General features: G+C 40.5%; 8 protein-coding genes across 9 annotated transcripts; 4 read left to right on the top strand and 4 right to left on the bottom strand.

Annotated features, from left to right (window-relative positions):
* The first annotated feature begins 6918 nt into the window (after positions 1-6918).
* Positions 6919-7986, top strand: LOC144712852 (uncharacterized). The gene is made up of 4 exons (XM_078587214.1): positions 6919-7208; positions 7278-7416; positions 7487-7688; positions 7773-7986. The coding sequence occupies exons 1-4, from the start codon at positions 7129-7131 to the stop codon at positions 7940-7942; spliced, it is 591 nt and encodes a 196-aa protein (XP_078443340.1). The 5' UTR covers positions 6919-7128; the 3' UTR covers positions 7943-7986.
* Positions 7925-15216, bottom strand: LOC144712851 (sister chromatid cohesion protein PDS5 homolog C-like). Its single transcript, XM_078587213.1, has 13 exons — positions 15000-15216; positions 14229-14432; positions 13963-14144; positions 12361-12487; positions 12079-12276; positions 10478-10528; positions 10025-10399; positions 9823-9924; positions 9629-9714; positions 9431-9482; positions 9270-9347; positions 9143-9183; positions 7925-9060 (listed from the first exon to the last, which is right to left on the bottom strand). The coding sequence occupies exons 1-13, from the start codon at positions 15099-15101 to the stop codon at positions 8181-8183; spliced, it is 2478 nt and encodes an 825-aa protein (XP_078443339.1). The 5' UTR covers positions 15102-15216; the 3' UTR covers positions 7925-8180.
* A 15668-nt stretch (positions 15217-30884) lies between these two features.
* LOC144712866 (proteasome subunit beta type-3-A) lies at positions 30885-42222 on the top strand. Its single transcript, XM_078587233.1, has 7 exons — positions 30885-31027; positions 31122-31303; positions 31402-31509; positions 41320-41409; positions 41510-41594; positions 41677-41771; positions 42000-42222. Exons 1-7 carry the CDS (start codon positions 31022-31024, stop codon positions 42046-42048), a joined length of 615 nt encoding a protein of 204 aa, XP_078443359.1. The 5' UTR covers positions 30885-31021; the 3' UTR covers positions 42049-42222.
* Positions 42223-43615: 1393 nt separating this feature from the next.
* Positions 43616-46414, bottom strand: LOC144712853 (ARM repeat superfamily protein). Its single transcript, XM_078587215.1, has 3 exons — positions 45826-46414; positions 44885-45751; positions 43616-44204 (listed from the first exon to the last, which is right to left on the bottom strand). The coding sequence occupies exons 1-2, from the start codon at positions 46320-46322 to the stop codon at positions 44893-44895; spliced, it is 1356 nt and encodes a 451-aa protein (XP_078443341.1). The 5' UTR covers positions 46323-46414; the 3' UTR covers positions 43616-44204; positions 44885-44892.
* Positions 46415-48042: 1628 nt separating this feature from the next.
* ALDH11A3 (aldehyde dehydrogenase 11A3) lies at positions 48043-51799 on the top strand. The gene is made up of 9 exons (XM_078587065.1): positions 48043-48303; positions 48685-48878; positions 48960-49088; positions 49162-49281; positions 49383-49519; positions 49647-49802; positions 50073-50451; positions 50531-50647; positions 51511-51799. The coding sequence occupies exons 1-9, from the start codon at positions 48159-48161 to the stop codon at positions 51622-51624; spliced, it is 1491 nt and encodes a 496-aa protein (XP_078443191.1). The 5' UTR covers positions 48043-48158; the 3' UTR covers positions 51625-51799.
* A 1919-nt stretch (positions 51800-53718) lies between these two features.
* LOC144712763 (ubiquitin carboxyl-terminal hydrolase 23-like) lies at positions 53719-57305 on the bottom strand. The gene is made up of 10 exons (XM_078587064.1): positions 56888-57305; positions 56416-56530; positions 56179-56289; positions 55920-56092; positions 55500-55826; positions 55162-55287; positions 54768-54992; positions 54364-54682; positions 54203-54290; positions 53719-54049 (listed from the first exon to the last, which is right to left on the bottom strand). Exons 1-10 carry the CDS (start codon positions 57176-57178, stop codon positions 53923-53925), a joined length of 1902 nt encoding a protein of 633 aa, XP_078443190.1. The 5' UTR covers positions 57179-57305; the 3' UTR covers positions 53719-53922.
* A 36178-nt stretch (positions 57306-93483) lies between these two features.
* On the bottom strand, positions 93484-96941 carry FAD6 (fatty acid desaturase 6). Its single transcript, XM_078587148.1, has 10 exons — positions 96787-96941; positions 96625-96673; positions 95843-96090; positions 95614-95757; positions 95377-95528; positions 94939-95061; positions 94654-94831; positions 94447-94565; positions 94160-94274; positions 93484-94087 (listed from the first exon to the last, which is right to left on the bottom strand). The coding sequence occupies exons 1-10, from the start codon at positions 96823-96825 to the stop codon at positions 93926-93928; spliced, it is 1329 nt and encodes a 442-aa protein (XP_078443274.1). The 5' UTR covers positions 96826-96941; the 3' UTR covers positions 93484-93925.
* A 25894-nt stretch (positions 96942-122835) lies between these two features.
* LOC144713180 (Reticulon family protein) lies at positions 122836-124984 on the top strand. Of its 2 annotated transcripts, none has more exons than XM_078587692.1 (9): positions 122836-123372; positions 123455-123514; positions 123578-123680; positions 123741-123815; positions 123890-124031; positions 124114-124183; positions 124263-124328; positions 124499-124621; positions 124729-124984. In XM_078587692.1, the coding sequence occupies exons 1-9, from the start codon at positions 122889-122891 to the stop codon at positions 124824-124826; spliced, it is 1221 nt and encodes a 406-aa protein (XP_078443818.1). In that variant the 5' UTR covers positions 122836-122888; the 3' UTR covers positions 124827-124984. The 2 variants fall into 2 exon arrangements, with proteins under 2 accessions (XP_078443818.1, XP_078443816.1); XM_078587690.1 differs by having other exon boundaries at positions 122838-123372; positions 123881-124031.
* Positions 124985-144179: the final 19195 nt, after the last annotated feature.

Below are 144179 nucleotides of genomic sequence, written 5' to 3' on the forward strand. Positions count from 1 at the left end.
CCTCTTTGTAATTCACTTAAGGTTTTTCTCAAAAGCCCTAAAAGTAAAATATATCCACCAATGCCCTTATGACCTTGTGCATTGCGACCCTCTAGGCCCATGTATCATTCTAGTTAATAACTTTAGTGGCCCAATAACATTTATTGACCAATCTTATTAATTAATTATATCAACATATAGATTAATTAAATAAGGATCGATTTAACCAAATCAATAGGTTAAGTTTCCAGCCCGTGGGGTTCCAAGTTACACCTCGTGCGCTAGAAGATATAGAGTAGGGTTGAACTTTCTCATGGAACCTTTACGTAATCGGTTACCGTATATGTATAATTCATCATCCGCACAAGACTCTTGAATGACTTAGGGTATGGTTTATTGTCAAACCCCTATCTGTCATTCAATTAGTACTGATGTGTAAACAGGATCATTGGAGAACTCTTTCTCCAATATCCTAACTACCCTGGCCAGGGATTTTTTTGCATCGTCTTCCTTGAGTCGATCTCCTCTTATACTTAGGGTGGATGATCTCGTCTTGACCACTCAATCATCTTCGTGAGCTTCTTACTACCGAGCTAAGACTTGTTTGATTCCCATGATTGGAGGCTCTTAAGTAGTATTCAAAATGTAGTCGTCCATTCACGAGATGTCCTTGGTGTCTCTGGTCAGTGGATCACTTATACAACTGCGACATGAATCAACCTGATTGACGTTCAGGTATAATACCATTCAGGGATTGTACATATCAATTAAGTGAACTCTTTTGCAAAGAGCACCCACTACCTGTCCTTAGTGTCACCACACAAATAGCCACATGATCAACTATACTTATCATATAAGTAGGATCAACTAGTGCTATTCTATCTTGATAATTCGATGTTTGTCTTGACTATCCATCAAATAGGAATATTTGGTATACATTTTTAAAGACTAGTGATCACTATATTATGATCTCATCACAATTCACTATATCATTGCACATATTCATGGACTTCAAATATTCATCATGAACAACCTTGGAGGATTCAAGCTTAGCTAATTGAGAGTTGCTGAAGAGTTGGAGACAACATAACTGATGAGGTTTTTGGAAGGAGATGACACCAAGTGTGTATCTTTTTGTTAGTTAGTTAGTACCTTTGGAGAACTTGTTTTTTTTGCTCCTTTTGTACTTGTTACTTTGGACCTCTATTGTGAACACTTAGCATCCCATTCAACAAGGTTTTTTTCTCCAAATCCGTGTGTGGGTTTTGTTTACTCTTATCCCTATACTCTTGGTTAAGTCTTGAGCTTGGATGGATACATATTTTAGGCTCCATAAGTTAAGATCCTCAACATAAATGCATTGTGTGTGCAAAAAAATTTATATAATGATCTTTATTGAGTCAAACTCCACTTATATCAAGGGCACTTGATCTCATCTCAATCAGACAAGCACCTTCATGGACTCTTTTCTATGTATGATCTAAGCCCATTTAGAATAATGTCATGAGATAATTTTAGGTCGTATTTAACGTAAAATGGTCCATCCATAAAATGTTTTTCCAAGTCCAAATATCAGTTGTACAACTTGAAGATTAAGACTTAGTGTATTTTAGTATAATTCTTAAGTATGTGTTTTGATTAATGTTCAAAGTGGATTATGAAAATTCAACCATCATTGAATGGGTTTGGATTAGTTCAGACATGTTTATGCCTATCAGGAATTAGGCAAATGACATGTTGAGAACCATTTAATATGTTTCAACCATTCAAAGTGGATTATGTAAATCAGAAATAATTTGGCTAGTGAAATATGATGGTCAACATGGACTTCTTTACATACCTTAGATATTTGTGTGTGTGAGTTAATGTATTATTTTTTGAGAGCGTAAAATTAGATTAATAAAATTAAGTATTTATATATTTTGAATATGATGATTTCAGATATCTAAAATAATTTTATGAATCTTTTTATAAAATGTTCCCTTTCAATTTCTAAATACAAATAGGCAGATCAAGCCCTAATTTTCAAAAGCTCGCATCTCCCTCTCCTCATGACAATCACACTACAAAGAGAAAGCATCATAATTGTTTTTTTAGAGATCTTTCAACACCAAGATTTTTTGATAATTTAACCCCAGGTCCATTGGACTTGGAATGATATTTTTGGTGCAGGTTTGAGTAAGTTACAAGGAGAAACATATTTCCCAATAATTTTTTCTGTCATGACTTTGGTCTGAAGATTATCATTTGGAGATTTTTCTATCTATTTTTGAAATTTTGTGGAACTCAAAGGTTATATATTGCATCCATATAAATCCATAGGCTCCATAAGCATACCATTTGATACAAGATTGAAGATGATACAAGGGGAACAATGATATGACTCAAGAACTCATGTATGATTACTATTTGGAGATCTCTACGAACTAGTTTTGAACTTTTTTATCTCAAAGTTTATTTATAAATCCATAAAAATTCATAAGCTCAAATACTTTGTGATCTGATGCAGGATGAAAGAAGTTACAAGAGGAAGAATACTGTGACTCAAGAATTTGTGTGGTCAATGACCTTGGTCTAAATATTACCATTTGGATATTCCTGCCAACTTCTTTTGAAATTTTGTTCAAATTAAAGGTTATAGATAACATCCATAAAATTACATCGAATCCATTTTTTTTTCCGTTTTGATGGAGGATTTAACAAGCTGGAAGGGGAAAACTACTGTGACTTAGCACTCGTACTGTCATCAGCCTTGTCCTGAATATCAATCTCTAGAGATTTTGGCTATTTTTTTTTAAGTTTAAATTAAAATAATATTTATTTCTAACATTTAGATGAATCATTATTATCTCGAATCATTCCATTTGATGCAGTATTGAATAAGTTAGAGGGGAACATAGGAGAGCATTGCAAAATGGTGGAGAGAAAGAAGTATCCAACGTGTGGGATGATTTATGAAATATTCACTGAAAAAAGTTATTAAGACAATGATTAAAATAAGGATGTACGCCTCACTAAAGATATGTAAAGGAGATAAAACAACGTAAGGCAAGAGACTAACCTTAGATCCCTATGTTCTGTTGGGATCAAGGCACAGCTCTATGCAGATCGGCCTCTCCTCTTCTTTGTTGATCTTCCTTAATTAAAAGACCAAGAACACCTCGATGGACCTTAAAACCCCAACTCTCTTTCAATCAGCCTCTTTGAGGAAGTGATTTCAAATATATCTTTTACAGAAATCCCAAGCTCTGTTTATGTATCCTATATGGATGCAAAGAGACAGAAAGAAGAAAGTTCTGCTCAAAATTTCAGCCGGAAAATCCTTCTGAATCATCAGATATTGCGAGCTGAATTTGGATCATTCTCACCCCTCCAATTTTCTCTCTCCTCAAACTTCAAAAAGTCAAAGAACCATTAAATAATTCCAAAAAAATAGATATTAATTCACAAAAATGTTAAAATGTGTTTTTGAATTTTAAAAATGGTATCTCTTCCTATATAATGCCAAAAAATAGGAAAATTGTGTTCTGACTCTAAAAATTACTTTCTTTCAAAATTTGATGTGAGAAAAATTATTAAAATACTTAAAATGGTATAAAAAAAATATCATTCTAAAAATAATTTTAATCATTTTAGGATTCACAACATGCATAAACTATTTGACGCAGATAAACATGTAAATATGGCCATATTAACCTACTAAGATGTGTGTTTTCAATAGGGATGCTTGAATATAATAATTTTAAATTTGGGTATCAAAGTACCAATAATTCTCATGTATGATTCACTTGTGCACTACCTGATGGTTGGAGACAAATATTATGTGATAAATTTGTGTAAATTTTAAGATTCATGTTTATTTAACCCCCTTCAAAAGTATTTATGTTAATCATACCCCCAAATTTTTGGTGGTATATATTGGTAAAACTCCAATACTTTTAATTATCGTTTGAAATATTTTTTGCCATAGTTTCACTAATATGGATTAAAATACATATCAGGATTTACGGCTAAGTGATACTAGTTCAATTTAAGTTGAAATCCTAAAGAATTACAAAGTTAATGCTAATCCCTTTCAATCCTTTTTTCTTTCATTTAGACTAATTCAATTTCAATCAAACTATATCCGTACTATAGTGTCTGGCCAAGGAATGACTATTTCAGGTCTATGGAGAAAACTTGAAATTTGGAATCACGCCTTTTGAAATGAGAAAAGTCATGCAAATTCATAATTTTACTCCATGCAGGTTTAGGGACTCGATACTTGATGCTTATGTGGATTTTTTTATTATTTATTATATTTAATCAACATGAATTATATTTTCAACTTAGGTTAAGTACTTGGATTAAGATATAAATATCTATACAAAATTAATAAATTAAAATTTTTATTAGTTCATTCCCCTTGAGCGTCACTAAAAAATTGAAAAACTTATACTCCCTTCTAGTGTTTGGCCTTCCAAAATCCGATCGATATCCGATATTAGATATCTGATATCAGGATGAAATCGAGGCGATTTTAGATACCAGATATTGGATATCCTTTTAACATTGGATATGGGAATATTGTAGGGGCATTGATGTGACGAATGCCATCACCAGATATCGGATCATATCTGATTTTGAATCCGATAGCTGATATAAATATCTGACATCCAGATATCGGATATCGTACCAAAAATCTGAATCAGGGCATCACTTTAAAAAATAGGTACCTACTGTCCCATTTGGAAAAAATAAAGTTAAGAATAGTATAAATCGTATCAAGGAAGTGATGGATATTATGTGGCCGTCTAGCCAATCACACTTCCATGTTTATTTAAGTTTGTTGAATAAAATATTTGCATTCATTATTATTCTGTGTGATATTTATAATGAAGTCCATGAATACATGCAATGACTTAGTGAATTATGATGAGATCATATTACAATGATCACTAGTCTTTAAACATGTATTCTAAATATTCCTATTCGATGGATAATCGAGACGAACATCGAATTATCCAAATAGGACAGCACTATCTGATCCTACTTATAAGATAAGTATAGTTGATTGATCCTATAGCTATTAATGTGGCGACACTAATGACAGATGGTGGGTGCTCTTTAGAGAAAGAGTTCACTGAATTGATCCATACGAATCCCTAAATGGTATTATACCTAAACATCAATCAGGTTGATTCAAGTCGGTTGTATAAGTGATACACTGACTTGAGACACAAGGGCATCTCGTGAGCAGACGACTACGTTTTGATTATGACTTACGAGCCTCTAATCATGGGATTCAAATAAGTTATAGAGTGAATGTATAAAGAAGCTTACGGAGATAATTGAATGGTCAAGATGGGATCATCCGCCCTCAGAATAAGAGGAGATTGACTCGAGGAAGACGATGCAGAAAAATCCCTGGCCAGGGTAGTGAGGATATTGGATAAGGCGTTCTCCAATGATCCCTGTTACCCTCATCGAATGATGGATTAGGGTTTGACAATAAACCATACCCTAAGTCGTTTGAAAGTCTCGCACGGATGATGGATTATACATATACGGTAACAGATGACGGTAAAGGTTCCATGAGAGAGTTTGAGACTACTCGGTATCTTCTAGAGCACGAGGTGTAGCTTGGCACTCCACGGGCTAGAGAGTTAACCTATTGATTGGGTTAAATCGATCTTTATTTAATTAATCTATATGTTGATATAGTTAATTAGTAAAGTTGGTTAATAAATGTTATTGGGCCATTAAATTTATTAACTAGCACGATACATGGGTGTAGAGGGTCACACGCACAAGGTCATAAGGGGATTGGTGGATATATTTTACTTTGGAGGGTTTTTGAGAAAAACCTTAAGTGAAATACAAAGAGGGAAAGGAATCTCATTTGAAGTACCCATGAAAGCCTAATTTGAGAGCCTCTCTTCTTCTCCACTCATCCAAAGAAGAGTGTCTTCATGATGAGGAGATCTTCTAGATTTTCAAGAAGAGTTGACGAAGAAGACATGGATATCCAAGCGCCGAGTGATCGCATGGATACTTCTAGAGGCTGGACGCGTGAACGCCATCAGAATGATCTCGGAGCGGCAAGTCAGGGGTGGAACGAGTTTCCCAAAAGGTACTTTTAATTTTTGTTTTAAAGATCGATTGAGAATCGATCGACCACGCTTCCGCATCCATGGAAATGTGATTTCCATGGACGAACCAAAGCATCGAACTCAAAAGGAAGTTCAAGTTTAAAAAATAGTGTGCTCTATCCTCCCTATAATAAATGCATATCAATGAGTCATTTATGGCAACATACTGGGCCCTGGTATTCACGGTCTTGGGCTCATTTTGGGACAAGCTGGACTAATAACCCTTGTAATTGATTTTCTATTGATGAAGTTCATTAAAAAATATCATTAATGCTTAAACATTTAATATATATAAAACTCCAAAAGCTAAATATACATTTACATGTTACCTAGTAAAACTATAAATTATTTAAAATGTATTTCCATTTATATGTAGGATATTGAAAAAATCCATATCCAATATCGTCTTCTAACCCTTGAGACAAAGACCAATGTGATATTGGGACGGATAATGTTATTGGGTATCGGTTATGGGATGGATAATGGCAATCCATATCTGATATCGTTATCCGATATCCAGATAATGGTAAAGACGAATATGTGATAGCCCATTTCTGATATCAAGCTTGGAAATGGGGAACACTAAACCCGGCATATTTCATTTGTCATATGTTATCTATCACACATTGTAATCTGAATTCTATCCGTCATCCATCAACGTCTGCATGCAAGTCCGTCTTTTATTTTGGACCATCTGCGTCGCTGAACGCAAAGCGATGACGATTTGAGATGGAAGAGTTGAGACGTCATCCGTCCAACATCCCGTATCTCGATCGGGGAAGTGGGCTCCATCAGACAGGAGCGGAGAAGGTGGGCCCCACGAATTCGCCCGATCGATGATCGGATCGATATAACGGCCGGGTCGGGTATCGGAGTCGATCGATCGAATGTTCGACCGAATTGATCGAATCGCCGAACCCCGAGTTCATAAGCCAAGATTTAAATCGGAAAAACAGCGGACAGAAATCGCGATTTCATCTCTCCGCAGCTCCCACAATCTTCTCTACGGCGGCCACCGATGCGCAATTTCAACCGCGTTGTGCTCCCGTTCCTCCTCTGCCTCGCCCTCTACGCCATGAATCTCTCCCACGCAATCGCGTGAGTAGTATTCGCACTCTGCTGTCTACTCTCTCCGAGCTTTCCTTCTTGATTCAAAAGTTTTCTCAGGGAGAATGTCACCGTCCTCGACGTCGGCGTTGAGCTTCTGGAAGAAACCCTACCTCTGAAAATCGGTCACCGCCTCTACCAGATCCGCCGCCTGAGACCGTCCGCCTGGTACGAAGTCAAGATTTCGTACCCCGCTTCCGTAAGCGCCGAGCGTAACCTAATCTTTCCGGGAGTTGGTCAAATTCAAGATTGATTGTGGTTTTTTACAGATCCCGGCGAGCTTTTCGATTGAGCTGAGGAGAAGCCCGCTGCCTGAATCTCTCTCCCGCAAGAACAGAAGGTTGCTCAACACGGAGAAGGTGGTTTTCAAAGCCGACATGGATGAGAGCTTCGTCCTCGTGACTGTGGCTGCTGCTGGAGTTGTAGCCAAGCGCAATGTGCAGGAGAGAGATCTCATCATCTTCAATATTGGTAAAATTTCTCGATCATAATAAGAAGTAATCGAAGTATGCTCGTTCTTAAATTAATTTAGAGAATTGTTTGTCCGTGATGCAGTGTGCGATGAACTGTTCTTGGGCATTCCTTTAGGCGCATGGAGCGTGGGAATACTCGCAATTATGTGCGTTGTTCTGGCTTTAATGGCCGCCGTTTTCCTACCATTTAATCTGTTCACTGGAGATCGAATGGACGATCCAAACAAGCTGGCATCATCAAAGGCATCTTAATTAACATAAGTTGCATATTGACATTAAAAGACGGGTGATGAAGTCGCGGCTGGCTCCCAAAATATACAATGCTAAGACGAAGCGCTGAGCATCAAATGGGTACTTACTTGCCTGAATCCTCTATCATAATTATCATCATCATAATCATTGTGATAACCATAATCATGATAAATTGCGTCCCCTCGGCCGATCCCACGCCAAAAAACTGCTCAGATAAACATCAGAAGGTACGTTCCACTCAGTCCTTGGCGATTTTCCGCCGCTTCTTCCCAGGCCCATCGTCCCCTTCCACTGAGGCAGAGCTGCCCTTGTTTCCTTGTTTTGACAATTTCTCAGACTTTGACAAGCTTTGAGACTCGAACTCGGGTAATTTCTCGGAATCAGAGCTGCTCTTCTTGCCGGACTTTGGCAATCTCTGGGAATCGTCTTCGACAGGCAATTTCTCGGAATTGGAGATGCCCTTCTTGCCTGATTTTACCAACTTGTGAGACTTGACTTCCTCTGGCAACTTGTCTGAATTTGAGGCGCCCTTCTTCCCAGATCTTGACATGCTGTCAGGATTTTCCTCTGGCAGTTTCCCAGATGAGGAGCCGCTTTTCTTGCCCGAGTTTGACAAATTATGAGACTCCGAGCTTTCCTTCTTGATGGATTTTGCAGAATTATGAGACTTGACTTCAGCAGGCAACTTCTCTGAAGTTGAGCTGCTCTTCTTGCCAGTTTTGGACACACTACCAGAATTTTCCTTCTTGCCTGATTTTGACAAGCTCTGAGGCTCTGAGCTTTCCTTCTTGATTGGTTTTGCAGAGGTGTGAGACTTGACTTCCTCAGGAACCTTCCCTGAATTTGAGCTGCCCTTCTTGCCTGATTTTGACACGCTCTGGGACTTAACCGGCTCCGCTACTTTGTCAGACTCTGAGCTTTCCTTATTGTCTGATTTGGAAAAACTCTGAGATTTTAGCTCCTTGGACGAATTCTCAGACTCGGAGCTGCCCTTCTTCGCTTGTTTTGACAAGCTCTGAGACTCGGCCCCCTCCTTTGACTTCCTCCCTGGCTTAAGAGAAGAGCTTCCCCCATTACCAGATGCAGACAAGTCACCGTTCCTCTTCTTCTTCTCCGCCCTAGTGAGAACCATCTTTTAGAAGACGCATTTAACAAAATTAAAATGGAGAGATAGAAAAAAAAAAGGAGGCGTAAACATACGTCTTAGACGTAGACTCGGGAGTTGAACTGTTCTCTTCCTTCTGTCATGCGCCGGAGAACAAGTCAGGGAAAAGATTTAGGGAGAGAACCGCAGGGTTTATCGTGGAAATGATAGCATGAAACTTACCGATTTAACGCCTCCAACAAACTCAAATCGCTCGTTTTTGAGCAACAAAGTCTCCTTATCACCGTCCGCGTAAAGAACCTGCAAGACGAAGAAATCGAGTTAAACAAACTAGTAGAAAATAAAATTTCAAAATGTTGATGGCCTCAATCGCCAGGTATGACCTTGTGTTTCTTCGTATTTGGATAATATGCCACAATGACGCCAGGATAGAATCTGCATGGGCATGAGCGACAGGATATAATCACCCAAGACACCAGAGAAGCTTGTTCATAAGCTATTAGATTGTGGAATGTGAAGTTTATGCTTCCGCAAATTAATCGGAGTTTTTCTATAATCGATATTAAAGCTGAGATACTTACTTCGCATCATCAGGCCACCAAACCTTAACCTTCCTTCCCACCAAACTGTCGTCATATTTTAACTCCGACAGAGGGGTTACAGCTCCCTGAAGAACATCGGAGAAATTGTTAAACAGAAAGCAGACAATCTATTACGAAAATGAAATCAATCATCAAAATCGCATGGCAAAATAAATTGAGGAACAGAAGATTACCTCCTCGCGTCCGCGCTTTCTACCAGACTTTGTCTGAACACATTCCTCCGCTTTTGGGGCGACCTCAGTTTTAGAGGCTGCCTTAGTTGCGGATACCGTATCCTGCATTAGCATAAACTGATAAACCACCTAATCTTTGAATAAAAAATAAAGAATTTCATAACCAGGCGACGATGAAAGATGATGATAATCGATAAACCACCTTATCATGGTCAGAAGCTTTCTCTTTTTGTTTTTTTATCTTGGAGACCAGAACTGTGATTGGCGTATCTTCACTGACATCCACACGAGGCTTCCGGCCACGTTTCTTTAAAGGGACACCACCCTCACCGTTGCCGCCCACATTAAACTTCTCATCTCCTTCTGCGAGTTCTCTTGTCTGATCTTTCTTCTTACGGCTAATCTGCAAATCGTCCTCAGCATCCCCAAATGGGTTTTCTACCATCTTCTTCTTGTCGGTGATAGAATCATCATTCTTCGGTGAGAGATTGCCGTTACTCATTACAGAATTTGGTGACTTAACCGATCCGGCAACAACCTCAGGATAGGAGACTTCAGACTCCATCTTCCCAGAACCCTGGTTCAGGGGAATGAGCGATGAAAACCATAGGCTATGACATATCGTTAATAAGAGAAGGCAGGCAATATAACAAACCTGTGCAAGCTCATCAGAGACTGTCCTCTCAGAGATTCTACTGTCGTCTACCTGAACGCATAGAATACAGAAAAAGTTGAAGATGCTTGTCTTATATCTACAAATATTTATCTTATGTAGACAACGGAAAAAAACAAAGAGCAACTTAACAAATAGACTATGTACAACGGGTCTTCCGGGGGAAATTTTAGCAAGTCAGTAAACCTCCGCTGATAAGAAGCCTGAATGCGAATGACAGGCAGGTAGTGGAAATTCAATTTCACCAAAATAAACAAATCCATTTGAAATGGACAGCTACGCAAAGAGGAACCTCAGCTGGATAGAAAATAGAAGCTGGGTGTGAGCTTTTCAAAGATCAGTTACTACATAATGTACGCTCATCGCTCAGAAGGGATGAGCGTACATTATGACAAAACGACAAAGAAATAAAGCACTTCTGTAGTCGCTTTAATCTTAAGATAAAAATAATACTCAACAGCTCTATTTGAAAACTCCATTCCCAACTATCCCTGGTCTCACTCGACCAATTTATAAACCAAACCTGAACCGTCCTTCAGTCCAGACCTCAATAATCTTAAAAGAGGCTTTTAAATTAGCTCAATGCCCCATAGCTCCTGGTTCAAAAACTATACGCACATGCTTATTGGATATAATGTTCTTCCATTAATCACCCTTCAGATCATTCCAGTTTCCATATACCTATAAATCCATCGTAAAGGATATGCATATTCTGCAGATCGTCATTTTCGTCATTCAACGATTATGCCACCTATAATACCATAACTTAATATTTTTGGGTTCCTGTATGCTGTTAGATTGCTTTCCAAGAACTTTCTTTTTCCTTTCTGACATTGATAGTATTTTCCACAAGCGATGCATCAGTTCTCATCTTCATCATTTCAAACATAATTTCAGCATCTTATCTAGGGGTTTTTCTATTTTTTAAACCAGCAGGGCGATACAATTCTCTAACCTCAAGGGTATCTTAGGCATTCCAGCCCATTAGAGGCACTTGAGTCATCTGATGTTTAGGTTAGACTACTTTCATTTTCCTATAAATATGTGAAACCCTACCTTGAGGTAAGATCAGTCTCTTGGCTCACTATCTCAATCCTCCTTGTCTCGGTCCTGCCCCCTTGACCGTCCAGCAATCCCCTATCCCTGTGATTGTCAACCTGTGACATTTTGTTTCTATTTTTCTTGTTTCCTTTAAGTTTGTAACGTTGTGGGGTCCCATAATATAAGGCCTCACAGAGTAGTGGGCCCATTAAGGCCCCCTACATCCTTCCTGTATAAGTATAACGTACTCCTGGAACAAAAAGGTGTTTGTCAAAGTCTACAACTGCAAAGGTTTTACATCAAACTCTATCGGAGTATCAGAATCCTTATTATGATATTGATGCAAGTCTAAACAGCAAGCCCATGACAAGAAGTTGACACAATATATCATATGGAAAGAAACTATTTTGTCACGAACAACTAAAAGTTACGCTGTATGGGAAAAATGAGGTCGCTAAAAAATGGCGCATAAAAGTAATAAGTGGCCCCAGATAATGAAAAGAAATATGAAAGGTGCAACAGAAACAAAAGAAGAAACCAACCAGGCATTTAGGAGAAGCATTTAATTCGTTCTCTTCATCTGTAGTGGGATTCCCTCGACATACACTACCAACGACGGCACTGTAGTCACTCATTGGTGCACCCAGAGATTTGACAGCATTAGTCAAGCATGATTTTAACTTAAGGGAACAGTTCTCAACAACTTTTTCTGCTAGTCTCCGAGCGACAGGCAAAGTGTCCTAACCAGAGAAAAAAATAAAAGCATGTAAGTAAATATTTATCAAATTTAGAAGCAAAGAAACAGAAATTTATGCGTATGATACCTTGTTATCATTTTTGAGACTCTTTAACAAAAATGAGAGAAGTTCAGACGACATATCTTCACTCTCCTCCAACACAAGAGATAAAATCACTTCCATCGCAGAAAATACATTTTCTTTGTGATCATCTCTGAAAATTATATGCTCAAAAAGGTTAACACAACAGCATGAATATATATAACCAAACGCACCAAATTCAAAACCCGGATTAACATTTGAAGAATGTATCACAAAAGGCTCAAGACATAGGCTCAACAGCTAGACGTGCGTGCAGAGAAGCTCACATGTGTAGAGACCCTTGAAATAAGGGGAAGGACGGAAAAGAAAGACATCAAGATTTTAATCAAGGAGTTCCCGCGTGAAGCAGTTGTGGGAGCAACCGAATGCGGGAACCTCCCGAATGCAGAGGGATCGTTCGTTTAATTTGATGTTCTCTCGCCTCTGATGAGATACGATCATGGTATCAAGTAGGGAGGTATGCAACAGCTCTCCCTTGAATGATATTCCCCGTGAGGAAATCCAAACAACAATCAAGAATTATATACTCGGAATGCCAATGTTCACGAGAACTAGTTCAAATAGAAAATATGAAGTCCACGGACAGAAAAGAGAGATTATAAAAGAGAGAAAAGGAGATTTTTCTCCTTTCTGTTCACAGGCCTCTCCTGAGCTCCAGGCCACATCGGCAACTGCCAAGTTGGGCAGTCGACTTCATGAAAAAAATATTTCTGCTTCTTTCTCCCGTTTCCCTCTATTTATTACATTTCAGTCTCACGATCCCCTTTTCCCACGCATGTCATCTGTTTCCCGAATTCTCTTTTTTATCTGCCTTTGGCACGTTCTTTAAAAGAGCGTATCACGGTGACATTCTTTCTACAGATCTCACAAGACCTTGAAGTGGTTTGGGATTTACTTAAATGATTAAGTGTATTTTCTCCACCTTGGTATTAGCAACATATCACAACACCCTAATAAATGACTAATTTTGGCATTGAGGAAAGCAAACATGGACATTGGCCTTTGACATTACTAATAGCAAGTATAAATTAAGCGAGTTAAACGATTTGAAGAAGAATCATAAACAGCGTTCTGTTCGGTTCTGTAATCTTTACTTGGTTGTTATCCTCGAAATAACAGTCATTTCTTTAAAAGAAATAAACTTAACTACATGCTGAATTATATATCATCAACACTTCAAAGTCATAGAGTTCTCATTTCGGTGCCTCTCTGCACACAGAATCTATCTAAAAACCTTGGCATTTAGAGCGAAATTAACGTCATCCAAAAAATCTAGTCAGGGACATGGGCATTAATAGAGTTGTTCAGAATACATGATAAACGCCAACCATTGCACCCCAGAGAGGGCTCCAGGGAGCCCTGTCGGAGAAGATTGCCTGCCTACTAGAGAACGACAACAAGTCGTTGAAAAGGGTCGCCAAAGTGCATTCAACTTTTCAAAATGACAAAAGATCACAGACTTCGCATCATATTCGCATCTTTCCATTTTCGTGAAGATGAGCCGAGACAGAAAAATGTAAGCAGCATGAAACATTACAAGTTCTCTCACCGATCTTAGGAAAGAAAGTAAAGTATCGGGTATCATACCTGATTGTTCCAAGAAAATGACGAAACATGTCAAGAATCAGCCCTTCACACTCAATATCCAACATCATAACACATGACCTAACTTTTGCGGCCGTTTCAAGAATCTTCACCCTTTTAGAATATGAATGACTCGACACATCGTTCAAGTTTTCAAAAGCCTCAACAATCAACTGAAAGATTTCCTGAAAAATAAGATAGCTAGACAGTTGAGAGTTCTCCTAGGAACTAGAAAAAGGTTGACATTAATATAGAGAAGCATGACAGACCTTCATTAATTCATCATCATACGGAGCATCTGGTGCTGTTATTCTCGTGATTTCACTGAGGCAAGCCGCAACGGAAAGTCTAACATCAGCATCTGAATGACTCAATATCTCCTTGGAAATTAATGCCTTCATTACAGGATGAAGAGCATCAGACATCGACTCTGAAGGTGACTGGTCCACCTTTGACAACAACGCCTCTGATTTCTGAAAAAAATAGGTACATTTGGAAACAAAATGAGAAGATAGAAGAAAGAAATATCGCATATTTAAGAACTTATGGTGCCGGGTGAGCCCCGAATACAGTATGAAGGTCACACATTAGAGTTGGAAGCATTACGCAAGTAAATATCAGTTCCCACGAACGCATTTACAATAAAATGCGTGTAATAAGTTACGCTAGATGCCGCATTAGAACAACGAATGCACGGAATAAACTTGAGTACGATGAAAATAAAGTTCTTTAAGTTGAGTTCTGCGGAAACACATGGATATTGGAGATCAAAATTCGAGAATTTCGACGTCTAAGATATTAATATTCCAAATCGCATCTGAAACGATTTCACCTTCTCCCGAGTCGGGCAGCGGGGCGAAACCATCGAACAAAATCTATTTCAAGTTCGGAGGAGACGTAGAAATACAGAACTTTCAACAGAGGCTAGTTTTCCCAGCCAGAATTCACATAATTAGAAAAATCAGAGGAATCTGGGTCGAAAACGGTACAAATGAAACGAAAATCAAAGATATCGGGGGAATGTTTAATTTGTTGCTCACATCAAGCAAAGGAACTAGTTCGTTCACATCGGACGGCGGTCTCAGGAGGTTCTCCCCGATCTCCGCGAGCTTTCGCTCGAGCTCCTTGTCCGCCCTCGACATCTCCGAGCAACAAATTCGCCGGCGATCCTTCCTCGCGACGAAATTCACTCCATGCGACTCAAAAACCCTAGTTAACCGTGAAACAGTTCTTCCCAGGTTTACGGCTCCGCGCCGAGCGCGCGATGAAGAAACCGCTCAAGGAAATGGGCTTTATCGTATTTCCTTACCGGCCCAATACGGCCCAAACCCAAGCCCAATAACTTGGCGATCGGATCGAGTCGGATCGACCGAACTTTTATACTTCAATTCGTACGAACACTCGATCCCAAATTCGATCGGATCGAATTTCTCTTTCGATAGGGATGTTAATAGGGTTTTTTTTTTTTCTTTTAGCAAAAATCACGGTGCCGGGTACGGCCAACCCTAGGGTTGTGCCCGTAGTCCGATCCAGCCGTGCCCTGGATGCCACCCAGGGAGATGATGTTAATAGGGTTAATGACATCGGATACCGCTGATGAATTTTTTTCCTGATGACGGATACCCTGAAGAAGACTTAAATTTTGAATATTGAATTTGATGTGAAGTATGTTTTTGGATATGCTGAACTTTTCACCATTTACATAAGACAAATTAATATTTTTCATGTATTTTACAGTGTTTTATTCGAATAGTTGTGTACATGCCTCCTTTGTTCTGTTTTAAAATTTTAAAATTTGAATATGCTGTTTTTAAGGATTACGTGAAGCTTATGTGCTTCTGGAATGTAAATGGTAATAATAATAAAAAAAATTATAGCTGAATTTTTCATCATTTACATAAGACAAATTAATATTTTTCATGTATTTTATAGTCTTCTGTGTGAGAATCAAGATTTATGAAAAAAATATATTTTTAAGGGAAAATTGTAGATCATATATGTTTATGAGTTGCTTAGTTTTTTTGCCTGTATGGTTTTTGTCTTTTAATGAGAAACAATATTTGCATAATGTTTCGTTTAGGGCAACTATCACATAAATTCAAAGATCATTTACTAGAGTCATTGGCTCTATGATCAATGTCCCTCCTCACTCATGAATATGAGGGAACAAATAAACAAAGCGTCATTCATTCTAGAGTTTGATTATGACTATATATTATTTCAAACTTCTTCGATGAGGGAACCATGGGTTTATTCTGCATTAGGCATGGTTGACCGGTTGTTTATTTTATATGCATCTAGACTGGCCATTAAGTTCCATTGGTGAAATCCATGAAATTATAAGCAATATTCTTACACTAACACAATTATTTCTACATTCTCAGCTTGAATTTTAAAATAATATTGTAGACGGAGATCCCCCTATCTCGTTACAAGGTATCTTCGTGCTGAACATCAGGTGACATCAATCAGTTTATTGGCTTTGATAAAACTGATTTAACATTTTTTATATTAATAAATAGTGGTGTTGTATTTATGAAAGATGACTATAGAAATTTTCAATAAGTGAAATACCAAGAGAGCAAGATAAAACAAGAGTGATACTAATACAAAAAGGATAGTTTTTTTACCCACAAAGTCAACTGCACTCTATAGAAGCATTGTTAAGAAACTTAACTAAAATTATAATTATTGTAAAGGGATCACAAAAGTAAAGATGGAAATTAAGATGGTGGGCACACATTTGTCTTAATGGTGACATCAGCGCCAACTAGACTCTTCAGGTACTATGCATAGATAACTATCATTTATGTTGAATATATACACGATCCACTGTTTCCCATTTGAATATTTTTCTTTCACTTTCAACTTGTCTTCAGATCTGACAATGGCTTATTGGGTGATAGGTCATCTAATTAATGTTGGATGCGTCTTGATCAGACAGGAGAGGATTTACATGGAGACACAACATTTACTCAATGATATTTTTATCACTCATTGGGCATCTCAAAAAAATATATCATATTCCTTGCATTATTTCAGAGCATTTTTAATGCTTTAAAGTTGGGAAGTTTGTTTTTTAAAATAAAATTTACAGTGGTAAAGCTTGGGATTTTTTCCAATCTTATTATTTTGAAGGTAAGATATAAAATCTAGCAGGTACCAAGGAATGTGTTGCCACCACTCTTGATGGCTCATCTCAGATCGTTGATTTCATCATCCCGCCGCTCGAGGAAGCTGAAACCCAACCTCGACGCAGACCACAATAGAGTGTGATACTCCAATAATGCCTACCCAATCAACCCCAAACATCTGGTGTTCTCATGATTTTCCCATTGCCACAATATTAATAGGCCCAAAATGTGTCATGTAATCATACACATTTTAAAGTCATTTTGGGATTATCTCCAATTTTACAAGAATTCTGCATTTCATGCTCTAAATAAAACAAGTGATGAAAAAATGTGTTTTAATGTCATCTTTATACATTTTTTACATAATAATCTATTAGTAAAAATATGTTTACGACATTCTAATTGTTAATGTTCTATCTAGTATGTCAGTTTATATTTTTTGCAGGGAATAAGTCAAAGTAGACGAAAGAAATAGAGATAAAGAAATAGAGAGAAAGAAATAGAGGGAAAGAAATAAAGGGAATAAAATGAAGAGGAAAGAGATACATATATATAATGTTTATTGGGCCGGGTAAGGAGCCGACCAGGTGCATCAGCGCCCAGTCCAGCCACAGGTAGACGAGCGCAAGCGCTCAAGCCCGCCCACAACCAGAAAAGGGTAGCGCCCGGCAGGCAAGCCAAGACGGCCACAAGGAACACAGAGCCCATATAAGCCCACGGAGAGGTATAAAGTGTACATTTCAAAGGGGTGGTATGGCATTTAAAATCATTAGATAATACATGCCGAAGTTTATGGTATCCCCTTATCTCTATTGCTCTCACAGGGGGCCGGGTCACTAGGGAATGGCACATCAGAGACATGACGTCTCGGACATGATGGAACGGATGACGACTAGTGATGGACGGTGACGTGATGATATGTTCGTCACGTCACAGTCACTTCATGCATCCCAGGTCTTACAAAAAAACCGTCACATACCTGTCACGCGTCCCTCCAGCGTCGTCCCGTCACACCACCATCACCATGACGGCGTACCATCACCATTGACGGGAAATAATTTCTAAATTCTAAATTAGAATTCCTAACTTCTAAGAGCTTACCTTCTCTGGATTCCCCGTCAGGTCGAAGTTTCCGCCCATAGCGAGATAGTGAGATAGAAACAGGGAGATAGCAAGAATTTCCGTCGAGCTTTTGCCAGGTTGAGAGGGCTCTTGCCAGGTGGAGCTCTTCTTTGAGTTCCTTCTTCTCCAGTGATTCTACGTCATTCAGGGACCCCTTAATCCAAATGATGATTAAGGTCTTCTCCAGTGCTTCTCCATCAGATCTTCTCCATTAAGCAGCAAGTCATCTTCTCCATTGATTCTACATCATTTTTTTTGCAAATGATGATATTTTGAAGTTGATTCGCATTTGCAATGTTGGCTACATTGAATCTCCCTATTTCTCTATCTCCCTAATTCAATCTCTCTATCTCCCTATCTTTATCACTCTCTCCTCTCACTCTCGCTATCTCCCTATTTCTATCTCTCCATCCCTCTCTGCTCTCCCTATTTCTCTATCTCCCTATCTCAATTTCTCTATTTTCCTATCTCGATCTCTCTCTGCTCTCCCTACTTCTCTATCTCCCTGTCTCAAATTCTCTATCTCCTTATCTCCATCCCTCTCAGCTCTCCCTATTTCTCTATAACCCCATATCGATTTCTCTATCTCCCTATCTCCATCCCTCTCTGCTCTCCCTATTTCTCTATCTACATATCTCAATTTCTCTATCTCCCTATCTCCATCCCTCTCTGCTCTCCCTACTTCTCTATCTCCCTATCTCAAATCCCTATCTCCATCCCTCTCTGCTCTCCCTATTTTTGGATCTCCCTATCTCTATCTGTCCATCTCCCTATCTCGGTCCCTCTCTGCTCTCCCTACTTCTCTATATCCCTATCTCAAATTCTCTCTCCCTATCTCCATCCCTCTCCGCTCTCCCTAATTCTCTATATCCCTATCTCAAATTCTCTATCTCCCTATCTCCATCCCTCTCCGCTCTCCCTACTTCACTATCTCCCTATCTCAAATTCTCTATCTCCCTATCTCCATCCCTCTCTGCTCTCCCTACTTCTCTATCTCCCTATCTCCATCCCTCTCTGCTCTCCCTACTTCTCTATCTCCCTATCTCAATCCCTCTCTGATCTCCCTTTTCTCTATCTCCCTATCTCAATTTCTCTATCTCCCTATCTAGATCACTCTCTGGTCTCAATTTCTCTATCTGCCTATTTCTATCTCTCCATCTCCCTATCTCCATCCCTCTCTACTCTCCCTATTTCACTATCTCCCTATCTGTATCTCTCCATCACCCTATTTCCATCCCTCTCTGCTATCCCTACTTCTCTATCTCCCTATCTCAAATTCTCTATTTTCCTTATCTCCATCCCTCTCTGCTCTCCCTACTTCTCTATCTCCCTATCTCAAATTCTCTATCTCCTTATCTCCATCCCTCTCTGCTCTCCCTACTTCTCTATCTCCCTATCTCAAATTCTCAATTTCCTTATCTCCATCCCTCTCTGTTCTCCCTATTTCTCTATCTCCCTATCTCAATATCTCTGTCCCCCTATCTCGATCACTCTCTCCTCTCACTCTCGCTATCTCCATATTTCTATATCTCCATCCCTCTATGCTCTCCCTATTTTTCTATCTACATATCTCAATTTCTCTATCTCCCTATCTCCATCCCTCTCTGCTCTCCCTACTGATCTATCTTCCTATCTCAAATTCTCTATTCCCTATCTCGATCTCTCTCTACTCTCCCTATTTCTCTATCTCCCTATCTCATTTTCTCCATCTTCCTATCTACATCCCTCTCTGCTCTACCAACTTCTCTATCTCCCTATCTCAAATTCTATATCTCTCTATCTCCATCCCTCTCTGCTCTCCCTATCTCCATCCCTGCGATCGGGAAATATCATGGGAAATCTCCACGGCGAGGGCGTGGATGGGAAGAAAGAAAAGAAGGGGGCGGGGAGAAAAATCGTCAGATCCTTCCCTACCGCCTTCTGGCGGATTCCTTCCTCCTAGGGGCACTGAACATTAATTGAATCATGAAATTAGGGGGTCACGGAAATGTCCACGGAAGAGGGGGGCGGGCAGGAGGGGTTGAAGGGGCGAGGGACGGAGGAATCGTCAAATTCTGCCTCCCCTTACCTCCTTCGGGTTGATTCCTTTCCTGGCGGCTTCAGCGGCTCCTCTCCTCTCCCCCCCCCCCTGTTGATTTTCTCTCGATGGAGGGGCATGAGACCAAGAATGCAACTCATAAATTCTTCTTAATTTCCTGGTCTAACGAGCTAGGGCGCCCTCTCTTCCCTTATAAAGGGAAAGAGGTCAATTGGGCCCCCTTAGCTGGGTCAACAAAGGGGGAGAAGGGTCCATTAAGGGGCCCTTATATAATGGGCCCCCTCATTACAAAATAAAGAGGAGAAATTAAAATAAAAAGAAAAGAAAAGAAAGAAACAAGGGCACAAGGGAGGGGTTCCATAATGGCTAAGGACGCCTCCCCAAGGATGACAAAACACGGCACGGGGCTCATCAAGTGCGATGAAAACGGATGAATACGAAGACAGAAAAATGCAAAACACGAGGAAACAAGAACGATGAAAAACAAAATGCAATAGTCGAGCATCTTTCACCCGACTTTCAATGATGGTGGCCAGCGGCACGGATGATGTCGTCGGTGATCCTTGATGGCATGCGCCATCATAGATGACCACTGCTCAAATTGCGTCTATCTGTAAAGCTTGTGCGAGCATGAAGTGTAATATGTTAAAATATGAGAAGATGATTTCGAAGAATCGTGCGACGACAACATCAGGAATTCTTGACCCTTTCAACAAGGGAGTATTACTTGATCCTAGTGGCATTCAGGATGCATTGGCATTTGTTTGTCGACTTATGCCCCTACATGGTGAGGAAGACATAATTGGTAACGACCCAAAGGATGATGATTGGCTCACATAACTCATCGATGGCATAGCGCCAACTAGGGAGAAGGAACGACGAGTACCAACTCCAGCCAAAGAATTGGAGACATATCTACAATCAACGGAGAGGAAAGACATAGAGACAACACTGGGATGGTGGGCACGCATAGGCGCACCAACCTACCCACGACTTTCTACCCTTGCGCAAGAGTTTCTCTCAGTATGTGCAACCAATGCCCCATCAGAACGTTTATTCTCTACATGACATGCAGTCGTCACTTTCAAGCAGGCATGTCTTACTGCTGAAAGCATCAAGCTCCTGGTCATAGTCAAGTGTTGGTTACATGCCAAGAATGCTCAAGTGTGTGATGGATATAGGGCGATTGACTTTTCTGACAATGAAGACTAGTGTAAGTCATTACTCTTAATTTACTTCTATTGGTCCAATCTTCTAAGGTAATTTTATTGGACAATTGTTTTGCAGCTACGGCGATCATCATTGGGAAAATTGTCTCTTCCATTCTTCAAGACCGATCGATGTCTTTTTTCCTTGTCCGAGTGTAGGTCCCTTTTTTTTAGAACTAAACTAACTCGCAATACGCTTTGAGTTCTCAATCAGTATATTGATATTCATTTTCTTTAAAAAATCAACTATTTACGTTAATGTTTCAATATCTGGGTTCCACTCCCCTTAACGGGCCAAAAGTCAGACCTATTTAATTTCTAATTTTTTGTAACTTTATATTCACGCTCTCTCACTTTTTAGTCGATGGTCCTGCGCAATGGTGGGGACTGAACCAGTCCAAGTACCAATGGGTTGTGAATGATTACTCGAATTTCACTTTTATCGGATTAAATTGTGCGTAAAACATTATTTTTGGCATCTCAATTTGTTGTCAATATGCGTCTGATAACAACTCACAGTCGCAGCCTAGCTTTCAGATTTGGGTTTCTATGGGGTTATTTAATTGGATTTTCTGTGTTTTATGTCTTAAATTGTGTTACGCTATTATTTTTCAAGTTCCTGAGATTCAATCAGAAATGAAGTTCAGAAAATAAAAGTCTCCCATACTTTTTTCAACTGATTGTTAGCAAATCTCTGGGATTTATTTCATGGGGATTTCACCATCAATGGCATGTCATTCCTAAAATGTCATGCCCGGTAAGTTTGTTTATGCATGATTGTACATCAAAAACTGTTTTTTAAGAAGCCAATTCGGATCCAAATCAATTCTTGGTCGATTCAAATGCCAATAGAATCATCTAAGCTTTTCTGCGTCTACTGAGATGTTTTCTTTTGCAGGATGTAGAGGACGACAAATCGAAGGATTTCACAGCCAAAGATCAACGTGTTTAGCATGTATGATCAAAAAGTCCAAAGAAAAATTTTCAATTTAACCGGCGTCATCATCTCTTAAAATCAAACAATTACTTTCAATTTAGGTCCCCAGCTTTGCTGCCCTTTGCTGTTGCTGCCAAGTCGAGAGAGCTTCCAAATCACCTTACCAAGTGAATGACCTTCAGATTGTTTTGTCTCTATATATTTGGCTTCCAAATCACGCAAAAATATCTTTTGCGAAAAATGTTGTACATAAATGTTGTAGATAAAGGTTGGCGGAGAAGATGACATACACTGGTCAAGAAATTAATCATTAACATGTATTAAAAAATCACCCTAAATCAATACTTTTTTCCATCAAGAAAGTAATTATTACATTTATTATATTCATAATTTTCTGTCATTAAATTACTTTTTAAAATGTAATTAAAATAACGTCCCTAAATCCTTAATTTAATTTTCCAGAGAGACAGTAATTAATCAATTAATTATATTTATAATTTTCCTTTCGTAGAATAAGTATTAAATTGTATTTAAAATTGCGTCACTAAATTCATAATTTCTCCGTCAAGAAGTTAATTAATAAATTATTTATAAACATTTTCCGCCAACAAATTAATTACTAAAATGTATTTTAAAATTCAATAAAAATATTAATTTTTCTGTCAAGAAATTAATAATTATAGTCATATTTTCACATTGAATATAATAATTATTAATTTGTTTTTCAACAAAATACTCACTGAATCTTTATTTTTTCCATCAAGAAATTAATTATTAAATTAATTATACTCACAATTTTACGTCAATAATTTATTTGTCACAATATACTGAAACAAAAGACACTAATTATGTAATTTTTCCATTAATATATTAATTTATTAAATTCATTATATTCATAATTGTTAGCCGTTAAATGTATTAATAAAATGGATTAAAAACATCTTACGGTCGTCATTCGTGACAAACATTTCATCATTTCACACATCTAGGGCATCCCGTCACCGTCACATCACCATCACGTAAACTTCATCATGCGTCACCCGTCACCATCACTTCCCTTGAAATCTGTCACCGTCACCTTCACGTCATCTGTCACGTTTTCATCACGATGACGTGTAACGTGACAAATGATGATTGTCGTCCCCTATGGGCCACCGATGGGCAAGAATGTGATTCCAGTACAACGGGCCACGATCTAAGGAAAACAAGAATATAGTTGAGACTGGGCCTCGAGCCGATCCGACCCGAAGCCCGTGTCTCTTCAATCTTATTTAAAGAGATGGATGATCTTGTCCGTGTGATCTTCTTAAAGAATATCGGATGGTGAGATATGGCCCTCTTATTTAGTTGACTTTTATTTATTTTTCAGGTCCTCCAATTGGCTGCTGGGTGGTGACTCAGATTGTGGAACCCTTAGTGGATGAATCAAAAAGGGCGGAATGTGATAAGGAAAGCTGACGAGGCACTAACGTGGCATGCTGTTGTGGCAACATATGGGTTACACCAATCCAGACTAGACCCCCGATGACGACGCCCGTTGGAGGTTGTTTCCACCCAACGAAGGGGGACTACTAGTGATCCAATAGCCTTGGAGGAACCCCAGGGTCGTTCCACTCCATTGGACAGCGTGGGAGGTCCGTCCTAAGCCATTAAAGGGGACCGAAGGCCCCTGAATTATCCATCTTTTGACCATAAGCCTCACCGTCGGCGGGGATCCCTCTCGAACTCGGAGGCTGTGGTGTCGTGACAGCGCACGCGGCTGCGGAGAACTCAGGGAGGCTTCAAGAGGGGCTGGGGAAGCTCGGATCTGCGCCAGGACAGAGGAGAAGAGTGAGGGAAACCTTTAACCGAAGCTAGGCGGCGGTGATTGGCGCCGCCACTCTCTTCTTTGAATCAGGGCAGATTAGTGAGTTTTTCCAATCATTTTTGTTGAAATTTAGTATTATTTTATCATCCGTTCGATTCCAATTAGTTAAATCATTGATTCAATATATTTCAATCAAAAACATGCTACCGTGATATCTCTGTGGCATTTCATCAAACACCTAATGTGTCCGATGATTGTTTTTTTGATTTATCTAAGTTTGGCCTTATCAACCTTAGGGTATGGTTTATCGCCAAACCCTAATCTGCCATTCGATTAGTACTAATGCGTAATGGGGATCATTGGAGAATGCTTTCTCCAATATCCTCACTACCCTGGCCAGAGGTTTTTCTACATCATCTTCCTTGAGTCAATCTCCTTGTATACCTAGGGTGGATGATCCCGTGTTGACCACTCAATCATCTCTGTAAGCTTATTACCACATCCGATCTATAACTTATTTAAATCCCATGATTAGAGGCTCGTAAGTCATAGTCAAAACGTAGTCGTCCACTCATGAAATGTCCTTGGTGTCTCAGGTCAATGGATCACTTATATAACCATGACTTGAATCAACCTGATTGATGTTTTGGTATAATACCATTCATGGATTCGTACGAATCAATTCAGTGAACTCTTTCTCCAAAGAGCACCCACTATATGTCCTTAGTGTTGACACACTAATGGTCATAGAATAAGCTACACTCATCATATAAGTAGGATCAGCTAGTGTTATTCTATCCGGATAATTCGATGACCATCTTGACTATCCATCGAATAGGAATATTTATAATACATATTAAATACTAGTGATCAATGTATTATGATCTCATCATAATTCATTGAGTCATTGCACGTTTCATGAACTTCATTATAAACATCACACAAAATAATAATGAACTTAAATATTTTGATCAATGAAGTTAAATAAACATGGTAGTGTGATTGGCTTGACGGCCACATAATATCCATCAAGAAACCACATCTCAGTTAGCCCTGAAAAATACACTACCAAGGCCACTAATCACACCCATTGGAGTTGAACAACTTCTCCCAACCAATGATAGCCTTAGTCTAGTGTTAGATGACTTTGTTCCTCTCTGAAAGACTTAAACCATTACACGAAGCCACCACTACATGTATTTTGTGTTATCTCTTTCACTCCAACAATTCACTCACACAACAAGCCTCTAGTCAGGACCGCATGTAGCTAACAACAGCTTGATCAGCTGAAGATAACGATTATAATGGAACACTTGTTGCAAATGTTGATAGAATTCATATGTAATCTCTTTTATTTATGATGATACCATTTTTGGTGGAGATTGCACGACGAACAACCCCACATTTGTGGCCATTGGAGTAGCAACCACCACCACCCTCTTCCTCCCCCCCACGCTTCCCACTTTCTTCTCCCTCTATGGATCTATAAGATCCCAAAACTTTCATTGTTTTCGACGGCAAATTTGATTTGAAGAAAAGTTTCCTTTGAGGAATATCGCCCATCGGCTTCTCCTAGCTCGCCAGCATTGTCGCCACCGCTGTCACCATCGGAAGTGTCGCTACCGCTGCCGTTGAGGGGATGCCCTCCTGCTACCATCTCCCTTCACTCAACCAGCCATGGACCGTTCAATAATTCTCTCTTTCCCTTCCTCTTTCTCTTTCTACGGCATTCCCTCCCTCAATCTTCTCTCTTTATTGTTCTATCTTTCCCTATCACGTTCTCTCTCTCTTTTCTCTCTTGTGTTCTAAGTCCCTCGCTACCAAGAGACCTCTGTCTCTCTCTATTGGACGTGTTCCATCCATCTTTGTCCCACTCTTTCTCATTCTCCCTCTCTCTTCCCGTTCTCTCTCGATCATCCCTCCTTCTAGTTCTCTCCCGATATCTCTCTCTTTCCCGTTATCTCTCTCAATCGCCTCTCTCTCTAGATCTCCCTCTTTTCTATCGCTATTTCTCTCGTGATTTCTCTATCATTAACTCGTCTCTCTCTCTCCCTCTCGTGCTCCCCCTTTTTCTATCACACTCTGTTTGGCGTTTTCCCTCTTTCTCTATCGCTTGCCGCTTCTCCGGTACGTTCCCTTCTTGACTCGCGCTCTCTCCCTCTCTTTACCATTGTCTCTCTTCCTCCCTACGATATTCTCTCGTTCGCTTTCTCACTTCTCTATTTCTCTATCTCTACCGTTCTCTCTTAATCGCCCTCTCTCCTTTCTCTACTGCGCTGTCTCTTTCCCTCTCTCCAACGTTTTCTCTCTTTATAGGACCCTCTCTCTCTCCGGTTCTTTCTCTCAGTCAGTTCTCTTTCTATACTTCTTCAGATCCATCTCTCCCTCACCCTATCGTGCTTCCTCTCTGTCTTGATCTCTCTTTTGCCGCCTAGTCCTTCTCTCAATCACGCTCCCTGTCATTTACTCTCTCTTTCTATTTTTTCTCCTCATTCCATTTTCTCTCGTTCGCACTCTCTTTCTCCCCTTATCTCCCTCACCTAGGCTCATTCCAAAAATCTCTCTCTCTCTCTATCGATCGATGGAATTATCTCCATCTCTTTCTTCATCGTATGTTAGTTCTTCCCCTCATTCTCAAACATGTTTCCCCTCTCTCTCTCCCGCTATTTCTCTCTCATTAACTCCTTGTTTCTTCCTCTCTATGCAGTGCTATTTCTCTCCCTCTTACCCTCCCTCTCTTTCTCTCCTTTTTAAACATCGCTCTCTCCGGCTAGTCCCTCCTTGGTCTACCCACCCCGTTCAGTGAATCACTCGACGGTCAACTCAACAAGTCAACAATCAACTCAGGGAGATTCAACAGGCATCCAAAATCTCCATCGACCAATGCATGCAACCCGTCGACACTAGACTGTCGACCCGCGTCCCGCAAGGCCTTCCTGCATCAATTTTTATCTCCAACTATCTTCCTATATTCTATCTTACTATATATCTTCCTATATTATTGCTAATATCCACCTATACTCTCTATAATAATATACAAGTATATATTTTCCCCAACTCTTGATTATTCATTCATTGTATATCTAAAAATAACACTTGCTGATGATTGATATTATGCGGTCGTCAAGCCATATCACACCGCCATGTTTACATAAGTTCATTGATCATTATTATTATAGTGTGATGTTTATAATGAAGTCCATGAATACATGCAATGACACATTGAATTATGACGAGATCATAACACAAATATCACTACTCTTTAAACATGTATTCTAAAGATGAGATAGTCAAGATGGACATCAAATTATCCAAATAGAATAGCATTAACTGATCCTACTTACACGATACATATTGCCGATCCTATGGCTATTAGTGTGGTGACACTAAGGACAGATTGTGGGTGCTATTTGGAGAAAGAGTTCACTGAATTGATCTGTATGAATCCCTGAATGATATTATACCTAAATATCAATCAAGTTTATTCATGTCACGGCTGTATAAGTGATCCATTGACTTGAGATACCAAGGACGTGTCGTGAATGGATGACTGCATTTTGACAATGACATACAAGCCTCTAATCGTGGGATTCAAATAAGTCATAAGCTGGATGTAGTAAGAAGCTCACAGAGATGATTGAGTGGTCAAGATGATCATCTGCCCTCGGTAGTGATTGACTCAAGGAAGACGATGCGAAAAAATTTTTGGCCAGGGTAGTGAGGAGATTGGAGAAGGCGTTCTCCAATGATCCCCATTACGCATCAGTACTAATCAAATGACGGATTAGGGTTTGACGATAAACCATACCCTGAGTCCTTTAAGAGTCTCACATGGACGAAGGGTTATACATATATAGTAAATGTTGTCGGTAAATGTTGTATGAGAGAGTTCAAACACTACTCAGTATCTTCTAGAGCACGAGATATAGCTTGGCACCCCATTGCTTGGAAACTTAACCCATTGATTGGGTCAAATCATCCTCAATTAATTAATCTATATGTTGATATAATTAATTACCAAGGCTGTTCAATAATTATTATTGGGCCACTTGAGTTATTAACTAGAATGATACATGGGCCTAGAGGGTCGCACAGATAAGATCATAGAGACATTGGTGAATAATTTCACTTATGCAGTTTTTGAGAGGAAGTAAGTAAAATATAAATAGAGAAGAGCCACTCATTTTAGTCACCAAGGCCAACCAAAATTGAGAGTCCCCTTTCTCTAGTTTGATCTCTTCTCCACTCAACCAAGGAGAATCTCATCATGGTGAGAAGATCTTCAATATTTTCAAGGAGAGTTGAAGAAGAAGAGGTGGAGATCAAAGAGCCACATGATCGTGTGAATGCTTCTAGAGGCCAAAAAGTTGAATTGCTTCAGAATGATCTCAAATAGAGCATGTCAATGATGGAACAAGTTCTCCATAAGTTACATGTGATGTATAGATCGATTGTGAATGGATTACATGTTTTTGCATTATGGAAACCATGTTTTCCAAGGTTCAACGAAGGCATATATTCCAACAGCTGCCATGGTTGGACATTTAAGACCAGTTCAACCTCACCAAATTGGAACCGTAGGTCTCCATTTTAGGATAGACCAGTTCATCGGGTGGGTTTAGGTCCAAGGGTTGAACCGGATTGAAACCGAAAGTAAATTATTACATATTTACTTAGTATTTTTTTATAAAATTTTAAAAAACATTAAAATCTAACTTTATGGAGAGGTTTTTATTGAGCTCGCCGATAGCCGCAATATGTTTGACCATTTGTGGCCACCCACTTGATGTAGAGGAATTCTTCTTTGATGGTGGATTGCAAGAAGACATAACAATCTCTTTTCCTATTCAATGTTTCTTCATTCACTATTGTGCTAGGAGAAAGAATTAGAGAGAGGGAGGAGGGAAAGAAATGAAGGGAAACAAAGGGGTATTCATTACCAGCTCTTTTAAAACTCATTACGTGGATATTCAACATACCCATCGACATAAATTTTCTACTTTTGACTTTGACATTGACTAGTCAACATGACAAGACTAGAACCAGTTCGGACAAGAATGGCCAGAAACATACCAAACTTTAAGCAAGGTTTAGGTCTTTGCTAAAAACCCAGACTGGACCGGGACCGTCAAACCCTGCTTGTTGCTATACATTATTGAGTGAGATTAAAAACTTGGAAATTGACGGAGACAGATTAAGGTTTTATTATTAATGTCTTCATAATCTTATTTGCCTAATTAAAAAAAAATTAATTATAAATTCAATCAAATATGTAAACTGGACTTTAGAGACGTATCTAATACCTGGATTAGGGTAAGGAGACATAAGACAATAATAAGGAGAATAAAATAAATTAGTTATATAGTCAAGTAAGATAAGGGATAAGTTGCTGTAAATAGGAGATAGTAAACTGCGGATGATAAGTAGAATGTGGAAGGAAGTGATTTATGGAAGAAAGACTTTAAGATGATATGTAATAATAAGTACAAGTGGATACTGTTAGAGAGAAAAAGCAGAGGGAGAAATTATTTAATTATAACAAAATGATACACATTATATTATTATCAAGAGTAATGTTTTCATTTGTATTATATACGGTAATTGAGCGGGGGATGTAATTTAGGTAGTGGGATAGTTATTTTAGCTTTTTTATAATAGTAATGATATAGGTGGATAATTTAGTCATCTGTCACGGATTAACTTAGTTTTAAATCCCTTGGTATCACCATTATTCATATCATCGTTATCACTCTATTAATTATTCTCTATCATATGCTCTCTTTCTTTATCAACTATTCATTTCCATCCATTTGTTACAACTTAGTATTTTGTACAATGATTTGATAATAAAATGTATTCGAATAAAATTAGTTATTCACTATTTATAGCCATAGAATACTTTTACGGGTCCATACATAAGAGAGTATATTTTATCTTGATAAACATATTCTATTGTGGCTATATAGTTCCACATAAAATTGCTTCACAAAAAGGTTATCGTCTTAAAAGGAATCCATAACATATTTTTATCAACACAAAGCATAAGTCTTGCCAATTGAAAAACAAACGTTAAACCTTTCTATATCTAGGAGAAAAGTTATAGTAGAAATTCTAGCGAACCAAAATTTTAAAATTTCTCCACCCACTAATAATGGGCATAAAATTTTGATTAAACTTTAGATTTAAGATCTAAAATTGTCGTCCTGAATAATTAATATCACGAGACTTATGAAATCGTTGATAAAAAGCCATAGCAACTAAAAACACCAAAATAAGCAGGTTTTGATTAGATTTGGGCTTTCATTGCTTTATGGTTTCTAAAAAGAATCATTCATGAAGTGAAATTAACACACGGATTTGACAATGCACAAGTTAACAAATGATACTGGTAAATACTAACAAAATTTCGTTTTCCTCTGCAGATTTACTCATTAACCCCTAAAATACGAAAATCAGTTATTAATTCCTAATGTAAAACTAAATAGTGGTTAGTAATATAGCTCTATTAATTCCCTTTAGAATCCCTCTCTAAAATAACGGCTAGTAAACAAATACCCAAATCAAGTGGAAAAGAACCAATGCAATTTTCTTCTATTTATCTAACACTTCATTTTTTTTATGGTTGATTATTGAACGAGCCATATTTGATGGAAATTTATAGATACACCCTCAAGACTATAGTTCTTACGCTATCTGTCCTTTCTATTTAGTTCAACATCTTGGAGAGCAAGTTATTCACTCACTGTCTTCGACTTCGATCGGGCTCCTCTCTATCGTCGCCTCGGGTTTCTTCTACCTGCTGCGAGTTCAGAAATCATGAGCGTAAGGATTGGCCCTAAATTTCTCTTGTTTTGGACGATTATCTTGTTAATCTCCCTGTTTTTGTTCATGATCTCGCATTCTGTTGTTCTTTCAGATCTTCGAGTACAACGGCAGCGCCGTCGTGGCAATGGTTGGGAAGAACTGTTTTGCCATAGCCAGCGATCGGCGGCTCGGTGTGAATCTTCAGACTATCGCGACAGACTTCCAGAGGATCTTCAAGATACACGATAAGTTGTACATTGGTCTTTCTGGCCTCGCTACCGATGTTCAGACCCTGTGAGCGAACATGATCCACTATTCCTCGTCATTCCTGATTATATTTTATTGGGGGCGTTCTGAAGTGGATGCCTTGGTCATATCATCGTGGTACGTAGGCACCAAAGGCTTGTGTTTCGCCACAAACTGTATCATTTGCGAGAGGAGAGGGATATGAAACCTGAAACCTTTGCTAGTCTCGTATCGGCTATGCTGTACGAGAAAAGGTGCGAAACGCAACTTTATTCTTTGCATACTTTTTCTTGTTTTTCCTAATTTATCTGATAATTGTTAGATTGTGGTGTGATAAATAAAGAGAATGAAACGGAAGTCCTGGGCAATTGCTGGAACATCCAATACGTTATCATAAGAGATGAAGCACATTATTGGTTTTCTTTTTGACGTCCGGTGTGTTTCATGGATCGACGGGTATTCTAGTAATTATTCGTTTAGCGTCGATTTCGTTTCCATTATATTGTGAATTCGTTGAAGAACCGATGAAGTATGTTCTATTTCTCATCCACCTATTGAAAAATTGTTTTCGCATTGATAACAAGCAATATGCAACTTTTCTCTTACATCTCTTGAGAATTTTGTAAAGATATTCCACCAGAGAGTCATGAAAGTGTCTTCATTGATTGGCGTCCACTAACACGTATTCGGAATGAATCATAATATTAAAACTGGATTCGTATAGCCTTTGCTTCTTTCTTTTTATAATTTTGGAAGTGTTTTAACATTTAAAAGTTTTCATTTTCATTTCAGTAACTAAATGATCTTGGCTACTCGTTTAGTCTTAATGCACATCATTGGTGTGTTATTTCTTCTTTGTGCATAAGATTCTCTCTCATGGGAATCTTGTTGTCTCGAAGGAGAGTATCAAGACAAATTGCCAAAAATAGGGAGAGCTTCTCCCTGGTAGCTCAAATTCCACATAGTCCTGTGGGCGAATGAGTTGTTTGGGTAGAGGCGCTATTTTTAACTAATCGAGGTAAGTTGAGAGCGATTTCACTGGTCCTTTAGGAACCATTTGAAGGGCTGGAAGATGAGATATTCAGTGACGATAAAGTCGTCTACAGTGTCATTTCAAATTTATCGTCCTCTAAACCTGATGCACAGTAAACTGTATTGCTCCCAAAATAATTGGGAGCTAGATTTTCGGTAGCCTTTGGCCCCGAGGACCTTCCTAATTGGCTCTCCGACATAACTAAGCCATGTCGCTGATGTGAAACTCAACCTCTTGTCTTTCGTCACGGGTTCTCACGGAACATTGAACATGGGACTGCTGTTACTAAATAACATCCGCTTGTTCATCTCGGGTCAACTTCAATGTATGGCTGCTGGTTCATTGGAAAATTTGACGATCTCTAATTCTGGCCAGCTGGAGTTGTGTTCATAAGAACTTGAAAGGAGTAAACTTGAATGAACTGTGAAAAGAGGTATTTTGGCTTAATTCTGCCCATTGCAGCCTCAAGCTCAGTGGATGATGGAAAGCAGCTGAAGTATATCTTTAGACATCCACTAAGAACTTCAGTTTGGCCAACTGTTTTGGGGAAGTTTGTATTAGCTGACCCTGCGGTCATTACCCTGGGCCCTGAGGCCTCTTACAGAATTGGCTGGTGAAATCTGCATCCCTGTCCAAATTTAGTCGACTTAAAAATATTAGGCATGTAGATAGAAAAACTCATGCAGGAAGAACCACGTTGATTTCTTTGGCAAAAAAGATGCTTTAGGGGAATTAAGTGTCTGTACTTTAGTAGCCTGCCTAAGTATCACTAGAATGGAGTCCTTATCTGGCTGGCCTGTGAAGCCCTTCGATAAAAATCCTGCGAAGTCTTTCAAAATATTTTCAGGAGTATACAGACAGTGGGAGAGTTAAAAGGAGTTGTTCAGCACGTTTAATTTGTTAAGGAATTGCTTCTTCATGCTCTGCCAAAAGATTAAAGTTATTGCATGTGGGATTATTTTGAGGAATGCTGCATGCCGTCGCTTGACGGTACTGTACATACAAAACTGCTTCGCCAGAAAGGAACTAGGCAATAAGACTAGTCAATGTTTTGTTTAGTGAGAATATGTAGAAGTCCAAAAGGTGATTGTGCTCTCAACTTCAGTCAATCTTATAAGGGAAAGTGATAAGGTACTATACATCTCATACAATAAAAGACCAAAGAAGGAACAGATAGATGAGATCCTAACTAAGGAGGCAGTGATCAAGGAGGGTCACAGTGGGGGTCAACCAAGGGCTGTCCCTGAGTCCACTTTATAAAAGTGATAAAAGGGGTGTCATGTGGATGGCACATGATGACCTTGCAATAAAAGGGTTAAATTAGGCCCATTAAAGAGAATAAGTAAATCAGGCCCGCTAGTGAATAAGGGAGGGAAGAAGAAGTATATAAGTGAACAGAAACATAAAATAACACACACACTTCTATTCCAAAGGAAAGATACAAGTCTTTATAGGGATAACCCTAATAGGGTTATATTAGGGAATAACATGCAGATAACATAAAATACGCAATGTCCACACTCCCCCTCAAGCTGGGGCGTGGATGTTTTCCACACCCAGCTTGACACAGAGTTCCTCAAACCTCGGGGCATGAAGCCCTTTGGTGAAGATGTCCGCAAGCTGATCTGCTGACGGTACATATGGCATACAGAATTTTCCCGATTCCAGCTTCTCTTTAATGAAATGTCGATCGATTTCGATGTGCTTCGTGCGATCATGCTGGACGGGATCATGAGCGATGCTGATAGCTGATTTGTTGTCACAGAACAGCTGAACAGGGGAAGGAACTGGACACCGTAGCTCACTGAGGAGCTGGGTGATCCAAAGTGCTTCACAAAGGTCATGCGCTAATGCACGGAACTCAGCTTCAGCACTGGATCGAGAGACCACCGTCTGCTTCTTGCTCCTCCAAGTAATAAGATTACCTCCCAAGAAGGTGCAGTACCCGGAGGTAGACCGGCGATCAACCACCGAACCTGCATAATCCGCATCGGTATATACCTCGAGTCGAAGACCACTATGACGGCGGAACAGAAGTCCACGGCCAATCGTCCCCTTCAAATAACGGAGAAGGCGATGTGCAGCATGTAGATGGCTCATTCGAGGATTTTGCATAAATTGACTAAGTACACCCACTGAGTACGCGATGTCGGGGCGAGTGTGAGTGAGATAAAGCAGTCTTCCCACCAGTCTGCGATACTGTCTGGGCTCAGCAAGAGTTTCATTTTCATCAACACCAAGTCGATGATTTGCATCAATTGGAGTCAAGATTGGCTTGGAGTCCTCCTTGCCAAGCTCAGAAAGAAGGTCCATCGTGTACTTACGCTGACAGATGAAAATTCCACTGGACGAGTAAGCCACTTCAATCCCAAGGAAATACCGTAACGGACCAAGATGACGAATAGCAAACTCCGAGGACAGATAAGCAGCCAGCTGGGCGATAGTTTCCTTATCATCACCCGTAATAATAATGTGATCCACGTAGACAAGAAGGATAGCAACGCCCCCTGACGTGGAATGACGGTAGAAGAGAGTGTTGTCGCCATTACACTGGCGATATCCACGGGTCTGCATGGCCATAGTGAACCGGCCAAACCAAGCACGAGGAGATTGCTTCAAGCCGTATAAAGCTTTCTTCAAGCGGCAGATAACCGAACTCGAGGTTGATGGAACTAAGGAGGCATACCCAGGAGGTAGAGCCATATAGATCTCCTCAGTCAAGGCACCATGAAGAAAAGCATTCTTGACATCGTACTGTTGCAAGGTCCAGCCACGGTCGGCAGCCAAGGCCAAGAGAATTCGGACAGTATTCATCTTAGCCACAGGAGCAAACGTTTCTTGATAATCAATGCCATATTTCTGCGTAAAACCCTGCGCCACAACACGAGCCTTGTGCCGTTCAATGGAGCCATCAGAATGCTGCTTCACAGCATAAACCCAACGACTGCCAACCAAGTGCTTGCCCGGTGGAAGCGGAACCAGATCCCATGTATCATTGAGAGCGAGTGCGTGAAGCTCCTCCTCCATAGCCCGACGCCAATGAGGAAGCGATAGGGCAACGTCCACCGTCTTCGGAAGGGAGATGGAGTCAAGGGAGGTGAGAAGAGCATGGAAGGATGGGGAGAGACGATGGGAGGATACGAAAGCGGTTAAGGGATATAAGGGCGAGGGGCGAGTAGAAGAGACGAGGGCTAAGGGGGAATGTTCTGGAGTAGTGGAGGAGGAGGAGGGTAAAGGAGGAGTGGAAGTGGCACGAGATTTGCGACGAGCGAGTGTGAGACCATACCGTTTTTTAGGAGGGCATTGGTGTCAAGGGAAAGGAGCACGAGGAGGAAGAGATAGGTCGGAGGAGGGATCCCCGGGGTGAGTGGATGGGGCTAAAGGAACATCCTCGGGGGGATTAAGCGGAGAAGCCGAAGAGGGAGCAGGAACAGAGGATGACAGATCCACGGTGGGAGCTGGAGGTTCACCTTCAGACGGGACTGGCGAGGAAGGAGGGTTTTGGGGAGGGGGCCGGAGAAGCGGGGGAAAAATAAGAAATTCAAGAGGATCCGACGGTGGGATTAAGGAAGTGGAGTTGGGAGAAGAAGAAGAAGAAGAAGAAGAAGAAGAAGAAGAAGGATAATACGGAGTGAATTCGTCAAAGGTGGCATCCTTGGTAACAATGAAGCGACGAGAGGGCGGATGATAACACCGATAGCCCTTTTGGGTGGGAGAGTAGCCGACGAAGACACATTGGAGAGCACGAGGAGCGAGTTTGTTACGACCAAGAGCATGATTAGGGACAAAACAAACACACCCAAAAACACGTGGGAGAAGATTGGTGCGAAGGGAAAGAGTTGGAAAGGATTGCTGGAGACGGTCAATGGGAGTAGAATGAGCAAGCGCTCGAGACGGGAGACGATTGAGGAGATGAATGGCGGTAAGACAAGCTTCGCCCCAGAAATAATGGGGCACATGCATATGAAATAGAAGACTGCAAGTGGTATAAAAAATGTGACGGAATTTGCGTTCGGCAACACCATTCTGCTGGGGGGTGTATGGGCAAGTGGTTTCATGGATAATGCCTTTATGTTGAAAGAACATGGTTAACGTAGAATTGACATAGTCTCTAGCATTGTCGGAGCGGAAGCGACAAATGGGAGTAGAGAATTGGGTGTGGATAAGAGAGTAGAACTGAGGGATCACAAGGGATATGTCGGATTTATGATTTATTAGATAGGCCCACGTGAAGCGAGTGGCATCATCAATAAAAATGCATAACCACCGAGCTCCAGAGGCGCTGAGGACAGGAGCTGGTCCCCATACATCGGTATGAATAAGAGAGAATGGAGACGTAGAGTGAGAAGAAGAGATAGGATACGTCGTACGATGATGTTTAGAAATTCGACAAGCGTCACAAACAAAGCGATCAACAGAATGACCGTGAAAGAGTTTAGGAAATAAATGGTAAAGAGTGTGAAAAGATGGGTGGCCAAGATGTCGATGGAGAAGCCACAAACGTTCATGGGACGCCGAAAGGGAAACAGCCGCAGCAGCAACAGAGTGAGAAGACGACGGGGGTCGAACAAGGTAGAGGCCCTCATGCTCCTCAGCAATGGAAATCGTCCTCCCCGACACCTTATCACGGTAAAAACAGGTATTAGGGGTGAAGGTAATGGCCTGGTTTAGATCACGAACAAGACTGGATAAAGAGAGAAGATGGTGAGCCAGGCGAGGAACATGAAGGACTTTAGGAAGATGCAAAGTATGTGAAAGAGCGACACGTCCAATTCCGGCGACAGTGAGGAGATCACCAGATGCAGTTTTGACTTTGGAAAAACCAGAAACAGGTTCATAGGTCAAGAAATGGCGAGGATTGGGTGTCATGTGAGCAGTGGCACCCGAGTCAAGAAGCCAGGTTGAGGATGAAGTAGAATGCCGAGAGGATGACAAGGGAATAGGAAGAACGGTGGACATACCTGCGTGGGCTAAGGAACACGAGCCCACGACGGGTGGATCAAGCAACCGCCGGAGACGTTCCATTTCCTCAGGGGTGAAGCTCAAAGGTGAGGCATTGGTTGGTAGAAGACCATACGGCATAGGTACTTGACCAGGCTGGGGCACTTGGCTCGCAGAAGATGTGACAGTAGCAAGATTGCTTTGTTGCAGTCTCTTTCGTTGAAGCTTAAAACATGTCTCCTTCGAGTGACCTTGCTTCTTGCAGTAATTGCAGAAGAGCGAAGGGTCATTTTTAGGAGAGTCCTCAGTCCGAGTGGGAACACCACTGCCAGTGGAAGTAGGTGTCATCGGAGGTCGAGTAGAGGTGGACGACTGGACAGCAAGTGCCAAACCCGTGGTTTGAGTTTGCCGGAAACGGGATTCTTCAACCCGAGCACTACGGAGCGCATCTTTGAAAGTAAGCTCTTTCTCCCGGTGAATAAGTTGAGCACGGAGAGATTCATACTCGGGGTTAAGTCCCATAAGGAACTGGAAGACCCGGAGCTGAAGAGTGTACTTTTGGTCCACAGAATGAGGATCAGGTGGCATGTAATGATCGATCTCATTCCATGAGGACATAAGCTCGGTGCTATACTCCATAATAGATCTGTCCCCTTGGCGCAAGTTGGCAGCCCGATGCACGAGCTCATACAACATAGCGATGTTATGCTTCTTGGAGTGACTTTCAAGAGCAGCTTCCCACACTGCCCGAGCCGACTCGAGAGACAAGAATTCGCCTTTAATGGTGGGCGAAATACTATCCAGTAGCCAACGGTGAACAACCCCTTCAACATCCAGCCAGTCGTAGTACTTGGAATCTGTCCGGGGTGGTCCATCTTCAAGCAAATGACGCATCAGACGACCTTTGAGAGTAATCTGAACGTACTGGCGCCATTGGAGCAAATTGAAGCCAGTAAACACCCCATCTGGAGGCATCTTGGGCAGAGAAAACGGTCCAGAGGTATTAGACCAATTCCCCAGCTCAGGAGACGACCCTGGGGCAGGAGGCGACCGGACAGAACTGGCTGGTGTCACATCTGAGGCCTTTGCTTCGACAGTCTCAGGGGTCTCCATGCTCATCGCAAAGCAAAGTCTGAACACGACCACAGCAGGAGACCACTGAGAAGACCACAAGTGGAGAGGATTAAGGAAGTGGAGTCGACTCCCGAAGACAGTCAAGGGTAGACCGTCGAGGAAGGTGAGACTCCCGAAGAGAGAAGTCGCATGAGGAAATCCCGAAACAAGTCTTGCGCAAGGAAATATTCCAGGCGAAGACGATAAGTTGCCGACACAAGTCTTGCGATGAGAAAGAAGCTGCCGATGCCGAAAAATAAAGAACCCGCCGATGCGGAGCGTCCGCGTACCGAGCTGCTCTAAAGAAGCCGCCAGGAGTCGATGCGGAAGGTGAAAAAAGGCCGCGGAAGGTGAAGAAGCCGCCGGAAGCCGCTGGGAGTCCGATGGCGTAAGAGGATCCGGCGATCTGACGGTGTAGACGGTGGAGGAAGAAGCTCCGGCGGTGGAATAGGTAGCTCAACCCAGGTCGAATCTAGGTTTGGCGCTCTGATACCATGTGAACAGAAAAACAACACACACACACTTCTATTCCAAAGGAAAGATACAAGTCTTTATAGGGATAACCCTAATAGGGTTATATTAGGGAATAACATGCAGATAACATAAAATACGCAATGTCCACAAGGCCCATTAAAGAGAATAAGTAAATCAGGCCCGCTAGTGAATAAGGGAGGGAAGAAGAAGTATATAAGGAGAAGGGGGGGTCATTGGAAGGGATCCCCCGAAAAGGAAGAATCAAGAAGTGGTTGCAAGTCTTGCTCTCTTGGCTCCGGGTTGCATTCGACCAGGCAGAGAGGAGCGGCGGAGCTCCAAATCTTGAAGCTTCCTTGAAGGTGGTTGATTCACCGCTAAGCTGTAGAGGTGCGTTCTGTCTTTGATTGTTACATTTTCTAGCAAATACCATATCAGAAAGCTCATTGTGCATTCCCAAAAATGTGGTTCACAAATGTAGCATAGGAAACAGTTGTTATGAACAACATAATTACTTCACTGTTTGTTTTCCCTGTATTCGATAGGAAAAAAGGTAACCCTTGAGCTTATTCAGCTGCTTTTAATCATCTGGATGTACTTCTCTGTGATCAAATAAGTATTTTAGGCTGGATTGGTCATTGTGAAGAATAATCAATTAAAGTTACTTTTTAAAAGGAAAAATGAAGATCACCCAAGATCTGTAATCTGCCAGAGTAAACAGTTGAAGTTATATGACGAGATCCAGCTGAAAGCTGAAATTACTATGGCGATCAACTCCTTAATGCTGATTTGGAGCAGGATATAAATGAAGGGATAGGCGAGCCATGGGTCAAAATGAGCATCCGTCGGATTGCGAATGACAGCAATAATGGGAAGGATCAACATCATGGCGGAAGATATCGGCCCTTGACTATGTTGAATGCAGGCTTGGTTGGTGGGGATCATCGGAGGTAGACCCTTTTAATAATAATTTAGACGACACGAAATCAAAACATAGTCTCATAAAAAATGGACATGGTGGCACGCTAGGCTTCGGAGACCCCTTAACTAGGGCTGAATTTTGGGGTTGTTCATGATTTGATGCATACGAGGGAGAACCTTTGCACTGAAATCCAGTGAACTGAGTGTTCCATCCATTTACATCTGAACGATTCTCTGCTTCTCATGAAGAAAGTATTGAAGATATGTTCGTAATGTTCAACAGTGGCTATAAGATCCACAAGAATCTCATCAAAGGAAACTAAGACATACACATTGATACAACGCCGGCCATTATCGTCAAGAAATTGCTGTATCAGTAGGTAATCCGTACACTGCAGTTTAATCTTGACACGAACAGTGATTTAGATAGAAGGATCCGTGAGTAGAAAGATAGATGAGTGAGTGAAGAGTGGCACAAAATCTAGGAAGAAAGAATAGGGTGGAGAGCTAGGCTGCAGTTTAATCTCCGGACCAACTATTCGCCTCTGCGAATTCAAGTAAGGTTCTTCCTCCCTGTCCTGCAGGGGAGAAGTCTTATTTATAGAGCCTCCATACTAGCCAAAAAACCCCATTCAAATGGGTTCCCTCCTGCGGCACTTCTTACCCTCTCTTTCACAAGTATTGAATTCAGAGGTTTGTATTACAGCTGCAGGTATGACTTGAAAATGGCATTCGTATATGATTGTACCGTTCCTGGGTGGAGCACAGATGACATCAGCTTAATTCAAAAAGGGCATCGTGCAACTGGAAGGCTATCTTTGTTCTATTTTCTTTTCTCATTGTTATGATCCACTCACTGTAGTAAGCCCACTAGGGTCACTATCGTCTTTCCCATTCCCTGTTACATTTCCCTTTAAACATGTAGCCCTCATTGAAGGGCAGGACGTGAAAGTATAAGTTAGTGTTTCCTCTCAGTAGCTTCTCTCTCTCGGCGACGTCCACTCCGTCAAGCCCCATCCCCTCTGGCGACGCCCACTCTGCCGCTCATCTGCCGCCCTCGTCCCCTTGGTGTCGTCCATTCCGCCAGGGCTAGGCCTTCACGATATGATCCCGGGCTGGGACCGTGTCACTCATCCATCCATATCCGCTCGTGCAGTTCTAAATCAATGTTGGATAAAAAGTAGGGGTCATGCTGCTATTCCAAAATTTCATCAAAAACCTGGAGAGGAAATTGGTGCCTTTCTTTAGAGCCGTGCAATTGTCTCTGAAATTTTGATGTTCAATGTTTTATTTGATTTATCTGGTTTTGATGTGATGGATAAAACACTCGCATTTATTAGGGATTTGGACAAAGCCATTGTCCTCCAAATTGGTCAGTCCAGACTGAAAACTGAACAGTGAAGCCCGAAACCCCCACAAAAGAGTAGGGTAGTTTCTACTGACCTTTTCTGGGTTTTCTACAAAATTACCCGAGAACAAACCTGGACTATGTATATTTGTCATGGGATGGATCAAATTCGCAAATATGGACGAAACAATTATCTCTCAGTTTCATATTTTCTATATTTTGGAACATCTTTTGCAGATTTGGTCCGTACTTCTGCATGCCGGTGATCGCGGGGCTGGGAGACAATGATGTCCCATTCATTTGCACAATGGATGCGATCGGCGCAAAGTAACTTTTTTTCAAATCTATCCCATAATGAACGCATGAATATTTTATGTGCAATGATTAAATTCTCACTCTTATATCTTTCTCTTTTATATTGCGACAGAGAGCTAGCCAAGGACTTTGTTGTCTCCGGCACTGCGTCAGAGTCCCTCTACGGTGCCTGCGAGTCCATGTTCAAACCCGACATGGTCATCATAGTCATCATCATCATCATCACATTTGTGTTTATTAAAATTTCCGGTAGAAATTTGACAATAAAGCACTTCGCAGGAACCGGAGGAGCTGTTCGAGACCATCTCCCAAGCTCTCCTCGCCTCTGTCGACCGCGACTGCTTGAGTGGGTGGGGTGGATACGTTGTGCTCGTGTAAGTCAAGTAAAATCTTTTTTTTTTCAAATTTAATTTTGTACTTGCCATTCCATCGCATCCCAATCTGGGATAGGTGGCTAATACTAAAACAGAAAAAGTGCAGTAGTCATCGTCCGACCAATCAGCTCGGAAACCAGGGCCCTCGTGATATTTATGCATATGAAATCTCTTTATCTTAATCTTGGTAACTCCTAATATATTTTTTCAATATTGTTCTTGCCACAGAACACCGACCGAAGTGCAAGAGAGGACATTGAAGGGGAGGATGGACTAGCCGGGAAGAATTTGATGATAGTCTCTCCCTTTTATTTCGCCCGGTGTTTTTCTTCGTTTGGAATCGTCGCCCCTGCATCCTCTCCATACGGACGGAAGAATTAGACCCATCCTGTTGCTAATTTTAGTCTGCACCTCTCTCATGATATGGGCAATAGAGAGACTTTAGTCCCAACTAAGATCATCGCCATGCCCTTCCTATACAATTATAGAGTCATATAACTATATAATGATAGAGAGATGGAGATATTAATTGAGAAAGATATATTTAGAGATGGAGAAAGATATATTTAAACAGCGAGAGAAAAGGGGATATTAAAAAGATAGATGGCTATGCCTCGAGTCTTGATGACTATTTTTAATGTATTTTTTGAAGATTAGACAGATGCCATGATGACTATTTTTAATGTATTTTTTGAAGATTAGACAGATGCCATGATGACTATTTTTAATGTATTTTTTGAAGATTAGACAGATGCCATGATGCTAGTTAATGAGAGAGATACATAAAGATTAGAAAGATATAGAGACAGAAAAGGAAAGAGACGGAACGAGAGACAGATGGAGACATAAATAGAAAGAAATGCAGACAGCGGTATGAATAGAAATGGGTTTGACCTAACCCCAACTATCCTATTAACTCGCAGTCATTAAAAAAAACTAAGGTGAATTAATTACTTTAAGCACTAATAGATGTGATATTTAAGTGGCGTAATCACTGTGACGGGACGGCCTCCATCATTGACGTCCCTCCCGTAATGCGTCTCAGCATATGAAAAAAAAAACCGTCACGTTCCCGTCACCTTCCCTCCATAGGGCGTCCTGTGACGTGCCTACTTAAATGGAGGAGTATATTTCCAATTATTAATAGGTGGCATCGGTTTGGGCGCGCAAAAAAAACAGGGACTTCTGTGCAAAATGCCAGGAAATCTAAATCTCAGCCGTTGGAAAGATTAAAAATAATAGTTTTATATGTATTTTCCGTCCATTTTAACTTTTCCAAAATTACGAGACAATTTTTTCGTCCGGTGACGAAAAAATCGTCCCCTCCAAAGATAGGGACAAATTTTGGAATAAAAATTTGTCCTGGGGGCCACTGGTCTGGACGGTTTTTGTCCCATTGAACAAAAAAACCGTCCTTCCAGAGGTCTCGGACAATGGACAGATGGATGTGGACGAAAAACCGCCTGATTCACATTCGACAGTTGAGATCTTGCCACGTGGCCTCGCTACGACAATTTGCATCAAGGTCATTGTATTCTCTCTCCTTCATATGTACATATGTCCATTTGCATTCTCTCTCCTTCATATTTCCCTTAAAATACTTAGAAAAATCTATATTAATATATTAAAAATATAAAATAAATTTTTTTAGCCCGGGACGAATTTCGGGTAAAAAATTAGTCCCGGGAGAACTGGCCGGACGTAAAGCCATCCCAAATTATCGTACAGGATGATTTATTTGTTGGTGGACGAAAAACCATCCCGTCCGTCACTGAGCTAACATCGGACGTAGGACGGGACGAAATTCATCCCGTCCCGTCCTTCGTCCACGTCCGGAACTATAGTTCACCGTAAAAAAGAAGATTATACCAAGGAAGAAGGAATATTCATGAGCATTAAACCGAGGCCCTCAGTTCTCACGCGTCATCGATCGATGCCGTACACGCCGGCGCATCTCCGGGGGGAGCCAGCGAAGAACAGTTGTGCAAGCAGTCCGACCCGAGCCATTCTGGGCGTCCACGTTCACCTTGATCATCCGATAGCTGCGATCGGACGGTCCTCCGAGCTCCCCCACCCGGCGGAGGACGATCCCCGGGAACTCCGTGTCCACGGCGATTAGGGGGTAGTGGTCGACGACGGCACGGACGATTTCGAACTCCTCTTCAAGATTGTCGTTCCACACGTTCCTGATCTGGACCGTCATCCGCCAAGAAGTGGCATTAATGGATGGGGGAAAAAGTACCGCTTATTCTTCTAACTTGAGGGAATAACGAGGGCGGTTGAGTTGAGGGTGGATAGAGTTGAGAGTGGATAGGGTGGGAACGTTTGCATTGAAAGCCTGGATAGAGTGAAGGACGGGCTTTGGATTGGGATATTTAAGTCGTCGGCTGTCTTGGGAATCGGGGGAAAGAACGGGCTTTTGAAGATCCGTACCTGCGAATCCATGGAGATGTGATTAACCCGGAGAGAGGGATAGAATGAGTGAAAAAGCGGATAGGGAAAGCGACAAAGAAATAGAAACAGACAAATTGAGAGTAGAAAGATAGAAAGATAGGGATAGATAGGGATAGATAGAAAGAAAGAAAGATCGATAAAGAGACAGAAATATAGTTAGATAGATAGAGAGACGGAGATTGAAAGAGAGGGATAGATAAATGTGTAAAGAGAGGATGGACGGGTTGGAGAAAGATAGATAGATAGAGAAACAGATAGATGGGAAGAGAGAAATATATAGAGAGAGAGATGAATGGGTAGAGAGAAAGATAGATAGATAGAGAAATAGATAGATGGGAAGAGAGAAATATAGAGAGAGAGAGATGAATGGGTAGAGAGAAAGATAGATAGATAGAGAGATAGATAGATGGGAAGAGAGAAATATACAGAGAGAGAGATATGAAAGGGTAGAGAGAAAGATAGATAGATAGAGAAATAGATAGATGGGAAGAGAGAAATATTGAGAGAGAGATGAATGGGTAGAGAGAAAGATAGATAGATAGCGAGATAGATAGATGGGAAGAGAGAAATATAGAGAGAGAGACAGAGATAGACAGATGGGTATAGAGAGATAGAATGTTAGAGAGAGAGAGAGAAGAAGAAGAAGAAGATCGGCAGACCTCTGACTTCAGAAGGGGAGGCTCTTGGACGTGGTGAGAGTCTTGAGATGATCGGGAGGGCCCAAATCCTGCGGTAAATTTGCCCGCCGAGCGATGCGTCTCATGTTGATCATCAAGCTCTGATGCACCAAGCTCTTCAACGCCTTCCTCTCGTCGCTGATTCGCAGCTCATCTTCCCACTCCTCCGATCCATACAGAGGCGCAGACACCGCCTGAAAACCCTTCGTCACCTCCTTCCCCTTGCTCACCCTCAAGCAATCCAAGATCCGAGAAGCCCGCCTCTGCGCCAGCGAAGATCCCACCAAGGTCAGCTCCAGAAGCGGCGACACGATCCCCGCTTCGATCATGATCGAACGGCTGCCGTTTCCCTTGTGCGCCATCACCATGAGAACGTAAGCCGCCTTCTCCTGGCAAGCCGGCGAATCCGACCACCGTAGAACGTCGACCAGTATCGGAATCGCCTCCCGCGACAGTGTAATCGCCTTCCTTCCCTCCCCCGAACCCACCGCGTTCGAGAGAACGGACAACAGCTTCTCCGAGATCTCCATGTCTCCAATGGCCGCGACGACGTCGGCGACGAATCCTGCTTCCACAATGCGGGGAACGTTCTCCGCGACGACGGAGAGGTTGACGATGGCGCGGAGCGCGTCTTCTCTGGCTTGTCCCGACGACGCAGACGGATGACGGAACGTCTCGACGAGGAACCGGATCGCGCCCGAGGAGCCGATGAGAGCCCTGTTGGCGTCGAGCGCGGAGAGGCTGAGGAAGCTCGCGGCGATGGCTTCCGCCGCGCTCGGCGTCGCGCTCGCCTCCACAAGCGCCATCATCTTGTGCACCGCTCCCGCTTCGACGATGGCCGCCTTGTTCCTGCAACACGAATTCGCTCACCGATCGATCACAAATTCAAAATTCTTCGCAAGATCGAGGGATTAAATAATCACCTGTCGTTTCCGACGCCGAGATTAAGAAGAGCGTAGAGAGACGCCTCCTGGAGTTCAGGATCGGGAGATTTGATCATGGATACCAGAGGAGGAATCGCGCCGAGCATCGCCAGCGTCTCCCGCGCCTCCGCGTCGTCCTTGGCCAATCTCCTCACGTCCTTGGCGGCATCCGTCGTCCGATGATCTCGCTCGCTCAGTCTCCTCACCACGCCCTGGAGCATCTCGAACCGATCCATCTTCCTCGCGGCCGAGGCGTCGATCGGAGAGGCCGACTCGTCTTCTTCCATCTTCATCAGCTCGGAGAGACGCTCAGATCTGCCGCGATTCCTCGATTCCTCCAATGGCGGATTACACGGCTTCTCCTTGGGCCAGTCGCTCCTTGCTCCGCCATTGGAGACGCCGCAGATCAAAGCTTCGGCGAGCTTCCTGCGGAAGAAAGCGCCGGAAAACACAGTCCAGAGATGTGATCCTCCTCGATCTCCGCTGCAGGCCGCCATTGAAGCTTCGAGTTCTTCTCACATTGCTTGCGGAAGAAGGCGAAGAAGAGAGGTAAAACCCCCCCCCTGCGACAGGCTCCACAGACAGAGTTGTTCTTCAGCGATCATTTATATATTGGCGCCATAACCGATAACCGATGGCGACTGGAGAGAGAGTAGAGCATATCCGATTCTCCGACTCGGAGCGAGTTAACCCGTCCTCCCGAGTCAACCGGTCCTTCATTACTTCATTTCAATGTGAATTACGTGAATCATTAAAGTCGCGGGCCCATTGGATAGAACATAGTATATTAGTATATTGCCACGCCTGCCCACCCTGGATACACTGGCCCTTGTCCTTACACCACCAGCCTGCCTAATGTGCCTGGCCGTCTCCCCCAGCCTGCGGCTGGAATGTCAATTTCGTCAATTCGCCGGCGGGCGATCAATCCGTCCTTGTATCTAATCCAACCTGTGGTATCTTTACTTTGGTATCATCCCTAGTCAGCGTATAAATACCGGCAATGACCAGGATTGTCGTTGCCCCCCTAACATTGTGTGCAAGGCGTGCGGGCGGTGGCGTACACCCATCATCGGTTGTAATGCGTTTGCTGTTACTGCCGCTGACTAGGCACGCCCTAGACGGCACCTCAACATCGTGATTAATGCCACGAAAGGCCTGGGCCCGCGAGGCGTGGCGTGGCTGCTGCGTGGTGGCTGCTTCGTAATGTAGATGTTGAGCGCACGCTGCCGCAACAGAAACCCAATGAGATTGGGACCCTCACGAGGAGTCTTGGATCGCGACAAATGACCCCGATCTAATCAAATCAGATCGTTCTAAGATGGATCAAAAGTTTCCATCTAGCAAAAGTCAATTCAAATCAAACAGATTGTAAGATTTGATCATATAAGGAATCCACCTCTCTTTCTCTCTCGCTTCAATTATTGTTATATATATTATTATTTTTTGATTAATTCTAACAATTGGATCCGGGTGGTTTGAATCAAATTGGTTAGTATTATTATATATAAATATGAATTAGACCAATCTAATTTTCAATCTGATCAAACATCCACTGGATCAGATTGAATGTTGCCACTCACTAAACAGAGCTTTCCTTGTCACTTAAGGCCATTATTTGCCACCAATATATCTCTCATTCTGGCTATGTCCCTCCGTCATCCTCCTTCTGTTGACCATCTTGCGTCATCTAGGCAGCAGTACTCGTCATCCGTCCGTATATATATATATTTTCAGAGCATTGAGCGTCACAGTCATCGGCATCCTAGGTCGATGACGTATACGGATGACGGACGGACGGCAGATTCCCGATCAGAGATGGCTCCACGTCGGCTCCAGCTGGTCCAACGGTAATTGGCCCAAAACCATAAATAGAGAAAACGACTATTAGCCCAAATCGTACGGACCGTTGGATTTACTGGTGGTTCACCGAATATTCAAGAGAGTTGGACGGTCGATGGAGTGGCCACGTGACCCAACTCCTCACCCACCTACTCCTTTACTCGGGCTTCCAAAAAGGCCACCAACTATCCAACAATATTACGACTCGAGCCCTTACTCGGGAAGAGGACACTGAACGAGCTGGTAGTGACGAAGAGTGGCAATACCGTAATAAATAAGAATTCGAGCCCCTTTTCGGGAGACCTCAGTGCCTGTGCTCGCGACCGTTCACTCTTCTTACTTGCAACTTCCCGGCCTCTACTTCGCTGGCCGAGATGCGTGGCGGTCCTGGCCCCTATATAACAGGCGCTCTGCGCTTTTCAAAGCTCGATCTACCGCAGTCTCTCAGTTTCTTCGCCGGAGAAGCGTTCGGAAGGTCTCCGGAGAGGCGATCCATGGCCGGCACTGGCGTGTTCGAGGAGATCTTCGACGGAGAAGTGTACAAGTACTACTCTGAAGGAGAATGGAAGAATTCTTCCTCCGGCAAGTCCGTTGCCATCATCAACCCCACCACGCGGAAGACTCAGTACAAGGTTCAAGGTTAGCGGCCGTGTTAGCCACTGATTCAGTCACCGTCGTCTTCCCTTTCCGTTTTTTTTTTTTTTGTTTTTTTTTGGCGTGTTAGTGTTTTTCATCGAGTTTGCATGATTACGAGGATGGTGGTTTCTCATCCTGAATCGTGTGGTATCTCAAAATTGAACGCTGAAAAGACGTCTGCCGTCCGGCACCGGATTCTATTTCACTCGGATCTGTTTTGTTTCCGACGAGTTCTTCTATTAAGTCGCTAATTATTACAGATTTGATGATCGTTATCCTTGAATTTCTTTATGTTCTTGTCCTGGGGGTTCTCCTGTCGACAAACTTGCAGATTTAGTTGAAGTTGTCTGAGAATTTACCCTTCATCTTCCCCTTCTTCTCCAGCATGTACGCAGGTGGAAGTGAACAAGGTCATGGAGACGGCGAAGGCGGCTCAAAAGTCGTGGGCCAAGACCCCTCTATGGAAGCGGGCGGAGCTCCTCCACAAGGCTGCTGCGATCCTTAAAGAACACCGGCATCCAATTGCCGAGTGCCTCGTCAAGGAGATCGCCAAACCCGCCAAGGACGCGGTTATCGAGGTTGTTAATTTTCTTCAATTCCAATGTTTGCTGTTTTCGAATCAGTTCATCGAATTTCTTATGGGATCTTGTAATGCGTAGGTCGTTCGATCTGGGGATCTGATATCTTACACCGCGGAGGAAGGGGTGAGAATTCTGGGAGAAGGTAAATTTCTCGTCTCCGATAGCTTCCCAGGGAACGAACGCACCAAGTACTGCCTTACTTCCAAGGTCAGGATCCACTGATTCTCTTCCTCGATGTTCTGTAAACTATGATCTTAGCTGAGAGTAAATTTTACGGCAGATTCCTTTGGGAGTTGTGCTGGCGATTCCCCCATTCAACTATCCCGTCAACCTGGCCGTCTCCAAAATCGCCCCGGCGCTGATCGCTGGTAACTCGATTGTACTCAAGCCCCCGACCCAGGTAATAAACCATTAAACCCATCTGAAAACACTGAAAAAACCCATTAAATATCTCAATTCTACGCGCTTGATCCTTAACAAAAAACAAACTTTCCTCTGCAGGGCGCCGTGGCCGGCCTTCACATGGTACATTGCTTCCATCTGGCGGGGTTTCCCAAGGGTCTCATCAGTTGCATTACGGGGAAAGGTTCCGAGATTGGGGATTTCTTGACGATGCACCCCGGAGTCAACTGTATCAGGTATAAATGGAAAGATAGAGAGATAGATAGATGGATTTAGAGATGAAGAGATAGAGAGATAGATGGATGGATTTAGAGATGGAGAGATAGATAGATTGGTGGGCTAACACGGCTTCTTTTCTCCTAGTTTCACTGGGGGAGACACGGGAATCGCCATATCCAAGAAGGCGGGGATGGTCCCTCTACAGATGGAGCTCGGCGGCAAGGACGCTTGCATCGTCCTGGAAGACGCTGACTTGGACCTGGTCGCCGCCAACATCGTCAAGGGAGGCTTCTCGTACAGGTGACAGTCAAACTCATGCTCCAGGACGGATGACAAACGGAACGGGACGGCATCCAACCCGTCATCAGTCAAATGTTCAAACCTCAGAACGGAAACATAAAGAAACGTAAATCAACAAACCCTGTAACGGCCGGCTGAACGGAAACCCGTTCAGCCCCGTTTCGTCGTCCTCCGCGAGCCTAAGTCAAAACCCATCAGAAACATTGACTTTTGCTTCACGGGTCAACGAAAAAGGCATTGACTTTGGAGTATCCTTGACTTGGGTCGCAGCGGGCAGAGGTGCACGGCGGTGAAGGTGGTGCTGGTGATGGAGTCGGTGGCGGACACGCTGGTGGAGAAGGTCAACGCCAAGGTGGCGAAGTTGACCGTGGGTCCACCGGAGGAGGACTGCGATATAACGCCGGTGGTGACGGAGTCGTCGGCGAATTTCATCGAAGGACTGGTCGTAGACGCTAAGGAGAAGGGCGCCACCTTCTGCCAAGAGTATAAGCGAGAGGGGAATCTGATATGGCCTTTGCTGATTGACCATGTCCGCCCAGACATGAGGATAGCGTGGGAAGAGCCCTTCGGCCCTGTTCTTCCCGTCATCAGGATCGACTCCATCGAGGAAGGCATCCATCACTGCAATGCCAGCAACTTTGGCCTTCAGGTTTTGTCTAGTCTCGGTTCATCTCTCTCTCCTCCTCCTCCTCTCCTGACCCTCACCATCTGTATCTCTCTCTCCTCAGGGATGCGTCTTCACGAGGGACATCGTCAAGGCCATCATGATCAGTGATGCCATGGAGACGGGGACCGTGCAGATCAACTCGGCTCCTGCCCGCGGCCCAGATCACTTCCCCTTCCAGGTGGGCCCCCCAAATTATTTAACTAGATTTAGACTAAGATACGGGTTTTTCAATTATAGCCCAGATAGGTATATAGATAGATGGGTATCTATCTATCGATGGAGAATACGGTTATTAGATAGATAGACAAATTGGTATGGGTGAAACATTGGAACTATATTGTCGAATGGTAGATAGAGAGAGGGACAGAAGAGAAAGATATTTATGAATAGTCAGGTTTATGGATGGATAGGCAGTAAGGGAGAGAGAGAATTGACTGAAGATGGACGATGAGGTTTCTTAGGGCTTGAAGGACAGTAAGATTGGTTAGCAGTAGACATGGTTGTTCTGTTCTGTTCGTTTGAAACGAACAAAAAATTCGCACAAAAGAACCGCACAGGGCCTTGTTCTTTGTGTCATACTTTTTTTTTCAAAAACGAACAAAATTCGCACATTCGCACAAAACTAGAACAAAATTCGCACAAAGCGAACAAAAGAACCGCACACGGGTCTGTGCGATGTTCTGTTCGAATTCGTTTTTTGTTCTTTTCAGAAAACCAAACAGAACGAACAATTCGCACAAATTCGCACAAAAAGAACAGAACAACCACATCTAGTTAGCAGGGGGTTTGAAGGACAGAGATGGATATTCAAGTATAGCGTGATAGATAAATACAGATAGATATAGAGACGGAGAGATGGATGTGACGAGTGATTAGAGAGAGTCAGAGGGATTGATGAGTGGGCAGATTTATGAAGTGGTGAAAGATAGAGAGAGGAATATAAGAGAAAGATATAAATGAAGAGTCAGGTTTATAGATGGATGGATAGATAGTGATGGAGAGAGAGAGAGCTGATTTGAGATGGGCGATGATGTTTGACAGGGTTTGAAGGACAGTGGGATCGGGTCGCAGGGGATCACGAACAGCATAAACATGATGGTGAAGGTGAAGAGCACGGTCATCAACCTGCCTTCGCCTTCTTACAGCATGGGTTAATCTGCGTCTCCCACCCAGACGAGAGACTTAAGGAAATCGCCCTAATAAACAGCTGGCCCATGAATGGAAGGTTCTAACACTCTCTTATCCTCACTTGTCTCATTCAATATGACTTTTTCTTAATTGTCTTTTCCATTATAATCTTATTCAGCAAAAAAGAAAAAAATCTTTCTTCTTCCTTGCTCTCTGCTGGTCTGTCGAGGTGGGTTCAGTAACACTTTAAATTGGTCGGTTTACAGAATAATAAAAACACGATCATGTGAAGTAACTCTTAAATTTTAGTAATTTATGCTGGACTGTTTTATTAAGTATTTCATGGTTATTAAAGTTTCTGGCTCATATCCAACCAATTGTCTCTTCGTTTAAGCTTGTCAGCGAAAAATCTTTCTTTCTTTGTTTAATCTGGCCTGGAGGGCTGATCGGTCGGTTTAAAAATATTTAAAAGGATTACGTTATCAAATTAATTAATAATCGATTTTTGATTATTCTGGCCGGGTTTTATTAACTATGAATATACAATGAAGAATTACTTAATGTTGGCTCTCATCCCAATAAATGAATATTTTTTTTCATTGTCTCGTCATTATAACCTTAACAGCAAAAAATCCTTGTTTCCATAAAATCTGGTCAGCAGTTATTTTATTTACGAATTTCATTTTGTAAAATTCTGTAAAAATACCAAAAAATTCTGTAAAACTCTCAGAGGCACTACACGAACAAAAAGACAAATGTTTGAAAAAGTGGTGTACAGGTTAACAGGGATGATAGGGATTAATTAATCTTACAGCCCTAAGTGGCGTGAAAGCATTAGAGAGGAGAAGGATCAACCAATCTCACAGAGTAGGACTGGGCTCTGATATCATGTTGATATCCTCTTCTAGTTGCCACCTCCATATGTCCTGTTAGGATTAGGAAAGAAATCCTGATCACAAAGAGACATATCAATCTACTTTATTTCAGTTAGATAAATATTGGCTGACATGATATGGGCTGGGCCATACAACTTAGGTCACTTATTCCGCATGTGAGAATTAAGTGACCCAAGAAGGTCATGTGGAGTGGACCACTTACAGAGACATTGCCCCACTTGCAATAAAAGAAAGAAAGGAGGATGTGGGCGTCTTATGATAGAATGGAAACAACTTAAAATAAAAGAAAGAAAGAATGGAAAGATGTGGGGCACTGATAACGCGTGATGGAGTAAGGATAAGTAGCTATGAAAAGGAACGACAGACAAGATCAAGTAATAGTGTGCTCCACTTCCCTGGTTGGTTTCTTGTAAAACCCCAATAATGCATGTCTATCCCAGGGTTGACGTCCTCAATCTTGGTCATCTGTCTGCAGGTGGTATTCTGAGCTCTATTTGAGGGCGGTCCCTTGGATTGTCCTTCTAGAAATGAATGTATTTGTTGAGGTGCTCCACCAAGGTTATAAAATCATCAAACCTGCCCCAAAATAGGAAGGCCCTCACCGAAGTCCATGGAAATGTCCTCCCAATTAGTTTTAGGTATTGGTAATCAGGACGAGAAATGTAATTTTATTTCATTCTTCAATACATATGAAACCAAAGCTCAAAAAAATAGAACCATTCAAGAAAACGTGTCTTTGAAGTATTATGTGTAATAAAAATGACCCAGAGTTAATGACCTGACCACCCTTTTTCCCCATGATTGACTGTTGGCACTGATAGAGGGTTAATCATTAATTTCAACGAAGACTGGATAAACTACTTGTATTATGCATTTTCTAATTCAAGGGGGAAGAGAAACGAAATACTAATACATGGCTGTTGCTGATGTTTGTGTTTACGGGCCTACCCTTCTCAAAATTGCAGAATGGGTTGAACTCTTCGTTCTATAGACTCATTTCTCTACTAATCAGATATTCACTCTTGTAAATATAATCCAGGTCTGAGCACCTGAAAGAGGTCCTAAAATCTGACCAGTAGGAGTGAGTATACCATGTCGATCAACATTGAATCAGGTTGATAAGTTTCACTGAAACTTTGTTCAACTTTGCAAGGAAATTCATCTCCCATTGTGACGATTTGACCACTGAAAGCTACAAGAACTGGTCAGCGTTGACTCTTTGCAGTAAGATATCAAAAATTCTAAGCCAAGAGGACAGGGTACATATTACATGTGTTAGAGGAACCTAGAAATACAAAAAATAAGGGACCATATGGATAAGAATAAAAGCCATAATATGTCGGCTGACATTTTGGCTCTTTCCAGTGGCTGCGCCATGCAAGAATGATAGAACAATGATAAGAAATAGTACAGATACGAGGTCTCATCGTCAATGTCTGCCTTTCATTTTCTTCTCCACTTTCGCTAAAGCGAGTTCTTCAAATAGGTTTGGCCCAGAAAATGAATCTCTTCGTGTTTTCACCTTCTTTCTCCTTCCTCGGTCGTATTCCTTCTCTCTACAGAGACAGTAAGAATTACTCACGACATATGTCCAAAAATCATAACGAAATAAAACTAAAATAAAACCTGAATGCATAAAAACACAAATTTAAGACAAAAATGAGGACAAGTCTAAAGGAAGATGAAAAGCTTGAGGTCAGCAAGCATACTCTTCATCCAGTAGACAACCAATACTCCTTGGTTCGTCATCAACAACTTGGAAATCAGGCTGTAAATCCACGTCATCCCAGCGGGGGACTAATAAACCAAGAAGATTCACCATTAATAAATCACAGAAAGTTCAATCGACAGAAAGTAAATTCAAACCCACCTGAAACATCCACGATTTTGCTCATCAACGTATTAGAGTCCTCTATGGAAGAACTGGCTGACGATGGAGCCTTTGTTGTATCCTGCTGACCAATGTTGTCTGTTACTGGTCTTTCTCTTGCTGGCCCATCGTTGACCTTTGGACTTTTAGCTTTTCTAACACGCCCGCTCTTCAACAAATGATATCTTCGTGCACGTTTTCTTCTTTGCATAAGCAACGCCATCAGCAGAAATCTTCGAGGGCCAAACGACATGCGTTTCAAACAAGAAACTCTCCGACGATTATCTCCAATGGCATCGTTTACCATAATATCCTCAGCCTGAGGACAGCAGCATCAAGAACTTAAATTTGAGAAAAATGATCAACTAAAACAACAGAAAAGGCGTGATTTGGGGGGGCCTTACTGTAGTAATGCCTTTAGGTTGCGGTAAGTTGGAGTCATTTGAAAGATTTAATGGTAGGGGAATATTCTTCAGACACTGTTCCGATACTGAAATACTCTTTAATGGCGGAGGCGTCACTGCCTTCAGAGCAGCTGCTGGCTTATTTTCCTGTGACTTGATATTACGAACATAAAACAACATGTATGCTTTCTGTTGCAAGACCGTCTTCTCACTGACTTGCGAAACCTGGGGATCAATCCAGATAAAAAAGGATATGGATGCTCATTTTAACCTTGAGAAATACGGTTCAAAAGAATACTCCCGCCCATTTAACATCTACTCATAAATGCAACTTGTGCAAAAAAAAAAAAAACACATATTAACCTAATTGCGGCGTAAATTGCAGTATTCTTACCTTCTCGTCATTCAGAGAATACCATAATCCGCTTGAGGTGCGAATAAAACAGTAGTAGTGCCCTGAATGGGTCCCATGACCAGCATGCACCAAAACACCATACAGTGTATACTCCAAATCTTCTTCCTGAATTTTGAGAAATGCTAGAAACTATCAGACAAATTTTGAAAGAGAGAGAGAGAGAGAGAGAGAGTGAGTGAGAGAGAGAGAGAGAAACGGAAACCAATGACGACCTTATTTCAAATGGTCCGAATCAGTAAAGTAAGAAATGTAACAAAATTAAGAAATTAAGAAAGAACTAATAGTAATTTTGAAATGTACCAACCGGAAAAACTCACCACAGGATCACTGACGTAGGGCTTTAGGTTCAATTTGGGGTCAAAATCAATCTGCTTGCCTATTTTCTGCCCAGATACGTGAGACCCAAAACGTTTGAGATGGATTATGAGGACATACGGCGCTTTATGAATGGATAGCTTCTTCAGGGCCTGGACTTTCAGGTTACACTGAGGGCAATAATACTGCCTCTCTCCTCCATCTAACTCATCCTCAGAAATAAAATGAGACAGTGCTTTGCACAGAGTGTCAGCCTTGACTATTTCCAAGCTCAAGTCTAAAAAAGGGTCGAATTTATGGGAACAGTATGAGCATTTAGTGCACTTCACCTGAAGAACATCACATTGCGTTGTCATTTTCCTTGCGCATAATGCTGCGCAGTTTTATAATCAAGATAATAAATAAAACGGAGAAATATAAACCTGACTCCTAAAACGACCCCCAAATATCTTGTGAATCAGGCTTTTCTCATACGCGCTGGTGGATTCGCTGGCAACCCCAGAAGGCAGACAACTTTTATGCATCGCTTCGAGTAGGTTAATCATATACTCGTGAGCATCTTCTTGTCTAGCATTTCGAAAATTTCTGGAGACACCTGAGCATGCAGGGAGTTAAAGTTTGAAACGAAATGAACCTAAAAATTAAGAATTGATTGAAAAATAGAGGCCAAGATTAGAGTACATCGCAAGTTCTTGACAAGATGATATGGCCTTAATATCTTCCCAGTGGACTGTAATGCATCTACAACATGACTTTGAAGAGCACAAAATGCACAAAATCCAGCGTTACGGCCTGTTAAGTAAAAATAAAGTCAACATCAGCGGATGTTGGGAATTGTAGAGACCCAGACGCAGAAAACGTCAGTTAAACATCCGATATTTTTATCAAAATAATAAAGAAATGGGAATGTGAGCTTACATGACATTTTGTGCCTCCCGCTACGTAAGTAGGCAGAAAAAGGCTCCGTGTACGTCAAACACTGAAGAACGGAATTTAGAAAGCAAGTGTTGCCAAGATTTTCCAGACCAGCACCCTGTCATTCGGGGAGTGAATTCTCATTCAAAACTTATGAGCTAACGAACAAGAAAAAACAATCTCATAGTATGATTAAGCACAGGATACTTAATCTCAAGAAGCCCTTCAAGCTGAAAAACTCATACGGCACTTAATCCAAAGAGAAGATATTCATTCATTCAGCTGAGACTCATCATGGGCGAAGATAATGCAAAATGTGATCGAAATACAAACTGAAAAACTCAAGTGAGATCCTGACGACTCGGATGTCGAGCGAAATTGGAAAAGTCGAGCTAATGGTTCAATCGACACAGACAAAAAGAAACTTTGAAACATATTCAATCAAAAGATGCTGAATTTGCGTATCCCGACTCACGATTCGCCGAAACGTGATTTCAAGTCTGAGCTCCGGATCGAAGCCAAACTGGGCAATCCCAGCAGCGCCCAACCCACCTCCTCCACTCGAGGAAGGGCGATTACCGCCAGAGGTGGGGTCCTCATCAGGCTTCAATGTCTCTCCACTGGATACACCGAAGCCAGTGAAGGCCTTGCGCGCCAGGTGGAACTCGATCTTCCGACTCAAAATCCCTCCGCTAGCGACTGTAAGCATTGTTAGCGGCGGGAGACTGTTCCGAGGCTTACCCGATTTCCCCGTCGAATCCGCCATTGGAGAGAATTGAAGCAGAAGTTGAGAGAATTTGTGGAGATCGTATTGGAATTAGGAGACTGCAGAACAATGAAGATCTACCAGCGCCGCCACTTCCCGCCGATTCCGCATCATTCATACGCCCTACAGAATCAGAAATGGGCCCAAACATGAGCAGCCATGACCCATTAAAGATGAGCAACCATGGTTTCAGCACTGGAAAAAATATTATTTTTTTCACTCAGAGCTGCTTGATCCAAAATTCTAGGTTTTTTTCAACTGTGCATCCAGAAGGATATGATCTTGGCATGGAAGCTTAAATCCCAGTTAAATCAGTGCAAATGATCTCTAGAAATATGTTCTTTGCCGACTTGATCTGACTAGTGATATATTGTTGTGTTAGATTTCACCTGTCTGGATGCTGATATTTGGGATGGATGCTGAAGAGGTTTTCGGAAGGGGGAAATCTTATATATACCTTGAACGATATCTGGATATCAGATGACGATGTCAGTTGCTATAATACTGATATCTGATACTCATATTCGTCCCAATATTGACAACTGCCTTTGTCCTATGGTTTGGATGACGATATCAGATATCAGGTATTACGATATCCAATATTAGGGTTAGGAATACAATTTATTAACTTGATTTTAGCCCATTGCAGACCGAGGAAGTGCAAAATAATCCATAGGTGGAAGATGGCAGATTGTTCAGAGTCAAGAGGGAGTGACTTTGAACAGCTAGGGCCATAGTTATTATTCATAGATCCAGACCACGCAACATCACTCTGCTCCCATGTGGATTATCTTCATTTGTATTTGGGCTCGTATTCAGCCGTGTTTTCACACCAAAACTAAATGTACAACATTTTCTAACTTTTTCCAAATGGGACAAAATTTCTTTACAAAAAATACAATATATAGTTATTGAAATATGAGATCCAGATATGATTTTATAATCTGCCAACATTAGGATCCCGTCAACATCTGTCCAAATACCTGATATCTGATCTCCATCCAATATCCGATAACCCATGCTGTTGTCTGAAATCAAATTGATTTTTCTTAGGTGTCAGATTCTAATATGGATATCAGGGTAGATATTGAAAGGCAAACATTACACTATGCGTCCTACTAACCTCCTTGATAACCCATCTTGTAAAATCAGGACTAATGTGCACAATCAATACTAGCTTTGGTGATGAAAACTTGTAATCTCACTGTTACTCCTTCATTGAGGTCATCATCTTTGTTGAAGCATGTATCGTACTTCAAAAATCTCCATTCTTTCATGGGTGGGCAATGAATCAGTGATCAGCATATATGTTTGTGTTGAAATGATGATGGTGGTAATGATGAATTTGTCATTATTAGATATATGATAATTGTATATTGTCCTCATCATTGTTGATGTCAACACCTGACCAATATTTTTCAACTCTTATGTTGCTACACACATGCAGGCCACAAACACACATTTGCTACAGTCTTTTTCACGTATATGATCTTGCTAAACCAAACAATCAAGTTAGAGGGTACATAATGCTCGTGATTTGTTCCTCTGAAATGAGCCTTCTCATATAAGAGAGTATTAAAAGACATTAAATTTTTGTGAGAGATTACTTGAAAATGTATCACACCAAGATATAGATAAGAATCATAAAATTATCAAATAGAAGTTTTGTGAATTATGAAACATACCCATCTCCATTGTAAATATTGAATTGGAGAAATATTATATGAATGGGAAAAACACTCTATTGAGTAAATATGTAAGACCCACCACACCCTTGACTTCAAATTTGAAATCAGGTCCCTTGAGATTCTAGTTGTGTACTAAATATCATTAAAAAAGTAATTTACCATTACTCATAATCATAAGTATTTTGATCCATGGTAATTACAAACTATTCATATAAGGGAAGTTTATATGTATTCTAACACATATATAGTAATGAACATTCCACATTTAATATGTGAGTTAAAGTGGTTAAGGAATAACTTTGGGGGGGGGATTAAGTTTTCTATCTATATTATCTTTTTCTTCTTAATTAACCCAGAAATTTTATATATATGAAATGAGGTCGAGGAAATGGGAGACATTTAGTTGTTTAGATAACTTAGGCTAATCCTTAATGTTGTTTGGGGATATATGTCCCGAGGTGATGATGTGCCCTCACCATGTTTGTGTGAATGCCCCTATGCAAATCATTTGGAAATATGGCTGAACATGGATACCCAAAAGGGGGAAAAGTCATTGAAGCTCTGTTATCCTCGACCCCAAAAGTCTTCCACTAACCGACTCTATGGTTGGCTTACTTCAACTTGGCCCCTGAAGCATTATCTACTTTGGCCCCCAAAGCCTCCTCATGGCCTCCAAAGCCTTAACCTAACTGACCACAAAGATTTAACAAGAAAAATACATTTGTGAACAATATATATTTCTCCTTAGCAATACTTAATATATAATCACTCATAAGTAGTATTCAAGACACAACCTAATTTCATATATTTCGGTAGGACTATTTTTTATGAGAAATTTATTACTTTAGAGATAAAAAATCTCAAATGTAATTCTGACTTCCCTGCAGCGATATGTATTTCTTTGTCGTCTCTCTTTCCTGTAGTCCTCTTCTCCTCCATGTTTCTCTTTCGATGAAATTCATTGATCTGTCTTTGAACTTTGGTACTTAAAAATAAAATTTCTTATTCATTCCCACACCCAATAAGATGGCTCTAACTCGTATCGATTTGTAACCCGATTACAAATAAATGTTACCTCAAAAAATATTCAAATTAAAATCAAATCAATCCCATAGGTCTATCTTTCCACGTTCTTAGCCTACCATTCAATTCCAATGCGCCCAAGTTCAAACCTCTGTAAATCTATCAAAATCCAACCAAAAGATATGATTCTAAGTTTTATGGAATTATATGAATATTAACAACTAGTCATAACTTGAAAAAAAAATCTCAAAATCAATCTAAAACTTATGTTAAACATGTCAAACTTATCACAAGGGTTGATGATGGAGCACGAGACCCCGCTCCATCAAGGACGACGCCAAAGCCCCCCTCATTGCCGGCGACACCCGCCTGCTCGAGCCCCGCCAGAACGGCACGCCAAAGCGAGGGTGAAGGTATCTAGATAGTTTTGATTTTCTAGGGCCATTATCCTCGCAAAGGCCCTTTTTTGTTTCGTCTTTTTCCCTTCGAACCCTCTTCTCTTTTTGTTTTGTTTTAAAACAACTGTATTAGTGGTCTTAAGAGGAGGCCCCTTTCCTAATGGGCCACCGCCTCTTTTGGTCCCTTCTTAGGGCCCATCACCCTCCCTACATAAGGGAAGGAGAGGGCACCCTAAGAGATAGAAGTTTTGTGAATTTTTGGAAATAAAGGTATCCCGACGCCGTCTTGTGAGAGGAAGAAAAAAATAGGAAAAAAGGAGAAAAAGAGAGAGTGAGAGAGGAGGAGAATGGGAACTGGCCCGACAACCGTCGCCCCCTCCCCGTTCCGTTCAGTCAGACCACTGACGGCAGGCCGCTGCGCCGCCCCAAAGTGCCAGTGATCCGGCCACCGCTCCACCATCGGAGCCCTAGGACGCCGCCCTCGGCCGCCACGGCCTCCCTTGGCCGCAAATCGTGCCGCCAGAGCCCCTGGCCACCGATCCGACCGCCGCTCTACCGTCGGAGCCCTAGGACGCTGCCCTCGATTGTCACGGCCTCCCTCGGCCACCATAGGCCACAGATCCACAGCCGGAGCCCCAAGCTGCTAATCTAGCAGGAATTCCGTCATCGGAGCTCTGGGACGCCGCCCTTAGCCACCTCGGCTTCCCTCGGCCATCCTAGGCTGCGGATCCCACAGCCAAAGCCCCAGGCCGCCGATCCGGCCGCCGCTCCACTGTCGGAGCCCTAGGACGCTACCCTCTGCTGCCCTAGGCAACAGATCCTATCGCCGGAGCCCCAGGCCGTTCTTCTGGCCGCCGCTCCACCGTCGGAGCCCTAGGACGCAGCCCTCGGCCTCTCGCGGCTGCCCTCAGTCGCCCGTGGCCACCATCCGTTGCCCACGACAACCCTGGACTGCGCCTCAACCGTAGGCCGACACACGCACCGCCTTCGCCGGACCTCCGTGGGCCTGTCCGCTGCACCCCGCGCCTCAACCGTAGGCTGCCACACACACCGTCGTTGCCTGCCCCACCTTGCGAGCCACTGCATCGCACCGCTGTCACTGTCACCATCACCCGCGCCGCCAAGGCACCGCTGTCACACCGTCCGTGCCATTGATGCTCGCGCTCCACAGCGCCCACGGTGCACGCTGCGTGTCGATCACTGGTGCTGTTCACCGTGGCATCCCGCTCCACGATGCACGCCGCGTCGCCTTGCTCCTTCTGACTCCGCTCCTGCATCACCACTCCTAAGCCACGCCACACCACCAGTCGAGCGACGTTGTGCCGCCACTGGCACAACTCCACCGAACCCGCCCACTGATACTCTGCATCGACAGGCATACGACTCCGGGACGGCGTCGCTAAAAGGTACCTCACTCTTCTAGCCCACCCATTAATTATCTTTGTCATATGCCCTTTGATTGCGCTCCACCTTGCTTGGGATAGAGTAGGTGAGAGGGTAAACGGACATGAGAGTGTCCAATGAGCGTCTTCCCTAGGTACGGGCCGAGCCCATCTGTTATGTGAGAGCACCGACAGATTTAATCCATTCAGCACCGTAGACACCTTCGTCACTTCGATGAGGGTCAGGAGGTCACCGTCACCGTCATCGGTCGCCCGCCCCCTAGCACGGAGCCCGACGAACCCCACGAGTCAGGGCATGCAGATACGATCACATTGGGTTATCATCGCATCACGTAGTCGCATCTCCGCAAGTCCACACCGACGGATGATGTCTTCGATGACGTCCGCGTATCTCCCCAGTATCTGAGTATAACCTCGATACACATCAGAACGACATCAGCAACGTCGTCTTGCATCAAATTGGTATCAGAGCATCATCTCGATACCCGCATGGATGACGTCAACGACTTCAGCCTGCACGAACGACGACACCATTGTCGTCCTGCATCAGTTGAGGTGTGAAAAATTTGGAGGCCAGCCTTCTTTCCTTTGAATCTTTAATCTCCCTACACAAAAAAACATGATTCCAAGTTCTATGGATTCAGATTGATGTTGGAAAAAAAATTCTCTTGAAGAAATTCTGAAAAACTGTTTGATAATTGCTTGAGGGAGTGAAAGATATCTCTAGTTTTTTTACTACTATTTCGAAAGAGCTAGGAGAAGGGGAGTGAGCAATTAGGGCCCAAACTGTATCCATGGAATTCAAAATCTGAAAGGCCATTATATGAATTTATCAAGAATCTAACATTCATATGTATTGATTATGATTAGAAAGTATGAAAAAATAATCATTTTATATTTACTATTTTCCATAAGTTCAAAACACTTCTCAAGTATTAAGAGTAAAAACTAGTCCTTATGCCAATGATTTCAGTTTTAATAATCTGAAAATTTTAGGTATGTTTAGTACATTATTTTAGTCAAGATATCACCATTGGATAGTAATATACTCATGTAATTAGTCTTCCTTAAATCATCAAAAAATTCAGCCTTAAATACCCAAATGGTAGTAATTAGGAATTTGATGAAGCAATTACACTTCCACCATATATTGAGTTCATTAAAATAAATAAAATTCATTATCATTCCCGTGTGATGATTATAATGAATTCCCTGAATACATGCAATGAGTTGTGAATAATGATATAGTGATCATAATATAGTGATAACTAGTTTTTAAGTGTGCATTCTAATATTCTTATTCGTTGAATATTGGAGGACATCGGGTTATCCAAATAGGAAAACACTATATGGTCCTACTTATACGATAAGTATGGCTGATATTTTGGCCACTAGTGTGGATATACTAATGAAAACGAGTGGGCAGTCTTCAGAAAAAGAGTTCACTAAAGTGATCCATCTGAATTGCTTAATGTTATTATACCTAAACGCCAATCAAGTTGAAATGTCACAATTGTGTTAAATAGTTCATCGTGTGTGACACTAAAGACACCTTTTATATGGCGGCCATGTTTTGACTAAGACATACAAGCCCCTTATTCTGGAATTCATATATGTCTTTGTTCAGACATTGCAAGAAATACACAAAAGTGATTGAATGGTCAAGACAAGATCCTCGGCCGTTAGTATACGAGGAGATTGGCTTGAGGAAGAACACGCATCAAATTCTTGGCTAGTGTAGTAGGGATATTAGAGAGGGGGTTCAACAATGATCTGCGTTACACTTCACTACTCTCAGAATGATGGATTATGGTTTGACCACAAACCATACTCTAAGCCATTTAAGAGTCTTGCTCATACAAAAGATTATTCATACATAGTAACCAATGAAAATAAATATTATATGAGATATTTCAAACAGTAATCTCTAACTTCTAGGGAACTAGGCGTAGCTTGGCACTCCACAAGATGAAAAAATAACATATATATTGGGTTAAATTGATCCTTGGTTAATTAATCTATATGTTGATACATCTAATTATTAAGGTGAGCCAATAAATGGTAGAGGGCCACACACATAACATACATATATATAGGGCCTTTAATGTTATGAAATAGATTGATACTTGTGCCTAGAGGGCCACACACATAAGATTAAAAATGCTGGTAGATATAAAGTGGGTGTTTACTAATAATGATTTGATGAGAAGTTCTCGATAAAGATATATAACGGGAGCATACATTTGAGGTGCCCATGCCATACAGATATGGGTGCCCTGCCCTCCTTTCTTCTTCTTTTTTTGTCTACATTTATTCCATTAGAGTGTCTTGATGGTGAGAAGATCAACAAAATCTTTAAGAATATTTGGCCAATAAGAAAAGGAGATCAGATACCCCATTGATATCTTGGATACGTCTCGAGGCTGGACACATGAACAACTTAAAAGCACTCTCTCAGAGAGTATTTCAAGGGAGGAACTAGTTCCCCATAAGCTACACTATGTTTTCCATATTTTAGCTATCAATTCTGAATTATTTCATCTTTTGAGTGTTTTCCAAGCATTCATTCATGGCCACGATCAAAGTCTCTTTCATTTTTAAAGTTATATATATCCATATCTCAATACTTAGATATATTACTATATTCAAGATGTTCACAATATTTCAAACACATTCAATACCTCCACTGATTTTACTTTCAAAAAAATATCTATTTATTATTTAATTCATCTTTCTTCATCTTTCCATTCAGAATCTTAACAATACTTATAAATGCTTCTGTTGAATCACAATCTCAAACTTTCTAAGAAATCCCCAGATATCTTTATCTATTTTCTATTGACCAACTTCCTACTCAGGATTCCAAATTTCCCCCAAAGCGAGCTTTCTTCAAAATTTCTGATTATCTTCCACAACTCAACTAATTAAATTTCCAATTCGTCTCCATTTGAATCTGAGCAATCATTTATGAAGACAATCTTAAATATCTTAATCCCTCAATGTCTTTTTTATTTTTTATCAAACAATTTCAACCACAATCTCTTAGTCCCCAATATATCCATCTTATTTCAGCGATTTGTTTTTTTCTTTCACCTTTTTATCTCAATATCTCACTAGCAATGTTTTAGAATCTCAATTTTTTTCTCAAATTAGGTTTCAGTCAATGATATATTATTTAAAATATACTCCGGCACCATACATTCTCCTCTTGGCCATTTAATTTCTTCTTAATTCATTTGTTCTGATGCTGATATTTTCTTTGAAACAGTTGATAGATCCCACTAGTAGGCAATGTTTTTGCCCAAAAATGCAGCTCGAATTTTCTCTTTTCTCCTTCATTCCATTATTGGTTATGTTCAAATTTCAATCTATCTAGTGTTGACGATGGTCTCTAAATGGTTTGATGGAAAATAATACCATGAGGATTCGACCTGGCTATCGACAAGCTTCTTGAAACTGGATCAGATTTTGCTGGGGGGGGATGATTTTACCCCCCAACCAGGGAAAAATTATCATTAACAGTTAAACAGAGAAAATGTTATGAGGAAACATTAAAATGTTAGAAAATATGTGAATTGATCAATAATCAAGATTGAAATAAATTATTTTTAAAATATTTTATTAGGGTTACATACATTTTCCCCACATCCTCATTAGGTAGAGAAGGCAAATCCCTCTAGTGTTTAATTTTTTAGCCAATCAATGTACAAGTTTGTTTTTAAATCTTCTCTGTCCTTGGCCATCCAGTATGGTGCTAGGACTGATCCACATTATTCAATGGTTTTCCTTTTTATTATTTTCAAATGTAATAATGAAGTATTTTTTCTTTATATTTAATTCCAAAGTATTATGAATGATTATTGTGTTATTTCATGCATTTGTGATTACATGACAAAATATCTGACATCATTGTGACATTTTAAAGTATATTCAATCATGTTATACATAACAATCATAATCCTATCAAATGAAGTAAAAAAAATAAACATCTATTGGAATTGGAATCCTGAAAATTCCCTAATAGGAATTGGCTTGACTTCTAGATTCCCCACTAGGGGGCAGAATGAGTGTCTCATATTGCATTTTTAGTAGATCCTCCATCACCTCCCTATATCATGGGTCAATCATAACAGTTGTTTGAAGTTGAAGAACCATGTGTTGGGGATAAATTCATCTGTTGGGGATCAGTTCATCTAGATGAAAGTCCTCATAGCCGTGAATAAATTTAGAGATATATCTATAAAGTCTCCTTCTGTATTGGCAATTTCTAGTGGAGGGCTTTGATACCATGTCACTTGAATATGTTGTGGTGTAAGTCGTCTAAACTCCCCATATTTGAGGTCATTAACATAATTTGTGTTCGGATAGTTGGACATATTTTCACTAGTATTAAGCAATTCAGGCACAATAGAGGAAGAGTCTCATACATGATGTTTTTAGACCATGAGGAGATCAATGTGACTTTTTGAGGCTGCATAATTTCCACTTAAATGCACTATCAAAACACATTAAAAAGGTTACAAGAGTTGATGGAGGACCATCCAGTCATCACACCTCGATCCGTTGCCAGCCAGGTCGTGAAGCCCGAGCCGATGTGAAGAATCTATAGTTCCACTACCAAGCTTAAGAAGCGACATCGTCATATCACGTCGTGTCTTGTATCTTTACGTTCTTTCTTCCTTTCATCGTCTTTGGATTATCGGGAGGCCCCTCCTACGTGAGTACCGGCCTCCCCTCATTTGTGTTTTTATTTTAATTATGTTTAATTTTCATCTTTAGGGGGATGAAATCCATGTTGGGCTTCTTCTCCCCCTAAATATCCCTTTTAAGGGGAAAGCCCAATAGGCCCTCCCCTTAAAAGGGGGTCCACTTATGCCTCCATAACTGCCATTTCCCCTCTACAAAGAAGAGGGGGAGTGGACGTGGAGGCCAAGTCTATGTGTTGTCTTTGAAATCCAGATCTCGATTGTAGTTGACAGTTATTTTTTTCTCATTGGGATTGCTTTCTGACGAAGAAGATTGAAGCTGTTGGCATTGATCCACTACCACGGGGAACGATCTTGTCGTCGGATTGATCATTTACTCGACCCTGGTTTTCTGTTGACTGTATCATCCACTCACGCTGGAAACCCGATCAGCAATGCTTGGGTTTTCTACAGTTGTCGATCAACCAGGATCTCGAACCCCCAATTGAGACTGATCATTCATTCACAACTCCGAAGGTGGAGATCTGCCTTCTATTGTGAATCTGTGATTGAGGGGAACTTGATAACTGCTGGAGACCGCCAATTTCTGATCAACCCTGATGTGACCATCATCATCGACCTTATTCAGATTCAGAGTCGACGACCGAATATTCTTCATTTGAAGAAGAATCAGACATTTTCCATGACATAGTCATCATTTTTTCTCAAGTTCAATTTGTCACCCTTTTCATTTGACGAAGATTTCTTAAATGAACAATCTTTGGATCTTTGTGACCAACTTATCGGTCAACATTGGAAGCCCCAAGCTTACATTGACCATCATTTCTGGTCCCTCCATCGAGCAACTCAGATCCTGTGGTGAATTTTCAAAATTTGGTCTTCTATCGTCATTCGCTGTCTAACTTTCTGGTTGAGAAACAATCGGAACGTCAAAGGGGTCTCTCAGAAACATCCCGTTAATGTTAAATCTATCTTAATCTCTCTTGGGTCGAGGATTATTCCTCTGTCCCTGGAATGCGTCCGGCGGCTACCAGAAATCCCACAGCTCGATGGAAGTTTTCACAACCGTGGACTTGGATGAAATAATATCGCAGAATTCCATTCAGTCACCCGTAGATTGTGAAGACTTGGTATAATTGAGTCTGATATGAAAGTGAAAAGGGCTTCTTCACCTGGATACCCCAAATGTCCTGTGTTCTTGGTGGAATGTTCGCACCAATGGTTGCTGGAGGCCTGTGCCGCACTCCTGTTGTGTTCCTTTGGTGTCTACTTGATCCTTCCCTGATAGAGCAAGTCAACTGATATCAGAAGTTGTTGCTTAAATAATCACTGGCGAACTATTAAGCGCTTAGCGAGCAACAACTATCATCAAGAACAATTTCATGGGGATCAATCCAATTGTTGTCGGTGTTTGGAGATTACTCAGCACAATCAGACATGATTCTGTCAGGTCATATTTCCATTTCCCCTCCTTTACTTACAGCATTATTTACATCTTCCAGTGCCATTCTCGCTCACTCTGCTGCCTCGAGAGATTTCAATATCTATTATAAATCTTATCCACCAACATTGTGTTAGGAAATTTACTTCATTTTTTGATATTATGGGATCCGTTCGTTCACGTCCAAGGTGTGGACACTCTTGGACGAAGATTGTCCCCCACTATGTTGTCTCCTCTAACTGATTACATGGGTCATTGGGAGTTCAATCATGAGAAAACCCGTCATGTGTCGCCCAACTGAGTTACGTCTTGGGTCACCGACGATTTATCTGCCTCTCATTATTATTTTATTAAATCATTTTAATATTCATCGTCATTAACATTGCATTTAGTGATTGACCTCAGTGATGTAACATGAATTGTTGATTCCAACTGTCGTGTTACATCAAGAGTAGCACTCTTCTATCTATAACAATGGGAGGCCAATGTTTGGAAATTCAATAGTCCCTTACTATTAGCTTGATTATTAGTTATAGATAAAGGACCCATTAGAAGTAGGTCTCTGACGGACCTAAAAAAAGAAGAGCTAACATAAATGAAGTTTTCAGGTATTAACCTAGCCACAAATGACCCAATACAAGTTACAAGGAAAATAAATTAAACAATACAATGAAGGATACCTTAATAAAACAATACACATGTTGAAGCTGAGTTCAGGGCGTAGGTCCAAGGCATTGTGAAGAAATGTGGATAAAATGCATATTAAAATAACTGAAGTTGTAGTCTGATGGTCCAATCTGACTATACTATCAAAACAATTCAATGATAGCTATTGGGCATAAACCAGTGCAGCGTGACCAGACTAAACATGTGAAGATGGATCACAATTAATTAAGGAAAATGTTGAAAGTGGGATTGTTGATCTTGTCTTTATTAGACCAGCTGGTGAGTTGACTGATATCTTCGCAAAAGACTCTTTGTATGAACCTTCCATAATGTAATTGGCCAGCATGGTGATAATATGATAAATGCATGTGTATTTACATACATTTTAGATGTTTTTGATATTATTAATTTAGAATTTACCATGTTATTGTTTGAATAACTAAATATTTATCCACTAGTTGTAAATTCCAATTTTGCACATTTTGGTCATTTTTAAACTAACTGCTTGACTTCTTTGAAGTCGAGCAGCTTCACAGTTCCAAATGTGCAGAACTTTGCAGGAATGAGAAGATACCATTTTCAAGGAGTTGGAGAATTTTTGGGAGCTTAATGATTTTCAAAATGGGCTGAAATGATGAAATGGTGTTGTGGGATTCTAAAAGAGAATTCAGAGGGGGTTGGGTTACGATCTGACCTAATATTGAACCTTCAAACACCTTAAAAAAGAAAGAATCTGGAAATTACAAGGCAAAGCTCTCAGCCAATGGAGAAAAAGTGGCAAAATGGCAAGAGAGGAGAATAGAAAATGCCCAAAGGGATATTTTAGTAAATCTTCCTATGTATAAATGCTATTTTTATCCCTCATTTTTCCTCATTCTAGACATGCTTCAGCAAGTGGCTGGCCAGCAGGACAAGGCATATTTCAGAATCCAGGTTGCTCAACCTGCTTGATGTAAGTTTATTGAAGTTTTCACTCAATCTGAACTCGTGTTCGCATATAATATGCCTGGTCCTGACAAAATATAAGTATCCAGACCTGATAGGAATCATGGAGGGCTCACTAAGCTTGCATTGAGGTTTAGGAACTTAGATTTCCATTTTCCCATCATTATCTATCCATTTATCCTTATAATCTATTAATTTCTCACTCTAAACACTTATTTCCCTACTTTCTCTCTAGAACTGACTCTTTCTCTCTCTATACCTTCATCCATATCCCTAGTTAATCCCCTCAAAATTTTCAAAAATTCCTTCATTTATACCTTTGAATTCCATCTCAGACTCCCTCTACACCATTGCCTAATTTTCTCTCTTTATCTCCGTATTTTAACATTTCTTCTCTCTAAAATATCTCCCTATTTCTCTCTAGATTCCCCATCATCTCCCATTTCAAATAAAAAAAATATCAAAAAAATCATTTTTTACCCATTAAATTTCAAATCCCTCCCATTTCAGCCGCCCTTGTGTAGTGGCGTGTGCTGCACGGCAGTGCGCATGCACTATCAAGAGCACTTGCCGATCAGTCGCATGCACGTGCAGCAGCTGCGCCCTCTCTGAGGAATATATATTAGTTTTTCTGGTGTTTTTAAAAATCTTAAAAAATCCCGCTCCGCTACCACCGCCGCCGGCGATTGCCTGAGCAGGTTTTTTTGTCATTTCTACACTTAAAAATCATAAATTAGGAAAAATAAAAAAAATTAAGAAAATATGAAAAATTAGGAAAAATTATTCTATGCATTTAAAATACCAAAAAATCTGGAAAAATCCCCAAAATTAACATAATTAATTCTAGTGATTTTAATATCTAAAAAGTTCTTAAAAAATCGCCAAATCTCGTGTATACGATTTCTAATGGTTTTTGGTTTAAATTAAATTTCGTAAAATTCAAAAAATATTTATTTTCAATTTATGTTTTTAATTAAATGTATGAAAATAGTGTAAAATATTTTTATTGTTTTTCCTTGTGTTTATGCTTAAATTTATAGCAGAGGAAACTATATAAATTAATTAAAATTTCTATCTCTCCATGGATAGACCCCTTACTTGCCCTATTCTCATTATAGAGTATTTAAGTGGAAAACGTTCATAAATATTGTTGGTTAAGTCTGAATTAAAACAACAACATTAAAACGCTAAATTTGGACTTATCACGTGGTTTGGACAATATCCACACCTAGCTTTATTGTTTTATTTATTTTCCTTATAACTTGTATTGGGCCAATGAATAAGCTTAACTATGTGGAACACTAGTACACTCTAAAAAAAGCAGACATCTTTCATTAATATGTATTTCCTGTAAATCATGCATGTGTTGATACAAATTTACTACAAGTCCAATATCTGATTGTGTTTGGTTTAAGTATACCAGTTTTCCAGTCAATAGTTAGTAAATGGTTCAATTTAGTGTAGGGATAGTTTTTTCCCAGGCCCTATTTCTCATTAGGGTCTATTTGAGTGATCGTAGATTTATGGGAAAGGTGACTCACATCATGAAGTCATTCAAGAGTATACTTATTTTTTAAAAATAAATATCCCTCATTGGAATGAGGCATATCAACTACCAAACACTAGCATAGCCTGCTAAGAGATTTAATGTTAGCTTCACTAGAACAAACTAGCTGAAGCATGACTTTATTATCATTGTCACCAGAAATAAAGTGATGGCACACGCCATCAAAAGTCGTCATCGACGTCATCCGCGCCGCGCGCCCTCGACGTTGAAGACCGGGTGGAGCTGCTCAGTTATCCTTTTCGTTTTCTCGTCTCTCTCTCTCTCTCATTTTTGTCTTTTTCCATTCTTGTTTGTCCCGTTTTCATAATATTTTGTCACTGTCACGACGTCTTTTGTTTGTCTGTCGTTTGCCATCAAGGGGGATGGGCTTCTCTCTAACCCCTCCCCCCTTGCTTCTCCTTTTTTCCTCTTCTGATTTCCCTTTGATTTCCCCTTTATCCCTTTGTTTTCTTCTCTGTTTGTAAAGTGGAGCCCATTTATAAGGGCTCCCCAAATGGACCATGTAAGGCCCACTTAGGGGCCCATTCTCCTCCCAACATATAAGGGAGGAAATGGGCGCCCTAAGAGTTAGACCAGGATTTTTATGAAATTGAAGTTAACGTTAAAAGCTCTTGGTCTCCCCTCTCGATCAACAAAGGAAATCGAGAGGGAGGAAGGAAAGCAAGCTGAAGCAGAATCGTAAGAACGTGCGGAGAAGCAGAAGGATCGTAAGAAAACGTGCAGAGAGGGGATTCCCTTTCCTAGCAGGTGTCCTCCTTGCACACTGTCGGCGGATGCGTGGAAAATTCCCGACCGTTGGGCGACCGCCGTGGAGAACTCAGATTTTCGGTTGGAAGTTGAACATCGTACTTTGACCTGGGTGGTTTCTACGAATGTAACTATCGCCGCATTTCGGAAGAATTCGACCCTGGAGTCCCCAGTGGGTTGTAGATGGCGTCCTATGTTCCACTGATTGCTGCTGGCCTAACCACTAGTGCGGACCATTGTGATAAGGGACACGTGCCCCTGCACGCCACCTATTTGACTAGTGCTCGTACGAGGCGTGACGAAACTCGGTATCGGCTCTTGTGTGTTGGATCTTCAGTGTTACGCGCTGCTGCTCGATCCCATCACCTGGCCTTGCCTCGCTACTCCTTTGGACGCAGCAGCAATACCCGGGCAGATGCTCGAGCCGCCCTACTGCTACCCTTTGGCTTCTATCCTTTCTTCCTCCAACCCCTTTACATACACTCCGACATCCTTGCACCGCTCGTCGGGCCGCCGCCGCTCTTCGGCGCCTCTCTGCCCCACCCGCTTCATTGCCACCGGTCGTCATCGAGTTCTGCACCACGAGCCCATCGATGAGGTACGCCGTCCTCTCCCGTGCTCGTTTACTTATTCCTTGCAGTACACCTTCGATTCGAACCCACCGCGATGGGGCTAGGTAGGTGAGAGAGGTTTGAGAGAAAACTACGAATGACTTTTGAGTGTCTTCCTGGTACGGAAAAGTACGACCGTTATGTGCGAGCCCAACAGATTGATTCCGTTCAGCCGTAGACGTCCTCGTTGCTCTGACGAGGTTTGAGAGGCCACCGTTGCCGTCACTCAGCGACTCCCGTCCAAGCTTGGAGCTCGGCGCCTCCCCCGAGTTGGGGCCTGCACGTACGATACGTAGGGCATTCTCTTGCATCGTAGTTACTTAACCCGCTAGGGTCAACCGTCGGACGACGATACCACCCTAATCGGATACATTATCCCTTATTGGCACCAAACAATCATATTCAGTGTCGACCGGATGACGTCCTAGATGACGTCCGACATCATAAAGACTTCATCAAAATGAACAATCAGGGCAGTCAGATTGGATTTTTTGGTAGTCAATGAAGAGGGTGAGATCCCCATTTTTGGTGAGCCTTGTTACTTCATTGTGTTAGTGAATCTTCCTAACCACATCCAAGTGGATTTCTTTAGACCACATTGAGTATTTTTCAGTATGCACTGAACACCCTTCTTGCTCATGTATTTGTATCCAAGTGGAGGGGACATATACACCTCAATTACGTTCTCCCTTGAGAACAGCATTTTTAACACCAAATTATTGGATATCCCAATTATGAGTGATGTAATAGCAACTAGCACCCAACTTATATAAAATTTGACCATAATTAAAAATGTATAATAGTAGTCTATGTCATAAGACTAGGTGAAACCCTTGGCAACCAATCTGGCTTTGATTTTTTAAACACTTCAATCAGCTCAGTACCTGGGAGTGTTCACACCCTACCACCTTTTCACCCTAAGGGAATGTTTATACCTCCCATGTTTTGTTCTACTTATGGGTCTTAAGTTCCTCACCCATTACCTGACTTCACAATTCACTAGTAGAAGCTTGTTCCAATGATCACAGATACTGTGAAATGTGATAGAACACACTTAATTGTGATATAACTCAGTTTTTTAATACAGTTCGAGACATGTTTGTGAAATTCCATGGGCTACTATAACTGCACGCCCTTGTCTTCTTCCTCTCTATCTCCAGGGTCTGAAAACTTTATTGGGGTGTGATCTCACAAGACAATTCATGGAGGATTACTTATGGTCAAGTAGCTTGATACTTCAAAATCAAAGTAGTCGTAGAGACTAAAATTGCTTCATGATGGTGTCAATCTAATTTTGTATTAGATCAAAAAATAATTTGACTTCCTTCTCGACTAAATATCTGGTCTTGAACAAGTGGACCCAAGTAAATTTTTTACAGTCACTGAAAAATATGATAAGCAATTAATACCTAAAAGAAATTAGATAAAGGAGTGGGACCACACTCATTGTTGTGCTCATGATAAAAAGAACTGAACTAGGCTCACTCAAATTACTCAAATCAGCCTTTTGTATATGGCAACTGAGAGGTCTTATAATTTATTTCCTTGGTGATGTAACACGATCGGGTTCTCGTATCAAGCGATTCGTGTTACGTCAAAGGTGGGGCTAATGCGGTCATATCGTAGATCGGAGACGAGTGATGACGATGTCATGTAATGATGATGCGACAATAAAAACCTATGAGAAGTATGAATTCGGTGTCGTCACGCAGCAACACCCACTAGGCTACGACAAGCAGGACTTAGGAATGCCACTAGGCTCCCGATGATCCGATTGTCAGGTGGAAGGCCGGCGGGGCGAGCTCGGCTACTGCCGCTCTTGCACACACCCTCGATAATCCCAACCAAGGTCGTCCCGAAGGAGATCCTAACCCTCAGAAAGTGAGTCCTATCTATCACTATCCTAACCCCGGCGGTGGAGAAAATGTTTGGAGGTACTGAAAGAAATAATATAACGCCGATGTGAAAAGTCAGAGAACGTACCAGGAATGATACGCTCGGGTTATCGTCTTCGATCCGTAGGAGGCGAGCGACACGGTGCGACATCAGTATCACGATCATCGTGGCGAGGATGCAGGAGATGGCCAAGGCCCGATCGCGGGCAGGAGGGAGGCGTCCAAAGGGAAACAAAGGGGCACCGTAGCATGGGACATCCACAATCGGTTCTGACGGCCCTAGCGGCTGCGGTCACCGCTGGCGGTTGCGGGCTGTCGCGGGCTGTCGCGGGCTGTCGCTGGCGACTGTAGGCGACTACGGGCGGTTGTTGGCAGTCGTGGGCGGTCGCTAGCGGCCGTGGGCGGCTGCTGGCAATCGTTGGCGGCCGTGGGTAGTCGCTGGCGGCAGAGGGCGGTCGCTAGCGGCCGGGGGCGGCTGCTGGTGATCACTGGCGGCCGTGGGCGGTCGCTGGCGATTGTTGGCGGCTGCTGGCGGTCTCTGGCGGCCGTGGGCGGCGGCTGGCGGCCGTGGGCGGCTGTTGGCGGCCCTAGGCAGTCGCTGGGGCGTCGCGATCGCCGCGGCTGGCGGTTGCTGGCAGCCGTGGCGATCGCTGGCGGCTCTGGCGTCTACGAGCGGCCGTGGATGGCTGGTGGCGACCGTGGGCGCTGCTGGCTGCACTAAGGCGGTCGCGGGGCCGTCGGCGGTTCTTGGCGGCTGGCGTTGTTGGCGGCGTGGGCGCCGCCGGTGGCCGCGGCGGTTGGGGCTGCTGGCGGCGTGGGCGTCGGCGCAGCTGGCGGCGGCGGCTTTGGCGGCCTAAGCGTCGCTGGTGGCCCTAGACGGTCGCTGGCGGTTTCTGGCTGCCGTGGGCGGTCGCAAGCCACCGTGGGCGGCCGCTGCGCTAGCGCTGAAGCCGAGGCGTTCGCGGAACTCCGAAAGGTGGCGGATACGGCGGTTTTCGACGATCTTTAGGGTTTCCTCTCTCTCTCCCAATTTTGGAGTGGCATTTTCGTAAAGAACTCGAAAACTAAATATAACACTAAAAACCAGAAAAAAAAGGTAAAAATCACTTTTTTTTTTGAGTCTTTCTTCCTTCCTTCATACAAGGGGTTTCCTTCCCCCTATAGGGGGGGTTCCATATCAGTTATGGAAGGTGAAAAGACCAACCTTAAAACAGGAAATAAACCAACAAAACAAACAAAAGAACAAGGAAGATATTTCCTTGAGGCTTGATGGTCTCCCATCACTTGGTATCAAAACCAGGGAAATAAATGTCTGATAATTCCAAAGGAAAGGTGACCCAAGAGGGTAAGGCGAAGAAAAAACCTCTGTATATATTGCACCCCAGAACCTTCTTTCCTCCACATTTGCCTACCCACTTATAAACCAAGGCAATCGCCCAACTATTAATAGCAACAGTCCATTGTAGACATCTTCCCCTCTACCTTTTCATTCATAATCATGACTCAAAATCTGAGAGCAACCAATATCAAAAAGTGATTTTTTGGGGATAAATTGTGTAAGCTTGAGTCCTAGAAAATGTAAGACATATTTAAGAGTATCAAGGCCATCTATCCATTTAAGATTCCTGGCACATGCATGGTGCCCCCTCCAACAATTGTAATTTTTCAGTTATGTGCACCTCTAGAGTAAGAAATGGACTGGTGATTGTAGGGGGCCATGTGATCTATTACGTTTGTACTAGGATTTAGCATTAAAGTGGAAAGACATATGAGGTCAAAGTACCACGTAGGGTGTTATACTCACTAGAGCATGTGAGGGGCTTGGAGCTGGTCTTGCTATTTATTTGAGTCAAAATGTTATCAAGTCTGCTGCCTGCTTGGAGATAGATGTGTCGCTAGGGCCAAATGGGCTCTATTCCACATCAGAATAATGAGATTGGACCACATAAACCTTATTTTGGTTCCCCTTTAGAGATCTCATTGGTACATCGATTGTGATGGTATTGAGTGCAACACAAATTATCTTAGGAATCTCACGAGAGCCATCCTTAGGGCCCTAAACCTTTGATGAGTTTGATTCGAAGCAGTAATAGGATCTGCTAGGAAGCTTGTGTATTATTGGAGTCACCTTTGTTTCTAGATCCTTGTACAATGTTTCTTTATGTTCATTGCAAGCTTGAACCCAGAATATGAAACAGTTCAACATCAAATTATTCTTTGGGAAAAGCCCCTGATTTGTTCTAGAGTGTACAAGTGTTCTCTCAAGTAGGTTTACTCATTAGCCAATATTGGTCGATTTCATAACATAAAGCTTTGAATTCACAAGCATGCTCCATGATGGAGTAACTCCCTTGTGTCATTACTCTTTAGACAAAAGTTCTTACGGATCTCGTCCCAAAGCTGCTTGATAGTGTCCGACTCCCTTGTGTCATTCCTCTTTATAGGAAAGTTCTTATGGATCTTGTCCCAAAGCTGCCTGATAGTGTCCGTGAGAAGCAATATATCATCGCTCAGATTTTATGGTACAAGGAGACATTACAAGTAAATGCTTCCTCAGTTTCCCAAGCCTCAAATCAAGGAGTCAAAACCATATATTGTCACTATTTATGTAGATTCATCCAACGAAAGGAGACTTTCTCAAGAAATAGAGAGCGTTTGATTGTATGATCTTATGAGATACCATTTGTTCAGTAGTTCCGAACAATGGTTTTAGTTTGTGTACATTGAGCTCCCACTCTTTATATAAAATATAATCTCACTTCCTCATACAGAGACAGATTGAAATAAAGTGAAGTTTTGAAGGTCCATCAAGGTTGTTTTTTGTGCCTTTAGTTCTAATTTGCATTAGGAAGACACCTTGATCCCGGTGCAACATAGGGATCTAAGGTTAGCCTCTTGCCTTACATTGATTCTTCTTCGACACATTTAGCTAGATCATTTACCACTCCCATCTATCATCCCATCTATCCTCATTCGTTAACATCCCTTTATATCATTCTCATCCGTTACCTATGTTGGGTCCTAGAGGCCTTGACATGGATGAATAAATCAAAATAATTTGCGGCGGGAGACTTGAACGGAATCATAACAACATCAATAAAACCATGAAAGGGAATACCTTTACACAGATCGCATCTGTGATTTATTGGATCTTGGAGCGAGCTGAGTCGATTTACTCAAATGTGCAGCCTCTTAACGTATCCACGCAATCCTCGGCACGTCAAATCTCCTCCTCCTTGAAGAGCCCCGTTCTACCTCCACTGTCGTCGTTACGCCGTTCCGATCGCATCGGGCATGGAGAGGGGGTGTGGGGAGAAGGGAGAAGAAGGGGAAATTTCCCTAAACAATTGTGGCCTGGGTAAATTTTGTTTAGGGTTTTCTCCTATTTATACTAAGTAGATATTTTTTATATAAACCCCCAAACCTTAAGTATATCTTTCGACGTTCGAAAGACCATTTACGTGTGACCCTCTAGGCCCATGTATTAGTCAAGTTAACGACTCCAGCGGCCCAATAACCTTTATTGGCCTTCCAAATTAATTAAATATATCATCAGATAGATTAATTAATTTTGGATTGATTTAACCCGACCGATAGGTCGAGTCTCCAACACGTGGGGTGCCAAGCTACACCTCGTGTTCTAAAAGATACAAAGGAGTGTGTATCGACTCACTTCATAGAACCTTTCATCATTGGTTACCGTGTATGTATAGTCCCCCATCCACTTGATGCTCCTTGGATGACTTAGGGTATGGTCAATTGTCAAACCCTAATCAATCATCTAAATTAGTACTGATGCATTCGTAAATCATCGGAGAACTCTTCTCTAATATTTTGCTGCGTTGGCCAAGGACTTCATCACATTATCTTCCTTGATCTGTCACCTCTTATATCGAGGGTGGAGGATCCCATCTTGACCACTCAATTACCTTCGTGAACTTCTTGATGTACCCGAACTAAGACCGTTTGGAATCCCATGATTAGAGACTTGTTGGCTATAGTCAAAGTACAATCGTTCGTTTGCAAGACGTCTTTGGTGTCTCAAATCTAAGGACCACTTACGCAACTGTGACGTGAATTGACCTGATTGACAGTTCGGTATAATACCATTTAGGGATTCGTACGGATCAATTCAGTGAACTCTTTCTACTAAAGAGCACCTACTATCTATCCTCAGTGTCTCCACACTAATAGCGACGGGACCGGCCATACTCATTATATGAGTGAGGCTAGATAGTGCTATTCTATCCAAATACTTCGATGTCCTTCTCGCATATCCTTCAAATATGAATGTTAAGAATACATGCTAAAAGATTAGTGATCTCTATATTACGATCTCATAATAATTCACTATGTTCGATCATGTATTCATGGACTTTGTTTTAAGCATCACAGGTGCACTATTTTGAATATGTTCTAAAAATGAACATCGAACGAGATGTGGAATGTGTGGTTTGCTTGCCGGCCACATATATTTCCATCAACCTACACCATCATGATCCCATAACATGTCTCCCACCCTACTTATTCAACAAAACCTAAATCAGTATTCTCACATTTCACTCTTCATTCTACCTTATTTTCTCTATCTCCATCATGCCCGTTTCATCATGCTCGTTTCATCTTACCACTCTCTTATATTACATTAAATCCTAAAGTAGTAAACCCTAAATCATTAAACACTAAATCAACTACATTCTATCCCATCTCGTCCCACTCTCACTACTTCAAGCCTTCTAACCCTCTAGTCATACTCACTTGATAATGATCCATTGTTAGTACTATATTCGTCCCATCTTCTTAAATTACTACTACTTCTATCGTGATTACAATCTTCGCCCATTCACTATCTCTTACACTATACATAATCTTTTTTTTTAAAACCTTCTAGAACTCACTCTTCAAAAGAGCTATTTTCCTCAGATCTGTCCCGTGTGGAGATGACCATTTCTCATCACAATCTAGGTAGATTATGCTTGAGTAAATGTTTATACATATTATTGATTAATTTCAAATTCAAAAAAACATAATTTTACCCCTAATTTTGGGCCTATCAATTGGCCAACCCGTGCTACAACTATTGAGTAGGTTGATGGCGAAGAGAACATGGGCAATGTGGATGCACCACTAATTGACCAAAAAAGTTTTGAGCACAATAGAAATAAGTTAAGCAAGTAATGGGTGCAGAAGTGATTGGGCAAACATGAGTTGGCGATTAACCAATTTAGCTTATCTTTTAAGATTTTTTAACATTAAATTCCCTACACAGTTGATAGGAGGTTACAATAGGTTGTGAGGTAGACATATAAGCAACAATATTGGGCTGCATTATGGGTAGACGCACACTATAATAGGGTGCACATTAGACAAATGTACTACGAGAAACAACCTCGTGGAGTGACAAACTAGGGTTTATAATGAAGTCCTTGAATAAATGCAACGACTAAGGGAGTAATGGTGAGATATTAATACATTGATCACTAACCTTCAAAATGTGTTCTTAATATTCCTATTTGAATAATACTCTAGATGGACATCAAAATATTTGGGCAGAATAAAATTTTCTAGACACTAAAGATTGATAGTGGGTCCTCCATAGGGAAAGAGTTCAATGAATTAATCCACATGAATCCCTCAGTTGTATTATACCTAGCCCTTAAATAGGTTAAATTATGCCACATTTGTGTAAGTAGCCAAACGGGATACACCAAAAATATCTTGTTGATAAAATATTGGATTGCCACTATGACTTAAGAGTATCTAATCATGGGATTCCTAGAAGTGTTAGCTTAAAAAGTTCACGAAGGTCATATTGTGGTCAAGATGATGTTGTTTGTTATCAAGGAAAATGTTGTAATTAAAATCCTGGTAAGGGTAGTACAATTATTTAAGAAGGCGTTATCTAATTGACCACACATTAGTACTAACTAAAATGATAGATTAGGTTTGATGATTAACCAAACCCTACATTATTCAAAATTCACATGTTGATGAAGGATGATACATACTCATATGATAATGATTTATATAATCAGTTTATCCTAGAAAAACAAAGAGTCAAGAGTGGGAGGCTATGAGTAAAAAATATAGAAGCTCAAACTTTTAACTTAGCGACTATTGAGTTAAATACCAGTGGCAAGTGACATACCCATTAGGATTAAGTCACTAATGGGACTGTCATAATAAAATAAAACCTTAACTTTCTGACATAATTCTAGTCAATTATGGCCGAACATCAGTTACCATGAAAATAGATGCAAATAACATAAAAGGCGCATATATTCAACATAAATTATCTTAATGGTATCGGCTTTGATCATCAAATGCTGGAGTGTGTATAGGGTTGCTCTGCTGCAATCCAACTTCATCAAAAGGCAACTACCAAAAAAAGTGCTTAACATTATTCCAAATATGTCAATTTATTTTAGTCTGTATTATCTAAAAACAAATTTTGAGCTTTGTCAAAATACTTCTGAAGTATTGATATTCTTCCTTTGATGCTCCTCTCTATGGTGGCTGTAGACAGGGGGATGGAAGCTATGGTTTATATGAGCTGAAAAGATAAGTATTCTAATAAGATAGAGTTTTTTGGGCCTACCTTCTAATGAGACACAATCATGTGGGCCACTAATAACTGTGGTCCGTCTCTAGTACAAGGCAAACAATATGGGCTACTTATTACATGTGTTCCATTTACACGAATAAAGACAAAAGATAAGGACAAAAGGTAAGAGCAAGATCTATAATCAACAACCCCCCTGCTAATTGGGTACGGATGTTGATCATGCCCAACTTGTTGACCAACTACTTGAATTGTGGTCCTAGTAACCCCTTTGTGAAAATGTCTACAGTCTGCACTGTAAATCCGATAAGTACTGGGTTCATGACACATGACTCCACTTTCTCTTTCATAAAGTGCTTGTTCAGAAGAATGTGCTTGGTCCAATCATGTTGGATTGGATTATGTGTCTGATAACTGATTTATTGTCGCAATAATTATTTTTACTATTATTGGAATGAATACATTGTTATTCGAGTATTTCTTGAATCCACATGGCTTCACATTCTCCTCTCATCATTGCTCTATTATTATGCTTATGCACATGTGGTTATAAATTCTTCTTCCAAAGCTCATTGCCCATGGGAGCCCATCTCACTAGATGTCGCCTCCTCACCCACATGTACAATTTGAAGATCTCCATTTGATAATCTCATTTCCAAATGTCTCTCCTTTGATCATAAGGAACAGAAAATTTGAGACCATACCTTTGAGTTCGTTAACCTCCTCTTCCTCATGACAGAACATATCTTCCTCACTGAACATGACATCAAAAAACACATAATAATGCTGAGCAGAAGGTTGATAACATATATACTCTTTTTGAGTATTCAAATATCCAACATACACACTTCTTTGTCCTAGGATCATGCTTGCTTGTGAGTATATCATGGAAATGTTCATATTTTGTACATGCAAAAATCTTTTAATAAGATTAGTTCCAGAAATGCACTCAGAAAAAAATGATCCATAAGATATATTGGGCTACGAAGACAAGTTTTCTTAGCTTGAACATGGTTGCTAGGATAGATTGTAGTTCAAACTACTTCTCCCCAATAACACTTTTCCATAATTTCTTGGAAGAACAGTGATCAAGCTGAGGCTAGAATATGCGTAATAATCTTCTAGGCCAATCCATTCAGTTGTTGTGCATATACACATGAAGATTCATGGACAATCTCTTGGCTTCAGAGAGAGGATCTCACTGTTGAATTAAAATACTCATTGCCATTATATGTCCTCTATTGTTTGACTCTAACCTCAAACTGGGTTTTAATCATATCATAGAGTTTCAGAATTATCTTGGGAACATCTGCCTTAGACTTGAGTAAGAACAACCATGTGAAACGATTATAATCATCAACAAAGATAATAAACCACATGTGCCTCGATAAATTAGATTTAGGATAAGGTCCCAAAACATCACTGTAAATAATGAAAGGGTTTCAAGAACCTGACATTCAACAATTTAATTGAAGATCATCTATGTTTTTCCAATTGAAATAGTTCTAATGTTGACCCCAATAAACTTAGTGGGAAAACATTCCTTTAACAAAGTACAATATGGATGTCTAATTCATCTATGAAGTAAACCTTCTCCCCAGTCTGACGAATCATTCCGCAAAAGTGAAGCACTTAGCAGCATGGTTGGCCACTTAGCAGCATGGTACTCCCCTCTCTTGTCTAGTGGATCTAAACTTCCTCCTCGACACCTTGTCATGTAGAAAACACGAGTCATGGTCAAGGATAAATCTCAGTCATGTATCAACAAAAAAATCTGAATTGAAATTAAATGTGCCTTAAACAATCCCAACTGACTTTTAATCTCAAGCCACCAGCCGTAAGAATTTTCTTAGTGCCTTTCATACATATGTACCTAACAAAGTCAGCTCTGTCCAACAACATATGATCTGTTGTTCTTGTGTCCAATTTCCAACATGCACTATCTGAAATGGATAAGATTTTAGAACCATAAAAAATGTAAAGATTACCTGAGAAAGTCAAGAAGGTTGATACTTGATCCTTAGGCTGCACTTTCTCTCCACCATCACATGAGGGGGCCACTTATGCATTCTTCAATTGGTGGTTCTTGAAAGCTAGCTTCCAATAGGTCTCCTTGGTATGTTGTTGTTTCTTGCAATAACTTCAAAAGAGGTCATCGATTGGATCGATACCTTGTAATTGATAATGACTACTCTTCAGTTGGGCACCTTGCTGCATAGATGGTGTATTGTCCTTTGACATTGATCAAGTATCTATATCCTTTAATGAAAAAAAGTTTGGGTTTGTTTCTGAGCTTCAGAACCTACTCTCAAATGCATTTCCTCTTCAGCCACCATACCAATCGTTCGATCCAAATCTGAAATCATTTCCCAAATCTGGAATCTGATGAGAATGACAAATAGTATTTTCTTCAAAGTTTACCCTCTCTATGCTTATTGAAAATTCTCCACTGACAAAAATGATATAATTCTCATCATATTTCCTTTGACCTACATACATATACCATCATAGAATATCCTTCCTGCTTGGCTTGAACGACTTAAGCAAATGGTCATGCAACCTCCAATCATTTTTCTACTTGGCACTTTTCTTTTGAATCTCCTCCCACAGTTCCTTCATGGTGTTAATATATAAAAAATTATTCCTTGTATCCAGTATCATAGTACCAATGATTGATTGCTTAATAAGTGCCTCCTCTGCTCATCATGTATTGTACATCCCTATCCTTTCATATAGGCTCCTCGCTGAGACGATCTTCCATGAACCTCCCCTCAATATCTAACTCCACAAGCTTTCTCCATTTATAAATATTGAAACCATCAAACTTATGTTCAATATTTGGAAATACCATAACATGTGGTTGTGGTTTTACTGAGTGAGCTTCTTCCTTGCCCTTGGTCATACCTATTAATATACCTCCTGGAAGATCAAGAGAGACCAGAAATAAGCAAAAATAAATAAACCAATACCAGCTGCAGAGAGTGTTGGGATTAGAGTTGTTCTCCTAAATTACATGCTCTAATACCACACTAAAATACTTCTGAAGTATAGTTTCCCATTGATGCTCCTCCCTATGGTGGCATAATACAGGGGGCTGAAAGCAATGGTTTAGATGAGCCAAAAAGATACGTATTCCAATATGTTGGCTTAAATACAGATAATAAGATAGAGTTTGTGGCCCTACTTACTAATGTGACTCACAGTCATATGGGTCACTTATAATTGTGGACCACATCAAATAAAAGACAAACGGTATGGACTTTAACATGTGTTCCATCTACTGGAATAAAGACAAACAATAAAGGATAAACGGTAAGAGAAAGATCTATAATCAACACACTTACACTATATCAGAACATGATGCTTCACCATAACAGAGATGTGGACCTCTTGACTTGGATTTACTAGACTTAATATGTATTAGAATATCAAGGGGTTATAGTATCCATGACATGAAACTTACGACTGATGCTTTGGGAAGATAGAGGTACTTTTATTTATTTCCAAAATTTAGAAATTATTAGAAAAACAAATATTTGGAGTTTAGAATACCTATAATAGATCATTTAGAGGTCTTTTTTTTGGATCTATTATTTAACTTGTAGCTTCACTCCTGGACTCAGGGTATGGTTAAAATATTTCCACCATTTCTTATTGTTCATGAACTCTGGAGCAGAATTTGTTTGACCCATGATAACTATATCAACCATGTCACAGGTGTAATGTTCAGTGTGGTGTAATACAAGCAGGTGTTTGTGCCAATAATGCATAATGTTACATTTGTTTTAGCCCACAATAATGAGACATAAAACCCAAAATTCAGAGGACTGTTTGAAATTTAATTTAGGTCATAGCAAGGTTTCCTACATAATTAATCCAGTATGTGTTTAATAATGGTCCATATTCCTTTAGAAATAAATGAAGATATGTCGGGGAAGTCTCCTTTATTCTCCCGCAAGTTCAGATGAGTGACAAGGAAAATAACCACAATTTCATTGTGCTAAATCATCTTGAAAACAATGTAAATCCCTGGAAGAAGAGTAGAATATTTTTATCTCTGAATTATTGGTTCTCCTTTGTTTTCAAAATAATAGTTGTGAGTTTCTCATGTTCAATAATGGTTTCAAAATGAATTTGATGCGTGGGCTCTTTCAGCACAGTGAACATGTTGTTTCTTGTAAAATTCAGTGAGTAAAATGCTTGAAAAAACTTTGATCTGAAATGTAGAGCTATGACCACAGTGCATCTTTCATAGTTGTGTACTTTCCCTTCTATTTTCTGCAAGCAAAGTTGTTGATTGGCCCTGACACTGTTTTGATTTTGTTTCTACATTCTAGAATTGAGATAAGGGATCACCTTACAAGATTTTAGTCATTGACATCAAGGGTTGCTCCATAGGTTCAGCCTTGAAACACTCACATTTCCAGCATATTGTGAAGGCCACCCAGAAAGAGTAGATTTAACTATCCTCTTCCTTTACCATGTAATTCCATGGTGATTGTTTGCCGTGGTATGAGCTTTTGTTTCTCCCCGAGAGCTTCGAGTTTGCTCTGAGCAGAAACAGATGCTATGACTTGGGAAATTTTCAAGAAGAGAAAAAATTCATGCAATTGAAAAGCCCCAAACCTTATAAAATTTCTCAAACTTAAACAACAATGAGACTTCATTTTTTGATGAAATATCATTTAATTGACACTCATCAAAAGATCTTACACAATGTTGATACAGGGCAGTATGTAAAATTCTGATGATCATTATTTATAAAAAATATTGATGAGCAGAAGACAGAAAAGATAAGAGTGGAGCCAAAGGGTTTTTGGGGTAAAAAAACTACTAACTGGCTTGGTCGATTGGGAATCTATTAAAAAGGGCTTTGGTGGATTTATCATGCTGGTTATATATGATCCACTACAATTAATCCAATATTTTACTGTGAGACTCTAGTTAGTGGCGATCTTACAAGCCTGTTAGAGTTTGAGACAACTTTAAAGAATGATGAGAAAAAATACATAATTTAGTTTATCTCTGATACTTATGGAGTTACAAGTGGGCCCAAATGTCAATGGCCCCCTTAAGGTATGACAAAATATAGAAAAGGAAACAAGGAGAAAAAGGATAAAAAAAGGAATGATAGAATAAATAAATGGTATAATAAAGAAGGGAAACAAAATTTCTTGCCTCTGATGCCCCCCACTAATCAACTTGGTGAATAAATGCTTCTGTTTCCCAACTTTTTTAGCAAACGATCAAAGAGATATCTAGCCAACCCGTGGGTAAGCACATCTGAAGCCTGATTAGCTGACTAAACATACTCAATATGAACATGTTTTTGGTCATTTTTCTCCCTGATCTAATGCTTATTCAGTTCAATATATTTTGTTCTATCATGTAGGACAAGATTATGCACAACATTAATCGTCACCTATCTGTCACATTACATGATAGTACCATTTGTTCTTAGCTATTCCAATCTCTGAAAGGATATTTATTATCCACAAATCCTCATTGATGCATTTGACTAAAGCTCTGTACTCAACCTCAGCATCCAAACCTCCAAAATATATAGCATGTAGTCGACCATCTATATATAATTGAACCTCCAAAATACACATTGGTGCCCTCATTTTGAAAAAAACAGATTATGTGCGACAAAGAACCTTTCAAATATGCTAACACATTGTATGTACATACGATTGTTGAGGACTAAGCGTAAATCTGATCAACATACAATTGTGAAGGCCATATTTGGTCTTGTATGATTTAATTAGATGAGTTTCCCGATCAACCTCTGATATTTCTTTTTTTCACTTGCGCGTCACAAGAATCCTTCCTTATATTCGGATCAGTGGGCACATAAATAGGTTTGCATCTACTTGTCTTCATTTCTTGAAGCATATCAATAAACTATTTGTAGTATGAGATGAATATAACGTGGGAATAATTGGTGACTTCAATACCCTGGAAATATCTAAGTCTTCAGAGTGACTTAATTTCAAATATCTTAGCCAACTTGATACTTGACAATTATGTGCTGCCATTTTCATCATCTATAATAACAATGTCATTAGCAAAAACCAATATAATTGAAATATTTCCTGAGTCAGAGTGCTTCAGACAAAGCGTATGAGTGCTATCACTCTGAAGATAACCAATGGCCTTCATGTAACATGAAAACTTCTCAAACAATGCTCTTGGAGACTGTTTGAGCCCATAAAGTGCCTACTTTAACTACTAGACTCTGTCATGATCATTCTTATAATAATCGGGAGGCATTTCCATATAAATGTCAATGTCATCATTTAGAGCATAAAGGAGAAAGGCATTCTTCACAAAGTACTGTAACACTAACCAACCTATGCTTGCTGATAGATAAAGGAGAATACGCACCATATTAAGCTTTGCAACATGTGTAAATGATTCTCCTTATTTAATTCATGTAGGATTGTGTACCCTTTAGCCTGTGGCGTTACAATAACACTTGCACCTCACTAGGAGTTTTACCATGTGGCGTTTGAACAATCTCCCATGTTTTATTCTTGATTAATGCCACAACCTTAGTGTCTATCGCTTTCTACCAATTTCTATCATTAATCGCATCATGTGGGTCTTAGGTATTGAAATTGAATTTGTTGCTCCAATGAAAGATCGATGATCTGGTACCAGCTGTCAGTTCCCACTACATTGGAGACTAGATATCTCATTCCTTGGGTATACTGTGTACTGCCTTTTCTCAAATAAACAGAGCATCTAACAATGTGTAATTTACAATATTACTTTCATACATAGGAGCAGAGGGGCGTATATCCAAATATTTATAGGACAGCTCCTAGAAATTCACGAAAGAGGAGGGTTTTTTCTGCAAATTTTGTGGAGACCAAAAGGATCAAATGCCTTAGTTTGATCCATATTCAAACAGTTAATATCTGAAGATCCAACGGTCGGATTGAACTCAAATTTTGAGGGCTACTTCTTCATTGTATCCTCTTTCTATCTGCATGGATGGATAGATGAGAGGAGTACCAAAACTAAACACAATTAAGGAATACTTAGGGGAGATCTCCTTGGATCAACTTTTATACTGGTATTTTATTTGAGCTTTAGTTTCTTTTTTCATTGATCTTGATTTGAGTTCTTCTAAATCACCTTGGCTAGGGAAAAATGTACTAGCCCTTGGGTTAATTGAAGGAGGAAGTTAGCTAATGATCATATTCCATTATCAGACATAAAAATACCCTAAAAATTAGATACATTATCTGTCCCATACCTGCCTCTAAATCTCTACATTCTTCGCCAACCATTATTGTTTGAAAATCCTATATTGAGTATTCCTCTTATCTCATTACACTTTTGATTCTAGATCTTCTTTTGAGGACCATGTTGAATCAAGAGAGTACCTGTATTCTCTCATCTCTACTACCTCCCTTTTATCACTTGTTTTCCCTTATGATCTCTAGGGATTTACCCTTTTATTTAGAAAGGAAACCAATTGAGATCACCTCTTTTTAATATTGGAGACTTGATCTTCTCTGAAGATTAATTGTGTCAAGATTAAATCTATTAAAACTCCATCCTAATTAGCTTTAATTAAATATTTGAACTCTGCTTCCCGGTGGACAACCCCTCTACTCAAAATTTACATCTTAATATAGAGGATTCATTATAAAGATTATCATATAAGTTGATTACAAACAACGATAGTAATTAACCTAGTTAATTGCAGTAAATTTTGCCTTTCACTATCCAAGACTCTCATCCTCATCACCCACTATTGGTCGATCCTCAGCTTCATGTCTCTCTCATAGTGTTGTAAACCTTCATTTAGCGCTTCTTCTCCATCTAGAGCAATTGAAAAAGCTTAGGGTAATTTGATTCCTAATTTTTAGATGTAGATGATTCATAATCTCTTGGCTGAGAATTTGGGCCTTTATCTATTGGGCTCTGTGTGTCTCCTACTACATTATCATGTAGTGTAAGGGCTGCATATCCCACAAGATTTCTCTTGTCACATCTTGAAGAATATTTCACCTTAATGAAATGTCACATCAGCAGAAATAAATAATTTCCTTGATTCAAGATGGTAGCAGTTGTACCCTTTTGGGTGTGATTAACCCAAGTAAATACATATCTCTGACATGGAACTGAACTTATCTTGTGGATTGTGAAAATGTACAAAAGATATGCACCCATACATCAGGCCTAGAAGACTCCCGTATCCTCATGATCTGGACGGCAACCTATCAATTATATATCCAATGTTAAGGCAAACTCTCCTAAAAAATAGGTTGCATCATAATGATTGAGCAATGATAGAGTAGTAGTGGTCATATGACCTATTCGCCTCTCAGCTACTCCATTATGTCCTGGTGTATATATGACATAATATTTATGAATTACACCCTACGCCTTGAAGTTCAAAGAAATATTTTCATTGATGAAGTCCCATGCATTATTTGAGTGTAGTCGTTCAATAGAAGTGTTAAATTAAGGATTCGCCATGTGAAAGAAGGCTAGAACTGCTGAGGTAACATCTGATTGGATTTCAATAGATATACCCAAGCTAATTGTGTGAAATCATCAACAAAATCACTAAAATATCTGGCACATGTCAACACTAGAGTAAAACAAAATTACGCTTAGTTCCCTTCTGCTACTAAAGGATGCATCTTTGTGCTTGGAAATTTGATATGTATCACAATAGAGATTAGCAACACTCACATAACTTCAATATCCCATAAAAGATATGTTTCAACAATTCAAATGACGAGTGCCCAAGGCAAAAATGCAGGAAGTTGATCTTCTCCATTTGCCTGCAACAATTTGGCTCCTGTACAACATAGCACGATGTTGGATCACCATTACTCACATAAAAGATGCCACTTAAAAGATGGAAATTATCTGGTTCTTTGCCGTATCATAAACACAAATATCATCTGGTGTCATAGAAAAAGTCAGATTTAAATCTGTAACAAATCTATGTGGAGATATCTGCCAGGCTCTGAGACCAATAAAATGTAGGTCATGATTGAGACCAAAGCCTGCAATCTTCATGTCCCCACACCCTTATGTCTCCTTTATAAGGAGTATAATTATGAAACTTAGAACAATAGGGGTTCAACTGATTTGCTGTACTAGTAATAATGTTCTGAGTCAGATAAAATATGATAATGATAGATAGGTAGCTCACCAGCTTAGGCCATGAATGTAGAGATTATCATGGTTTTGAGCTTCTCAACTTGTTCCTTCAGAGTAACATAGAATTCAATTGTAATCTTACGAGTAGTCTTGGTGGTGTCCTATCCTCATGTTTCTCCATCACTGGACTCACTTTCTTTAGCATTGGTAAAATAGGCTTGTGAAGGCTTGGGAGGTTGTCCATGCATAATACATCATGTATACTTGGTATGGTTCTCTTTGCAATCCAAAAAAATGTAAATTGGATCGAGCTTATTTTTTACCTCCTTTCCCCCTTCTGATCTGCAGCTTCGGCTCCATACTTCCTCTGAATTTTCATAGTTGTGCCCTTATGTCCATCTAATGTGCCTCTATGATGTTTCACTTATTCCATGAGTCATGTTCGTGCATTCTCTCTATCATTTTCATAGACACTGCGCCTTCTACATCTATTTGAAGATGAATTGCCTTCTCCAAGTCTGGAACATGCTCTTGGTTGAGGATCTGACTCTAGAGTCCGTTCTATTCCTTGTTGAGTTCCATAAGGAAACATAACGATCCTATATACTAGATTACCATTCTTCTAGATTATTGATTATTCAAAGATGATCAATCTCTCACCACAGTGCCTGAAGTTCCTCATCAAACTCAATAGCTGACATGTCTCCTTATACTAGAGTGGTTGCCATGGTCACAAGCTCAAGGTCTGAACTGGCCATCCTCTTCCTTCCTGGTCAGACTATTCAGATCTACTCCTCCCTGAGATGATGACTTAAGTCTTTGCTTTCTACTATCAGTTCCACATTTGGATCTAATTCAGCCAACTAAAGCCATTAAACTTGATGACTTTGGAACGACACGAAAAATTATTTGGCTTCCTACACTGATGGCGAGGACGCCAACATCTCATCGAGAGTCAACCAAAGTCAACCTACCACGGTCAACCGGAGTCAACCCTAAAGCCGACACGCCACAACCGCCAACTTGCACGTCTCCACCCATGCACGCCTCTACGCGCGTCATGACACGACGCCAAAGGCAGATCCATAACTGCCCTTTGGCGTGACACGGCGCATGTCTTTATTTTCTCGTCTTTACTTTCTCGTCAATTTCTCTTTCCTCCAAGGCCTATATAAAGGCCATTGTTTTCAAGAAACTCTTAGGCAGTCATTAATTCAAGAATTGAGTTTTGTTAACTCTTCTTGGAGGACTGCCCAGCCTCCCCTATCCTTCTTAACCTTAGCCGTCGTCGCCGCCGCCGCCGCCGCCGCCGCCTCGCGACATCAGCCTCACATCTCTATTCTCTCTCTCTCTCTCCCCCCCTCTCTCTTGTCCGCCAGCCTTGGCCGCCCAAGCAGCCCTGCTAGGGCTGCTCAGGCAGCCCCGACCAGGCCGCCCAGCCAGAGCCTCCCAGGCAGCCCCGCTAAGGCCGCCTAGGCAGCCTCGCCAAGACCGCCCAGGCAGCCCCGACCAGGCCGCCCAGGCCGCCCAGGCCGCCCAGCCAGAGCCGCCCAGGCAGCCCCGCTAAGGCTGCCCAGGCAACCCCGACCAGGCCGCCCAGGCAGCCCTGACCAGGCCGCCCTAGGCAACCCTCGCTAGGGCTGCCCAAGACTGCCCAAATCGGGCCGCTCGAGGCCACGCTCAGGAGGCCCTTGTCCATGCGCCGTCCGCTCTTCGAGCCGTGCGCGCTGCGCGCGCTCGGGTGCGCTCCGCCGCACTCCGCGCACTCCGCCGCACTCCGCGCACTCCGCCGCACTCCGCGCACTCCGCGCACTCCGCGCACTCCATGCACTCCGCGCGCGCTCTGGCGCTCCGCGCGCTTCGCGCGCTCAGCGCCCACGCGCATTGCTCCGCGCGCTCTGCGCACCCTTCGCGTGCTTTGCACGCGCGGGTGTTCGCCCACGCTTGACTCTGCGCCCACGACAACTGCACTTAACCAGGGCCGTTCAACGCCCGGAACGTCCAGCCTCGTCCAGTGGGCCGCTCAACGCCTGGATTCGCCCAGCTTAGTCACAATCAGAATTGCCTGCAACCTCTTCACGCACTACGGTGCCGAGGTACTCCTGAACTCTTTGGTGACGACGTGTTCTCCGTTCAGTGTCTTCTCGAGAAGTTTCCACCGCCGTAAGATTTAGATTTGGTTTGGATCTTCTACTCATCCTCCTTCATTCTTGAGAGTTTCCTTGCAATGCGAATTCGAGTATTAATTTCGGTGCTTAGGCATCGTCGCGGTGGGGGAAGACAGTACTCCCGCCCTCGAAAGGGTCGGAACTACACCACCAGATTTTCATCGGTTTTAAATCCGAATCCGGCCGTGAATTTCTGTGGATTGTTTTATCCCTCACACATCCATCCTACCCTTAGTCCATTTATCCTGTCGTCCTGCCCTTCCTCGCCTACCCCGTAGTCGTCCTACGTCATACACCTTGCTCTTCTCCATCCATTTTTGGATTTGAGAGACTCAATATGTCATCCATGTTTGCCTCACCCTTGAGCTTCCCTCAATCTTGATTCTTTGCTTCCTCCGGAATTAACATTCCACAATATTGGTTGTTGACACTTCTAGGCCCATAGTTGCAAAGTCTGAGATATTCCAATTGGATCCCCACCAATTTTCTTTCTCCTCTCTTCTTCTCTTCAGTAAGCTCTTGCCTCTTTGAGATAGACCAGATGCAATAATCAGGCCACATCGCACCGCACTGCTACTCTGTCTTGCCTAGATCTGATTTAGGATCAAATCTGTAAATGCCCAGGTTGCTCTGATACCATGTGAGACTCTAGCTGGTGGCGATCTAAGTTGCTTGCTTGAAAGAAAGATGAGAAAACTACATGACGTAGATTGTCTCCCATACTTATCGGGTTACAAGTGGCCAGAATATTATTGGGCTAGTTAAGGTACAATGAAATAAAGAAAAGGAAATAAAGGGATAAAAAATATAAAACAAGGAAAAAGAGAATAAAGAATGAGAATAATAAAGAAGAGCAGTTGCCTTCAACCCTTACAAACATTAGACTGTAACGGTCACTTTATTCAAAGACATAAAAGGATAAAAAACAAAATATATTTGACACTTTGGACCTCCCACTAACTTCATCTGTTACTTTACAAATTACCATTAGCTGATTTGCTTAAAAACAGTATGCATGAAAAGATAAATGAAACACTTAATAAAGTTAAATAAATATGGAACATTAAAACTTTGATATTACGTCAGCCTGAAAATGATCCTCACCATGTCACAAATGTAGAGAAATTAATGAAATAATAGACCTAATCATATATCATCAAGCCATGTGCCATGAATATTCCGCTGACGAAAAACTTTATAAACCAATGGCATACTAGATGAAACACAAGGAAATCTGACGTACTACATTGAAATCTAATATTTGGATACACCAGTTTTTAAATGATAATCTTAGTACTCCAAAAACTTCTACTGCCCTCTGTGACAGTAGATATTGTTCGGCTAAAAATAAGATGAAATTAAAAGTGTTCTCGCCAAGTTTATATGATTCATCAGTAGATCTCAAACGAAGTGAGGCTGTGGTAAGATGGTGAGGCAAGTCCAACACAGGACATTGAGCCAACAATCAAAGTTAAGGTGGCTGAATGAGCCCAGAATATTACATGCGGTCCCCAAAGTGCATGCAACAGAATACCCTCTACCCTCCAGAAGCAGCAACTGCAAGAATCAATAATCAAATCATAGGTTTTATCCCACCTTCACGCTCTGATTTTATGATTCTGCGGCACATAATTTTCATAGCCTTTGACGTCTTGACAGTGCGGGCCTCTAGGATGACCAACGGCAGGGACCAGGTCCGCCTCAAAGCGGGGGCTTGCCAGATAAAGAGAAACCAAAGGGATGATGGGGAAGGACCGAATAGAAGCAAGGGACCCAGCACATTAATGGATAAAAATCATGCATAATCAGGCATCAGCTTCCTGAGGAAACGGATGGGACCGGAGTCTTCTGGTCTAAGCTGGTCAAAGGGGACGTAATTATGTTCTTCGCTGTAAACATGGCATATGGTCATTATAGTCTTCATCAAGCGCCAGTTCCAGTTTGCTTCATTCAGATACTGTGACAAGGAAAAATATTTTATTAGGGCTAGCGGAGAAAATAAGTTAATTTAGAAGATGTATGCTCATACCTTGCCCCAGTTTTCTTGGAGTGATTGATGAGCGTCTCTGAGGTTGTAACTGGGAATTCTTGGAGAAACATGATGAGGAATGTGAACGTTGATATCGTGGCAAAGAATTTCTACCCTGTAAAGGAAAACCCACATCTCAAAAAATCAGATCCCAGCCAGTATTCACCCATAGGCGATTAGTTAAGTTTTAATGCTTAATTATTATTGGCAATAAATTGATCTTTTTAAAGAACAATTTATTGCCAATAATAATTAAGAACAGAAGGGAGGATGGACAAGAAAAGTACCAGCGAGGATAATTGCAGTGGACTGTTCCGTTGAGCTGGGCCTGTGCAGCGTTCCATGTGTCGGAAGCTTTGAACGGTATGTGTGGTGCAGTGTGATGGACCATAGTAAATGTACTCATCTGGATAATATCAATGAATGAAACATTTGTAAAAAAAGTTGTATGAGGGCAGAAATCACAATACAAGAAAGATAATTTGGAGCTTTACCCAAAAGTGATACCCTAAGAATGGCATTAACCAGTACTTGATCCATCCAATAAATCCCGTCTTCAAAATGATCAGAGGCCATCCGATGGCCATAAATCCAAGCACGCACGCCAAACTTATCTTCACCCTCCGCACTTCATTGGGTCTAAATTTCTTCAAATCAAAGTGCCACACCAGCCTGCCGTTAATGGAACAAAAAGTAGAAAAACCTCAAAACTAGAATCCAGGGCAGAAAATACACATATGAGATTAATTGGCGATCAACGAGAAAACAAATTAATTTACCAGTGAGCTATGGACATCCAAGGACGGAACGGGCCATAACCCAGAATTATTCCTTTGCGGAGAAGAGGCTTCGAGTCAAATTCCTCTCTGTCCACTGGATGCCAAGCAGTGTCCTCTTCTAGCCTATCATATTGTAAAAGTGAACGGACTTTTTTAAAGTAGATGGAATCTCAATTAGAAGTAGTTACATTATTAAACACAATCCATCAAAGACGTGCCTACATAATCCACAAGGTTTTCAAAAATATGCACAAATATACAAGGTTTGCATCTTGAAAGCATGAAATTCGTCATTAAAAAATATTCAAAATAAACACCAAAATGAAAGGTTCTGCGATAAGGAGACAGAAAATTATGCAAAATATAAGCGAATCATTTCTGGATACGAAATGAATAGAACTTCATTAAAAATATATACGAAATGAAAAGTAGACATACATGTTTGTCTTGGCATGGTGCTGATCGTGCTTAAATCGCCATGGCTCATAGGGATAGATCAGGGGCAAGAATGCGAGGGTTCCAACAATATCTTCCGCTAGTTTATTGCGGGAAAACGACTTGTGAGCACAGTCATGACCGATCACAAAAAACTATTTAAAAACTAAAGTTAGCAACGACCTTAGTGAAAAAATCAAATAAAATTTAAATATAGATGACAGGAATATTGAAACCGACCCCTGTGACGGCAGTGCCAGTCCACGCCCAAGCCAGTGGAAGCAGATACCATGGTGCTTTGGAAATCATGAAAAGCCCCAAGGCATAAGAGGTGACAGATATCAACACAGATGTCCAAGCCTTCACATCATCGATCTCAAATACCTTGGAAAATTATAACGAGTCAACACCAAGGATGAAACATACATATGAGGCAACAAAAATAAATCTATCCATATTCACCACAAACCTTCTTAGGCAAGGAGCTGATGATATCCCTTAGAGTAACATCTTCAGGAAGCGGCTCCGCAATCTTAGTGAATCCATAATCCTCAGCCATCTGTCTTCTCTCCTCTTCGTTGCCAAGAACAGGGGTTGCGACAGGAATAGCCACAGCCTTGGTGAAGATAGAACTCCTGCCATGGTTGAAGTTAAAGATATGCCGCTGAGTAGTTCTTTTTTGCAGATGGCGTCCCCTCCATTTTATTTGGTATTCACCTGTCATATTCGTGCGCGAATTACTAGGATGAACATCTAAAGAACAACTGTACAAGTTTCAGGAACATACGTGGTTTTATGCATCCAAAATTTATGAAAAAAGGGTCGCATCTCAACAAAAGTATTTGACAAAGGAAGACATAACCTTATAGATTAGAAAATCATCATTGGAGGAAGTCACAACGAAAGCCTTCCAACGCTAGTTCTTATGTCTTCGTTGAGGAATCATGATGAAGACGAGGTCACATACAATCCTAAGGTCAGCGTCGTGCCATCAACCAGAGGTTCTATAAAGAATTACGCTAAAGAGGTAGAACACAACTCTTCACAGCATACGTCGAGAATACTCTCCCACCAGTAAAAATCATAGCCGATAGCCATAACGTGTTTCTCTCTTCTTCATTTTTTTTTCTCGAGCATTCAAAAGCTCCAATGACAAAAACCAGCACAAAAATAACTCCCAATAGCATCTTTCAGGAAAAAAAAGAAAGAAAGAAAAACTCCCAATAGCAAAAATGAAACTTTCGAACGTACCCGGGAAGTTCGGGGCCCTCTTGCTCCAACTCCCCCTCTGCAGAGGCGCCTGAGACAGAGGAAGAAGAAGATACTAATTCAATCGCCTAAATTCACAATGCAAAAGCGACAGATTTGGAGGTTGAGAAAAGAGAGGACGATCAAAAGAGGGCGATTACTCACACGAACGAGAAGGGTAGAATCCGCGAGGGAGAAAGCCATCTGCGGAGCCACCAGAAATGAGGCCCGGGTGATAACCTCGGAGAGAGGAGAGGGCGCAAACCGCCTCTGGATTGTGCAAGTGAACTTATACCCACGGGATATGGCGTGGCCATGGAACCTCGACAGCCACACCGCCAAAGAGCAAGCTCACTTCCTGGTGGAGATGGCGTCTGCCCTCTGCCGTGGGGGCCCAGCGCGGGCCACCGCCATTCCCAGCCCTTTAAACCTGCCAGCTCTCTTTAACTTTCTTAATGCGGAAGATTTAATAAACCTTACTAGTCAGAACGAATTAGGCGTCAAACCCCCCAGCCCAATAGTTGAGCCCAATAGTTGAGCCCAAGTATTTTTCTCACCGGCCCAATAAGATGATCTAAATGTTTAACTTTGTGCTATCTCTAAACCTATATGTATAGTTCCAGATCCTCCGGGACCAGGATGATGGACGGGGGGGGGGGACGAAGTTCATCCCGTGCTGCGTCCCAATTTTTTCGAGTTTTGTCTAAATCATCCCACCCAGGGTTCGTCCTGTCCGAAACCATCCTGTCCAAGGAATTATTGTCCGTCCGACATCCCCGGACGAAATAAAGTGCGCGTCTGCATTAGACCACTCAGAAATTGATATGTGGTGCAGCATGTGCATTGGGCAGCTGGACCTGTCAGGCAAATAATATACTCCCATAAGACGAAATAACCGTCCCGTCCCCCGTCCAATGGCCCAGACGGGACTGTTGTTTCATCCATGGACCAAGCAATCATCCCGTTTAGGGACGGGCGACAATTCTTTGTCCCGTCAATCGTCTGAAGTCCTGGACAGGATGATTTTTTCATCCACAGATGAAATTACCGTCCCATCATCGTCCATGCAGTATACCTATATGTAGGGAACGACACGTCCGTGATGTGACGGCCCGGACGTGACGGGACGGATGATGATGCGTGATGAACGGTGACGTGACAAAATGTTCGTCACGTCACCGCCTCGTCACACGTGCAAGCGTTTTTAAAAATTTCATCACGTTCCCGTCATGCATCACTTGATCCTCGTTCCGTCACGTCACCGTCACCATGACGCCGTCACCATCACCGGTGACGGAAATAATGTTATTTATTTTATTATGTTTAGTTATACTAAATATAGTAAACTAATTATACTTCTCTGCATCAAACGATCGAAGTCCCCTTAGGTCAAGCCAAAGTAGAACTGTAGAAGTCACCACTCGCCAGTCGCCAAGTCGAAACTTTCGAGTTGGGGGAACTCAAACTCAAAGTGGGACGTCGCCAAGTCGGAAGTCGGAGCTTGAATTGAAGGGTTTTCTAGTGATTCTTGCGCTTGATTTGTTCTCATTCTTGCCAAATTTGTCTCAGCCTGTGGCATCGGATTTTGGAGGTAGCTATTCCCCCATTCTTCTTTATCGTTTTTTTCCTGCATTATCCTCCTCCTTTGCTTCTTTCGCTCGATTTCAGGTAATTCTGATGAATCGCAATGAGAAACACCCTTTGACAAACATCATTATTTTTTATGAAGTTAATTGCGCCAAAATTCATTGGTTCGGTTTATGAATCAGAATTCAACTATTAATTTCGTATTTTTGAACATTGCTCGCGAATGAGATGAAGGAATTCAAACTAGGAACGCTTGTAGTTCGTCATTTTGATGTCGATTTGATGCTTTGCGCTTCGCCACTTTGTCTTTGAATGTGTTACTTAGAGGCTGTTGGGCACTGGCACCGACGAACACTGGTGAAAAGATTGGTGCGAGAGAGTGTCTCTTCTGTGTTTCTTTCTGTTGTTCCCTAATGTGAGAGCCTTTGACACCCTACAAGTAGTATCAAAGTGAATACGATAAAAGAAGAGAGAAAAGATGTAGCCTTGCCTGATCAAATTGAGGAGTTGAATGTTACATCTAGAGAAAGGATCAAGGTGGACGAACTCAAGATTCCATCTGCACTTCCCATTCTCGCTGAGATAAATTGTCATCTTTGACTAATGAGAATGAACTTCTACCTAGAGGCACATGGCACGGAGGATGCCAATGAGGGAGATGAGGTTCCATGGAAGGGCTGGCTGATGCTATTAGGCATCAGCTAGCATGGGAGTCATTTTTGAGAGTTTCTTGGAACAACTCACCACCACAAATATGGAAGAGGAGAACTGGGCAGCTCTTTTCGACTATACACACTGGGGATTCAATTATTTCAATGAAATGTTCTATCAGATTGATCACTTGATTGATCAAAATCCTATCCTTGATCACCCAGGTGTTGGCAGAATTAAATGATATGTCCCAATGTTTTAATCAAAGAACCTTGCCTAATTTGATTAAGGTTGCCTGGTCGAAATTAGATGGGATCAAATATTTGAGAATGCATAACAATAATTTAATTCTGTTGAGTTAAAAGAGCTGTGGGTGGATCACGTTGAAGGTCTAGAAGAGCCCCATGATGATCTTCATTGGGTTCTTAAGAGGCAGAACACTCAACTGAGAGATGGTGGTGGACTGGGCTTTGGTAGATTGTGGCAATAGGGGTTGAAGATGAAGTCTTATTCAGTAGTAGTAGAGGCAGTGGCAGTGATGTAGTAGTCTTCTCCAAGGGATATGAATGGGGGAAGAAGATTAATGGAGGGCTTTGGAAAGATAAAGGGTGGGCAGAGTGAGGTAGTAGAGAAGATATGTTTCTAAGAGTCTAGATGTCTAGTGAATTAGAAGCACGATTGGTTGATTGATTTGGTAAAGGAATGGTGAAGAAAAATCATCATTGGCATAAATTATTAAAAGCATCATTGATTTGGAAAAGGAATGCCTCTTTGGTCTGAGAGTTCGTACGTGATTACCTTTTCAGATCTTTTTTGACACATATGAAACCTCTTATACTAAATTCTCTCCTCGATCTCTATCTTTCTGTCACTCTCCATCTCCATCGCCATCATTTTCTTAATCTTCTAAATTGAAGGGTTTTCAAATCAAGCCTGAGCTCAAATTGAAGGGTTTTATGTCTCCCTAACTCCAATTCTCTGATATCCCTATATCTCAATTTCTTCAGTTGAAAGAAATTGTTTGTATTTCTTGATTTCTTGATTTCTATTTATCATTTCTTATTTTAAAAATAAATTGCAAATGTCAATGTATTGTTCGTATGGTGCTCTGTCATCTTTTAAAATTGATACTACGAAAGTACTCATGCTGTTGACTTTCTTCTTTATGTATATTTGTTCAATGCATTTTGTGATGTCTGATCTATTGATAGCCGTTTCAAGAGTCGAGAGGCAGGAAGCCAGTATCAAAAGACAACAGTAATCTACTCATCTTGGCAATGTAGGTATTTGGCTTCTTATTTTTACGTACAATTCTATATCTCAGTCTCAAATAGTGAAATTATGCTCACTAAAACTGTAGTAAGTATACAAAAAATGAGTTCAAAATCTCATCACTTATCTTATATGGTTGTAAACCTTTGAATTTCCCTTGATAATTTTTCAGAAGCTTTTATTATAATTGGCAATGTCAACGTCATTGACCTTCACTAACAAAGATAACTTTTGGTTGTTGACAATGACATTGTTTCTTTGAAAGCTTATCTTTTTCCCTGTTTCTCCCATGAAAAATATTTTGACTGAATTGCCATGGTGCTTAACTTGAATATATATATGTTTATGACGGGATTTTTTTCATTTTTTCTAAGTCTAGTTCTTGTGTCTTATTGGTTCTGGTATTAATGTTGATGAAATTCTCTATGGATTTTAATGTGAAGCATTTTCGCCTTTTCATCGAAGAAATATTTATGAATGAATAATTAATTTTTCTATTTGAATGAATCTTTTTTTGAATTTGACTAAATGAGATTTTCCAACTAAATGAGATCTTCCACCTATTCCCTACGACACAGTCGCCAATGGAAACTCCAATTGGCGACGGGTGCGTTGACTTGGCAGTAGAGTCCTCGGAGGAGGATGCTTGAGAGACCCCTCTACTGGTGGTAGGGGCGGTACGTTCCAGACGTAAAGGGAAGGCTGAAGTATTGCGATACCTCACGGAAGAAGGGTCAGGCGTATGGCCGTGCCTAGTATGCTGCGACCAAAAAGTTGACATGTTGCGGAATAGGTTGAAGCGACGAAAAGATAGGGCAAACATTTTTTGGAGGAACTTGGATTTCAGTCATAGCAGACTATACCATTAGCTGAAGGGCACTAATCTCGATCAACGTACAATAATTGAGGCGTACGGGCAAGGTGGTGCCGTCAAGAAGATGCTGGAGAAGACAAAAGAGATCATAGCGCAGTTTGTTTGCCTCATTGACTCCCCATGGGCCATAGTGGACAATGTGGGGTTCAAGATTATGTGGAAGTACGCCACGGAGATGACACTTGACCCGCCAGGTTCGAAGGTAATAAAGGATGCGACACGTAAGCTATACAGGACCATGAAGGGGAAGCTCGTAGATTTATTGGCAGACGTCCCCAAGGTCTCCCTGACGGTTGATCCATGGACCGTCTAGAATTCGTGTGGTCTTCTTGGAATCACGGTTCATTGGGTGAACAGTCGGTGGGAACTATGCAAACGTGTATTTGCTATACATGAGCTACTCGGCAAACAAAATGGTGAGAATATGAGTGCAGTAGTAATCCAAGCATTGAAAGACTTCCGGTTGAAGACGAAGGTCGGCGAATTCTAGTCTGGCTTCATTTTACATTCGTACTACCTTAATGCCAAACTAATATTTTTAGCATGCAAGTTGGATTTATCACTACAGACAATGCATCAAGTAACGGGTGGATGATAACACTGCTCACAAAGGAACTCAAGCCGATTAACGACCGTTTCACTGAGGATTGACATGTCCCTTGTGTTGCGCACATGTTGAACATCATCGTCCAGGCTGCATTATAATCATTACGTGTATCGGTGTCCACACCTCCTCCTAGTACTACTGACAGTAGTGCAGCAGATGCAACATACAAACTTGATTATGACGCGGGCACAGACGATTTGGACATCGTGCGGGAGTGTGCGGCAAGTCATGCAGAAATGGTAATTCATGATAATGGCCTCGTCCTAGGGGAGGCGACTGCGCATGTTCGGAAATTAATGACAAGCATCCGAGCATCGACACAACAATGCCAACAGCACGTAAAGACGTGCAACGACATGCGGAAGAATCACAATTAACTTTGATTAGATTGCCCAACGCAGTGGAATAGTACGCATGACATGTTGCATGCTGCGTTGGAGAAGCGAGAAGTTGTGGATTTATTGGCGTTACACATCATGTCGGTGAGTGATAAGGACATGAAAATCTCACGTGAAGAGTGGGAAATGTTTGCAGACTTCCACAACATTCTAGGGCCTTTTTATAGGATGACAAAATATGTTAGTGGCTCGAAGATAGTGAGAGTTGTGGAAGTGATCCGCATCTTGAAGGTGCTGATGTGACATATCAACACAATCTTGCTGAAGTTTGATATGTCTATAATATTCGCATCGAGAAGAAGGATGACCGCTGCACAAATTGCGTCCATCTGCAAAGCTTGTGAGAGCATGAAGTCGATGATGTTGAAGTATGAGAAGATGCTTTTGAAAAACCAAGCAACGACAACAACATCAATTCTTGACCCTTTCAACAAGGGAGCATCACTTGATCCTAGTGGCATTCAGGATGCATTGGCATTTGTCTGCCGACTTATGCCCCAACATGGTGAGCAAGACATCATTTGTAACGACCCCGAGGATGAGGACTGGATAGCTTAACTTATTGATGGCGTAGCGCTAGCTAGGGAGAAGGAACGACGAGTTCCAACTTGAGCCTAGAAATTGGAGGCATATCTACAATCAAGGGAGAGAAAGGACAAAGAAACAACATTGGGATAGTGGGCACGCATAGGCGCACGAACCTAGCCGCGGCTTTCTTCACTTGCTTAAGAGTTTCTCTCAGTATGTGCAACCAATGTCCCAGTAGAACATTTATTTTCAGAGGGACGTGCAGTCATCACTTTCAAGCAGGCATGTCTTACTATTGAAAGCATCGAGCTCCTGGTCACAGTCAAGTGTTGGTTATGTGCCGAGAATACTCAGCTATGCGATGGAGACGGGACGAATGACTTTTCTGATGAAGAAGACTAGTGTAAGTCGTTACTCTTAATTTACTTCTATTGATCCAATCTTCTAATGTAATTTTAATGGACAACTTTTTTTGCAGTAGCGGCAATCTTGGTTGGGAAAATTGTTTGTTGCATTCTTCTAACCTGATCGATGTCTTTTGTCCTGATCCAAGAGCAGGTACCTTTTTTTTAGAACTAAGTCGCAATCCTCTTTGAGTTCTAGACCGTTATATTGATATTAATTGTTTACGTTAATGTTTCAATATCTGGGTTCCACTCCACATAATGGGCCACAAGTCAGACCTATTTAATTTCTGCTGTTTTGTAAGTTTCTATTCACGCTTTCTCTCTTTTTACTCAATGTTCTTGAGACTTTTAGGTATGGGTTGATGGATGTGATAATATCGAAAAAAGTTTCAATATATTGGTGAACTGAGATTTTTCTCATGTCGGCACGTGTTTGAAAACATATGAAGAGTCACTGGGTCTGCCCAACACCTTGTTTTCATTGTTACAAGTCAGACCTATTTAATTTATGTTGTTTTATAAGTTTCTATTCGTGCTTTCTCTTTTTTAACTCAATGTTCCTATGACTTTTAGGTCCCTAGCTTCGCTTTCCTTTGCTGCTGCTGCCTTCTAGAAGATTGCTTCTAGGCGTACAGATGTCGAGTGCATGATGTTCAGATTGTTTTATCTCCATATATTTGGATTTCAAAGTGGATGTCATTGGAGGGGCCAAAACATTCTATGCGACGTGTCACGTGTGTCCAAATCATTTAACAGACCTTTCGCAAAAAAATGTCATACATAAAAGGTGTTCATGATTCTTAGGTCGCTTTATCTACTTTCAAAACATGAAATGCGTACTCGGCTAAACATATTCTTTTATGCACTTGGAAATTAGTCAGTCTCATCGTATGTATATAACTTAATAATAAATATTTCAAACAATATATGTCTACGCATACATATTTAATCTCATATATTATTATGTACAAAATGTGATTGAAGTTGAGCTGTTAACAAAATAGTTTCTCAACAAATGGTAAGTTACTCAGCCATATAATAATTGTAACTAAACAATGCCTTTAAGGCACTAGTATGTTAATAGAAAAATTGTTGGAGTAGGTTTTGATTTAATAGAAAAAATAATAAAAAATTCTAATTATTTATTATAAAAAAGAGATATTGAAAGTTTGAGTCAGGAGAATAACACTTTAAGAAATCACAGCAATAAACATTCTAGCAAATGCTCGATAGTAAATTAATTACATTCATAAAATTCAGTCAATAAATTAATTATTAAAATGTATTAAAACAAACGTCACTAAATCCTTACTTTTCTGGCAAGAAATTAATACATACATTAATTATATTCATAATTTTCCATCAATAAATTAATTTGTAAAATGTATTTAAAATAGCGTCGCTAAATCCTTAATTTTTTTGTCAAGAAAGTAATTACTAAATTAATTATATTCATAATTTTTTGACAATAAACTAATTCTTAAATTGTATTTAAAAATAAGTCACTAAATCTTAATTCCTCCTTCAAGAAATTAATTATTAAATTAATTATATTCAAAATTTTCTGTCAATAAATTAATTACTATATTGTATTAAAAAGGTCATTAAAATCCTAATCGTCAAGAAATTAATTATTATGTTCGTAATTTTACGTTCAATAAAATAATTATTAAATTGTTTTTTTAAAAAACCTCACTAAATTCTTAATTTCTCCGTCAAGAAATTAATTATTTAATTAATTATATTCCCAATTTTATGTCAATAATTTAATTATCACAAATAATTAAAACAAAATCACTAAATCCATAATTTTTCCGTCAATAAATTATTTATTAAATTACTTTTAATCAGAATTTTCCGTCAATAAATTAATTATTTAAATGTATTAAATAAATGTCACGCTCGTCATCCATGATGGCCGTTTTGTCGCGTCACGCGTCCAGGGCACCCCATCACCGTCACGTCAACCTCACTCCAGCATCGTCACCCATCACCATCACCGTCACGTTTCTGTCATGGTGACGTGTGATGTGACAGATGACGAGTGCTGTTCCCTAGCTCTACGGAAGACCCGCCGGCATCGGAGTTGATGGGGTGCAATAGGCAAAGTCCATGGTTTGCAGCATGAATATGAGTTCCTAATGGGGAAAGAGGAGTATGCTGTTGATTTTGGAGCAAAAATCACCAACCTAGCAACTCAACTCAGGACGAAGGGGGAGAATGTACCAAAGAAGGATATTGTAGCAAAGTTGTCTCATGCAACTCCAGGCAAGTTTGATGCTATCACAAGCTCTATAAAGTAGCTTGGCGATTTGGGGGCAATGTCATTGGAGGAAGCAATTGGATCACTTGTAGCCTGCAAAGAGAAGTTGAAAAGCAAAAAAATAAAGCATGAGGAACATTCTCCACTGACTTAGTCAAATTCTAAGAAAGATGAAAAGCTCTATTCTCGTGGACGTGATGGCAAACACGATTGGAATGATTGTACATAAAGCTAGGAAGAATGTGGTTGTAATAATGGCAGCCAAAGCAGAGATGAACGAAGCTCGAATGGCAACGATCGATGTCGAGATGGAGGTGAGAGGCCACATGAACCATCAACAGTTAAGTGATACAATTGTGCCAGAGAGTGGAGGAGGATAAGAAGTCGCATCTGGTTGAGACAATAGAAAAGGAGGAATCGACATTGTTGATGGTTGTGGTTCAAACACCCACATGCGTATTACTACAAGGAGACCAAGGATTTGAGCTCATGACTGATATGTGATATCTCATTATGGGTGTACATATGACAAGAGATAGGACTCTATTCCATGAGTTTGAGGAAGAAGATTCTGGAACTGTTCATTTTGGAGATGGCTCTATAGTCAACATACATGGCAAATGATCGATCTTGATCAAGTGTCAGGATGGAACATCACTCAAGCTTGGTAATGTTCTCTTCGTTCCCAAATTACGTTCAAATATTGTAAGCAAGCATTGGATAGATGGATGAGCTAGGATGGAGAGTGACATTGAAGTTAGGAATGTTGTATGTTTGTGACCAAGGATAGTTGATCAAGGCCCCAAAGACCACAGAAGGGCTGTATAATCTGAATTTTAATGCGATGAGAAAACGCCTAGTAGCTGATGGAGCGGAGACCAAGAATTGGCTATCGCATGAGAGGTATGACCATCTTAATTTCCAATCATTAAGTCAATTAGCAGACAAGGAGATGGTAATTGTTCTACCGAGGTTGGATATGTCGCTCGTTCTTGTATTGTAGGAAAGCAACCTTGACCACATTTCCCAGAAGCTTCCTCTTACAGAGCTAAACATCCATTGGAGGTCATCCATTAAGATTTGTGTGGGCAAATATCCCCCCTCTCACTTGGGGGAATGCTTATTTATTGTTTCTTGTGGATGATTAAAGCTGGCTAATGTGGGTGTCGATGCTTAAAACAAAGTCAGATGCATGTTATGCATTCAAAATATTAAAGAATATTGCATAGACTGAAGGGGGTCTGAAGATCAAGTGCTTGGGGACATAATGAAGAAGAGAATTTATGTCTAATGAGTTCACCAAGTTTTGTGAAGATCATGGGATCAAGCGCCAACTCTTTACCTCACTTGCCTCAAAACAGGGTGGCTGAAAGAATAAATAAAGCAATTATATCAATGGTAATAAGCCTATTGAAGGGGAAAAATATGCAAAAGGAGTTTTGGGAAGAAGTGATGGACACATCAGTCTATATTTTGAATCGAGCACCCGCAAAGGCCCAAGACAAGAAAACTCCATATGAGGCATGGATAGGGTTGAAGCCTAATATTCAGCACTTGAGAGTTTTTGGATGCTTACCGCATGTCAAGAAGGTTGATGGAAGGATCTCAAAATTGGATGATTGAAGTAAGTCAACGGTGTTTGTTGGCTATGAAATTGGGTCAAAGGTGTATCATTTTTATGACCCTACATCCTGCAAGATATATGTGACCAGAGATGTCATCTTTGAAGGACATACCGGATGGAATCTGACCTCTGTTGATGATGTCGCCATACAAGGTAAAAAATTTGACAGTGTTGCATTTGATTTTATGAGTGATTTGGATGGACACAAAAATGTTGAGATGTTGACGATGGAAGTCATGCCTCCATATATCATGGATGTGAGAATGAATCAACACCTCATGTTCATACATCTAATGAAACTCCACCCAGATATGGGAGTTAGAAGAATGTACATTTAATGAAGAATAAAATAAAAAAACCTCTAACAACATGCTTGGTGATCTCAATGAAGCCATTCATATATCTTGAAGTTAGTAGAGAGGAAACTTGGGAAAATGCCATGGTTGAAGAAATGGAAGCTATTGAGAGGAATCACACTTGGGATCTGGTACCCCCACCAGAAGGTTGTAAGCCCAATGGTCTCAAGTGGGTATTCAAGCTCAAGAAGAATGCTAAAGGGGAAGTTGATAGGTACAATGTAAGATTAGTTGCAGGAGGCTTTGTCCAAGAAGCCTGAGTTGACTTTGAAGAAGTATATTCTCGAGTTTCAAGCATGGTGACTATAAGAGTCATATTGGCTTTCTCTTCTCAAAGGTTCCCTAAGGCATATAGGGAGCCTCAGGCTTGCTGAAGCACGTCCATACCTTCTAGAGATGGTCCAAGGAACTTAAGGTGGCATATTCTGCTACATGTCACCTACAAGTATGCTTCTATGTCCATCAAGTGGTATCAGGGCATGTTTTTTAATCTCTAGAAGCATTTTGAGGACCCCTATAAATCATCATCGCCATTACGGCGACGACAACCTTGTTCAGGACTTTCCTCAAACACGCTACGGGCATGCCTAAGCATAGGCCCTTTGGGGGCCAGTGCTTAGGCAGCCCTTAGGGCAACCCGCTGAGCCTAGGCGCTAGCGTTTGGGCAGCCCCTTTAAGCAGCTCGCTAAGCCTAGGTGCCAGTGCCTATGCAGCCCATTTGGGCAGCCCCTGAGCCCAGGCGCTAGCGCATGGGCAGCCCATTTGGGTAGCCTGTTGGGCGGCCCAAAGAAGCTGCCCATTAGCGTGGCTCTTAAAGGACAAGCCCCAAAGGGCTTGCACTAGAGAAGCCCTTTGGGTTGCCACTCAGCATGTCTCTCTAAGGGCATGCCCCATAGTGCCTGCGTTTGGGCAATCCATTAGGCCTGCCACTCAGCGTGGTCCGCCAATCCTAGGCCCAAAAGGGCCAAAGTCTGGGTGGCCATATGGGCCATCGCTTAGCGTGGCCCACTGACTATTGGGCCCTTAAATTATTACATTATTTAAAGGGGACTTACCAATTGATATAATGGCCCAATTATTTGCAGCTTAAACTAAATCAAACTGATTTAATTGATGTTTATAGAAATTTAATTGGATTAAGCATAGTTATTTATTAATTAATTCACATTTTTTATATCTACACATGGGCTTGCAATCTTTTAATTCCATATTTATTATGATTAATTTTTCTACATGTTTAGTTTTAATTCATATTGCAATATTCGAACATGTATGATTGTAAATTGAAATGCCAAGTAATCTCAACATCTAATCAGGAAAATTTGGGCAATCACCTACGTGGCACCATATAAGAGCGATTATTTGCTGAGTTACATAAGGTTGATTTTAATCTATGAGAATGACTTTCAAACTTGTATGTGAATAACTGAGATTAATAAGTACTCACCTTCGTGGGACTATTATGCTCGTATTAACATAAATGGAATGTTGAGCATGTGCATTAAATGTAGAGTATAAAGCACCCTACGGTATAATGCTTTATAAATGCCTTGTGCATAACTCAATGGGTCCATATTAAATTTAGCAATGAGTTATTGCTTTCATCCACATACGTGGAGTTATGATTACTCATGTTGAATATCAAATTTTAAATTGTGTTTTGGAGTTAAGATCACTTTATACATAGCACATTGGCATTCAAGTTCCCATGTTAAGTGGAGCCAATTTACCTGGGTGGAAGGAAGAGTTGCTTTTCCAACTTTGATTCATGGAATTGGACTTATGTTTCAATGAAACTAAGCCAAGCGATCCCATTGAGGAGAGTGATGCAGAGTCACAAGCACTGATGGAAATATATATCGCTCACAAGCCAATCACACATTCCACATCTCATTCCATGTTCATTAATAGAAAATATTCATTATAATGCATGTGTGATGCTTATAATGAAGTCCATGAATACTTGATTTGACTTGGCGAATAATGATGATATCGTAATACAAAGATCACTAATCTTTAAGCATGAGTTCTAAACATTCCTATTTGAAGGATACGCGACAAGGCCATCGAAGTATCCAGGTAGAATATCACTATCTACCCTCACTCATATGATGAGTATTGCCATTCCCGTAGCCATCTATGTGGAGATACTAAGGATAGGTAGTGATATGTCACACTGAATTGATCCGTATGAATCCCTTAATGGAATTATACAGAACTGTCAATCAGGTTGATTCACGTCACAGTTGTGTAAATGGTCCTTAGACCTGAGATACCAAAGAAGTCTTGTGATGGACAGTTGTATTTTGACTGTGACCTACACATCCCTAACAATGGGATTCTAAGTAGTCTTAGTTCGGGTACATCAAGAAGTTCATGAAGATGATTGAGTGGTCAAGATGGGATTTTCCACCCACAGTATAATAGGTGACAACTCAAGAAAGACAATGCGATGAAGTCCTTGGCCAAGATAGTGAAATATCAGAGAAGAGTTCTCTGATGATTTTGTGAGTGCATCAACACTAACTTGGATGAGCGATTAGGGTTTGACCGTTTACCATACCCTTAGTCGTCTAAGGAGCATCAAGTGGATGAGAGATTATACGTACACGGTAACCAATGACGAACATGTTCCATGAGTGAGTCAATACACACTCCTTTACATATTCTAGAGCACATGGTGTCGCTTGGTACCCCACGTGTTGGAGACTCAACCTATCAATTGGGTTAAATAGATACGACGTTAATTAATCTATATGATGATATAGTTAATTAATTTGGAAGTCTAATAAAGGTTATTGGGCCACTAGAGTCGTTAACTAGACTGATACAAGGGCCTAGATGGTCACATGCAAATGGTCTTTTGTATGCCATAAGATATACTTAAGTTTTGGGGGTTTATGAAAAATAACCACTTAGTATAAATAGGGGAAGGCCTTGAATGAAATTCGCCCATGTCAGAATTATTTAGAGGCCTTCCTCTTCTTCTCCCTTCTCTCCACTCCCCCTCTCCACTCTCGACGCGATCGAGATAATGTAACAACGACGATGGAGGTACATCTGGGTTCGTTAAGAGAAGGAGGAGATCCAATGTGCTGAGAACTGGAGGATTAGTCTAGAGACTGCACACTTGAACAACTTAACTCGTCTTGCTCTGGGATCCAAGAAATCAAGGGTGCAATCTATGCACAGGTTCTTCGTTTTAATGATTTTATTGATGTCATTCAATTTCATTACGTGTCTTCCTCTGCATGGAATCCTCGTCTTCATCTAAATCTAGCCCTCTAGAACCCAACAGGCACATCATGCCAAATAGGTCAAGTCCAACAAAGTGTCCCTATCCTATATGTTGCTACATGTTCCACGGGACATTACGGGTCATGTTTCTAAGGATTGTCTAGCTTCTACATACTTGGATACTATACACAGCAATTTGTTGGAAATGAGAAAGCTAAAGCCGGAGTACTAACTCAAATGTTCAACAACACTCGCTACACAGGACAGGGAAGCCTTCGTGAACACATCATGTAAATGTGTGACATCGTCGAGCAAATGGCTGAGCTTGACATACACATGGCGAAAAAATATGTGGTTCACTACATCTTATAAATGCTTCCAGCAACCTTTGACATTTTAAAAATATCCTACAACGCGGTCAAGGAATTATGGTCACTTAACGAGTTAAATATCAAATGCGTCCAAGAGGAGGGATGTCAAACTGCTGATACACTTTTGTCTAAGATGAACAAAGTGAACTTATCTGTTCACAATTATAAGAACCAGCACTCAAGAAACTTGCAGACCAAGAGCCAAGATGTTGGTTCTAAAGGTGAAGTGTCACTTTTGCATAAAGCTTGGCCACACGAAGAAAGACTGCACTAAGAGGAAGACATAGTTGGCCAAGCGTTGGTTAGGTAATATAGCTCACGTAATTACGCATGAATCAAATCTAGCATTTGTTCCTCAATCGAGTTGGTGGATTCACTATGGTGCCATTGTGCACATTTCAACCATCTTGTCGGGTTTTCAGACAAGGGGAACCCCAAATGAAAGTGAAGCATTCGTCGTTTCAGGTAATGAGATGCAGTCACATATCAAATCTGTGGGAGATTATCGCCTCACCCTGGACACCAGAGAAGTGCTGATCTTGAAGGATTGCTTTTCATTCCATCTTTTTTAAAGAAATTTGATCTTTGTAACCAAACTAGTTATAGACAATTAAAGAGTATCTTTTGATTCATTTGGAATGTCTTTAATGAGGGGAAATACTCATTTTGGTACAACGATAATAGATAGATTATTCAAGCTTAATATTACTTCGATTAAAACGCCCGCTTCTCTGGTAAGCTTGCTCAAGAGGACAAGAGTTGCTTAATATTCTGGTATTCTATGGCATAGGAGGTTGGGGCATATCTCACAAGTAAGAGTGGAAAGACTAATGAATGAGGGACTCTTAAATTCCCTAGATTTCACTAACTTCCACAATTGTGTTGATTGTATAAAGGCTAAAACAGTCAATACCTTCAAGAAATCTGATAATAGAAGCCAAAATCTTTTAGATTTGATTCACACTGATGTGTGCAGACCCTTTGACCCTTGCTTCACCAGCTAGAAGTACTTTGTTACCTTCATAAAGGATTACTCCAGATACATGTATCTTTACCTCATCCGTGAGAAATCTCAAGTCTTGACAACGTTTGGAGGTAGAAAATCAACTAGATAAATCCATCAAATCATTTCAATATGATACAGGAGGCGAGTGCTATGGTTGATACACTGATAAGGGACAAATTCTATGACCTTTTGCTCTATTTCTAAAGGAACATGGCATAGTTCCACAACACATAATGCCAAGAAAGCCCAATATGAATAGGGTAGCTGAACGTAAAAATAGAACACTTAAGGGAATGGTTACAGCTATGATGAGTCACTCAACCCTACCAGTCTTGCTGTGGGGTGAAGCATTGAGAACAACCGTGCATATACTAAATAAGATTCCTACCAAGTCTGTATGGCAAACTCCTTATGAGTTATGGATTGGTGAGAGGCCTTCTTTAGGTTACATGGATACATGGGGATGCCCTGCTGAAGTCGAGCTTTACAATCCAAATGAGAGGTGTGTCGATTTAAGGACAATCAATGCTTACTACATTGGCTATCCAAAGAGGTCAAGGGGCAACAAGTTCTATTGTCCTACACATACCACTAGAATTGTTGAGTCTGATCGGACCATATTCTTAGAGAAAGGTTGTGTTAGCGGGAATAGACTGAGGGACTTTGTCTTTGAGGAGTCAGTGGAAGATACCATGGATCCTCATCAGGGTACAGAGGATATTGGTGTCAACCATCCTCAATTGACTAACACATACTTACTAATTATTATTCCGACAACAAATGATACTCTACAGGTGAGTGTGCCCGTCCAAGAACAACCTCAACCACAACCATCAGAGGAGCCTCATGAAGTGATCCCGGATTCATGCATTGGCAAGCTGCCAAGAAGTTTCTATGTTATTTTCAAGGAACAAAAGATTTGATACTTACATACAAACGATTAGATCAACTCAAAGTCATGGGATTCTTGAACTCAGACTTTGCTGGATGTTTAGATACAAGAAGATCTACATCTAATTATATCTTTTTACTTTCTCGAGGAGCCATCTCATGGTCTAGTACCAAGCAGAAGATGACTGCAGCATCTACGATGGAAGCTGAGTATGTGGCTTGTATCCACTCATCTTCACAAGCCATATGGTTGTGGAATTTCATGTCACATCTTCGAGCTGTTTGCTCAATAAAGAAGGCCATACAAATATATTGTGACAATGAAGCTTCCATAAGGTTCTTCAATAACAACAAGAGCTTGAGTGCTTGTAGACACATGGAGGTAAAGTTCTTGGTTGCAAAGGAGAGGATTAGAGATGGATCAGTTTCCATTGAGCACATTGGGACTGGCTTAATGCTAGCTAACCCGCTTACTAAGGTGTTGACACCTGGTACCTATTGTGGACATGTCTTAATTATGGGTTTGATCAGTTTCCCTTGACTTGTACGATGAGAGTTCTCACTTAAGATAATGATGTATTCACGTGATATTACTTTGTATCTCTAATCGACTCTATATGAATCATGATTTGTTTTCTACAAATTGGTGTACTGAAACTCGAATCACTCTCATGACAATGAGTTTATCGAATATCCTACATATTGATATTTAATGTCTTACGTAAGTATTTAGTGCATAGTTGGGACATATGCCTTGGAGATATATTACTGCTATGACTTGTATTTACAAGAGATGTTATGATCATCATTGATGTGTACTAATGATCCATGAATTGTGATATTCACTACAGAGGGCTGTCAATCAGGTCAAGTGGGAGATTTTTGGATGTTGACCTTGTTGACTAGCCTCGTGTAAGGGCATCGTCATCTTTTCCACGGGAGACGATCACACATTAGGGTTTAGTATGTTAAAGGGGGTTTATGGCAAACAAATTACGACTACCAGCATCCTATTCTCAAGCTGCTTACCTTGTCTTCTAGATCCTTGAACCATAGAGGGAGCCTCAGGCTTACGAGCCCGTCCAAACCTTCTAGAGACTATCCAAGAAGCTTCATGTGACATATTACGCTACATGGCCCTACAGGTATGCTCCTATATCCATCACCCACTTCCCCTCTCTCCCTCTGGCTCCCTCACTTTCTCTCTCCCTTAGGCTACCTTGCTTTCTCCCTCTCTCCCTTCATCTCTCACTTTCTCACTCGTGCTCTTTCTTACACGCTCGCTCTCTCAATCTCTCTCTCTCTCTTTTGCATACACACTCTCTCTTGCTTGTTCTCTCTCTCTCTCTTGCACGCTCTCTCTCTCTGTTCTCTCTCTTTCACACGCTCTCGCTCTCCCATTCTCCCTCTCTCGCATGCTCTCTCTCTCCCGTTCTCTCTCTCTCATGCTCTTTGTCCCGTTCTCTCTCTCATTCTTTCTCTCCTGTTCTCTCTCTCCCATTCTCTCTCTCTCATGTTCTCTCTCTCCTTTTCTCTCTCTCATGCTCTCTCTCTCCTGTTCTCTCTCTCTCTCTCATGCTCTCTCTGTGTGTCTCTCTCTCGCACACACACACTCTCTTCGTGCTCTCTCACTCAAGCTCTCGCTTTCCCCTTCTCTCTCTCTCTCTCTCTCGCATGCTTTATCTCTCTCATGTTCTCTCTCTCTCCCATTCTCTATCTCACATGTTCTCTCTCTCCCGTTCTCTCTATCTCTATCTCTCACGTTCTCTCTCACACACACTTTCACTCTCCCATTCTCTCTCTCTCTCACATGCTCTCTCTCTCATTCTCTCTCTCCCATCCTCTCTCTCACACACACACTCTCTCTCTCACTCTTGCTCTTCCATTCTCTCTCTCCCATTCTCTCTCTCACATGCTCTCTCTCTCTCACTCGTAGGGAAGGACACGGTCCGGTCTCGGTCCGATTTTACCAAAAACCTAAATCTAGACCTGAAGTTCAGTCCAGTCTCGGTCTCAGTCTGGGCTCGGTCGCGTCGGGTCTTCGGTCGGTCATGTCGACTAGTCAATGTTAAGTTGACTTGGTTGTCTCACTGCATCTAATGTCACCTCTGGTGCTGAAGCAGTGTTGAATAATGAGAGAGTGAGAGCGGGATAGTGAAGGAGTGTGAGAACGAGAGAGGGAGCAAGTGACACTGAGATAGTGCAAAGGCAGAGAGAATTCCATAGGGAGAGAGTGAGAGGGCGAGACTGAGAGAGGGAGAGAGTGACTGGGCGAGACTGAGAGTGAGTGCGAGAGGGAGAGAGTGACAGAGGGAGAGAGGGAGTGGGTAAGAAGGAGAGTACAAGAGAGAAAGACGAAGAGAGTGAGAGATTCACAGAGGGGTAGTGAGAGGGGGAGAGCTGGAGAGGGAAGTGAGGGGGAGAGAGGGAGAGGGAGCAGGCGAGAGGGAGGGAGTTCAATAGAGAGAGATTGTGAGAGGGAGAGAGTGTGTGAGAGAGAATGAGAGAGGGAGAGCGAAAGAGAGGGTGAGCGAGAGAGGACGAGGGAGAGAGGTGGAGAGTGAGAGCAGGAGAGAGGGTGACAGAGAGAGGGAGAGAGGGGGTGACAGAGAGTGGGAGAGAGGACAAGAGGGCTTGAGAGGGAGGAAGAGAGGAGGAGAGGGAGGGTGAGAGAGAGAGGAAGAGAGGGCGAGAGAGAGAGAGGGAGAGAGGAGGAGAGGGAGAGCTGGAGAAAGGGAGAGAGAGAGGGAGAGAGGAGGAGAGGGAGAGCTGGAGAGAGGGTGAGAGAGAGAGGGAGAGCTGGATAGAGGGTGAGAGAGAGAGGAGGAGAGGGAGAGCGAGAGAGAGGGTGAGAGAGAGAGAGGGAGAGCTGGATAGAGGGTGAGAGAGAGAGGGAGAGAGGGTGAGAGAGAGAGGGATAGCTGGAGAGAGGGTGAGAGAGAGAAGAGAGGGAGAACGGGAGAGAGGGTGGGAGAGAGAGGGAGAGAACTGTTGAGATTCGTCCATTCCTTGATTTTGTGACGTAGCTTGGAAATAGGCAGACAGAAGCAGATGGAGTAGACTGAGAAGAGGAGAAGATGAAGAAGAAGTAAGGAGAGAAACATTATTAAAAAATGCCCAAATCGACAGTGCGAAGTTTCAGTTTAAATAGAGTTCGCCCCATCTATCTGTTCCCCAGCTAGCCGTTAGAGATAATCACATCCATTCGTATTACCTCTAACGGCTAGTCATGGTTTAACATTAGCCGTTGACATAGCCATGGGGTACTTGATCAGATGTAGTTGGCAAAACATTAAGAGCCTTCTGATTGGTCGACTGAGAATGACTTTGGCGGGTTAGAACATCCTTGACTTGGCGAGTTCGAGTCTCCTTGACCGAGAGTAGTCCTGGCTTCAATACGACAAGATTGAGAGAGGAGGAGAGGGAGATCGGAGAGAAGGTGAGAGAGAGGAGGAGAGAATGAGATAGAGAGAGGGATAGAGGGAAAGAAAATGAATGGGAGAGAGTGAGAACGGGAGCAATGGAAAGAGGGAGAAAGGAATGGAGAGCGAATGAGAGAGAGAGAGAGAGTAAGACCGGAACAGAGGGGGAGAGAGAGAGGGAGAGCGGGAGAGAGAAAGATAGGGAGAGAACGCGATAGGGAGACAGATAGAGGGAAAGAAAATGAGATGGAGAGAGTGCGAACAGGGCAGAGGGTGAAATGGAGGGAGGGAGGGAGAGCGAACGAGAGGGAGAGATAATGAAAGGGAGAGTGAGAGAGAATGAGCGGGAGAGAGGGAGAGACGATGAGAGGACAAGAGAGAGAGAGAGAGGGAGGGAGAGAGAACGTGCAGAAGAGAGGGAAAGAGGTCGATAGAGAGAGAGAATGAGCGGGGGAGAGGGAGAGGGAGCAGGTGAGAGAGAGAGAGAGGAACGGTCTTCGGTCCGATTTGATGTGCGAACCAGACCTGGACCGGAACATTCGGTCAGCCCTAAAAAGGCTGACCAACGGTCCGGTTCGGTCCGGCCTGACCGAACTTCGGTCAGACCGTGTCCTTCCCTACTCTCTTGCATGCTCTATCTCTCTTCCGTTCTCTCTCTTGCACGTGTTGAGGAGTGCCAACTCAGAAGTCAGCACAAGCGACCGCACGGGAGTCAATAGATTAGATAGTAAATTTTAAGACATAGTATACTCGTTATGAGAAATAGACGGCTAGGATTCAATATAGGATTACACATAGAATAGGATCAAATCTAGCCGTCAGGATTAAACATAGAATAGGAAATATTCCAGTTGATCCAACAACCACAATTTGTTTTAATATAGCCGTTACACAGTTATAACAGCTATGATTAAAACAGAAATATTACTATAATTAGTATCACTTTACATCTATAAATACAAACAAATCTTTTGTAAACATTGAGGATTAATAAACAATCTAATTCAAGATTGTTGGTGCCCCTCTCTTCTTATCTCTTGCCAATCCTTTTCTTCTTCTTCGTCTTCTTCAATCTTCATTCTTCCCTTCCTCGTGTCTTTACTCAATTTTCTCAACAGCACGCTCTCTCTCCCATTTTCTCTCTCGCACGCTCTCTCTCTCCCGTCTTCTCTCTCTCATGCTCTCTCTCCCTCGCACACTCTCTCTCTCTCTCTCCCTCGCGCACTCTCTCTCTCCCGTTCTCTCTCTCTCCCTCGCGCGCTCTCTTCCTCGCGTGCTCTCTCTCTTTTTCTCTCTCTCTCTCACGCTCTCTCTCTCTCGTTCTCTCTCTCTCTCTCTCTCTCTCTCCCATCCTCTCTCACACACGCTCTCTTCTCTCTTTCCCATTCTCTCTCGCATGCATGCTCACTCTCCTTCTCACGTTCTCTCTCTCTCTCCCACTCTTTGAGTCCCTCTTTCTTTCTCTTAATATTCAGAATGTTTAGTTTATCCTTGTTTCTTTCTCTCTGCCAACTCTGTCAAGTTTTTTTCATTGTATTTCAAGCTATGTTTGGTTTCTTCACTCTACACTCTACTCTGTCAAGTTTTCTCCATTTCTTTTAGTCTTCTTCTTCTTTTATTTTATTTTTCATTTCATTAACCGTTCTTCTTTTATTTTCTTTTTCTACTCTTTTTTATTATTCTTTTTTTCTTATTTTATTCTTATTTCTTCTCCTTTCCATCTTCTTTTCTTCTTATTTTATTATTCTTCTCCTCCTTTTCTAGTCTTCTTTTAATTTTTCTTCTTTGTTACCTTTATCCTACTATTTTATTTCTTCCTCTCTCTCCTGATTTTCTTATTTCTCATTATGTTTCTTTACCTTCTTTCTTTTCATCTTCCTTTCTTCTTCTTCTTTAATTATTTTTTTATTGCTCAACTATTATTCTTTCAATCTTCTTTTCATTTTTCATGATGGGTTTCATCAGTGACTTTGCAATAAATTTTCCCTTTGATGAGAAGTCCATACAATTTTTTTTTATCTTGACCTTTTGGTCTTCAACTTTAACTAGTCAACATGTCTGGACTGGGACCGGACCGGGACTGGATGAGACCGGACCGGAACCAGATCAATCTTTAGTTAAGGTTTAGGTCCTTGATAAAAGTACAGACCGGACCGAGACAGTCAAACCCTAGCGACAATGACCACACCAGAGGTAAGACGGGACGTAAGAGCACATTAGGGATGGTGTTCTTCTTGGGCTCTATGCTCATCAGTTGGGAAAAATAAATCAACATGTAGTGGCTCTATCATAATTGGAAGCTGAGTATATTTTTGTTACCAGTGCAACCTATCAAGCAGTCTGGTTGAGTTCTCTCACTGGCGAGATGAAGGGGGACTCGCCCAAGAAAGTGAAAATATTGGTGGATAATAATTCAGCAATTGTGCTGGCTAAAAATCAAGCCTTTCACAAAAGGTCAAAGCATATCAAAACCACGTTTCACTTTATTAGAAATCATTTGGAGATATCTTCAACAGGCTCCGAAAAGAATAAGGCTTATAGGGATGAGGATGAGGATAGAAGTTTCCGAGGTGGAAGATCTGTATCACGATCAAGGGGGAGAATATCGAAATTGATCGCTCGAGAAGACTCTAGAATGTCCATTTTTTTACTTTTCCCTTTCTAAGTGTTTGTCTCATGTAATGTCTTTGAACCTCTTTTTATTAAAAGGTACCGAACTGGTTGCGAAACTGTAAGGCATGGTCATATTTTGTCTTCTCCTCCATCTTGTCCATTCTGTGTAAAACTTCTCCACACTCCTCTCAGTCCTCTCTCAAGGAGACTCCATTTGGGTGTGGCCTTCACCAAGTCGATCTTCATGGCAACTTTTTTTGTTGGTTTAGATTGCTAGGTGTAACCTAAGAGGGGAGGGGTGAATTAGGTTGTACTTCTTTTTCTGTTTATAATCTCTTTAATTATAGAAGTGGTGATACTACATATCTTAGACACTACTTTTAGTTTGATGAGTAGGAGAAGGATGACGATTGATATTTTATACAGGTTAGGGCTATTCCCTTACTCCTGTCCCATGATATCCAGCCGGAATCTATAATATAACCAAGTTTTTAGCCCCCTAAGCTAAATCAGCTTGGTAATAGGGATACACGGACATCACCTATCTAGGAATTGAAATGGTGAGCAGCCTCAATCCCGCTTAGCCTTTGCAGGTTCACCCGTCCAATAAACTCCTTCTAGGTCAGGCAACCCATGTCCTCTTGATTTGCCCAACTTGCATGCACCTTGAAATACACTTATCTATATGTTTGACTTATACGATATAGCCTGAAAAAAAAATAGTTATGCTATTACTATAAGAAACTCTTGCAGACGATCAGATAAAAGTAGTCAACAGATATAGCGGCAGCAGTCAACTTGGTAGTGAACATTAAGAATGAGTAACCACGAGTATCACCTTTTGAAATAAACTTCTAATCTAAAGTCTTCTTTAAAAGTCAAGTAAGATTCGTTAAATATTCTCAAGAGCTCAACTTACTCACTGATAAATTCTGATAATATCCTGTTTGTAATTAGTTAAGAAAGAAACAACTTACCCTTATTTACCTAGAAGAAAATCACTTCTATATTGATATTCAATTAAGAAATTAGACCGCAAACCTGGAAGAATTTGTGCAAATTCTTCATGTGTCTTTCTCCTCCTTACTTTGGCTATTCAAACTTTTTCTCACCTGCACCGTTAGTCTGTCTACAACACACAAAGAGGGAGATCTTTGAAACTATCAAGTGACAACCCTATATGATTTGATCACAGCTAGTTTAAGCTCAATTCAAGTGTGATGAATCAATATTAATATATGTTTAATACTATTCAAATAATAATCAGCAGATGATTAGATCCGATTAAGATGTATATGATCTGTTTTAAACTTCACTTATATGACTCGGTTTGGCTTTAGATATCAATTCAATTCAATTTTTTCAGATCAAGAACACCCTATATTGACGCCACCTTCTAATGATCTCAATGTTGTACTTCTCGACTCACTTTAAGCAAAGGACTAATTTCAGTGATAAACCTCAAATTTAAATAATTTGATAATGACTACTTGAGAGCCAAATGACATTGACCAAGTGGCTTTCAACTCAAGAAAAGATAGTCAGACGATTCTAATATGAGATAAAATTGATCAAGCTAATTTCAGCTCGGATTAAATAGTTCAGAAAATTATAAACCACACTGAATCGATCAGGAGACTTTCAATTTTCAAATGAAATTTATCAGGCGACTTTGAAACACGCTGTTGTCTATCAAAGTATTTTTAGTTTTGATTGACCTACTCCAATGAGTTTGGACCAGACCGAAACGATCAAAGGATTGTAAACTTCAAGTGAAAATAAGATAAACCCTTGGATGAAATTTCTCACGAATTTTTAACTAATTTGATCAACGTTGAATCAAGAAAGATGTATGACAGATTTAGCGTAAAATGTGATTTTTCTTACTCGGATTCTAGAAATACTTACTGACTTCTTACCAGGAAGTGGATTGTTGATTTCAGACGCCTATTCTGTCTCATGTTCCAAATTCCTTAGATTTTCATGCAATCAACAACACACACAAAGGAAAAACACCCCTATGGACCTACCGAAGTCTTACTAGGCGATTTGAATCTCAAGAAGTGATTGCACACAGTATCCTTCTTGGTCTCAAGGCGCCCAATGTGGTTCGCTTTCTCTGCAACATATCAAATGGTTGCATGTGTTCTTGACTCGCAAAAATAATGTCTTTTTCAGTTCAGTCGCCGATAAAACCTTGGAGCCAAGCAATGCCTCTTTCTACTTTGCTTCTCATTTCAAATCCCTGTTCTGATACCAAAAATGTACCTGCATTCTCAATAAAACAGCTATTTCCTCCGAGGGTAAGAAAGAAAAGATACTTTGCATGATGGACATTCAAAAGGTCCTATTGTTCATGCATCAATCTTATCCTAGCTAACTTTAATATATTCAATTTAAACTCATTAGACTTTAATATGTCATTCATGTATGTTATTTCCTTAGTATTATTAGATACTTACTAGTAACTGATCCTAGCCAACATCAACTTATTATTGTAAATTCATCAAAATTCCACACTTAAGATTCATGGTTGACCATCAATCTTCATTTTCTTCTCGACGAGAACAGAAAATAGTCAATTCAAAAAACGGAAGTAGTAATGTGGAAAGAGTTCTACTTTGACTAAGCTAGGACAGAGACACTGTCAGCCAATAGGATCAAACTTAATAACAGCCCATTGCTGATGCACCACATGCCTCTACTCTTGTTTAATGTCCAGGATTCCAGGAAAACAGAACAAGATAGATGGTCAGGATGACTAAGTACCATACTTACTCCAACAGCTATACATAAGTAACATACTGATTCTGTTATAATGGGTATAAATCTGTGCTAGTGTAGATATATAGAAATGACAAATCAACTAACTTCTTGTGTTACTCCTCGTCCCTTCTTCTTGTTTCTCTTCTCTTTCTACTCTCCATCTGCATCTCTTCTGGCTATCACATCCTTCTTTAGTTCTTTTAGTAAACACTTAGCTCATAAAACATTGAAAAGAGAAGATATACATAATTCAAATGCCATAGCAATGTATCGGAGGATTGAAATTATAATGGGAAAAGTCCAATTCCGACGCAATATTCATTTCAAGGAATTGCTGAACTATGAGAGAAGACAGACATCTCAAAACCAGATGTGGAAGAATAAATAAATGAGGATCTCTAATATGAAGGATATCTCCGTAAGCTATTTCAAAATTTTAATGAGAAAATCTAGAATCTGACACTGGAACTCACATTTGGAGCTGCAGTAAATCTGGATATCTCTCCCTCGCTTGTCACTGATGCAATGGCCTCACAGGATGAACTCATTGCCTTGAGGGAGGCGCACAATCCAAAATTCTCTCATATTATAGTCAAATTCCAAGTATTATCTGCCGCTACCGAAGATGGTTTTCTGATAATCTTTGAAGAGACTGGGGAATTGTCAGTCAGCATCCTCGTCTCCACCACTGGGAGTAAGTGGAGATGGGAAGTTGGCTCGCTAAAGAAAAGGAAACAATTATCTATTCCAAAGAGTGAAACTCAGCATACAGCAGTTAGTTTAAGAACGTTCGTGAAGGAACCAAACACAAACATGAGCCAAAATTTTCAGCTGTTAATTCTGGACGAAACACAAACTTCCCATCCCTACCCTGAATGAAAGACTGAATAGACGGCCGTTTAGTCCATACAAAAAATATAATCCGTCATCCATCCAACAAACCTAACTACTTTCTAGGATGCCAGGACTCACCAGTGGCTCAATGGTGAAGCCCACATATTTTTTATCGCCGGCCCAATAAAATGACCTAAATAACAGGGCCAACCTTCTCCATACAGGGCCCCACCGACCTGGGCTTATTATTTAACGGCTATTTTCTCTCTCCGGGTCCACGTGGCTCGTAAAAAACCTCTGACAACTCTATTGCAATTAACCGCCCGCGCCTTCGTGAAGGGCAACGTAGTAAATCAGTCACATATAAGAAATTATTCTCGTACTGTCTTCCCAATAACCTTACAATATTTCCTATTCTTCAGAATATATCATATAAGCTCTGTTAACAAAGCCTACTCTCTCTCTCTCTCTCTCTCTCTCTCTCTCTCTCTCTCTCTCTCTCTCTCTCTCTCTCTCTCTCTCTCTCTCTCTCTCTCTCTCTCTCTCTCCGGCCTCCGGAGATGTCGGGTCTTGGCGAGACGGAGAGAGATGGCAGCAGAAGAAGAGGATCGATTTGGGAGGCGAGGAGGAGAATGGACGAGGTGAAGGGAGGAATCAAGGTCTTCACTGTAGAGGACGGTCGCGAAGAGATGAACGAGGGAGGAAACGACGCGTACAACCTTCGTCTCCGTCGTAAACAGAGCGATGGAGACCGGCGGAAGAGGAAGAATTGGAGCCCTCTCGAGGCAACCCACCCCACCAGAAGCCCCGTAAACCCATTGAAGAACGCGCAGTCCTCGAACTCCTCCAAAATTGATGAGGTGATTGCAATGGAAGTGAATGAGATCGAGGCGGAGAAGGAGGGAAGGAGCTTTGAAGATAAGGAGATGGATCTGGCTGGGACGAAACCTGATCAGATCTGCGACCGGCCCGAGTCGTCGAAGGAATCGCTCGAGGTGGAGAAGGAACGACAGCCCTCGAAGACGATCGAGTCTGAAGCGACGGGTACCCCTCCGAATCCAACATCAGTTCGTCCTCCTACTCGTTGAATTCGACTTGATTCCGCCTGTTTTTCCTGTTTCAACAGGGATCAACGAGGGATTCCACGACGCGGTCGCCGAAGCGCAGTACCGGATGCAGAGAATCGGTGCGTTCATCAAAGAAATCGACCTCATTCTATAATTGACTCTCGTTTGGTTGATTTTCTTAGTGGACTTAGTGATGTGGCGAGAGATTCCGAGATCGGGATTCGTGTTCGGGGTCGGATCGTTTCTTCTCCTCTCCGCCTCCTACACCCGGAATCTCAACTTCAGGCAAGAACTTTCGATTGATCTTTGCCACTGCAGAATGCCTAACCATTCATTACATTGCAGCCTGGTCTCTGCCTTGTCCTACTTCGGTCTAGTCTACCTCGCGAAGATCTTCTTCTTCAACTCGATCCTCCGCAGGTTGTGCTAAATCCTAAGGTAGAAACCTCAGAGAATCTGTCAGTGACTAACTCAGTAACGAACAGGGAGATCAGAGATTTGGAGAAGGAAGATCAAAGAACGGTATTCGGGGAAGAGGAAGCAATCCGCGTGATCAGGCCTCTGCTACCCTTCGTAAACGAGCTGATCATCAACCTCAGAGCATTATTCTCCGGTGACCCGGCCACCACCATGAAAGTAATCCTCGTGAACAACCATTTTTTTCTCATTTTTGAAACTTATTGTTATGAATGAAGAGATCATCTTCTTCCTCTGGCAGCTGGCGGCGGTCCTGTTCTTCCTGGCGAGGTGCGGCGGCGCCATCACATGGTGGACAATGGCTAAAATGGGTACGCTTCTCATTCCTCCTTCGTTTCTTTCTTTTAGTTTGCCAGTGATTATTTGCTCATTTCCTGACGAACTCCCCAGCTTTCTTCGGCGTGTTCACAATCCCGAAGATCTGCTCCTCGTATTCGGCTCAGCTGGCTAGATTTGGTGGGTAATCTGTCATTTCTCTTACATCCGCGCAGTAATTTCTTCACCCGTTGTCGTCATTACGGCAGACTCTGCGAGATTTATTTCACGTGCTGCCATTGCCATCTGCGGGGTGTTTACTTTCTTGTTTTTACCGAGTATCTGACGAAGTTACCATGGCTATGGCGAAGGCAAATTCTGGCTAGAGCGGGCAAAGGACGCGTGGGCTTCGTGCCAGCACAAGAAGGCCATGGCCGCCACCATCTTCGCCCTCTTCTGGAATCTCTCCTCCGCTGTTTCTCGTCTCTGGGCCGGTAAATCCACAAAAAACCAAGGAACACCTTCTTCTAGCTTGTTCTTGTTCTTGTTCTTGCTCAGCTTCTTGTTCTTGTTGGGAACTGAGGATTGTCCTCTGTTTCAGTGTTCATGTTGCTGGCGGCAGTGCGGTTGTACCAGCAACGTGACGCCAACCTGGGCTGCGACGAGGGAGAGGAGGAGGAGGTAGCGCTCAGAACTTGACATTTTTGATAGTTTTTGGGAATAAAGTAGAGAGTTTTCATAGTTTTGTACAAAGCGCGGTCTGATATTTATTTGACCCCCCCAGCTAGTAGCTCATCCCATAAGTCCTGCCGCTGACAATCGCTTATTCTTCTGGTTGAAACAAAGTTTGATAACGATATCTTGGTCGAAAGATGGAAAGTAAGGTGGAAAGTTAGGTCGATGTTGGCTGAATTGGATCTCGGTGATGGGTTTATTCCAAGAGAGAGTTTCATTTATTGAAGGCGGCTGCTCTTCGAAGTCCGAACACAAAGTTGTAACCACGAACGAGGATGTTTTATCAGGAAACAGTAGTTCATCACGTCACAGAGATTCCGTCAGCGTGAGCAGAAACTTCACTGTAACTTTACTTCTCATGAATTTAGTAATTTCGGATTCCTCTTCAACGGCTGACGTCGAAGGAGCCTACGCGGGCCCTCGCCGCACGTTCTCTCTCTCTCTCTCTCTCTCTCTCTCTCTCTCTCTCTCTCTCTCTCTCTCTCTCTCTCTCTCTCTCTCTCTCTCTCTCTCTCTCTCTCTCTCTCTCTCTCTCTCTCTCTCTCTCTCTCTCTCTCTCTCTCTCTCTCTCTCCCTCTCTCTCTCACTGTCTCTCTCTCTCTTTCTTCCCCTCTGTCTATCCCCCCTCTCTCTCTCTCTCCCTCTCACTCTCTCTCCCTCTCGCTCTCGACTCTCTCTCTCTCTCTCCTCCCTCTCTCCTCTCTCTCTCTCTCCTCTTCCTCCCCCCTCTCTCTCCCTCTCTCTCTTCTCTTTCTCTCTCTTCTCTCTCTCTCTCTCTCCCCTCTCTCTCTCTCTCTCTCCTCTCTCTCTCTCTCTCTCTCTCTCTCTCCCTCTCTCTCCTTCTCTCATCTATATATATATATATTTATATATATATCTCTCTCTCTCTCTCCCCCTCTCTCTCTCTCTCCCTCTCTCTCTCTCTCCTCTCTCTCCCTCTCTCCTCTCTCTCTCTCTCTCTCTCTCTCTCTCTCTCCCTGTCTCTCTCCTCTCTCCCTCTCTCTCCTCTCTCTCTCTCTCCTCTCTCTCTCTCTCTTTCTCTCTCCCTCTCTCTATATATTAATATATATATCTCTATCTCTCTTTCTCTCTCCCTCTCTCTATATATTAATACATATATATATCTCTATCTCTCTTTCTCTCTCCCTCTCTCTATATATTAATACATATATATATCTCTATCTCTCTTTCTCTCTCCCTCTCTCTATATATTAATATATATTAGATCTATCTCTCTATATCTCTCCCTCTCTATACATTAATATATATATCTCCCTCTCCTTCTCTCTCTTTCTATCTCTCCCTCTCTCTCTGTATATATATCCCCTCCCTCTCTTTCTATCTCTCCTTCTATATATATCTCCTTCTCCCTCTCTCTCTCTCTTTCTATCTCTCCTTCTCTCTCCCTCTCTCTATATATATAGCTCCTTCTCCTTCTCTCTCCCTCTCTCTATATATATAGCTCCTTCTCCTTCTCTCTCCGTCTCTCTATATATATCTCCTTCACCCTCTCTCTCTCTCTTTCTATCTCTCCTGCTCTCTACCTCTACTTCTCTCTCTATATATATCTCGTTCTCCCTCTCTCTCTCTCTATATTTCTCCTCTCTACCTTTCCTTCTCTCTATATATATATCTCCTTCTCCCTCTCTCTATATATATATCTCCTTCTCCCTCTCTCTCTCTCTATCTCTCCTCTCTACCTTTCCTTCTCTCTCTATATAGATCTCCTTCTCCCTCTCTCTATATATATATCTCCTTCTCCCTCTCTATCTCTCTCTTTATATCTCTCCTTCTCTCTCCCTCTCTTTCTCTCTCTAGATATATCTCCTTCTCCCGCTCTCTCCTCTCTCCCTCTTATTTTATAATCTCTCTCTTTTCTCTATCTATCTACCTCTCTCTATATATTTATCTCCTTCTCTCTCTCTCTCTCTCGCTTTCTCTCCATCGCGCTCTCTTACAAGTATGCAAGAGGTCAGAAGTATACCTTTAAGTGGGGTGAATATCATTTGGCGGTGCCTTGTCCAAAAAACTCAAATTAAGTAAAATATTATATTTGTTTCATCCTTAGTCACCACCAAATTCTTGTGCTCCTTTGGATAATACTGAGTTTACTCTCTTCCTTTATGTCCCCCGTTTGCCCTTTGTTTGGTTAGATAGGTATCAATCATTTACATGTAAATACCCAAAGAGAGGTGGAGGGGGAAGAAATTTAAGCTTTGAGAAGAATAGAAGAGATGGGAAGAGAAGGGGAGAGAGAGAGAAGAGATGAAGATCACTGCAGGTAGTTCATCATATCACATCTTGATTCCCCACATACACACCTACTTGTGAGTCACCATTCTATATTGGATATTTTGATATCCTTTGGATATGAATATTTAAAACACATCATAAAAGGATGACTATCATATAATTTTGGGAAGTTTTCAAGGAGTGATAAAATTAATATCAATTTTCAAATTCAAGGCTTTAAAAATGACCCGATTTATGACATCCAATAAAAGTCAATAAACTGATGTTAGAATTGGAATAATAATAACTTAGGAACATATGCTTCCAAAGATATCAAATGATGTAATTTGGATATAGAAAGTACCAATATATAAATCTCAAAATCAAACGCCCAAAAATTGTGACATGCACAAGGATGATGTTGTCTAAAAATATTTGAGGGATAAATCTCAATAGAATTGATATTGTAATATATCAATGGCAATAGGACTAAAAGCACACCAAAATCATGGAATTTGGATAAGTAACAAGTGAGGAAAACTTTGTCGAAGTTACAACAATACATCTACTGTGAACTTAGGAAAATCATTGAGGATTCAATCAAAGTCTCTATATTTTTTCTAATTTAAATGCAATTTAGTTCATTCTAATTCAAAATAAATAAAGAGTACATCTTTAGGGGGTCAAGTTTCAATTGGTTAATAAGCGTGTAGTCGCCTATAGAGGATTGAGGATTTTTGAAATTATAAAAAACGTAAAAGTTCTCAATGGAGATTTTGATTGAATCATCATCCTTTTTCCTCAATTTCACCGCATATTTTTTTAAGTAACTTTGGTGATGTTTTTCTCACTGGTTACTCAACCAAACTCAATGACTTGGTGTGTTTTTTAGTCATTTTCCATTGATATATCACAAAAGCAATATATTGAGATTTGGTTCCCAAATCTCTGTTTAACCACGCCATCCTCATGCAAGTCATGATTTTTGGGCATTGAATTTTGAGATTCATGCATTGGTACTCGAATATCCAAATTACTTCATTTTACATCTTTGGAATCCTCAGCTCCTAAGGTTTCTTGACTTTGACTAGACGCATCATTTCACCTTAATTTATTGACTTTGACTAGATGCTGGGTCATTTTTAAAGCCTTGAATTTGAAAATTGATACTAATTTTATCTCTTCTTGAAAAACTTCACATATTTATATGATGATTATCCTTTATCTCTCTAGTTTCCCTTTTGACCCTTTATTCACTTAAGGTCAATGGTTTGGTTAAAATCAATGCTTTGAATTGTTCATTGATTTGCTTGCAACTTTAAAAATAAAAAAATAAATAAATTAACAATATTTACATTACCCTCTTTCTGAAAATTTAAAAATATTAATATTTCTCCTTTATAAATTAGTGGTTTGAATTTTTCAACACGCTCGCACAAGTTGAGTTTATAATTAATTTTTATCCTATTTTGATCTGTTTTGCTTAATTGGATTATCGTAATTCTTAAAATTTATTAGATAAAAATTACTTTAATACTTACCTCTATTTTTATCTAATTGAACCTAGTTTGACCGAATCAGGCCTAGCTCTTACTGGAATAAGTATGTACTCATGATCATACTCGAGTATGTACATCTGACTGATTTTGGAGTTTCAATTTAGTATTCATGAATCATCTTTTAAAATGACCACATGCTTTATTCCCATAAAATATAACTATCTTGTCACACTCATATGATATGTATGACCAATCCCAGTGGGTGCAAACACTAAGGACAAAAAATGGGTGCTATTTATAGTACGAGTTCACTTAATTGAAGGTTACTATACCAATTGTCAATAAACTTGATTCATGTCCTGGTTGCACAAGTGGTCTTTAGAAGAGACATGAAAGACATTATGAATTGATTGTTTTATTTTGGCTATTACCTACCAGTTCGTAATCGTGGGATTTCAAATCATCATAGCTTGGATGCAATAGAAAATTTCAAAAAGATGATTGAGTGGTTTATCAAAGATCGCCTGCCCTTTATATTAGAGGAGACAGTAACAAGCAAAAGATACAATAACATATGTGGCTAACCTAATAGAATACCAAAGAGGTGCTTCACTGTTAATCTCCCACATGCTCCAGTACTAACTAGGACCGATTAGAGAATACCCTAAACATCATAAGAGCATAAAGTAAAAGAGAGGATTGTACAAAAATGGTAACTAATGACCGAAAGTTTTTACAAGAAATTTGTCATAATCTATTGTACGTTCCGGGGCATGATGTGTAGCTTGGAACCCCACAAGATGCCAACTTAAAGTCACCTATATGTTGATATAGTTAATTAATATGTTCAATTAGTAAATTTTATTATGTTATTACAGTCATTAAATCGACTGATATAAGGGAATAAATAATCAGACATGAAATTTAGGGGACTATCTCCTAAGTTTGGGGACTTTCAATTTTTTTTTAGTATGAGGACTTATGTAAAATTTTCTTGGCGGCTTTTATGAAATTTTATTTGAAGAGAAAAAAATCGGGGATGGCATGTTGGCTTTTGTGGTCACCAAAAATTGATATATGTGGCATAATTGATTGGAACTGAATTGTTTTAAGCTATAAAAACCTATACGATCTAATCACCAAGCGTGGAAGTCATTATTTTAGTTTTACTGCATCAAAGCAATGAATTTAAATAGATATTATATGGTCATCAAGAAAATTACACTTCCATGTCATATTTAAGCTCAATGAAATGAATATTTATCATTCTCACATGATCTTGATAATGAAGTCCATGAATGCGTGCAATAAATTAGTGAATTCTGATGAGATCACAATATAGTGGTTACTAGCATTTAAACATTGTAATTAAAACATTCCTATTTGATGGATACTCAAGAGAGACATTGAACTGCATAAAAAGAATAACGTGATCCAACTTGTATGGCTGACCTTTTGGACACTAGTGTAGAGACACTACACAGATGAAGCATTTTGTCTTATGGGCAAGATTTCATTTGATTGGTCAATATAAATCTATGAATGATATGATACCTAAACTTCAATCAGGTCATGGTCGTATAAGTGGCTGATGAAAGAAAATTATGGCATTAACTCTAGTATCATTATAATTTAAATTTGTCTTACTAATCATCTTTGTTTCCGAATAGGATAGAGTTTCTTCAAAAAGACTTGCTCTATTTCATCCCAAGAGTTCAACTCTAAGGCTAAATTCCTAAATCATTCATTTGCTCTATCTCTAAGGGTGACCGGAAATAATCTCATCTTGACCATCTACAGTGTAACATGTTACTAATTTCACATCTCACGTACTCTAGAGAGATCCTCAATCAACCTGTAAGGGTTTTGTGTAGTCTTCCCCAAGAAGACAAAGTAGTAGGCTAACAGTATTCGAGTCTATCCTAAAGTTTATTCCTTTACCATGCGGTGCATGCACTGTGGTGATGGGCTTATACTAAAGAGGGGTTGAATGATCCCTCGATCTTGTCCATTCATTCCTTTGATTACCTGTAGCCATGATGAATATGTTCGATGTTTCTGAATCTGAGTTGTAGGATGAAAACTTGTCTTCCTCTTAAGGTGGGTCAAAAGCCCGGTTAGTGGATGTTGAAATGATATCCTCTCATTCACATGCTGTCAACCCTCGTATTTAGTGGTTCTCCTTTCAACAAAAGATCAAGTAAAATGTTTACTTGATTTGGTTACCTTCAGGTAGGAGGGAAACCTTTCAATTATAAGATGAGATACCTAGGATTTTATGGAAGGTTTTGATAAAGATGTCTACTCCTTATCATTTTCAGTCACAACCAAAATATAAGTACTTTACATACCTAAAATAGAACTTTGAATTGAAATTAAGTGCAAGCGCTGAAGAATGTACATGGATTTTTATATCTGCAATTCTAGATAGTGATATAAAAGTAGAACTAATAAATGAAAACTCGGAACAAACTGTAATAAATTTTTACTTGGGTTTTCCTTTTACTTATGCACTAGGAAATTTGGAAAATTATCTCAATTGCACAAAAGATGACTCAAAGTAAGTAGAGAAGGGTAAATGGTTTACCTATATTCAATCATGTCTTAACCCTTTATCTTTTTCCCTTACTATCAACTTTCCCTGTTCAAGTTAGCTTACCAAATACTATAAGTAAATAACTTTATTTTTTTCCTCAATGTTACGCTCAAGACATAGAAAGCAGTTGCAAAACATATAGATATAAAACTACCAGCTAAAAAGAAAATTCACATAAAGGGACCCCAGCTCCCAGCAACGGTGCCAAGTTGATGAAAGGAAATTATGGTGTTACCTCTAGTATAGTTCTAATTTAAAAATTACCAAATCAAATAAATTGCAGTTTAAAATTTTAAAAATTATAATTTAAAATTTTATAATTGTAGTTAAATCAATAAAATGTGTATAGTAGGAGTGAGGTCGTCTCCATAGGGACTGGTTTTAGGGGTGACTTTAAAGTTTGAGCTATAGTTTGGGGGAATTAGGAGTATATGTAATGATAATACTAATAATAAATAGCGAAAGAGAGAAGTAATGAAAGGAAGAGTTAAGATAGTGATAAGATAAGATAAATATATCATCTCTTATGATTAATATTTTTATTGATTCAAAATAGTAAGTGAACAAGATGATGAAGTGGATTTATAGTTTCATAACAAAGGATGATATTAATGTGGGTAATGGAATAATATTCTTTAGAGTTTCATCATAAGGTAGGACTAATAAATTAGATATTTTAATATTGAACCCTTCTTAGCAGAAGATTTTTTTATTAGTTATTTTGAGTAATACTTTTATCACATATGGTGCATGATATGTAGATATAGAAATGGAGGGAGGATTAAGATGTAAGGAGCTAATTTATCAGAGTATTTATTTTAGTAGGATATCAGAGAAAACATGAAGAAGAGAAGGAATACATGTGTTAATGATAATAAAAAAGAGCTTAGTTTATTAGATATAGATTAATAAGATAGAGAAATATTTATATATGTTAAGAGTTTAAGATTAAGAGAGAAAGGTAGGAGTATACGTATGATCTCATATATAAGAGTTTATTTAATTAGATGTAGATAGATGTGTAAGAATTAAGAATGAAGATTAAGCTTTAAGGGTATTTTTATCACAATGTTTTGATGTGTGTTTTGATGAATGTTCAAAGTGATTCATGCCTCAATATGGGTTGTGATCAAAGTAAAATAGGCCCTCAATCAAATAGTTGACTGATTGTATGTGGAGATAAAATAAGAGCCTTAGATATATTAAAAGGTTACTTAGTTTGACCATACACTGAACAAGTCCAATCGTGTACTTAGGACTTATAATTTTATGACATGAAGATAAACATTGTTTTTAACACTGTTCAGGTATTTATCTGAATTTTTCTTTATTTGATTTGTTTAATAACTTGTTCAAAATCTTAATTACTACCTTCAAATATTTAAAGCTGAATTTCTTGATGATTTAATGAAAATTAATTACATCAAGATACTATTATCCAATGGTGATATCTTTATTTAAATGTTGTGTTAAACATATAAAAAAGTTTAATATTATTTTAAATCTCAAGTCCTTGGCATAATGGCTAATTTTTGCCCTTAACTCTTGAAGGTATTTTGAATTGATGGCAAAATTATAAATATAAAAAATCAAAATTAAAATGATTATTATTTTATATTGTTTAATCATAATCAATGAATATGACTGTTAGACTTTTGACATATTACCATCATGTCATTTCAGATTTCCAAGTCCATATATGCAGTTTTGAGCCCAAATGTCAAATCCCTTTCTTGCCCTTTGAAAATTGCAGTCCAAAAGCTAGAGAGCTCTCTCAAGTCCTGGAGCAATTTTCAAGCAGTTTTTGAGCATTCTTTGAAGAGGTCATTTTTTTCTAACATCAATCCAAGCCCATAGATTGGAATCATAGTTTTGGGTGCAGGGTATTTCAATATTCAAAGAAAAGAAGGCTGGGATCCGAACTTCGCACATCCTTGACCTTGTGATAAGTAATGATTTTTAGTATATGTTTTATACTGATTTTGAGATTTTGTTCAATTAATTGTTTCTAACATCCATAAAAAACCAAAGAAGTTTGAATCGCATCATTTGGTTGAGTTTGGAAAGAGTTAAGGGTTTGAAGTTGGACTCGGAGGACTCGAGCGGTAAACATAGGACATTGAATGATTGATCGCTGGAGATTTCTCTGAATTTTTTTTTAATATGTTTTTTGAGATAACAATTGTGCAAAATTGTGTTACAAAACCATTCCAGTTAGAATCATTGCATTTGGTGCAGGATTGAAAAAGATATTGGAATTTTAAACATCAAATGTCAAACGCGAATCGAGACTTTTATCCAAAGAAAAACGTGGAGGATAAAAGGACTGAAGAAAGAACGACAAAAAACAAGGAGGTATTACTAAAGGGAAGTCATAGTTATATTTATGAATCTTTATCTCTGAATTAATAAAAAATTTACATAAAAGTTTTCTTGTTGAAATACTTAAAATTGATCATTATCTTGAATACTATTTTGAGTAGCCATCAATACTAAGTGCTGTTCAGGAGAATACATTATCCAGAAAGATATTGTTATTGCTAGATCTTTGTGATCACTCAGGTTAAGGCTTTGGGGGCTAAGTTGAAGTAGATTAAGCAACGTCATTCTGCAGAAGCCTTTGAGGGTTGAGAACGACAAAGCTTCATCAAATTTTTCGTTTTTCTTGGTATCCTTGTTTAGCCCTATTTCCAAGTGATTTTCTTGGGGGGCATTCACACAAACTTGGTTTGGGCACATCATCACCTTGGGACGGATACCCCCGAATTCACCCCACTCTTAGGTTATTAGGGATTATCCTAAGCTGTCTAAAAAAATAACTATGTCTCCCCTTTCCCCTACCTCATTTCTTAAGTAGAAAAATCTTAGGCTAATTAAAATTAAAATAAAATATAAATAGAGAACCTAATTCACCCCACTCTTAGGTTATTCCTTGGCCACCTAAACTAAAAAGAAGATAAGGTGAGAATAATTTATTTTTATTTTTAGAAGAGTTTAAGAATTTTGGTTGAGAGAGAGATTAAGAGAAGATAGAAGAGGCCAATAGAGGGCTAAAGGATTACATATTTATGTAGTTATGTTATTTTTGTAGGAATAGATAGTCAGTAATAGTAAAGACTACTTTTGTAGGTGTATATAATCAGTAAATATGTTTATACGTTTTTATAATGTAATTTTTTAGGAAAATGTGAAAAAATTGGGGGAAATCCCTAGATGCATTGTATATGTTTGATAAAATATCTCAAAAAGGCCACAATGTGGAATCTCAATGAAATCCAACTTGATACTTTCTTTAATTGAAATAGTGTAATTTAAATTGCTCTACTATGAATCATCATCCAGATTGAGTAGGGGGAGGTACTGGATTTGCCCTGATTCATGTGAGTAGGGCTAAGGGCACAGATCGCCACCCCCTAGCTTCTGTATGAGTCCTTGCTCGTCTTACTCTGTGATGGAAATATATGTGATTAGCAAGCCAATCACACATTCCATATCGTGTTCCATGTTCATTAATAGAACATATTCATTATAGTCATGTGTGATGCTTATAATGAAGTCCATGAATACGTGAATTAGTTAATTATGATGAGATTGTAATATGAAGCATATGTTCACTGAATTGAGCATAACATGCATACAATAAGGATAGATAGTGGGTGCTCTTTAGTGAAAAGAGTTCAGTGCATTGATTTTTATGAATCCCTAAATGGTATTATACCAAGCTCTCAATCAGATTGATTCACCTGATTGTTGTGTAAGTGGTCCATAAACCTGAGACACCAAAGACGTCTTACGAATGGACAATTGCACTCTGATTATGATATATGAGTCTCTAATCATGAAATTTTAAGCAGACGTAGTTCGATTGGATTAAGAAGTTCACGAAGATGATATAGTGGTCAATATGGTATCATCCATCCTTATTCTAAGAGGTGAAAACTCAAGGAAGATGATGCGATTAAGTACTTGGCCAAGGTATTAAAATATAAGAGGAGTTCTCCAATGATTTCCAAACACATCAGTACTGACTCGAATGACCGAGTCATCCAAGGTTTGATAGTTGACCATACCCTAAGTCATCCTAGGAGCGTCAAGTGGATGAGGGACTATATGTACACAGTAACAAATGATGAGCATGTTCCATTATTGAGTCGATACACAATCGTGTGAATCTTCTAGAGCATGAGGTATAACTTAGCAAACCACGCGTTAGATAATCAACCTATAAATTGGGTTAAATGGATCTAACATTAATTAATCTATATGATGATATAGTTAACTAATTTAAAGGTTATTAGGCCACTAGGGTCATTAACTTGACTGATGCATGGGCTTAGAGGGTCACACGCAAATGGTCTTTTGACATTAGAAGATATACTTAAGTTTTTGGGTTTTTTATGAAAACACCCACTCATTATAAATAGAGGATGGCCTGAATGAAAATTACTCAGGCCAGAATTATTCAAGGGCCTTCCCCTTCTTCTCCCTTCTTACCACATCTCCTCTCCACTCCCGATGCGATCGAGCGGTGTAATAATGACAATGGAGGGTAAATAGAGCTCATCAGGTTGAAGGAGGAGATTTGACGTACCATGGACTACATGGATATTTTTAGAGGCTGCACACATGAGCAGTTCGAATCCTCTCACTCGAGGATCCAATAAATCATGATTTGATCCATGTCGTTGTTACAATTCCACTATGAGTCTTTAGCCGCATGGAATTATCGTGTTCATCTATATCAAGGCCTCTAGAACCCAATATATGTATTAGCTTACATAGAAAGAGTTCTTGAAAAATCTTCAGAACCTTAGAAAGAGTTAAAAGGATTGGGTTGGGAAGGAATGAAGGATAAACAACTTGGGCATGGAATATCACTTCCTTGCTAAGTGACTATACAGCTTTTTTGTATCTCCCATCAGGTATCCACTTGAATGATATATGAATTACATGTACTCAACACATTATGACAACTTCAACATTGCACAAAATCAATATGTTTAGGTAGCACTAAAAAGGCTACACTTAGTAGAAGTGGTAACATTATTACAAGTATTTATGTAGGAACAACAACATTAGTTTTTTATTTTCAAGCTACTCTTTGTTAATGTTGGACATTATAAGATTAATGCATATTTATACATATTGTTCTCTCTATTGAGGTGAACCACAAATAATTTTTACAACCAATCGAACATGGCTGCCTCTTCCCTAAGGGAGTTTGTGCTGCATTAGTACATGATGTCAATAGGTTTCATATCTGTGCCCACAATGACTGCTCCCTATCCATTTGAGTCATGAAAAGGTTTGTCATGCATGCTTTCAAAATAACATTCAAGATGTGCAACACCCATCACTTGATGTTCAATGGTTAACATCAGATTCACATGATGCAAATTGTGTTGGCTTTCATGGCTTGGACTGACAATCCAAAATTGATTACATAGTGGAATACCAAATAAGAAATGGATCCTGAAAAAGAAAATTTAAATCATCATATCAAATGACGTAAAACTTCAGCAATCACTCAATATCATGATAAGTTTATTCATGATGTTCAGATGTCCAACCTAGAGATGTATCTAAAAAATCTTAACATGTTGGATCTCCTTTTCATTTCCCCAAACTGAGCTACAAGAAATCTGCAAGTATTTTCTCACCATCTAGTGTCATTGGAGGCAACACATAGGCAAAGGAAGAGAAGGATGGGGAAGACTCAATAATGTGTCGCATGGGTATCAAATGAGTGTGCCTTATTTACACTTTGTGATTAATTTTGAAAGTCCATGGAAAAATATCATAGAAGTCCTTCTCCTCGATGACATTTCATAAACTTCGAATATATCACTTACATCCCAAAATTTTAATGTGGGACATTTGAAGCCCACGTATTAGTCTAGTTAATAATTATAATGGCATAATAGCTTATGACAGCCTTAGAAAATTAATTAATTAATTCAATGTACGCATTAGTTAATCAATTTTTTTAGTAACTTAATAAATTAACTAGGTTCAAGATCTATGGGGTACTAACCAAAAACCTCATGATCTCAAATATTCAAACAAGCATATAGATTATCTCATGGAACCTTTATGTCATTGGTTATTGCTTACGTGTAGCCCCTTATCTATTTAGCACTACTAGGATAATGTACAGAATTGTCATATATCAAACACTACTACGTGATTAGTGTAAGTATTAATTTGTATATTGGGAAATCATCATAGAACTCTTATTCAATATTCCATCTTGACCACAGAATTTAGAACCCCGTGATAAGGAACTCAAAAGGTCACAGTTAAAACACAACAGTTTATTCCGAGCTGTATTTTTAGGGTCTCATGTTAATGGGGCACTTATAATTCCGTGACATGAATGAACTTGATTTAGTATAATATCATTCAGTGATTCATACAAATCAATTAAGTGAACTCTTTCCCTAAAGAGCACTCATTATTTGTCCTTAATGTTTCAACACTAATGACTATATAATAGGTTATACTTATCATACTAGTGGGAAATATAATATTATTTTATCTAGATTTTTTGATGTCCAACTCAAGTATCCTTCAAATATCAATATTAAAAACTTGATGTTTATAATGAAGACATTCAAATAAGAATAAGAATAGTAATATTAAAGACCAATGATCTATATAGAATGATATCATCATAATGCACTCGGTCCTTGGATGTATTGAAATATTTTTTTATAAAAATCACACGCAAATAATAATGAATGAAGTTTAATTCAATGAACAGATATGAGACATAGTGTGTTTTGCTTATAAGTTGCATAATATCCATCAAACTGGTCACCAACGAGAACACCATTGTTAAGTTGTTCCCAACAATTTCATTGTTGAGCATAACAACCTACATTTCAGCAATAATTGATCGAGACATAAAAATATTTATTTTAGAAATATTTTAAATAATATTTTACAACACCTTTGGCTGAAGGTTAAATAAGTCTGCAACTTTGGCAAAGAGCCAGCTCATTGTTTTTCCATTGTGTTTCTATTAGATGACACAAGCTTGAAAACTGCTCGTGAATCCTCCATCCAGCATCAACCGTTACACTACTATGCCCAAAAGGCCCTACCCATTCTTTATTTTTCAAGCATCCATCACGAGGGACACAATGTATTTCCTTGAACTTGCGAGCAAGTGCCACATTCAATTATTTGTACAATCTCCTACTAGTATCCTTAACCAACCCAATTCTCATGGATCATGAAATATATCTGCATTAGAATTTACATAACCATCATAACTCCTCTAAGTTAGTGAAATACCATGTAAGTGAACTGAAAATAATGAGCCATGGTAACTCATAATTATCATCCTTGTGTTTGGTTCATGTGTAACGTTGTTTTATCCCCTATGTGTTTGAAAATATTATTTACAAAAGACTATAACGAACTTACTATGCTTCTGATATGATAAACTTCCTATAGATGTCATAAAAAAAATTTTATTTTCCCATTTATGCTGCTTTAGAAGTGCACTTTGTATCTTGGATTTATGTCATGACATATTTCACAAGCACGAAGTAGTAAAAAAAATGTATTCTCAATTGCCTTTTTTTACTCAACCCTCACTATTATTTTTATGATAATTCATAAGATCCACTAATTTATTTATTCGCCGGAGCCATTGGGAGAGGGTGAGTCATTGTTCACACTCCATTCCATCTCAAGAAGAAACAAAATATTCTTCACCGTCTGAATTTTAAAAAAATAAAGATTTGAAAATTTTATTGATTAAAAAACTAAAAATGAAATTCCCTTCACATTCCTCCGATTCATAAATTAACCATAATAAAGGGAGAGAGAGTAAGAGGAAAAGAAAGAGAGAATTGGGAGAAAGAAAGATTTATAGGGGAAGAGAGTCTTTTCACTTTCATGCTGGAAGGTTTTTGTTTGTAAATGCTTGTGTTGAGATGAATTAACCCTACTTTACATTAGTACATCTACTACATTGAGGAAAAAAAAAAGATTCTTTAATCTAATAAATTGAACTTAAGGATATCATTGGAGGAATGCCTTTGCTCCTGACAATGCAGGTATGTTAGTTTTGAATTACTATTGACCTTCAAATCACTATATCCCAACGTGTCCAAAAATATGTCAATCCATCAAGAATAAAATGAGAAATAGATGATAGAATCTTTGGCTTTATCATTCAAAATGCTACATATAAAGCCAATAACATGACCCAAGTTGGCACAGTTAAGTGGAAAACAAGGTAATGTTGAAAATATATGTGGCATGCAAGCCAATATTACATTCTAGACCTTTATAAATATTCATTAATAGAAAATTATATTCATTATATTGCACATGTGATTCTTATAAGTGAAACCCATGAATACATGTAATGACAAAGTGAATTATAGCAAAACCATAATGCTACAATCTCTAGTCTTTAACTGTGTTCTATACATTCCTATTCAAAGGATACTCAATAAGGACATCTAAATAACTCGATAGAATAACACTATCTAGTCCTAATCATAAGTTGAGTGCGGCCGATCTCAAAGCCATTAGTGGGGAGACATTGAGGACATATAGTGGGTTCTCTGTTGGGAAAGAGTTCACTGATTTTTTATCCCAATGAATCCCTGAATCCTATTATACCTACCATCAATAAGGTTTATTCATTTCATAATTATATAAGTGGTTGTTAGACTTGAGACATCAAAGATGTATTGTGAACGGACAATGTGTTTTGACTATGATTTGTGACTCTCTAGTCAGGGATTCTAAGTTTGAGCTAAGATGTAGCAAAAAATCAACAAATATCATTATGTGGTCAAGATGAGGTATTACGCCCTTAATAATAGAGGAGATTGACCCTAGGAAGAGGATGCAGTTATATCCACGACTAGGGTAGTTGAAATATTGAAGATGTTGTTCTCTAATGCTTTTTCCACACATTTGTACTGACTACAATAATCAATCAGGGTTTGATGATTAACCGTATCCTACATCATTTGGGAGTCTTGGACTTATGAAGAATTATAAATACACAATAACTGATGACAATAAAGGTTCCTAGACAGAGTTGGAACATTCCTTCGTAGGTTTGGACATTTAGGACTGAGGACTGGTCATACCAAGCAGAACCAAGACTGTAGGTCCTCCATTTTTAGGGCGAACTGATTGGTCATGTAGGCTAAGATCCAAGGGTCGAACCAGACCAGAGGTAGAACTGAATTATTAAACATGTGTTTACTCATTTATAATAAATTCTAGAAATATTAACTCCCACTCTTGAGAGAAATCTCTTCCTCGTCTATTCACCTAAATAGTTCTCTATAAAGAAAGAGAGGTGTCAAGGGAGAAAGACCCACATAGGGACCTAAAGGGAGAGGGGGGAAAGAAGCTATGGGTCATTTGTTACCAATGGTTCTAAAGTTGGCTATGTTGATAGTAACCATGACCATGAACATGAATGTTATACATTGACTAGTCAACCTGACCAGACTGGGAATGGCCCAGGACTGATCAAGAATGGATCGAGATCAAACCAAACTTAGGTAATGTTTATGATGTTGTTGCAAAAAAATGAGGCTCAACTAGGACCTTCAAACCCTACTCCTTTGTATCTTTTAGGGTGGGTGATAAATTCCAAATTAAAATGTCAAATTGATGAATATTGCATTACATATGTGTTTTTTATTGGCCATATTTGCATGTTATCATAGATAAATGGACATAAATGACTTGCACTCTGATTTTATGATTTTTTTTTAATTTTTAGTATTTTTTACATGGTATTTAACCTCAGTGCATTGAAGAAATATTTTTTACAGGCCATAAAATATTTGGCTAGAGGTTGGTAAGGTTCTTACTAATTTTCTAGAATTTTTTCCTTTTTTATAATTTTCTGACCATTATTTAGCCAAGAAATGATTTTTAGAATTTAAAGAATATTTTTATTTATTTGGCATTTTAAAAAGTATATATATATATATATCACGTGGCATCCACGTCATTCACCCGAAATTTGGGCAAATGAGTAAACGAGCACTTTATTGGCTCATTATGGCATTGCCATCCGCGATGCCATAATGAACCAATTATCATCCTGGAAATGATATGGCACGGACGGCGAGGTAAAGTATGATTTGTTTTTATTTGAGTTAGTATTTCGTGCAATAAATGCATGCGGAGAATCGATCCAACATCATCCGAGGATGGAGAAAATGAGGAAAAGGCATCAGCTATTAAAAATGATATTTTTTAGCTGGTGGAAGAGAGATAAAATGATCCAACGGCCATGATTAATCGTCAGTAAAATGATGATATCTTGAGATCTAGCCATCTGATTGAGCTCTAATTTTGAGGGTAGGTTTGTCTTTTCACCCTCTACCATCCATACAATTGGATTTTTAAATAAAGGTCGGGAAGAAGGAAAAATTCACTTTTGAAGTCTCTCCTGAAGGATTTGGACAGTAAGGTGATGTTGAACGTTGCCTAGGTCATTGTCTGGTCGACACCGAATATGATGGTTCGGTGCCGATAAATTATGAAGTATCGGATAATGGCAGTGTCGTTGTCCAACGGTACCCTAACGGGTATGTAACTACGTGAAGATGAATGCCCTACGTGTCGTACGTGCAGGCTCTGACTCGAGGGGGGCGCCGAGCTCCAAGTTGTGACGGCGATGGGGGCCTCTCAAACCTCATCGAAGCAACGAGGACGTCTACGGCGGAATGGACTCAATCGTTGGGCTCGCACGTAATGGACGTACTCGTCCGTACCGGAAAGACACTCAAGTTCGTAGTTTTCTCTCGTTAGCCTCTCTCACCTTCCTAGCCCGAGATACTGCAATGAATAATTAAACGAGCGACGGGGGAGGACGGCGTACCTCGTCGATGGTGGCTCGTAGTGCAGGACTTTGTCTTCGTCAGTGGCGTGTCGGAGCGGGTGGAGTGGAGAGATGCCGGAGGAGACACGATGGCTCGACGTGCAAAGATTGGCGGAGCTTTACTCAAAGGTCGGAGGAAGCAAGGACTAGAGCCAAAAGCAGCGGTAGGGCTACTCGAGCCTCCCGCCAAGTAGGCCTTGTGCATCCAAGGACAAGAACGCGACAAGGCCAGGGGCAGGAGCATTCGGCAGCGTGACACACCGCGAATCCAGTGCGACGGGTGTGATGATGGAGTACCCTGGCGGGTGCTCCAGACCGTACGGTCTACGCGCGCGTCTAAGCCAGCACCAGTAGGATGACTAGGGTCAAACACCAGGGATGCACGCCAAAGGCCGAGGGGACTTTGTTCAATCGCTGGTATTCAGCGGGTTGCTAGCGCAACGGTCTTCGGCGTCACCGAGAGGGGTTTGTGCGTCGCTGACTCTGAACGCTGAATCGACTAAGAGCGATACTTGTCCAACCTATGCGGTAGGCAGGTGATGAGTCACTAATCATGCTTGGAAAATTACATTTAATAAAGGGTTATGAAGTCATTTTAAATGAAATAAACATGCATTTTATGTTAAATTCCACTTTTATGAAAATATTTGTTCATTATACAAAATGTTCTATTATAATATGTTTTTGCATTTATAAGCATAGTAAAGAATTTGATGGTTAAATAAAAGAATCAAAATTATAAAATAAAAAAAATTTAATAACGTAAATATAAATAAAAATAAAAATGGGCCGCAGCCAAGCCAAGGCGCAACCTTGGCCAAGTGCACCGCACACGCTGCCTGCAGCCGGCAGCGTGTATCGAGAGTGTTGACTTCTGGTCAACGAGCTCTGAGATCAGAAGAATAGCTTTTCCAAGAACTTTTTCTCGAGAAATTTTGATTATGGAGGAATTTTTGCAGAGATCAAATCATAATCGATTGAAATTTCACCTTCTATCTCAAATAAATTTCACCGCACACGCTGCACCTCAATGCCAATCGAGGAGATCTTTCAGCACCAGGGGTAAGTGTGGATTTAATATTGATAGGAATTGCAACGTTTATATTCCAGGCGCCCTTTTTAAAATCGTCAATATGGGATTGCGGAATCCCATATCTCAAACGCGCTCGGGCCGGGTCAGCGATAAAGAGAATGATCGCGGCCCATCGGGCCGTGATCATAAGGAATAAAAAAGAAACAAAGCTGTTCGGGCTTCGAGCTAACGCGACCCAAAGCCCGGATCGAAACGGGCTTTACTTAAAGCCACGTTTTAATCTTAACCGTCGATCCTCCTTTGGAAGATCAAACGGTTAAGATTGCCCGTATATATTACATTTGTTTTCTTTTATTTCAGGTTGACAGCTCAGCAAGGAGCTCCATCGTGGATGAATCGGAGGGCAACACGCGGGCAGCCAGAGCTGACGTCGAACCGCTGACGGAGCAAGGGTCCACCGGAAATAAAGGGGTCCACGGCTACGATTAAATCGTAGCCCTTGGATCCCCCATAAGGGAAATCGGACGGTCAGAACAAACGCTGATCATCCTCTTCGTGCCACCGCCACTTCCATCGCCAGCGAAGTCAATCTGACGACCGAAAGGCGGATCTCCGCCGATTCGCCGTCGGAGACTTGGCCGGAGATGTCCCATACCGGTCAGGATGGTCTTAGGACCACTCCTAACCCATAAAATAGCAACGAAATGTAAAAGAACTCATCTTTTTGCCACCGGAGTATTGAATTGAACTTTTTTTTTTCATCGCCAGAGGAGAAGATCCTCCGCCTCCTTCTTGTTCTCCTCGATTTCTCGGTCAACGGCGGTGACAGAGCCGTGACCTGAAGGGAGATTAGAAGAGAGAAAGGAAGAAGACAGAGAAGAAATCCTTACCTGAAGGACGACGCGACCGGAGCGGAGTCTAGAGCCGTTGGCGACTCCGAGTCGGCGCAAAAAAAATCCGGTAAGTATTTTGATTGTTCTAAGCATAGGAGTTTAATCGATTTATATTTTAGTATAATCAAGAAAACATCTCCTTTATCCATTTTTCTCGAAATCAAAGTGAATTGATTTCGAGCAAA

Source organism: Wolffia australiana, chromosome 15, assembly GCF_029677425.1.
Source record: "Wolffia australiana isolate 7733 chromosome 15, ASM2967742v1".
In the NCBI taxonomy this organism is placed as follows: domain Eukaryota; kingdom Viridiplantae; phylum Streptophyta; class Magnoliopsida; order Alismatales; family Araceae; genus Wolffia; species Wolffia australiana.

Bases quoted from the DNA above. Each gene is read 5' to 3' on its own strand.
- LOC144712852 (XM_078587214.1), top strand. From the start codon at position 7,129: ATGCGCAATTTCAACCGCGTTGTGCTCCCGTTCCTCCTCTGCCTCGCC. The intron at 7,209-7,277 runs GTGAGTAGTATT...AAGTTTTCTCAG, and splicing joins AATCTCTCCCACGCAATCGC to GGAGAATGTCACCGTCCTCG. The intron at 7,417-7,486 runs GTAAGCGCCGAG...GGTTTTTTACAG, and splicing joins AGATTTCGTACCCCGCTTCC to ATCCCGGCGAGCTTTTCGAT.
- LOC144712851 (XM_078587213.1), bottom strand. From the start codon at position 15,101: ATGTCGAGGGCGGACAAGGAGCTCGAGCGAAAGCTCGCGGAGATCGGG. The intron at 12,488-13,962 runs GTATGATACCCG...TATAATTTTCAG, and splicing joins CATTTTCTTGGAACAATCAG to AGATGATCACAAAGAAAATG. The intron at 9,715-9,822 runs GTAATCTTCTGT...GATGTTCTTCAG, and splicing joins GAAAGCGCGGACGCGAGGAG to GGAGCTGTAACCCCTCTGTC.
- LOC144712866 (XM_078587233.1), top strand. The intron at 31,510-41,319 runs GTGCGAAACGCA...CATCTTTTGCAG, and splicing joins GCTATGCTGTACGAGAAAAG to ATTTGGTCCGTACTTCTGCA. The intron at 41,772-41,999 runs GTAAGTCAAGTA...TTCTTGCCACAG, and splicing joins GGTGGATACGTTGTGCTCGT to AACACCGACCGAAGTGCAAG.
- LOC144712853 (XM_078587215.1), bottom strand. From the start codon at position 46,322: ATGGCGGCCTGCAGCGGAGATCGAGGAGGATCACATCTCTGGACTGTG. The intron at 45,752-45,825 runs GTGATTATTTAA...TTCGTGTTGCAG, and splicing joins CTCGGCGTCGGAAACGACAG to GAACAAGGCGGCCATCGTCG.
- ALDH11A3 (XM_078587065.1), top strand. From the start codon at position 48,159: ATGGCCGGCACTGGCGTGTTCGAGGAGATCTTCGACGGAGAAGTGTAC. The intron at 48,304-48,684 runs GTTAGCGGCCGT...CTTCTTCTCCAG, and splicing joins GACTCAGTACAAGGTTCAAG to CATGTACGCAGGTGGAAGTG. The intron at 48,879-48,959 runs GTTGTTAATTTT...TGTAATGCGTAG, and splicing joins CCAAGGACGCGGTTATCGAG to GTCGTTCGATCTGGGGATCT.
- LOC144712763 (XM_078587064.1), bottom strand. From the start codon at position 57,178: ATGGCGGATTCGACGGGGAAATCGGGTAAGCCTCGGAACAGTCTCCCG. The intron at 55,288-55,499 runs GTGAGTTTTTCC...CTCAAAATTCAG, and splicing joins CCTACGTCAGTGATCCTGTG to GAAGAAGATTTGGAGTATAC. The intron at 54,291-54,363 runs GTGGGTTTGAAT...TTGGTTTATTAG, and splicing joins CAAAATCGTGGATGTTTCAG to TCCCCCGCTGGGATGACGTG.
- FAD6 (XM_078587148.1), bottom strand. From the start codon at position 96,825: ATGGCTTTCTCCCTCGCGGATTCTACCCTTCTCGTTCGT. The intron at 94,566-94,653 runs GTAAAGCTCCAA...GATATTATCCAG, and splicing joins TCTTAGGGTATCACTTTTGG to ATGAGTACATTTACTATGGT. The intron at 94,088-94,159 runs GTATGAGCATAC...TCCTTGTCACAG, and splicing joins TCCAAGAAAACTGGGGCAAG to TATCTGAATGAAGCAAACTG.
- LOC144713180 (XM_078587690.1), top strand. From the start codon at position 122,889: ATGTCGGGTCTTGGCGAGACGGAGAGAGATGGCAGCAGAAGAAGAGGA. The intron at 123,681-123,740 runs GCAAGAACTTTC...ATTACATTGCAG, and splicing joins ACCCGGAATCTCAACTTCAG to CCTGGTCTCTGCCTTGTCCT. The intron at 124,622-124,728 runs GTAAATCCACAA...CCTCTGTTTCAG, and splicing joins TGTTTCTCGTCTCTGGGCCG to TGTTCATGTTGCTGGCGGCA.